Genomic DNA, 144,179 nt, shown 5'->3' on the forward strand with positions numbered 1-144,179 from the left:
GGCGTGCGAGAAAAAGCCGAGGATGGTGGCTCGACCTCGCGTACGCAAGGGAGAATGGCCGGGAGGAGGCGCACCGTCTTCCATCGCGCCCAAGGCGCGATGGAAGACGGCGCACTTCCTGGCGGTGGGACGTTCTACAACGGTGGCGGTTGCGTATGGAACGACTTAGCACGGCCTCGCCGGCCATATCTTGAAAGCGATCTGCAATGAGTACATAGACGCGCCGAGGACTGATAGCTTCGTGTGCACTGTTCTCACCGCTTAGTTCGCGCTTAAGCAATAGACAGCACACAGGTCAGTTCGCTCGCTGGTCGAGCCGCTCTTGCTCACGCCAGCGTTTTGCCAACGAGCGTCCGCGGTCATCGAGCGAGATGTGTTCATGTTTTCCTGTGCGCGTGACACAATGATTGTTAATTTAGTTAGCGAATGTTTACAAGTTTATACGGCCGATAAATCTACTATACCTACTTAGTCTAGCCATCTAATAATTTGCTATCGGAATCTATTCTCCGCCTTTCGGACGAAACTGCGACTTTTTTTTGCAATAAAATGGCGGCGCCATATGTTACCTTTATGGTGAAACGCGCCTGTGACGGTAGTGGTTACAGATGGGGCCACCGTTCCATTGCAGCAAAACTTATATATTTTTTATAAGGTCGCCGCAGACGACGCGCACTTCGGATTTATTGTGAATGAAACACGGTGTGGGGGTGGGGGGCGGGGGCATAGACGGGGAGGGGGGGGGGGGTATAGAGCCTCAGCCCCTACCCCGAAATTTTTTCTTGCTGTCATGCACCGCCGACCCAAACAACCCCCTGCGCTTGAAGTCTTTCTGGATTTTGTCTGGAATGCCTTTTTTTTTTCGCGCTCGAAAAGACATTTCGGCACGAACATTGAGAACTCGGGCTAGATTTCGGAGCAACGCACATGCACCAGGAGTCACATAACGCAAGGAGCCCCATCCGAGCACAAAACGTATCAAGGGCGTTTTGATGGCGAGAGAGCTCTTGGCGGTATCTCGCGGAGCCCGAGGAATCTACGGAGCGCATGGTTTTAAATTCCCAAACGTTATGGGTATAAAGTGCCCAAACTTTTGATGCGAAAGGTGCATTGACATTTCCAAAGTCGTGCGTTAGATTTTCAATTCCGTAAGTTTGTGGGTTTAGTGTTCCTCTAAACATTTGACGCCAAAGGTGCAGTGACTTTTCTAAAGTCGTACATCGCCCCATACAACGAGACAAGCCAAATCAACACACTATTAACCAAGCTGGCAAAGCACGCCGCGAGGTCCGATAAGACGAAGTGTTGTGGTGGTTCGTTTGTGCCGTCATGTCGCAGAAAAGAATATCAACATTTTTTTTTTTCACCTGCGCCAAAGCATCTATGTCAAGACACTAAAGCCAGCAAAGGTAACTACGTTCTTATTTATTTTCCTACTTTTACTTTTATTCGCGAGGACACATTGAGCCTCTTCCATTTTCTCGCTTCGCTACCCGCGGGCTGCCAGAGCCAGCTTGCGTTTTTCACGTGTTGCGCCGAACATCGCGCGGCGCACTTCGGTGCGCGTTCGTTTTTCTCTGGCCGAGTGCATTTTCGCGTGGAACAGTTTTGGACGCTTTCCGGCTAGCAGACGAGAAAAAGAAACAATGGTCACTCGCCGCCATCACTATGGGGCCTCGACGGATTGCGACGAGTTCGCTTGAGCGCAACCTCTCCGGAAAGTCTTGTCTCGCCGGTGTATGATACCGAGCAGTATACGCGTATGGTTCTCTGTGGACCAAGCGTCTCAGGTTTTCTTCGATATTTCTTCAGTAGCCACATTATGAGGAAGCTTTAGCTCGGATGCTCCTATCTAAATACATGTAAAAGGAGAATTCGTTTTTCTCGGCAACCACTGCACCAAACTTGATGAGGTTTGTTGCATCGAAAATAAAAACTTAAAATCCAGTGACTGTTGGTTTCGAGTTTTTGATTTAGATCATTATTTTTCACAAATGATTGGCAAAAATTGCAAATTCTCAGAAAACTAAGCTATCAAGTTTACAACTGAATCACTTAGCAATTGAAAATGATATCACAATTCTGTGAATCCCATCTCAAAGCACATCTAAAGCGAAGAAAGCTGACATGTTACACATGAATCTGAAAAAAAAAATTAATAATGCGTAAACACAACTTTTGCAGAACCCTTGTACACAACGTAACGAATTCATGTAACATATCAATTGACATATAGGATTTGTCCACTTTGAATGATCTAATGGATGCCGTTTAAAGAACCATGATATCTGTTCTTGACAGAGAGCTATTATTTGTAAACTTCGAGCTTCTATTTTTTTCAAACTTATGATGTTTTGAAAAGTATTTCAACAAAATCCAGCCCCTAACTCGAAATACCGCTTCCAACAGTCACTAGAATTTAACTTTCTCTCTCAAATGTAGCAAACTTAATTAAAATCGGTCCAATGGTTATCTCAGAAAAGCGTTTCTGCGTTTTACTTGTATTTGAATAGGCCGCGTCGGAGTTTGTCCCGAGCTAAAGCTTCCTCTTAAGTGTCCAAAGTAGGCATTCGATTGTGGCCAACACGCTTTCCTTCGAGTTTTTTTTTTTTCCATTTCAGTGCCTCCGCTCCACAAAAGAAAAAAAAGACATTGTTGCGTCGCAGCGAATTGTCGCATTGTGAAAGTTCGATTTTGTTACTTCTTCTTTTGAAGAAAGTAATGGGCCAAGGGACGTTTCAGTAGCCGAATAATGTTATTACTATAACAAGTATATGGACACTACAGGCGCATTCCTACCGAGGCCTCGCCCTCACGTTCCGTGTAAGTCCAAGGGCGATCAAATCGTCACCGCCCTCCGCATGCTGTATGTGCGAGTGAAAGCGTAGGGCAGGGGGGTGGCATGGATGAGCCGACCATGGTGGCTCAGTTTTGGGTGCAAGGGGAAAAAGTGGGGAAGAAGCGCGCCGCCTTCCGTCGCACGCGATACATCGGGGGGAGTGAATGGAGGTAGAGCGGGCCTTAGGATTCTGTGATCTGTGAATCTGTGATTGCGCAACATGTTTATTTGCCTTGTTTGACGCATTATATACAGTGACTGATCTGCGCATGAAAGTGGTCGAGTCTTCATTCCGCTTTCGCGAACAGACGCTGCGGCTGGGCTGCGATTGATGTCCCGTGATTGTACTTTGCCCCTGTGGGACTCGCACATTTTCAACATGTGTCGTTTGCGTTCGTTGTCTCCTGACACATGGATGCACCTACCGCCTGGGTTACCACGACGTGAACAGACCATGCTGTACCGTCTGTCGCTAGGCGTTGCCTTGACGCACTCATATGCTTTCCTTATTGGAATAACCAACAGCCCCACGTGCAACACATGCAACAGCGAAAAGACGCTCACACACATTATCTGTGTCTGCCCGCGATATAGTGCCCAGAGACAAGTGATGTGCAGAGTACTGGGCCAGTTGGAGAATCATCCACTATCAGAACTGAGAGCTTTAGGTCAGTGCTCTGAAAGAACATCCGCGCTGAAGACCGTACTCGCGTTATTAAGGTTCCTGCGGTATATATGAATGAATGTTTCATTTTTAATGGCGCAAGGGCCAAGTATGGCCAAAGAGCGCCATGTCCGTGGTAATGAGTTCGCAGTATACCTAATGGATTCTATGAAGTCGGAGTGTTGTGGCTGTAAAGGGGCCTTAAAAAAATAGTCGCTCTAAAGTACGTAAAATCTGTATAATAAGAATATGGCGATGACATATGACGTGCGCTATGATTAAAAGGAATGATACTATGTGTAAAATATATCAGGTTATAAGAGTGGCTAGAGCACTACTGCCTCCTTAGAGCACTTGAAACACAAGGGTCTGGAGGCATGTGCTATGCAACACAATTATCGCAGCGGCATCCTCTGGAACGAGGATGATCTACGAGTTTAATGGGCTTATAACATGTAGGACATCATTTAAGAGGTTGAGGACTGCCTTGATGTTAACAAGCGGTTCTCTGCCAAGAAACATAGCCAGGTGAAGAGGAATGTAGTAATGGTATGCAAGAGGAAAATGTTTCTTTCTTTCCGCTTCGGCTTTCCGGCACTACAGGAGGACGTGGAGGACGGTAAGCCTCTCCCCGCATCTACCACAGGTTGGAGGGTCATTTCCGGTGAGGAGAAAATTATGGAAATTATGGATGTCAAATGTGTGTCCTATTCTGAAACGACAGAATAGGACATCTGTTCGCCGTGATGTTGTTGCGGAGGGCCAAGAACCTAACTGTGGCTTTATCACGTGCAGTTTGTTATTTATTTCTTCGTCCCACATGCATTGCCAGTGGTTTCATAGTTTCCTTCTTAAGAAAGGCTTCAGGTCTGTGACAGGGACCGAAGCAGTAGGATTAACTGCATGCAATGAAATTGATGCGGCCATCTGGTCCGCTAGAACGTTACTCTCGATGCCCCTATGTCCAGGCACCCAGCATATAATCACATGTTGTTTAGATATGTATGCTTTACACAGGACGAAATAGAGTTCATTAATTAGAGGATTTTTGTGGTTACAGAATGACATCAAGGCCTTCACAACACTAAGGGAGTCCGTATATATAACTGATTTCTGGAGTTTTGATTTCTTTATATGTTTTACAGCCGACAATAGTGCGTAGGCCTCAGCCGTAAAGATACTAGTTTCCGGATGCAGTACATCGGATTCCGAAGATGGACCAACGGCTGCATAGGACACCCCGTCGTGTGACTTCAATGAGTCTGTGTAGAATTCCGTGCAGGAGTGTTTGTACTGGAGCTCCCGGAAATACATTTGGATTTCAATCTATTGATCGTGCTTTATAACTTGCATGAAAGATATATCGCATTGTACCAGCTGCCACTCCCAATGAGGTAGCAGCTTGGCTGGATGAATTAGGCGAAGCTCGAGGAGTGGGACATGCATTTCATCACTAAGCTCCCTCACACGAAGTGAAAAGGGCTGTCTTACAGAGGGACGATTACGAAAGAGTGTAGCATATATCATATCGTTAACGGTGTTAAAACACGGATGTTGAGGATTAGCGTGAACTTTCAGAAAATACGTTTGGCTGATGAATGTTCTCTGCAGATGAAGTGACCCCTCATTTGATTCTACATACAAACTTTAAATGGGACTTGTTCTGAAAGCGCCCGTGGCCAGACGAATTCCTAGATGGTGGACCGGATCTAGCATCTTTAGCGCGCTCGGGGCGGCAGAATGATGGATCACAGCACCGCAGTCCAGCCGTGATCGAACGAGGCTCTTGTAAAGATTCATTAAACATTTGCTGTCGCTGCCCCATGTTGTGTGGGATAAAACTTTCAGTAAGTCCATTGTTTTTAAGCATTTGACCTTGAGATACTTTATGTGTGGAATAAATGTTAATTTAGAGTCAAGTATGATGCCTAAGAACGTGTGTTCTTTGTTCACAGGTATTCGCTGACCATACATTTCGATACTGGGATCTGCAATGAGCCCTTTGTTTCTCGTGAAAAGCACGCAAGAGCTTTTGTTGGGGTTCACTTTAAATCCGTTTTCGTCTGCCCATTTGGACATTTTGTTCAAGCCCTGTTGTACTTGCCTCTCGCATACTGCAAGCTTGCAGGATTTGAAACCTATCTGTATGTCGTCTACGTAAACAGAATAAAAAATGGCTGGCGGTAATGAAGCACGAAGGGTGTTCATTTTCACGATAAAGAGCATGCAGCTGAGCACACCTCCTTGAGGTACACCAGTTTCTTGTGTAAAAGGTCGCGACAACACATTGCCGATTTTAACGCGGAAGTTACGTTTGGACAAATAGCTTTCTATTATATTTAACATATTTCCATGAATGCCCATTTCCGATAAGTCTCGCAAGATCCCGTACCGCCACGTTGTGTCATACGCCTTTTCCATATCGAGAAATATCGATAAGAAGAACTGTTTATGCATAAATGCATCACGGATATTTCCTTCAATGCGAACAAGATGATCAGTCGTGGACCGCCCTTCTCTGAAGCCACACTGATAGGGATCAAGCATATTGTTCAGTTCAACGAAGTGTATTAATCTACGATTAATCATTTTTTTCAAATAGCTCACACAGAGAACTCGTAAGAGCTATCGGGCGATAACTTGCCGCCAAGGAAGGGTCTTTACCCAGCTTCAAAACGGGAATAACAATAGCTTCCTTCCATGAAGGTGGAAGGTATCCGGCAGCCCAGATAGAGTTGAAAAGTGCCAGAAGTGTCATTTGCGTGTCTTTGTGTAAGTTCTTAATCATGCCATACACGATTCTATCAGCTCCTGGTGCAGAGCTTGTACATGTGCTCAATGCAGCTTTAAGCTCGGCAATCTTAAAAGGACGGTTACATGGTTTATCCGGACGGCATTTACGATCAAGTGTCTTAAGTTCAGCTAATTGTTTATATTTGAGGAATTATTTTATGTAATGTGTGGAGCTTGATACATGTTCGAAGTGTGCGCCCAGAGTGTTCACCTGGTCCTCCAAGGTAATCTTTTGGTCGTCCACTAGGGGCAAAGGGTGGATTTGTTGCCCCTTTATCTTTCTTACGCCATTCCATGCTTTGAACTCTTGGGTGTAGGAAGTGATGCCCGAGAGAAACCTCTCCCAGCTAGCCCTCCTTGTCTGTCTCCATGTGCGCCTTCCTTGTGACTTTGCCAGTTTAAATTCTATGATGTTTTCTGCAGTCGGGAAGCGACGCAGTAAACCCCACGCTTTGTTTTGTTTCTTTCGTGCCAGTCTGCATTGTTCATTCCACCAGGGGACCCGCCTTTTACTTGAGAGCCCTTGTGTTTGTGGAATGAATTTTTCTGCTGCGTCGAGAATAAAACAAGCAAAATATGCCACTGCTTCATCTATGTTAAAATCAGTGATAACATGCCGTGATAAGTAAGTTGCTTCCTTACAATCATTCTATTCGGTGGAGGCTAGTTTCCACCGGGGTGTATGTAGGGGCCCCAACCAATGCCTCAACCATTCATGTTGAGGCATTGCATTTAACATTACAGGAAAGTGGTCCCTTCTATAGGGATTTTTGATTACATGCCATTGCAAGTCCGGGAAAATTGAAGAAGAGCCAATCGACAAGTCTATTGATGAATATGAATTATGATGAATATTTTAATAAGTTGGCTCCTTCTTGTTGAAGAGGCATGCACCCAAGTTCACTAGAAAATATTCAATGAGATGACATCTCGCGTCACATCGCGAGTCTCCCCACATGGTGTTGTGGGCATTAAAATCGCCTACGAGTAGGTAGGGGTCCGGAAGCTGATCAATTAGTTTATAAAAATCACTTTTTAGGGGATATGTATAAGCAACATACTGTGATTAATTTATTAAAGAGAATTGCCCTAATTTATACTGCCTCAAGGGGAGTCTGAAGGGCGACATGATGACAAGCTACGCACTTGTCCACAATTGTTGCTACACCGCCAGACGAGGTATTCGCCTCGTTGCGGTCTCTACGGTATTTGGTGTACTGACGAAGAAAGTTTGTTTGTGTACATTTAAGATGTGTCTCCTGAACACACAGCACCTTTGGGTTATATTTGTTTAAGAGTTCTTTAATGTCAACGAGGTTGTGGATAAGACGTCTAACTTTCCAGTGTATTATTTGTGTAACCATATTGCACGTGTTTTTATGCTGTGTGTCAAGAGGAGTCAAGTTAGAGAAATGACTTAGGGAAACCTTTTCAGGACCCGTGATTATGGTGCGGGTTTTGTCTTTGTTGGAGCGGTCGCGAGACTCGCGCCGCTCCCGAGGCGCTAGATGCGCCTTCTGGCTCGGGGTTGTGTGCATCGACTCTTGGGAGCCACTGGACTTCCGCTCACACGAGCGGGGTGTTTTCACCGCAGGCCTTACCTCGAAAAGCAGGGCCTTGGAGGCCACCAACCCAGAGGTCGATGGGCCCTCCTTCAGGGACGGCGCAGCAACGCTGGCTACTGGCGCCAGGGGGGCTGGTGGCAAGGCCGCAACCACACTGGTTGTGGGCTGGGCCGGAGCCGGAGTCTGCTGCGACGTTGCCCCCTTGCGCGCCGCACTAGCATACTGTTACGTTTCGCCTATGACGCGCGCTGTAGCCAGCGCGGATTCAACGGACGCCGGGGCTTCGTTCAAAGCGGCGGACATTTTGGCCCGTTCGGAGCGGCCGCGACGCATCCCCGCCGAGCGCGTCCCGGCATGTTCAGTGCCACGTGTCTTTGTGTGTGCGTGTGTGTGTGTGTGCCCACGCTTGTCAAAGCGCGGCAGCCGGGGAGAGGAGCTTCCCCAGTGTGAAGCGAGGAGGTCTGACCGGCGCCGGCCCGGCTGATGCGTCACCTCCTTGTCTCTACATGTCTCTCAGTCCGTCCGTAGCTCGCTGTCACGTGGTGTCATCTCGTGACCTTCCTTCTTGCCCGCGACGCCAAGAGTATAAGAGCAGCTGCCCCCGGACGCCAGGAGAGAGGCTCCGATTTCTTCTGTTGAGTAACGTGCTCTCCCGTCTCTCTACTTCGGTCGACCTGACCGCCCGCTCGTTGCGATGCTAGAATAAACAAGTTGTTCTGTTAGCAGTCGACTGATGCTTTGCTGGGACCTTCGGATGCTTCCAGTGTGCCCCAGGCCGCCAGGCCAACGCTACCCTTGGGGCTTGCGACCCATTTGCAACAACGGGTGTCAGCACTGAGGTTCCAACAGCTGGTGGCAGCGCTGAGATTCCAACAGCCGGTGCCATCGGTGCGGTTCAAACAATACCCTGAGGTATGAAAAAATGATACACGTTTACGCGCTTCTTGAAATGAGATGTTTTCTTTGATTTTCCTTGTGATTATGTCTTTTTCTTTTTTTCATGTCGGGCAGGTTCGAGAGTATGCTGCATGTCCGCCGTCACAGTTGGGACAGTGGAGTGTGCCATTACAGTTGTTGGATTTGTGTTCGTGTTCACCACACTTTGCACAGGTAAGTCGGCCACGGCAGCTTTGCGAACCGTGGCCATATCTCTGACACTTCAAGCATCTTCGGGGGTTTGGGATGTAAGGCCTGACTCTAATTTTGGTATATCCCGTTTCTAGGGTTTCTGGTAGCACGCTCGATGCACAGGTAAGGATGAGATGCTTAGTTGGAATGCCTTGGTTGTCTCGCTTGATATTTATTCTTTGCACTTGAATGACATTGTGTTCTTTCCAGCCTTCCAGGAGCTCTTCCTCGCTTAGGCTCAATAGATCTTCATCAGAGATGACTCCTTTGCATGTGTTCAATGATCGGTGGGGGGTAACGGTTATTGCTACATTACGGAATGCTAGGAGATTGGAGAGTTTGCCATGGTGCTGAGTGTCGTGGACCTCAAGAAGAACGTCGCCACTGCTCATTTTCGTCACTTTGTAGCCAGCACCTAGTGTGTCGGTAAGGCATTTAGCTAGAATGAAAGGTGAGATAGTTCTGACTGTCTTTTCGGGATCTTGACTGTGTATTACATGAAAGCGGGGGAAAGTTTCTTTGCGCTGGCTGAATAGCTGAAAGGTTTCTTCGGTGCGCCCTCTTTTTGAAAGAGGACGACCGGAAAGGGGAGGGAATGACGTCTTAGCCATGCAGAATAATTGAATTTCGGTAGCTACGCCAGCCGCCCACCACCGAGCCCAACAAGGGGACGCCACGAGTCCAGGAGGAAACGCAGACGCCAGCTGTACGTAGCCACTATAACCTAATATAACATACCCAAGGTTGGATACATACACCAGGTTAACCCTCGCCGCCTTGAAATTCGGAAGTGAGAAGAAGTGATAAGAAGACAAGAAAGAAGAGACAGCGAGAGGGAAAGTAAAAGATTGGATAGAGGGACAGGAAAAGGCGACTGCCGATTTCCTCCAGGTGGGTCAGTCTGGAGGTGCCGTCTATGTGAAGCAGAGGCCAAAGAGGTGTGTTGCCTCCGCCGGGGGGCCTTAAAGGTCCAGACACCCAGCATTGACTCAACCTCCAGGATCCCCCTTTCCCCAGACACGGCTAAGCCGCGCACGGCTACACGCGGGAGGGTCCAACCCTCGTGTGCTCGGGTACGTGGTGTCGCAACACACCAAACGCCTGCTGGCGCAGACGCCCCTGCGGGCCTGCGCTATATATATGGGGCTTACCGATAGACTTTAAGAACGCCGCCCCCTACCGCTCTATAGCGTACGCGCTTTGTTAATTCTCGTTTCGCTTTCTGTCTATCTCTCCCTTCCACTCTCTTTCTCTTTTTATCTCCCTTAACCCTTCCCCTCATGCAGGGTAGTCAACCGGAACTACCTCTGGTTAACCTCCCTGCCTTTCTCTGTATTCTCTCTCTCTGTCTCGTTTTCTTAGACACGTAGATTTAACGGAGAGTTATACGTATATTTAAATATCTTGTTGCGAGGTTTTGTGTATACGTGCAGTGAACTTTGTTTCCAATGACACGTTTTTGCCTTTAACAAGCTGTATCTTCGCATTCCGAATGTACGCGGGTGAGTCAAATGAAAGTGGTCTAACCCACCTCGCGCAATAATGGTTCTGTTCATTATCTTCGAGGCATGCGCGAAGCACACAGGCATCTCTCATTTACAAAAGTGACATGCAGGTGTGAGGATAAATGTTCTTTAATGCTCTCATACACTCGGTTGAACATGGTTGCGTGATATAACAGACGCTCCAAAAGTTGAACAGCGGGGTGTCGTGTGGATTTTGACAGCTGAAGGTGTTTCCCAAAATGGAATTAGTTGCCGTATGGCTGCCGTCTACGTTGAACATTGCATTTCACTGGCCACCGTGAAGCGTTGGAGCAAACGGTTCAGAGAAGGACGTGAAGCTGCAAAGGCGATTCAAGACCGGGCCAAAGCCACCGCGCAATCACTCCCAACACAAAAGGAGCTCCTAACAAAGTTTGATGAGCTGCTTAGACAAGAACGGAGGACAAGCATCGATAAACTGGCAGAGCGTGTGAACATCAATCATGGTTCGGTTCACACTTTAATTCATGAACATTTTGGTTGTCGGCCCTTGTGTGCGGAGTGGATGCCAATATTATATAGGAACCACCACCAGAAGACGGAGAGGTTCGGCGCGGCCTTGGCTCATCTAATCCTGTATCACAATGAGGGTGACGACTTTTTGTCTGCATTTGTGACCGGAGACGAATCATGGTGCCTGAAACTACGAGCCTGAAACACGACGACAAAGCTTACAGTGGGAACGTTGGAATTCACCACCCCCAAAGAAAGCAAAGGCCGTCATTTCTGCCGGAAAGGTGTTGTTGACTTTTTTTGTACATTGTCAGGGGCCATTACTGATCGAATTTGCTAAGCCTGGAGAGACTATCAATCGTTTCCAATATTGTGAAACACCGGATCGGCTGTGTGTCGCAAGCAGGAACAAACGACGTGGAAAATAGACGAATGGGGTCATCTTGCTCCACGACAATGCCTGTCCCCACGTCGCTGATGTGTTTATAACACAAAACTGGCAATCTTAAAGTGGGAAACGCTGCAACATCCGTCATACAGCCCAGGCCTGTCGCCTTGCGACTTCCGCATTTTGAGGCAATTGAAGAAACAGCTCAAGGGAACCAGATTCCTGTCGGACGATGACGTGAAAGAGTCAGATTTTTTTAAGCAGCAACCCAAGAAGCTTTATGAGACGGGAATCACGCGACTCCATAGTCAACGGTACAAATGTCTAAATGCTCATGGAGGCTACTTTTAAATAAAGTACCCCGTTTGTTTTATATTCGCATTGGATCACCTTAATTTGACTCGGCCTCGTATATTTTGCAGAACTCTTGCTTTTTATATGCGTGTGCTCTCTGTTGCGACTGTAATTTCAGTGCAATTACTCACAGTACACAACCGGTGACAGCTACGATTCTGCGCAATCATCATCATCATCATCATCAGCCTGGCTACACCCACTGCAGGACAAAGGCCTCTCCCATACTTCTCCAACTACGCCGGTCATGTACTAATTGTGGCCATGTCGTTCCTGCAAACTTCTTAATCTCATAAACCCACCTAACTTTCTGCCGCCCCCTGCTACGCTTCCCTTCCTTTGGAATGGGCGCAGAATCGGCGATTCTGCGCAATACATTGGAACAAAGGACAGCGTCATTGAGATTTTTCCCTGGCCGTTGCATACGTACAAAAATGTAAACAAGGTTCTTGAATGACAAAGTTTCATTAAAATATGTGTCTTCACCTTGTTCATTTCACGGCCTATACATTTTTCATATCAGCGGCATGCGCTACTTTGCTGGTTTCTAACTGATATATTTCTAAAGTTCATGTGATATTTTCTTTACGTACTATATAGACAAAAAACATGGAAGCAGTGATATCAGTTATTTCGGGCACAATTTTTAGGAGATACCAGTATATGCTTTAATGAAAAAATATATATTTTACTTGTCTTGACAGTGCGTAGCGTTCAAGAATTCGTTAATAGCATCTTTAGCAATGTCAATGTATGTTATCATTCATGTATTTGATCCCTCTGCAACACTTCTTTATGACATGCCGCCGTTTCATTATTCAACGGAAAGGATATTTAGAAGTACTTTTCCAAAAGCTTGGCTTGAATTCGACTCTTCCTGTAATTCTTTGAGGCTACCGGTTACCGCCACAGGAACGTTTGTGAAGCCCTCTGTATCTTTCTGCGCGAGACAAAAATAATTACATGCTGGCATTCTTCTTAATACTTAGTATGCTCACATTTTTATGTATTACTTAGATGATTGATTACTCATATATTTAACAGTAGACACTTTAAATCCCATTTGCAATATAATTATTTTATTTTACCTTAATTTTTTTTAATTTGTAAAATTTTTTTACTGCCCGATTCATGGCCGATGCCCCAGAGTGGGTTGCGCCATTTCACTAGGGAAGAACAAGTGTGGACGCGTCTCCAGCTGTTGCTCTGGAGACGGTATACAGTGGGTGGCTCAGAAGACCTGGCCCAGAGAGGGAGCCCACCGGCAACGCACCATCACGCCATACTCCTAGATTGCTGCGACGGTGCATCGCAGGTACCCAGGCATGTTCCCACTGCAGTTCCTGCCCTGTCCTGTGCCACGGAGGCAACCGCCTGGCCACGTCAGCTACCCGACGCACTACCGACTACGACCACATCTTGCGCCACGCGATTCACGGGCGCACTGCGGAAACCAGCTCCGTCAAGCTGCAGCAATGGAGGCCGACGTCTACTGCACGTTGGAGCTACAACGGACGCGTCTTGTGCCACGGCCGACTCCTACCACATCGCGACGGATAGACTGTTTTGGTTAATTTGCGGTGGTTTGTTGTGCATGTGTAGCGAGGATAGAGATTTGGCGTGTTAGAATTATTTTTTGTAGTATTCCGTCCTTTTCCTAGCTTGTTTTCTTTAAACGTTTTTTCTGTCATGTCCAAGTTGGATCCTGTGTGTCTCTATATAGAGCACCGAAATTTACGACAATGTTGTAAATTTGATCCCACGTTTACTCAACTTCGTTATGGAAGCACTTGTGGCAGTAGAAGGGATCCTCTGTTACGTCTTGGAATACTCGCTTTACCACTTTTACCTAATGTTTACCTTTAGCATCTATTCAACCTCAATGTGCAAGACGCGTCTTTCTAGTGGTCTGACTTATCATAGATGCAGACTGCAGAAAGTAAACATCAGGGGCTTTGGAAACAATATAGATGAACACTGATTGCACTTGAAAGTCAGAAAAGTTCTAGCAGCATGCACAAAATAGAAAGGGCCATAAAACATATTCTGAGTTATTCAAACCGCAAGATTTCTCTGTAAAGGGCCCCTACCAGGCCACATAGAAAACTTCGGTTGTACGCTGGAAGTTGTTATACGTTGGTTATACGGTTATACGCTGGAAGCAGAACGCTCCCTTTAGGGAGCGTTCTCCAGCAACAATTTTTCAAAGTGGTTCATTAATAGCCGAGATAGCAATATTTCATTGCCGCAAACCGAGACCCTCTCTCCACTTGCCCCGTCTAGCCTCCCTGCGCAAGCGAAATTCCTTCCTTGCGTTCTTCCATACCGGAGCTCGTGGATCGCGTGGCGCATACGTCACGGGCCCCGCCTTTTTGTTTTTCGTAGCTTTTTCGCTGGGCGGCGCACTTCCGCCGAAGGTATCGCGCGCGAGCTGTTGCGTGTCTCGTGTAGCGCCGCGCACGGTTTTCGCGCGTTGTGCCGGAGAACACCCGACTAGCGATACAAGTCAGTGCTACACAAAAACTGAGGCAGAAACGAGAGGGCATTATCACGCGCTGGAAGACGGCAGAAAATGACATAGTTTCGTTGTCTCTGCGCGCGACTGCACGACGTGGGAACAAGCAGACGAAACGCAAGTACATCTCCCTTGCTGCGGTGCGAAGTAAAACAAGAACACGCAGACATTCGGTTTATGTCCCAGACAACACCAAATGCCCTAGGGTTATCCCAAGCAAGTACTAAATTCCGAAGTCCTAAAAAGGAATTCATGTGGACGTCCCATGGTCTTCAGCGAACGAATGTCCAATGAACGTCCCAGAATAGTATATGAATGGGCACCTAGTATATGAATTGGTGCAATTGGGAACGCTGTTGTACAATGTTTAAAAAGTGCGCAGAAATACACACAAAAGCACCTTAGCAAGTAAATACAATTTTGAATTCTTCACTACCAGATGAGTTCAGCAGGCTGTGCGCACCAGTCAGAAAATTTTGTTCCAGAAAATAAAAATTTCTGCTATGCACAGGAAACCGCATATATATATATATATATATATATATATATATATATATATATATATATATATATATATATATATATATATATATATACAGTATTACGATATTATCGGTAAATACCCGAGAGACGAGCCGCCGCGAGAACGACGACGAAGTGGGTCTGTGCCCTTGGCGCGAGTGAATGTCGGCCTGGCGCTCTGGCTCCAGTCCAGTGTAAATAGCCTGTAAATAGCATCTTTTGTCTGTGTCTTTCTACACGTAATATTCTGGTGGAGGTCAGTGATCCCCGTCCTCGCCACGGAACTCCGGAGCTGTCGGTACATCGAGCTTGGCACCATGCCTCCCGGTGACGAGCCCGCCTCTGCAACGGCATCGGCTGGTTCGACTGCTCCAATCGCCACGATAGCGCTACATCGCGACCCTGGTGTGTTCTCTGGCCTGGAGGGACAGAACGTTGACGAATGGATCAAGCTATATGAACATGCCAGCACTAATAACAGCTGGGACCCAACAATTATGCTCGCCAATGTCATCTTTTATCTTGGCGGCACTCCACGCGTGTGGTACCAGACGCATGACGACGAGATAAGCAGTTGGGACACTTTCAAAGAAAAGCTACGGGAACTGTTCGGCGACCCCATTGGCCGCAAGGTTGCCGCGAGAAAGGCTCTTGCGTCTCGTGTTCAGACATCTACAGGGCCGTACGTTTCATACATCTTCGACATCTTGGCTCTATGTCGCAAAGCTGACGATGATATGTCTGAATCAGATAAAGTGTCCCATGTTCTAAAAGGCATCGCCGACGACGCTTTCAATTTGCTTGTTTTCGGCAACGTCTCGACAATCGACGCCATCATTAAAGAATGCCGTCGCCTTGAACAAGCCAAGAGCCGCCGTATCACGCACCACATCACGCGGCTACCCAACACCGCTGCTACGTCGACATGTGAGGGTCGACCGCGTCAGGCCACCACCTGTGACGATGACACCCGTATTGTTCGCCGCGAGCTCGAGGCCGCCTGTTCGCCAACTTTCTCCACGACGCCTCCCGATCCGCCAGCAACCACGATTGCCATGATTCAGGCCGTAGTCAGGCAGGAAATTGAGAACATGGGTCTGAACTCCGTGTGTTCAACATCTACACCCAGCGTTCCCCAGTTCTCTACCGGCCCTCCTCGTCCCCGACTGTCCTTTTCTACCACATCTCGCCGGAACCCCTCCGAATCGCGTACCCCTGATGACAGACCAATCTGCTTCCACTGCTGTCCACTGCTTCCCGCTGGTTACCTGCAGCCGCTTGACATCCCTGCCGAGCCCTTACATCGTGTTGGCTTAGACCTTCTCGGCCCATTTCCGGAATCTACATCAGGAAACAAGTGGGTTGCAGTCGCGGCTGACTACGCGACCCGCTACGCCGTAACCCGCGCTCTTCCGACCAGTTGGGCAACTGACGTTGCGGACTTCCTTCTACATGATATCATTTTGATGCATGCTGCTCCGCGTCAATTGCTAACAGACCGTGGCCGTACGGTTTTGGCGAAAGTCATTCACGACATCATGCGGGCCTGCTACATTCAGCATAAATTTACTACCTCCTACCACCCTCAAACGAACGGCCTCACTGAGCGTTTGAACCGCACCCTTACAGACATGCTATCCAAATACGTTTCAGACGACCACCGTGACTGGGACCTGGCTCTACCCTACATTACCTTTGCATACAACTCTTCCCATCTCGCAACTGCCGGCTTTTCCCCGTTTTACCTCTCGTATGGCCGCGAACCGACGCTACCACTGGACACTGAGCTTCCGTCCACCACAGCTTCAACTAGCGCTTATGCCCGTGATGCAATCGCCCGTGCTGACCATGCTCGTCAACTTGCGCGCGTTCGTTTCAAGTCTCTCAAGACAAACAGAAGTGACGCTACGGCCTCCGTCACCGTGATGTCCATTTTGTGCCCGGCACCCTCGTGTTGCTTTGGTCACCATCGCGTAAAGTTGGCCTTTGTGAGAAACTGCTTTCCTGTTATACCGGCCCATATCGCGTGCTCCGCCAAGTGACCGATGTCACCTATGAAATTGTTCTAGCCGCGCCCACTACGTCCTCCGGTGTGACAACCAGTGACATTGTCCACGTCACCCGACTCAAGCCCTACAACTCTCCACGTGCCTTGGATATTTAAAAGCACCGTGACGGCGCTTTTGCCGCCGGGGGGTAGTATTACGATATTATCGGTAGATACCCGAGAGACGAGCCGCCGCGAGAACGACGACGAAGTAGGTCTGTGCCTTTGGCGCGAGTAAATGTCGGCCTGGCGCTCTGGCGTTTATATATATATATATATATATATATATATATATATATATATATATATATATATATATATATATATATATATATATATAAACTTATATTATTTGTTACTGTGGGGAGAATGTGTCTTAATTACATGTGTGTTCATCTTATATATGGAAAGTGTGCAGTAAAAATTACATTTCCTTCCAGAGTTTAACTGTCACGAACTACTGCCTAATTTATAGTGCATGTTTCAACATGAAATTAATGTCGTATACTTACATAAAAAACCCCAAATTACTAATAATGGTTTAAAGATACATTTTTCTGTCAAAACATTTCTAAACGTTAGCCATTTTCAGAAAACTTCGAGATGCGCTGCACTTGTCCTATCGCTTTTTATTACTCAATTCTGTTCTAGAACATTTACAGGATGATGGCCTTCAGTGCTTTTGTCATTTGCTCCTTTACTTGTTCCTTGTCCTGGAAGCATCTCCAAGCTCTTGTTTCAGGCTTGGAATTGAAACACGGAGGGCAAGATCCATTGTCCCATTATACGATGGGAACTTCCACGCAGTCAGTATTATGTAGCTGGATGTGTGTGTTTCTGCGCTTTCAGCAGTGTTTGCAGGGTTTTCAAAATTTGGTAAGCATACAAACAGGTAAGCAACCACTGGAGGCCATAAGCCTGCAGTCTAAGGGAAAAAGCAGGAAAACAAGTGAATTGCATATCAGGGGGAAAAGCCCATGAAATGGTTCGGACACATTTTGTAGATGCATAGTGTACAGCGAAAGTTAATCATTCACACCACAATTTGTGTGAAGCGTCTCATATTAAGAGAGCTACGGACGATTATAAGTTGCCCTCCTCCATAGCCATGTGTTTTCTCCTCAACTCCTTCGCCGAGTGATCGGGGCTAAGCTCCGCTTTCACTGGCTCTGCGTCATGATGGCACGTCGTGTCGTCGACTTCCGGTTCTCTAGTAGCGAGCGCGCGAAGCCTCTCCAAACTCTCCGCCAGCTGCTTGGCAGTCTACCCTAAAAGCCCCTCCATTTCCGCCGACCAGGTTTTTTGCTGACCAAGCGGTGGTGGCGCGTGGATGGAGGGGCTTTAGCCCGCTGCATGATGTTTCATGTTTCGTTATCTGTTATCGGGAAGCATGCGCTGCTGTTCGTTGACCGGCGTAGGTAGTTTCGCCAGTTTCGTGGTCCTCGATAGCTGTGCTTGTGCTCCGCGATTTTTCACCCGTTTCACGACTCGTACCGCTCGTGCATCGTGTAGTGGTGCACGAACACCTCAAAAACAAGCTCTGCAAGGTTTTTCCGGGCGCCTGAAGACAACAGGTGAGCGCGCAGACCCAAGGACATCAGAAGGCGCATGAACACGAACACAGCCTGTCCATGTGTGGGCTCCATGAGCCTCCGGACGTCATTGCGCCTTCATTGTGCTGCACCTCCCTCTTGCCGGTAGAGAAAGCTGACAAATAGATGTTCGTCCTCATTGTCACCTGGTCTATGACTTGTGTTTTTCTGTGCGAAGTCTCATTCTGCAACTTACGTAACTTAGCTTTCCATTCCGCCCTTGGTGCTTTTTCTGTGCGTTCTACAAACGTACTAACAGCTGAAAAATTACTCTTCATGTTTGTGTATGATCTCAGTAAACGCCGATGGGAAAACCGCGCGAACAACCTTCATGTGTAGGCATGATACGCTTTTTTTTTTCTGGAAAGCATGAACATTGCAACTGTTCTAAATGCAGATTTTTTGCAGTTCGTATTTATTATACAAAGGAGTGCCCAGTAGGTACGACTAAGTGCCTTAAGTGACATAATTTTACTGCTAAGCATTGCATTCGGGGTGAAAGAAAAGTCGTGTTGGCTTATTTTACCTGGTCTTTGATTGAGAAATAGGCCTTTCTGCAAATGTTTTCTATGTGCTGCTGCAAAAGCCGACTACCTTCTGTTCCCCCTTGCCACCGTTACTCAAGTTGTGGCCAAGTGCACAATAATGGGATAACGTGTATTTCAGTTTTTAGTACAATGTTATTTTTATTCTGCCATGTCTTTTTCATTTTGTTCAGTAGTAATGAACATGTCATGCATTTCATATACTTTCGTGCAGGTTTATAAGTAAGCTCGTTTTTTTTTTAAGCTCCTTGGTGCTTTTTCTGTACGTTCTACAAACGTACTAACAGCTGAAAAATTACTCTTCATGCTTGTGTATGATCTCAGTAAACGCCGATGGGAAAACCGCGCGAACAACCTTCATGTGTAGGCATGATACGCTTTTTTTTTTTTTCTGGAAAGCATGAACATTGCAACTGTTCTAAATGCAGATTTTTTGCAGTTCGTATTTATTATACAAAGGAGTGCCCAGTAGGTACGACTAAGTGCCTTAAGTGACATAATTTTACTGCTAAGCATTGCATTCGGGGTGAAAGAAAAGTCGTGTTGGCTTATTTTACCTGGTCTTTGATTGAGAAATAGGCCTTTCTGCAAATGTTTTCTATGTGCTGCTGCAAAAGCCGACTACCTTCTGTTCCCCCTTGCCACCGTTACTCAAGTTGTGGCCAAGTGCACAATAATGGGATAACGTGTATTTCAGTTTTTAGTACAATGTTATTTTTATTCTGCCATGTCTTTTTCATTTTGTTCAGTAGTAATGAACATGTCATGCATTTCATATACTTTCGTGCAGGTTTATAAGTAAGCTAGTTTTTTTTTTGTATGGCTGTCAATCAACCTTCATTTTATTCTATTTTTTAGGTATATTGCGTGTCATTGTATTTGCCATTACCAGTGAGTTTCCACTTTCTTCATTGTCACGACTATGTCATACACGTCGTCCAGTTTTGTGCAATATCTTAGTGCATATATCAGAAGCTCGTCTACATTTTGGCCTTGAGGGCGTTATATCAAAATCTTGTCTTTTATGTGTGTGTACATGAAAGGGCCTTCGCGTTTTCTAGCGGTTTTTTTTTTGTTATTTCACTGTCTGAACTTTTGTGTTTTGTACTCATGTTTATGTGATGCACCTTTCGCTTTTGTTCATTTTTTGAGCGTGTATCGCACCACGTTATAAGAAAAATCTTTGTTTTCGGAAACGAAGTCAATAAAGCGAGACCAAAGATCTGCTGTGTGGGAAGTGGAATTTTTTTATGTCCCGGCACATGCTGGTACAAGTGTGGGCAAGACTGAGTGCCTGCCATCGCGTAGCCCACGGCGCACCACGCGCCAGCTCGCAAGCAATGCCAATGCGCGGCGTAGCGCGCGCATTGGCATTGCTTGCGAGCTGGCTTGTGGTGCGCTGTAGCGCGCGCGCGCGATAAGAAAACAACAACAACAAAAAACGCGCCGCATAGAGGCATAAACAACAGAAAAGTAAGCGATGCACGCGGCATGGGTGAAAGGAGCGGAGCGGGTCGGCATAATAAAAACAAAAAAAAAAGAAACGCTAGGGGAAGGAGGCGCCGCACGGCTGCTGTTCCTGTTGCCATGACAACGTAAACAATCGTGTGCGCCGCCATTTTGCTAGAGCATCGCCCTCCTGTTAGGGCCGTAACTGAAAGGGACTTCGGCGCTAGCGTCGAAAGAACGTCTGCTCGAAAACAGCCAATGGCAGCCATGCGGAGATTCACCGCTGGGGCTGCGCCGTGCAGACCATACACATTCGTGCTTCTCAACGTCCCGTGAAACGACACGGTCAAATGGCCAGGCTCTGACCCCTTGCGCTTGCGTTTACCCGAATACCGGACTCGCGAAACGCCATTGTGGTAGTTATCCTCCGGTGTAAAGAGACGGCCGCAAACGCGAAAATCCTGGCGCCGATCGGATAGCGGCAGTCCGGTGCAATGCAGCCAGTCCGCTCGTCTGCTGTTTTGCAGAAGGACACGATATCGCAGCTTGACATATTGCCAGTCGCTACGTTTGCGGCCCACAGTACAACGTCGAATCATGGTGCTCGCGAAAACAGACCGACTCTGACCGCGGAGCTCTCGTCGAAATGAAGCACGTTGTAACACAAGCAGACGACGGTTGCTGTGTGCTGTAAATGCTCAAGTGTAGCGAGAAGTTGCTCTTGTGCACTCTGTTACTTTTTTTATATAGAAACAAATTAACATTCCAACTATTACGAACATTTGTTCACCATAAAATTGGAAAAATTATTGATGACATGCTCTGGACAGCCAATCGGATAGCTCGCCCTACCAACGTCAATGGGGCAAATGACATCAAATGGGTACGATGAATGACATCATCGCTCGGCTTAAAATTCAGCCGAGCGATGTGCTGCTATCGGCAACGATGTACATGTTTAAAACCTTGTAATACATTACATGCTTTACGCGGAGCACTTAGATGCGTCAATGATCAGAAGGCCCTACTCCAAGACTCTGTACGTTTGTACAAAATCGTTTCAGGGTCCCTTTAAGAAATGTTCGAGAAATGTACAAATTTCAATAAGACTATTCTTTTTATTTATGGGTATGTGCCCTTTAAAGGCTGCACGTACTGGTAATTTCTAGGAACAGTGGAATATATAACCTCCAAATATGATCCCAAAATGTCCTGGAGACATTTGATGGACATCCTGTGGACATCCAAATATGATCCCTGAATGTCCCAAAAAGGAGATTTAGTGGACATCCCGTGGATGTCGTTTTTATCTCATTTGAGAGGATTTGGAGATTGGTATGGGTCATCCCTAGCAGGCCATCCCAAAGACATCCAAAGGTCTGGCGTGTTTTATTATTTCTCTAAAACTTTATTTAGTCTATTGAAGCAACAGATTACACAACAGATGTTGCTTTGAATACGGTAATTATCCAAGTCGCGTGTCACTATAAGCGACTTTACAGCGCAGACACGTACGCAGGTGCATTTGCACATATACACCAGCCCTCCGCCTTGGAGCGTGGCGCCCGCAAAAAGAGCAAATGGTGCTCAGTTTGAAATTTCAGCGCTTTCCATGCCGCATAGAGATGCAATACTTGGCAGACATGATTGTTAGCGCATGTTGTATACACTGTGTTTGACAACTTGGCCAGACCTGGTGAGGGGCCCTTAAACAACAATACAGGAACGGTGCAGAGGTGGTTAACGTAAGTGATAATTTTTGCTTCTCTTCCCTGTAACAATGTTGAGACCAATAAAACTGTTTTTTCTTGTGTATACATATTGTTTAGGACGTACGTTTGTGTAATTTTTATATACAGTGCCTTGTGCTGATGTAGGTAAACTGACAAAAAAAAAAAATAACAGTATACAACTCCTTGCTGTCAAATGCAAGCATGTACCAATGTACTGCTACACCAGTGGTTGACCAGTGTTTTCTCACGATGCTCTGCACGACACTTCTTGCAAACACTGGAAGTATGCTTTAGCACACTGATCAACACACAAAAGTGGCATCAGGCATACAATATTGAGAAATTCGTCCAAGCAAATGTGTTTATTATGACCATGGTCGACAAAAATGTATTGACACAAATTCTGCACTAAGAGTCACCAAAAGAATGATCACATTGAACTGTTTTTCTCTGTACATCATGCCTTTTTTTCTCACCCCTAAGTAGCAGTCTCAACATTTCTTCGGGAACACATTGAGATGCACCAATTTCTTAAAAGCAAGGTGCAGAAAAACATCCACTTCCAATATTACAAAAGAAATTTACTGCTTATATTACACTTAGGATGGTAACATACGGTGTAGTGATTGACAAAGCTCAAATCATCAAAGGTCAGTGTGGCACTCCCTGGTATTACCCGTTACATGGTAGTGCTGTTTATTATGGCTCCTTTATACAATTTGCACCACTATTCACAGCATCAAATTAGTCCTCTTCCAGCTTTATTGCATTTCATAAAACAAGTATAGATCAACGTTCATAGAAACCTACGGCACCTACATTCCACGAGCCTCAGGAACAGTTATCAGTCAAATTTCGGCATCTAAATCACTTTTTCTGCTTAAACATTCACCTTTATTAAGCACACATGGCAGAAAATCAGAGGAAAAATGTGATGAGCACATCCACATGAAAAAAATATTTTTGAAAATTAAATTATGGAGTTTTACGTGCCAAAACCACTTTCCGATTATGAGGCACGCCATAGGGAGTACTCCGGAAATTTCGACCATCTGGGGTTCTTTAACGTGCACCTAAATCTAAGTACACTGGTGTTTTCGCATTTCGCCCACATCAAAATGCAGCCGCCATGTCCGGGATTCGATCCTGCCACCTCGTGCTCAGCAGCTCAACATCATATCAAAATTCAGGCTAGACTGGTTTGCCAACAAGCAGCAAGCAGTCTTCCTATCAATAACTTGTTCCTAAGTTGCAGAACACACAAATCATTTTTGGGGGATGTTACTGCAAATAATTAAAATATACTTCAAGAGCCAACCCCATGCTTTTTGAACAAACACGTCTAAAGATACACATCAAACTGTCCCATAAGATGCCTCATCTTAAAAGAAACAGCTCTTCCCTCAGGCTCTCCCCTTCATTAAAAAAATATCTATAAATTCAGTCACTCACTCGCACTCGCTCAAGCACATACACATCCACAAACAAAAGTTTTGCTCCATTCTGGTACCTCACAAATGCATCCAACTCCACAATGATTATACCTCAGCCAGAAATTATGTTAATTTACGTCGTGCCAGTAAATAAGGGTGCTGTGAAAAGCAGATTCAGAAGACTAATGCTGCATTATGTGCTACTCAAGGAAAACCCAAATTGCACCATCTATAAGACAAGAATGTTCTGGCTGCTAGCAGTTCTTTACTGAATATCTAGTACAGAATACTGGCACTTCTGCCAATGTACTCCCAACGCAGTCTTCACACCACAAGTTAAACACAGCACAACACTGTCACATATAAACACGGTGCTCTGCGAGTATTTTCAAATAAATAAAATATGTTGTCAAGAAATTATTCTCAGCACTCTTGGTCTCAAAGTGCTCATGAACCATTTATTTCCCGAAGTGAACTTGTTCATATCTTATTTCATGCAACCTTGAAATACACATGTGCAGCACAACTCTGCTTGTCCCAAAGGTGGCATAAAGGCAGAGAAAGGTGGCCTTGAAAATGGATAGTTTATTGTGAACATTGCTAGTTGCCAACCTCATTGCCCAAGTGGTGCCTTACTTCTCGTTATTGTACAACTTTAACAATAGTTTCACAAAAATCAAACAATGTGAAATATTTAATAAATACTCGCTTCATAAAACCTCCCATGAGATGCAGACCATCTTTGAACAGGTGTTGTTTGCTTTCCTTAAATAGAAGCTAAAAAGTCCCACAACACAGGCCGTACTCTGAAACAATCACTTTCAGCGATATGAGAGTGGTACTTTAGAGGTTTTTCTTTTGTCATAAAAGTCCTGCTCAAGTTTCTTTTGGGCATGGACAGAAGTTCTAGAAGTATTACTGCCAACTATGGGGCACCAAGCAGCTGCCCGTACACCCCTATATGATATAGAGGCTGCTAAACAAATACGTTGACACATTCCTGCCATTAACTCTTTGATGCCTCTAAGATATGGAAGCATCAAACACACCCATGTAGCATAGATATCAGAGGCACTAAAGTGCTTTTTGTACACTCAAAGAGAGCTAAAAGAATAAAAAACTGGTTTCTAGGCATGATCAGTCCCTGGTGCATCAACAATTCCCACACTAGTCCAATTGAAAGCGAGAGAGACTCATTTCGCAGATCGGCACAATAAAGAGCAACCCTTGCTGGTCATGCACAGAATTTTTACTACTTGCAGGAAAACGGGACCGTACACTTTTGAGCATACAATCGGTGAGAAAGTAATAAAAACTTGAAAAGGATCACGATCACTGAAAGGGAAATGTAGTAAACGAGCCTGTTCAGTGATCAGTCAATGCTCTTGTAAATGCCCGAGTCAAGATACTGCTTCTCACAGGTGGGAGGAAATCTACAAGTCGGCTCAAAAGACCACATGCCATTCTCTGTGTTTATCCGAAACCTTGGAACACTTAGTGTTCACTTTCCATGCTAGGTGCAAGACAACACTGCATCAGTTGAATGAGCCAGATTTCTTTTGTGGCCAAAACCAATCAGTGCCTGCTCACGAAAGCAAGCAAACGAGAAAGCAGCTAAAGGGCAGCCATGTGGTATTTTAGAAACGCCCGGCATGCCAAGCGATTTGTGCACCTAAAATTGGCCATAATGCATACGGGGAGACCAAATGAAAGCAGAATGCCTTGCCAGAAGAAAGCTGCTTTGAGTGTGCTATGAATCGCAGAAGCAGAGGGGAAGCCACAGAAGCAATAACAAGTGATCAACTTATGGCTCTTAGTTAGCCTGCTGATATGAAATGGTTCAGAAAATTTCATGCAAAAGGATTTGCAAGGCATTATCCTTTCAAAACAAAGGCACAGTGAATGCGCGCTAAATGAAACTCGCATAAACAAAAATGCCTCTTAAATGAAACAATTTCAAAACAAGTAAATGGTTTCCTAAAAAATCGGTGCTGAGTCGTGCTCGACAATTGGTATACTATTTTGCAAGCAACATGGTTAAAGGGACACTAAAGGTTAATATTAAGTCAACGTGGACTGTTGAAATACCATCCCAGAAACCTCGAAACGCTTGTTTCATGTGAAGAAGACTTTACTTACTTTAAGGGAAAATGCGTTCTGAAGTGTCCGCGTACCTCTAGCACAGTTCAAATCGCCCGCACTCCGATCGAGGAGTGGTGACGTCAGGGTCTCATAGGGACGTTGTGCCGTCGGCGAGTGAAATGGCGCCCGCAGACGGCGCTATGGCTTTTCTGCGCAAAACGCAAACGCGCGGCCTGAAACAGAGCTGACAGCAGCGCGAAAGCGGGACTATGGTGGCTAGCAGAAGGGAGAGCACGCGACGGTAAGCTAGTTCTTTATTTTATGACGCCAACTTCGATGCTTGTTGCAATGGACGACCCTGACAACGACACATTGGCTCGCTATGCTGGGCTCGAATTCAGCGATTTAAGCACTGATGAACATGACCTGCTGCTAAGGGCTCGCGCTGCCGGCATCGTTGCATACTACTACGACGGCAACTGTATGTCATGGCTGTACATATTCGCACATTTGTAGCTTTTCCTTCGTGAAAACCAAATGCCACATTCACCGCCCCGTCTTCGACCTGCAGTTGTTCTTGTGCTTCGGCGAATGCAGGCAAGACCGACGGAACAGCGCTACGGGAAAGTATTGCTTTGAAAGGCACTCCACACAACTTCAGTAAGTCAGTGTTGAACTCGTAATCTTCTGGACGAAAGTGCAGCGAGCACACTATACAATTTTTCGGCTCTTTGCAAACGAGTTGTGGCAGAGGTATGGGACTTAACCACTTCGAACGGAGAGCTTCACTCGTTGGCACACAGTGATAAATAATGTTGGATTCGCCGCTGCAACTGCCCTTGGCCAAGTTCTGTGGACCGCGCATCCCACGACATCACATGGACGTGGAATTCTTGCTGCTTGTTCCAAATGCAAGTTTCACGAGCCAGCAGAACCAGTGCAGCACAATGCGATAACGAAACAACTGAAACTCCAAAGCGCGCGCGGCGCAGAGTCGAGCGCGCAGAGTCGAGCGTAAAACGAAACCTTTCGACCACCCATACTACTCAAGGGTAACGTCAAAATGTTATTTTTTCTTAGAAATGAAGAGAAGTAGACAAGTAGCGTTTTATTTTGTCTTATAACCTAATGAAATGAATTTTAATACGAGTAGTTGAGTACTAGTGACATAGTGACAATTTATGATGAGGAGTGCCTTCGTCATCAGGCTAGTACCGGAATGTTGCTGGGAGGGGGGGTCTCAAATCGTGTCATGCATTTACCCCAATTTTTCAGTTACTAAAGCTCTGTTCGCGATTATATTGATGCCTTAGACGTTCTAGAGCATTGTCACTTTAACTTGTAGTGTCCTTTAGTGCCCTTTAGTGTCCTTTAAATGAAACCGAAACTGAGCATACGTCGTACTGACATTGGCACAGGCTTTGCTGATGTTGATATCCAGAATCCAATCCAATCCAGTATGTGGTTGCTCACTTTCTTGTGTGGATGCCATTTTATGCTTTGTTAGTTGCTTTTTACGTGCATGGCTCTACATGCATGCAATATGGAAGGAACTGCTAAAGAGCACCCCATAATGTGTTGTCTTTTCTGAAGGATCGTGACAAGATTGAGATGGCATACAACAGCAGCACTTTCACTCCAATAGGAAAAGTCTAGTTGACCACTAGGACCTCGAGAAGGCACTTGCTCTGTGGTTCAAGCGTGCCCAAAGCTCCGGCCTTCCAGTGACAAGGTCATTTTGGAGGAGAAGGTGAGACATCGCACTCCAGATGGGAACTGAAGACTTCATATTCAGAGACGTCTGGTTAAGCCATTTCAGGAAGCGCCACAGCCTTATTTTCTACACCATAGTAGGTGAAAGTGCCACAGTAGATAGAAATGTTTGCACTAACTCCCAGCAGCAGGGGCTCGAAGACTTGCTCACGAATTATGAGCACTGCGACATCTTCAACGGGGACAAAATGTCGCTTTTTTATAAGCTTCTTCCCAACAAGTCTCTAAGATTTAAAGGTGAGATGTGCACAGGAGGAAAGCACAACAAGGACCGCGTCAAGTGTTCTGGTTGGGGCCAACATGGACGGGTCTGAAAAGTTGAAGCTTCTTGTCATCGGGAAAGCAGAGACCGCAAGCTTTTAAAGGTGTCAAAGCACTGCCGGTATTGTATGAAGCAAATACCAAGCAGGCCATTTCTGACACCAAGCTGAGACAGAGGGACGTTAAGTTCACTACAAAAGGCAGGAAGCTTTTGTTTATTGTGGACAATTGCTCAGCACATGGTGAAGTGTGAGACCTGAATTCTATTCAGTTGGAGTTCTTCCCTGTGAACACAACAGCCATACTCCACCCAATGGATTAGGCTGTCATTCCAAATTTAAAGGTGTTCTTATGTCGCCACGTACTGAGAAGGATGCTGCTGTGTATGGAAAGGGATGAACAGTACACTACAGACCTCCTCTCTGCCATTTACATCTTGGCCCACTCGTCGCTGAAGTTTGTGAGAACAGCGCGGTCCCTCAGTCTACGCCAGCAGGCCCCAGTCTTGGCCGGTCGCACCCAAGAGCGCCCAGCCGAGCCTTGAACCACTGCTTGCGCTTACGAGTCACTTTTGTCCTCCACTTTTTTTACTGCTGGCTCCGATACTGGAGTTCCCATACTGCCCCTATCTCTGCGAAGGCGATGATGGCACTGGCCCACGGTGGCTTGCAGCGACGGCACCGCACCCCCGGCGGTGGGCAAACCTTGCAGACTGCTGCAATGAATGAGGATCAGCGGAGCAGGCAATATCCGAGTCACCAAAGTCTTCCAGGAACCCAAAGGCCCTAAACCTGGCTTGCCTCCAGGACGGACAGATGCTTCGCAAAGATGCGGCAGACCAGGGGGTGGAGCCTCCGAGTTGTCGAGGTCTTGCAGGAACCAGAAGGCACTAAACCATTCCTGGAGGCACACCTGGTCCGGTCTTCCTCCTCAACCTCATTCTGATGAGTGCCCGCAGCAGGTCACCAGAACTAGCAACCGCCCGCTCGTTGCTGTTCCACTGCGCAGAGACCACACGGCCCCACACCATGCAGTTACCAGGAGGGAAAGATCGCAGATTAAGATGATTGTCACTCGAACAGTGCCGCTTACACTATCGTTGGCAATTGACCTCAAGGGCCCTTGAGGTTCTCGGCGTAGCCGCCGTTGAACTCTTCTTCAGAATCGTCGTCATTGTTGTCTTCGCTGCCGCTGTCACTGGCCAGTGCCGAGGAACTGCCACCAGAGTTCGAGACTTTGCCCTCGTCGGGCTCAGACGAGGACGACGCGCCGCTCTTGTTCTAGGCTTCACTACCCAACGAGTGGTACGTCCGAGCCGTTTTTTTTGACAGCTTGCCTTCGCGTGCCTTGGCAGCTCCCTTACTGTTAACAGTCCAGTCGTCATCACTCTCCAACGTCTCCGAGTCGTTGGACGTGGCTGCGCCACTGGGTTTGGAGCCCCGCATGGGCTCCGTGCTTCAACAACTTGTCACGTTGATGCAGTAACCGTGCCGGCAGGTCCCTTCTCCAATGGTGGCAATGGGAGCTTCAGCAGTGCATAGGAGACCGCTCCGCCCCCGTGTCCCATGCCAGACCCGATGACTGTGACAGAGGAGGAGCTGGCGAAAACGCTCCTCAGTGAAAGCCAGACCTTCAGCTCGCACCGCGGAGACGGTCACACACCAGGCCAGACAGGAGTTGCTAATGACCGTGGAACAGGCGCCACCCGCCTTCCCCACAATCACGGCCCCTCCCGGAACGTAGCCGGGGCCTCACGTTACAGGCACCAATGTGGGAACAGTGCGGTCCCTCAGTCCACGCCAGCAGGCCCCAGTCCTGGCCGGCCACGCCCAAGAGCGCCCAGCCAAACCTCGAACAACCGCTCATGCTCACAAGTCACTCTGTCCTACACTTCTTCGACCGCTGGCTCTGATGCCGGAGTTCCCATAAGTTGTAGCTACTACAATTCAAAGATGCTTCTGTCATGCGGGCTTCTCTAAGGAAATGGCCACAAACCAACAGGAATCTGTCGCCAATGGTGCTGAAGCACAAGCTGTTTTTGGGCTGGTGGCTCAGAGGTGTGGCACTGGCCCTGTGACAATGGATGATTGTAAAGCTATTGACGATGACATTGTCACCTGCCGTGAGGACACTTCAGCTGACATAGTGACGGAAGTTGAAGAAGCCACCGGTAATGAGTGTGACGAGGAGATCGACTGTGACAACAACCAGAGCTTCCCACTGTTGACTAAAGAGGCAAGCCAGGCAGTAGAAGTACTCCAGCAGTACTTCCAGAAGAAAGCTGCTTGGAGCATGTGTGCAGCCTAAATAGGACGAATGCCTAATTAGCGAAGCAGTTGCACAGCTTCTTCAGAGGTCACGACCTTTAAATGAAACTACCAATAAATGAAACAGATTTCATTGTCCCCGTTGAGCTTCAATTAAAGGTAGTGTACTGTAGTTTAAAAGTGGATTAGTGTTGTGCTGTCAATTAAAGAAAAGCTGGAGTAGATTCTTAAGAACTTGGGTTTAAGGTACATTTTTTTTAGTTTCTATACTCTAGAACCCTTATACTGAACTATAAATGGTCAGATCTGCCAAGAAAGATAAAATTTATCAAAAAATATACCACTCCGCTACACGTCACCTTACTGGCACCTTCATTGTATATGTGGTTGGTCTGCCACTTTGTGACGTCATCGTCGAAGCATCTGTTGGCTGTTACGGCTTGGTGCACCCAAGGAAACAAAACTCTTGTTTCAGCAGCTTGACAGTTGCAACGTACAAAGCCACTACCGACAAAAAAAACTTCTGACCCTAGGCAAAAGCTGGATATTGGTATTTTTGCAAGTAATTTTGATCAAGAAGCCTCTCATGAGGAGTAAAGCTCTCTGGCCAGCTTTGGGCAGCAGTAACGTCTCAGCCTCTCCCACTGAAGTGACGAGTCACTTTTCTCATGTGTTAGCAACATCAACCAGAATGTATGCACTGCTAGGTTTTCTTGGTTTTCAGATGTACAACTAAAGACTACAGAAACAATCGACGATGATTGTCAATTTAAGAGAATAGCACGCTTCGGGATGAATATTGGTTGCAGCACATCTGTAGCAGTAATATAGGTGGATATATACACTAGCCCAGTCGTCCTATGTGTGTTGTCTCCTGGAGTGTGAGCATTGGTGTGGAAGGTGACTGCGATTCTTCTCTCCCCCAGTCACCGCAGGGGGGGAGGGTGGCCGAAGAAGAGGAGGGCTGTCCTTCCCAAGCTCTCCACCACAGCATCTAAACCTTCAGACGCCCCAAAGTTCTAGTGTGATAGCGCGTGCATCTCAAAGAGGTATATTGGCATTTGGCAACATATGTTATACCCCGGAACTCGGTTGCGCAAGAACAAGGCCCCTTGTATCCATGGTGAAAGTGCGACTACCACTGACCATGAAAATTGGCAAAATAGCCAAAGAAAGCTTTTTAAAGAAGGTGCACAAGTGATGCTGCTCTTATATCGAATTTCTTTCAACAGCCTCCACAAGCATATATACAGGCTCTGCTTCAACATCTGATGCACAGTGGTATGGCATACAGAGTGCAGTGTATACCGTAATGTAGGCCAGCAATTTCTAAAATGGTGCAAAAGCTGTACATACTGGGGCATCCACATTGGAAACCTGATTGCTTTGATAGCATACCACGTTCAGGGCAGTCCAATGTCAGCACTAACGTGGAGTGCATGGCTTGTGCTGTGCACCATGTGAGGCACAGGCACTACTTTGAGCCAGTTTCAGTGCACCACATATCCATGAAAGGCAGAACTGGCACCACCTGCTTGATGTTGCCTGCTACATGTGCGAGGTACAGAAAACCCACTAAAGCATTTACCACAACACCACTGCATAGGCTGGCACTATTATAGGCATGAGGAACATCTGCTAATGTGCACCAGGACATTCAATGGCACAATGTAGTGCTGACACCACCTGAGATTTGCATTTGAGCACCAGATTTCAGCAAAAAGCATTGGGTGCGAATAGCCAAGTATGTTCTCGCAAGCACATGGTTTTGAATAACCAAGGGTGTTTCTTCATTGGGTTAGATACGGCTCCGACTAGACCTGATATTCTGTTCAATTTAAGCATCAATTTGAATGAAGCAATTTTGAATTATCAGGTTCATTGTACAAGCATAGGCAGTAACATCTCATTGTGCCAGCCAAGTAGAGATGTATGTCATATACAAAAAAGCAACCTACATAACAAACTTTTTCATCAAAAGCCTGCCTACCAGTCTGGGTACAACTTGTATAATGGAAAATCAGGTATATATGATTCACAAATAGGGTGACTGTTGGCCAATTTAGTAATAAGCTTGTGCTAGTGTGCTCAATTATTTAGCCCCTTTTTGATGCACTGAAGCATATGACTGCAAAAACAATGCTGAGGAGAGGTGTACATGCTTGCGATCTTCAATTGTCACAGCTGCTCCTACCACCAACTGGCACATGCTGGAAGTAACATCGCTGAAAATGATCAGTACAGAATACGGCACCACTTTAGAGGAGTTAATATCACTGGCAGCTCCTAAGACTTCTGTTAATTCCTAGGCTATAGCTTCTGTACAAAGCTTCTCATATGCAACTGATGCTGAAGTCAGTAACAATGCAGTCCAGGCACAACAAGTATACAGTCATGACTAGCACTGAGAGCAAACACCGAGTGTCCTAACCAATCCCACTTTTCTGGGACACAAAATATACAAGAATGTACAGTTTTGTGTGTTCTTGTTCTTTTACATCAAATACATGCTTTGAAGTTCACCCAAATGTTCCTTTTTATGCTCGAAGATCTACCACTGTAACTGGTACTTTCTCGTCCACCTTGACATGTCTACATTCCTGCAACAGTGCAAAGAAAAAACAAACATTTGAATCAAAATATAGAACTCTGGGCGCTCAATTCACACGCTCAAATGTGCTTCCAAGTGAACCTCAATCGAGCAATGTTTGACACAATGAAGAATGACACATTCTTCTTCTTCCTCGTCTTTCACCACTTTGTTTTAGTCTAATTAGACGGACTAGAGAAAAATTCTGATTGATTACATAATGGAGCAAGACTTAAGCACAGTGTACTTCTGCATGTTTATAAATCACCATGTCCGACCCTCCATAAGGCATGTTCCCTATGTGTTTGCAGATATCTTCAGTATCACGTCAGCAGCAAGAGGTATTACAAGCTTCTTTTCCCTGAGCTAAGAGGTGCAGGTGGCATTTAACTGACTTTTTTAGCCAATATAGCAGTGACAGATGAGTGAAAGCTTGAAAGAAAATGAATAAAAACAATGAAATAAAAAATTAGTGACTGCATCACCTGATGGCAGCTATGAGCATAGCAGGCATCCAAAGTCAGCATTCTGCTATGCCAAGCAGTGTATGATGAAGGTGATGCAAAAGTAAATATTTGACAGATCTGTGCTTTCCCATGGATTGCTTGCGTAACCACATATTTCAAGCAATTTAACTGCACAGTTATAACTGAAATTCTTGAGAGAAGTACTGTACGAAATGTTCACTTACAATGTGCTCATTAACAGAATTGTTTTGAAAGAACAGAAAACTCTCTGCACTGCAGAAAAAACAGAGGCTTTGAAAGAGTGAGAGCTGTGATGCAAGAAACATTCTGAATGGACATACAACTTTACTGCGTCTAAGAACTTCCCCCCATGATGCTATTAGTTGCCAACATAACAGACCAGTTTTTGACAGCACCTATCACAATTTACTTGCAAATATATTGTTTTGGGGATGTTGGGAATATAGAAGATTGTATTTACAATATATATATACAAAATGAGTCAGAGTAGTTAAGATGGCTGACCACCAACAACACGCAGCAGCCAGCGTCTTCGCGATCCTTCTTCTTCCTTTCTCTTCTTTCGTAACAGGACCCCTGGGTGGTGAAGCGCCGTCTCGGCGCATGATAGGCGAAGAATTGCGAGCGAAGTATGGCTTCAGTCATGAAACGTGGACAACATCAACAGGCATTGGACTTGAGGATGCATGAAACTGCAGCGGCGAAATCTCTTAATTTACGTCGTTAACTTGACGTAGGATTTCATAAGGCCCTGGGTAGCGAGAGAGAAGCTTCTGGGAGACGCCAACCCGATGACATGGTGACCAAAGGAGCACCACCCAAGCACCTGGCACGAACTTAACACTGCGATGACACCGGTCATAACGCCCTTTTTGTATATGCTGTGAGGTTAATAAACGAGATAACGAGATCGGCCGACTTGACGTGCCACGTGAGCACGATCGACGACTTCGCGAGCATACTCAGTTGCAACACGTGGCACAGAAGGGAGGATGGTGTCTGACGGCAATGTGGGGTCACGACCATACAAAAGATAAAAGGATGAATATCCTGCAGTGTCCTATTGGGACGAGTTATACGTGAATGTCGTGTAGGCCAGCGTGGCGTCCCAGTCCCGGTGATCGTTGGAGATGTACATCACCAGCATCTCTGCGACTGTTCGGTTGAGACATTCCGTAAGACCGTTCGTTTGTGGGTGGTAGGCAGTGGACAGCTTGTGCTCAGTAACACAAGAGAGGAGGAGGTCGTTGACAACTCAAAGCAAGAACGAGCGGCCGCGGTCTATAAGTAACTGACGAAGTGCATCGTGGTGGAGAATGACGTTGTGGAGGAGAAAATCGGCGAAGTCTGTTACGCGACTTGTCGGCAACGCCTTTGTTACCGCGTAGCGTGTCGCGTAATCAGCAGCGACGGCAATCCACTTATTCCCTCTAGTCGTCGTCAGCAAAGGGCCAATCAGGTCAAGGCCTAACCGAAAGAATGGTTCAGAGGGAACTTCAATTGGATGGAGTCGTCCGCCAGGTGGCAGGGGAGGTTTCTTCTGGCGCTGACACAATTTGCAAGTTGTGATATAACCACACGCGGAGCGGTAGAGACCCAACCAGAAGAACCGGCACCGTACGCGGTCGTGTGTACGCAAAATGCCAAGGTGTCCCGCCGTCGGTGCATTGTGAAGTTGTTCAAGAGCGACGGATCGCAGATCACAAGGAAGGACAAGGAGCAACTCAGGGCCGCCAGGGTTGATATTGCATTGGTAGAGGATGCTGTCGTGCAGAACGAACATGCGGCACGTGGCGTCAGTGCTGTCAGATTGCACTCCGGCGATGATGGACTGTAAGGATTCGCCGCGTTGTTGTTCAGCGCGCAAGTCGGTCATGTCAGTAAAAGCCATCACGTAGGTCACCGGATCATGTGCAGCAGGATCAGGAGGATCCGCGGGGTGACAAGAAAGGCAGTCAGCGTCCTTGTGCAGACGTTCAGACTTATAGTAGACAACAAACGAAAATTCCTGGAGCCGCAAAGCCCAGCGACCATGCCGTCCTGTCGGGTCCTGGAGGGAAGACAGCCAGCAGAGTGCGTGGTGGTCTGTAACGCCCGAAAACGTGCGGCCGTACAAATATGGCCGGAACTTGGGGACAGCCCAAACTAAAGCCAAGCACTCCCACTCGGTGATGGAATAATTTCTCAGCAGGCAGCTGGTGTAAGCTATCACGCACTCGGTACCATTCTGTTGTTGGGCGAGAACAGTGCCGATGCCATGGCTGCTTGCATCAGTGTGAACTTCGGTCAGTGCAGATGGATCAAAGTGGGCAAGTATGGGAGGGGTAGTCAGAAATCCGATGAGAGCGGCGAACGCATGAGCCAGTTCCGGGGCCCATGAGAATGGCGTGTTCTTTAGAAAATCTGTCAAAGGCCGAAAAACGTCGGCGAAGTTTTTGACGAAACGGTGAAAGTAAGAACACAGGCCGGCGAAGCAGCACACGGCAGAAGCAGAACGTCACAAAGGGAAACTGCATAAGGCGCGAACTTTTTCCAGATCTGGTTGGACACCGGATGAGTCAACGAGGTGTCCCAACACGGTAATCTGACGGTGCCCGAATTGACACTTTGTGGAGTTCAGTTGGAGGCCGACTTTTCGGAAGACCGCAAGAATGGCAGCGAGTCGGGTAAGCTGGCTGCTGAATGTGGGAGAAGAAACGTCGTCAAAGTAACAGAGACAGGTGGTCCATTTGTAGCCTCGCAGAAGAGAGTCCATCATACGTTCAAATGTTGCAGGAGCATTGCATAGGCCAAAGTGCATGACTTTGAACTGATATAAACCATTTGGCGTCATGAAGGCCGTCTTCTCGTGGTCCATTTCATCAACTGAAATCTGCCAGTAGCCGTATCGAAGATCAACAGACGAGAAGTATTTAGCTCCGTGCAAGTAGTCCAAGGCATCATCGATGCGTGGTAGTGGGCAGATGTCTTTTCGTGTGATCTTGTTTAAGTGGTGATAACCAATGCAAAAACACCAGGTACCATCTTTCTTTTTCACAAGGACGACAGGCAAAGCCCAAGGACTGGCCAACGGCTCGATGATCCCTTTGCAGAGCATTTTGTCCACTTCTGATTGGATGACTCGACGTTCAGCATGCGATACACGATAGGGACGCCGACGAATAGGATTCCTGTCTCCAGTGTTTATACGGCGCTGAACAACAGATGTTTGGCCAAAAGGTTTCATGCCGAAATCAAAGATGTCACTGTACGATTCAAGTAGGAGACGCATGTGTATGGCCTGTGCAGAGGTGAGGTCAGGAGCAACCATTTTCGCGAGGTCATCCGTTCAGGAACCAGAGCTGTGAGCTGCAATTGGAGCTAACAAACCACTCTCGGCATTCAGACTCACTATGTCAAATTCGGAACCACTAGAAACACTGGCCAAGAACATGCCGGCCGGAATCACTTGAGGGAACAGGCTGAAATTTAGAAGCAGTAGAACGACGTTGTTATTAGTAACCGTGACCAGCGTATGCGGAACAGCAACGTTCCAGTTCAAAAGTACGTCGATGATAGGGCGAAGCACATATTCACTGTCAAGAGCCTGTGGCTGGGCGGTCAAAGTGATGTAAGTAACCACCTCGGGTGACAGATGCACATCGTGAAGCGAGCACAAGTACGGTGGGGCGGTGCTCGGAGCATCGGCAAGCTGAGGCAGTTCTAACTGAAGAATGCCGGTCGCACAGTCAATGAGAGCAGAATGCCTGGATAAAAAGTCCAATCCAAGGATAACCCTCTGAGGGCAGTTGTCGATAACAGCAAAGAGAACAGAAGTAGAGCAGCCGGCTATACTTAAACGCGCAGTACACATTCCAAGAACAACCAGCACGCCACCGTCGGCCACACGAAGCACACAGGCAGCTGCTGGTGTGAGGGCCTTTTTTAAAGGTCTATGTAGGCTAGCACTCATTACAGATACGTGGGCTCCAGTGTCCATAAGTGGTTGGACAGGTGCGCCATTTATTTTAACGTCAATTACAGTTGGCAATGCAGCACCACCTCCGAGTGCTGGATTTCCTAGTTTTCCAAAAGGGTGCGGCCAAAATCCACAGCGGACGAAAAGCGACGTGGCTACGGTGAACGGGAAGATGGGCAACGTGTTTGCGGTGAACAAGACTGGTGTGCGGCGATGGTGAGCGGCTGTAGCATGTGTTCCTAGCAGAGTTGTTGGCGCTGTTAGACTCGGCGGTGGGCAAAACATTGCAGGCATTTCCATCACAACAGCTCAGGTTGGTCGGCATGCGAGGTGTTGAGGGCCATGAGTTGTGACAGTATCAGGCGACGTGATCAATGCAGCGACAGGTGAAACATATCGGCTGGTCGTTCGCAGTTCTCCACTCAGTCAGGTTGCGATAACGCGGAGAGAAGCGTCGGGGTGGAGCGAAAATAGTAGAAGGGCGTTCGTTAGCTCTGGGATTGGCAACAGCACACACAGAATGTAAACCAATGTTTTCAAGTTCCTGGTGTACGATGGCTTGTATGAGGGGAACTGAAAATGTGGTAGCATCAGGGTTACACCAAAAGAAAGTTGCGGGCACCATCGCATCCAGTTCACGTCTAACGATTCACACCACGTCCTCTGATGGCGACATGCTGCTGTGCGGGTTGATCTTCACACGTCAATGCTGCGGCAGTATTGGGAAGTCTGACAAATGGTTGCAAGACGCGTCGACTTTTGGCCTGCTCGAATTGTCGGCACTCTTTAATGATTGCATCAACTGTAGAGCAGATTTTGCACATAAGCAGATTAAACGCGTCGTCACCAATGCCCTTAAGCATGTGCCCGACCTTCTCAGCTTCTGTCATGTAGTGATCAGCTTTATGACAAAGTGCCAGCACGTCCTGGATGTACGAGACATAGGACTCTGTGGGGGATTGGGCATGGGGGGTTCCTGCTTTACGGCAATTTTACAGCCGGCTGGTTTGCCAAGCAACTCTCAATTTCTCTTTGCATTGGTCCCAGCTGGTTAGCTTCTCTTCGTGGTTTTCGTACCACACCTTTGCCGTGCCTTTTAGGTAGAACAACAGGTTAGCTAGCATAAGCATAGGGTCCCATCTGTTGATTCCACTCACGTGTTTGTACATGGCCACCCACTCTTTAATGTCGGCGCCATTGGTCCCACAGAAATTTCCAGGATCCTTGGGTTGCCCAACGACAACCGAAAGCGACAGTGACGTAGCATGCGAAGGTGATGTAGGAGGCATCGACGACGTTGATCCTGAGTGCTCACCGTCGTTCATGGTGTGGACGGTGATGCGACGTCCACTGCGAAGCTCTGTTTCCAGCCGTGGTGCACCGCACCTCTCACCAATATGTTACGGGGATGTTGGCAGTATAGAAGATTGTATTTGCAATATACAGTAGCCGACTGATTTTCCAGACTCCAAAAATTCGGACATGTTCAATTATTCGGTCTGCTTCGCGGCACCGCCATTCTCCCCATAGACCATAATGTATAACTGCCGAAAGTTCGGACCTTGCAACCTCTCGTTGGATTTTTCAGACACTCCTTCAGCCAACTCAATCGAGAGCACCATGCACCGACTCCGACTGGTGCATGGTCCGACTTGCTGAACGCCATTTTTGTTTTGAACGGAGCCTCCTTGCTGCCCCACGAAGTAGCGCTACTGCAAATCCCCGCTCATCATCATTGTTTCTGCCTGGTTCGATAGAGTGGCTCTACAGCAGTTCCGGTTTCAGCTTAGTAAGCCATGTTAAGACAATCCAGCAGCCGATTTGTTTCTTTGCGCACAGCGCTGCGAGTAGGCCACGTTTTTCGTTTGTGCGACTGGTGTCGGCATGGTGGTGTTTGCTTTGTGTGCTGTGTCGAGGTTCTGGTGATCCAACGGGGCATACGGAAACATCGGAAACATACGGAAACATTCCAGCATACGGAAACAAGTGTCTCATGGCGCCGACAATGCCCGTGCAGACTGCACTGGGGAATGCCAGCAAGCGGGTGCCGGGAGGCTTAAGATTTGCCGCCTTCCGATGTGCTCCCTACTGACACGGAAAATGTTCTGCCGAGACCTGCGCAATGGTAGCATTGCAATTCCAGACACCGTCTCATTTAACAGTTTCACAGGTGCTGACACTGCTGTACTGACATGCGCAGAACTCGACGACGGTGAGATCATTCGTCAGGTTTCTGCTGCACCGCCGGACGATGACTCCGAGTCGGAAGATGACGCACCATGTACTATGCTGCCGTCGCATGCAGAGCGTGTACAAGCAGCGACTGTGCTTTCAGCCGCCTATAGTGACTGTACGACCCTGTCCGAGAATCAGGCTCATCTGATTGCGTGTAAACAGAACAGCGTGCAACGGCGCATTCATGATTTCTTCAAGCCTACTGCCGAGCCCGAATAAGTGCATGGAAATAAAGGATTTCATTTTTTTTCTTCTTAATCTGCTTTTTCGGACACCTGTTTATTCGGACATTTCCACAGTCCCGGGGGGTCCGAATAAACGGTCGGCGACTGTATATACAAAATAAGTCAGAGTAGTCAAGATGGCTGACCACCAACAACATGCAGCAGCCAGCGTCTCGTGATCTTCCTCTCTCTTCTTTCATCCTTCTGTAACAATATTTTGACATGCTCATGTGGGAGGTGCCATTGAAGTTTAGATAGGGTAACCAACCTGGACATTTTTCAAACTTTTGTTTAAAAAAAAAAACCGAAAGCTTGCTACTCCTCAGAACACACTTGTCCACGTGTCTATGCTGTCAAAGTTAACAGGAGTATAAGCACAAAAATGTTAGTTTAGACTGGTAGGGTACGGCTCAAAAATAAGGCGTATCACTTTTGCCTGCAAAATAGCTCCCACAAGCAAACTAATGTAAATGTTAAGTGTGTCTGTCTATTTACCAATTATTTTTTTCAGCACTATTGGTTATGATGCAACACTGTTGGCTGTGATAAACTGTAAATAGTAAAGGTCAGCAGATGCAACAAAGGCCTTGTGAACAATAACAGCAATGATAAATAAAAGCGAATTGATACCTTGACAGACAAAATTGTGCAGAACACAACATTGTGCACAATATACTGCTGCAGGCACCTGGCATAGTTTTGATTTTTAGTAAAGTGCTTCTATCTAGAAGCCAGGCTCCTGTTCGTGGAAATTTTCCTTCACCCACAAGTATTAACGGCAACATGATTTGCCATATGAAGCATTTTCAGCTTACATTCACATACATAAATCTCTGAAATATGCCAAGCATGTGAACATAAATAGGGTTTCACCTACTGAATAAAATGGGGAGAACGTACCTCATAAAGGGGTGGATCATTGGGATGTGGATGGAAACCGGTAGCACGGCATCCAGAGATAAATGGCAAACCATGATCAGCAGTCAAGTTGAAGATCTTGTTCCTTGAAAGTAAGTTTTCTAAGAATCAGTGAACTATGCAGACACACTTGAATTGAATGCCAAGCAGAAATGCAAGACGCACAAGACAAGTGGTCTCAAACCAAGTACCTTTTGGTTGCATGCATTGCACTGACACGACAATAGTTATCATCATCATCATCATCATTATCAGCCTATTTTATGTCCAGTACAGGATGAAGGCCTCTCCCTGCGTTCTCCTCCTGTCCTGCGCCAACTGATTCTAACTAGCACCCACTAATTTCCCAATTTCGATGCACCACCTAGTCTTCTGTTGTCCTCTACTGCACTTCCGTTCTCTTGGTACCCATTCTCTCACCCTAATGGTCCAACAGTTATCTAATCTGCACATTACATGACCTCTCCACGCGCCATTTCTTCCTCTTAACGTCTATTAGAATATCATCTATACCCGTTTGCTCTCTGATCCAAACCACTCTCTTTCTGTCTCTTAAAGTTATGCCTAGCATTCTTTGTTTCATCGCTCTTTGTGCGGTCCTTAACTTGTACTCAAGCTTCTTTGTCAGTCTCCAAGTCTCTGCCCCATATGTCAGCACCGGTAAAATGCATTGATTGTATACTTTCCTTTTCAAAGATAATGGTAAGTGCCCAGTCAGGAGATCACGATGTCTGCCGTATGCGACCCAACCCATTTTGATTCTTCTGTGAATTTCCTTCCCATGGTCAGAGTTCCGTGCTTAGTTGACCTAGGTAAACGTACTCCTCCACTGACTCTAGAAGCTAACTTGCAATCTTGAAATCTTGTTCCCTTGTCCGGTTATTCATCATTATCTTTGTCTTCTGCATAATAATCTTCAACCCCACTCTTACTCTCCCTGTTAAGGTCCTCAATCATTTGTTGTACCTCTTCCGCAGTGCTGCTGAATGGAACAATGCCTTCGACAAACCAACGGTTGCTGAACTATTCGCCGTCGATCCTTACTCCTAAACCTTCCCAGTTTAATAGCTTCAATACTTCTTCCAAGCACGCAGTGAATAGCACAGGAGAGATTGTGTCTCCTTGTCTGACCGCTCTCTTTATAGGTATTGTCCTACTTTTCTTGTGAAGAATTAAGGTGGCTGTCTGTGGAATCTATGTAGATATTTTTCAGGGTATTTGTGTAAACAGTCTGTACTCTTTGATTATGCAATGCCTCTATGAATGCTGGTATCTCTATTGAATCAAAAGCTTTTTCGTAATCTATGAAAGCCATAGAGAGAGGCTGATTGTACTCTGCGGATTTCTTGATAACCCGATAAATGACATGGATGTGATCCATTATAGAGTATCCCTTGCTGAAGCCGGCCTGTTCCCTTGGTTGACTTAAGTCCAGTGTTGCCCTTATTCAATTGGAGGTTATTTTGGTAAATATTTTATATAATACTGGGAATGAGCTAATGGGCCTATAATTTTTTAGTTCTTTAACGTCGCCCTTTCTGTGGATTAGTATAATGTTTGCATTCTTCCAGTTTTCTGGGACCCTTGCAGCTGATAGACACTTCGTATAGAGAGCTGCCAGTTTTCCTAGCATTATGTCTCCTCCATCTTTGATTAAGTCGACTGTTATTCCATCCTCTCCTGCTGCTTTTCCCCGTTTCATGCCTTGCAAGGCCCTTCTCACCTCATCTCTAGTTGTAGGAGTTTCTGTATCCTCTTTATTATTTTTTCGAATCGAGTACTCCCGAGTCCTGTGGGTACTGTACAGGTCAGTATAGAATTCTTCTGCTGCTTTTATTATACCTTCGAGATTGCTGATGATATTACCCTGCTTATCTTTCAGTGCATACATCTTGGTTTGTCCTACGGCAAGTTTCCTTCTCACTGATTTCAACCTGCGTCCATTTTATACGGCTTCTCCAGTCTTTGTCACGTTACAATTTCAAATATCACTTATTCTCGTTTTGTTGATCAGTTTTGACAGTTTCCTAAATTCTTATTTCTCGAGTTGGACACTTTCATTCTGAGTCATTTCTTTATTAGCTCCTTTGTTATTTGGGAGAGCTTGCTTACTGGTTGCCTTGGTGCCTTGGCTCGCACTTACCAGTCTGAATGAAACCGGTCTAGTTATGGTTTCATTCATTACCTCTCTGTCATATTCATCTCTCTGTTCTAAGGCTGCATATTTGTTGGCAAGTACCAGCCTGAATTTTTCTGCTTTTACTCTTATTGCCTCTAGGTTGACCTGTTTCTTCTTGACCAATTTTAATCTTTCTTTGTTCAAATTGAGGTGAATCCTAGCCCTCACTAACCTATGATCACTGCACTTTACCCTACCTATCACTTCTGCATCCTGCACTATGCTGGGATCGGCACAAAGTATGAAATCAATTTCATTTCTTGTTTCACCATTAGGGCTTTTCCAGGTCCACTTTCTGTTGCTACGCTTCCTGAAGAAGGTATTCATTATTCGAAGGTTATTTCTTTCTGCGAATTCGATCTACATCTCTCCTCTAGCCTTCCTAGAATCGACGCCGTAGTTGCCAATTGCTTGTTCCCCAGCCTGCTTTTTCCCCACTTTTGCATTGAAGTCTCCCATTACTACAGTATACTGATTCTGCACTTTTCTCATTGCTAATTCAACATCTTCATAAAACTGATCTACTTCATCATCATCATAGGGACTGGATGTTGGAGCCTAGGCTGGAACTATGTTTAATCTATAGCTCTTAATAAGTTTGATTATGACTACTGCTACCCTCTCATTAATGCTTTAGAATTCGTGAATGTTGCCCGCTATGTCCTTATGGATTAGGAATCCTACCCCGTATTGCTTCTTATCTGGGAGAGCGCTATAGCAGAGGACATGGCCGTTAGTCAGCACTGTATAATCCTCGTCAGTTCTTCTAATCTCACTAAGGCCGATAATATCCCAAACTATGCCTGATAGTTCCTGAAACAGTCCTGCTAAGCTAGCCTCACTCGAGAGGGTACGGGTGTTAAACGTTGCAAGGGTCAGTTTCCATTGGCGGCCTGTCCGGACCCAGAGATTCTTAGCACCCTCTGCTGCGTTACAGGTCTGACCGCCACCTCGGTCAGGTGCTCCGCAGCTGCTGGGGACTGAGGGCCATACAGTAGTTGTAAAGCATTAGATATGGCATATGAGGAAAGAAGGAATATTAAAGAGAAATAAAAAGGACAGCAACTGCACAAGTGGAACTTTCAACATAATCTGTTCCATATAATCCCTCTCCCCAGAAGGAGAACCAGTAGAAGTGGCCATATAGCATGCTGCAGACATTACAGTTCTACACTTCACTTCATACTTATCGTGCAACGCTAAGGAAGCTACGCAAGAAGTTCGGTCACCGAATGCATCATTTCGTGCGTTTTGTGGTTGCATTTCGTGGTAAAGTCTAATGGTCACACACAGTCACATGAGCTTGCACGTGAGGCTTCCGGAACAGGCTGCTAACAAAAAACCCGTAAAGGAACACAGCAAAAAGGAAAGTGACCTAAACCAATGTAAAACAATATATTAACAGCTCTATAACATAGTTTGTTGAATTTTATGGATTAAAACTTTTTTCATTTATTACTGAGCCTAAGTAAAAAACAATTTCACATATGCGCAAAATTGCTGCAGCAATAAGTTTTGGTAGCCAAATAGATAGCATTTTCTTCGATTTCAAAAAGGCTTCCGACACTGTAACACATCAGCACTGTTTGCTTAAATCATTGTATCTTACCATGCCTGGCTAACATACTTGCATGGCTACAAGCCCATCTTTCAGACTGAAAACAATGCACCATTTTCATGACGCCTCATTATCACATGTAACCGTTTTATGGGCACTCCACAGGGCTCCATATTAAGGTCGCTTCTCTTTCTTATGTATATCAACGATCTTGCTGAGCCACACAGTCGTGGCAGGTTGTACGCAAATGACTGCTGCATATATCACAGTATTAAGCGCACAACAGATTCCGAACTGCAGAAAGACTCAGTAATATCATGGTCTGGCAACTCCAGGCAATTCATGATCTCCAGTCAGCCTCTAGAATGTGTGCAAAGGTATGTTTATCTAGGTTAATTACACATAGGGCTGGGCAGGTCATGCAATGTGTAGGGCAGATAACCAGCGGGACATTAGAGTTGCAAAACGGGTTCTAAGGAAAGGAAAGCACAGTCGAGGGCGGCAGAAAATTAGGTGGAGTGATGAAATAAGGAAATTTGCAGGTGCAATTTGGAACTAGCTAGTACAAGACAGGGGTAAATGAAGATCGCTGGGAGTGGCCTTGGTCCAACAGTGCAAATAAAACTAGGTGGATGATGATAATGACAATGACTGTGACACTTGCACCATACGAAATTCATACCGATCCCTCAGGCAGCCATGTTTTTTTAATGTTATCCTTTTAATGTTAATCTCCTGTGACATTACTGGCGTCCAACAGTTCATTATTGGTTGCTGTCACAACACAAAGCTGCTGGAGCATTCATGCCTTCAACGTGCACTCATGCAGTGGTGCGCATGCAAAGTTTTCAAAAAGTTTTTTAAATGTTTTTTTGCATCTCCTTGACATGTGAAGTAATTGGCAACGCTATCAGGGTTCAATTTTTGCAAATCGCTTCTGCTTTTCATACAGCCTCTGCTTGTACCCAAATAATTACGCATGTGAGTTATTTAATACGCATTTTAGCTCTGTTTTGAGCCGCGCAATTTGACATGATTATACGAATACCATGAATTTCCAGCCAGTGATGAATGTTATGGATGATGTTGTTATTATCATCAATGGTATAGAGTCTCTGTTGCAGAATCTGAGAATTGCTAAGCCTGGGTGTCCTGATGAATTGCCAAACAAATTTTATAAACTTTGTGCTCAGTCGGTTGCACCGTACTTGAAGATTATCTTAGAAAAATTGCTTGACAAATCCTGCCTTCCAGATGACTGGAAAATTGCAAGAATTATGCCAATTCACAAGTCTGGTCCTCGTGACACCGTGTCAAATTATAGACCAGCATCACTAACTTCAGTTGCATGCGAGACACTTAAACATATTTTGTATACCAGTATAGTAGCACATATGGAGGCACATTCATTGCTTAATCCTCGTCAGCATGGTTTTCGAAGGGGCCTATCTTGTACTATGCAGTTGACTGAATTTATGCACGACCTGGCAGGGGCACTGGACAGGCGTGTTAGCGTGGACACTATGATTTTGGATTTCAAAAGGCATTTGATACAGTGACGCACTGTTTACTAATTAAAAAAAAATGGCCTTTTACGTTACTAGTCCTCAAGTAATATTAACACTTGAACTTGTTTACCTTCTATGGGTGGGCACTTTTACAGGACGCGCCTACATGTATCAGAAGTTTCTAGAATGTTATCGATGCTTCTATCCGCTGTCTGTTGTCGCCGAACCTTGTATAATCTGATTGCATGTATGTGCGACGCGAATAGTGTAGAACTTTGTGGAAGGCACGCGGGTCCCAGCGATTACTCTGGAACATTCGATGACTGATGTATAAAAGCCGACGCGCTAGGCCCGCTGATTCGATTTTCGACGATCGCCGTCTGTGTTCGCCGTTTTCATTGATCATCGAGTGTAGCCTGTTTTTCTGGGCACAGATTCGCCCAATCAAGTTAGTTTCGCCACTCACAGTTTTCTTGCTGTGTCCTCAACCGTCACTACCACATGACAATATCATGGGTAAAAGATTACCTATGTTTAGGTCATCAGTTTGTGGTTGCGAATGGTACAGAGTCTCAGAGGGTGCAAGGTGTGTCTGGTGCTCTGCAAGGCCTCTATTGTTCTTGCTGTATGTGAATGACATTAGTGACGGAATAGTGTCTCAAATGCGGTTATTTGCGGATGACTGTATTCTCTATAGTCACTTGTGACCATGATGTTGAAATGTTTCAGAAAGACTTGATCAGAACCTCCGAGTGGTGCGTCAAATGGAACATGATTTTGAATTTGTCTAAAACTGTTCACATGAAATTTACAAGAAAGAAAAACTCTGATGTGCAACCATATGTCATTAGGAATGTAATGTTGGAACAGGTATTCGAATTTGAATATTTAGGCATTTATTTTACTCCTGAATTAAATTGGCACCGTCACGTCGATTATGTCGCTCTTAAAGCATGCAAAACCTTGGGATTTCTTCGCCAAAATGCAAACACTTTTACACAGTCATGTCGGAACATTTTGTACAAGACTTATGTCGGGTCGGTTCTGGAATACGCATGTATGGTTTGGGACCCGCCTACTGGTAGAGATAAAGTTAAGTTGGAGCCGGTGCAGAACATTGCCTCTTGTTTCGTATCTGGCACACGCGGGGCTCGGTACAGTGCATTCCGTACGAAGAAAGCACTCAACTGGGAATTGCTCAACACGTGCCGAAAGAAGGCGAGTCTGAAGTTTTTTCATGCTATTTATTATTCAGCTGTTTGGGTTGATCGCGAAAAGTTTATGCAAGAGCCTTTTTATAGATCCAACCGTGTTGACCATGATTTTAAGGTCCGTGAATTCACGGCAAAAACTCAATTGTTTATAATGTCTTTCTTTCCTAAAACCATTAGGGAATGGAAATGACTGCCGAGTGATGTTGTGAGTTGAATCAAATGATGCTTTCTTTTTGATGTTGTAGATTGTAGATGTGCATTGCTAAGGGCTTTGACTTTTTTTTCTTTTTTTCTTAACATTTATAACTCTGTCCAGGAGCAAAGGTGTCATATGTACTTCTTGTACATATGACATTGCGTACATATCGGTTAACACGTAGTGTTTCCACTTTTTGTTGTGCAATGAGTGCAGTAGGTCAGTGTGGCTAAGAACAACAAGCCTCAGAGATCAGAACGGCCACCAAGCGCAAATGCAAAGGTGCTTGGAAGGGTGAAGGGACATCATCACTTCAGCGTTGTGCCAGAGTGCGGTGTGACCTGTGTTGCAATGTCGTGCAAACTAGGACTCAAGTCATGCCGAAGCTTGGCCAAAAACCGGGTGCACAGCATAGAAGAAAAAATCGGACTTATCGTATCTTGGGCGCCGAGCGCCACACGTGTTCCGCGCAAGCGCCTTGTATGTCACTACGCATGCACCATGTGCATGCTGTGCAAACAACGTATCTGTTATTGATAAATAGACACACCCCTTCCTAAAACCTATATATGTACACATGTTCAATAAATCAGGGTTCTTTCCCCCACTGCCCCGGCCCAGCATGTTCGTCTTCCTAGGCACTACGATACATGGTGTCAGAAGTGGGATGCGTAGTCAAGCACGGCTTTGATCTTCAACGGGCAGCACCGTAGGGACTACGCAATGGATTCATTGAGAGCGCCTGGTCCGTTAAACATGACGGGAGAAGCGAGCAAGAATTGGCAGACGTTCAAGCAGAGATTCGAACTCTTCCTTGCGGCATCAGAGCCGGATGACAAGAAGCGATCAGTGTCGTCGAAGACAGCGCTGTTTCTCAGTGTCGCAGGTGAGGACGCCATCGAGATATTTAATACGCTGAGCTTCGCAGAAGGCGAAGACAAGGCCGACTACGCGACGGTGATCAAGAAATTTGACGATTACTTCAAGCTGCAGACCAACGAAGTACATGAACGCTACATATTTCGGAAGAGAGTTCAAAGCCAAGGTGAGCCATTTGAACACTTCCTGCGGGACCTGAAGCAACAAGCACGGGCGTGCAATTTCGGCGCGCTTCAGGATTCTATGGTCCGAGACCAGATTGTGTACGGAACCAACGACGACAAGGTGAGAGAAAAGCTTCTCAGGGACTGTGAGTTGACATTGCAGAAGGCTGAGCACGTCTGCAAGGCAGCCGAAACATCGGCTCTCCGCCAAGAAACTTGGGAACGAGGTCAAAAGCAAGTAGACACCATTCGCAGTGCATGCTCGAATCCAAAAATGGCGCAAGCCAAAATGTACAAATGCTTCAAGTGCGGACGCACGCATCAGCCTAGAGACTGTCCCGCGTACGGACGAACGTGCAGAAAATGCCAAAGGAGAAACCACTTTGCGATTTGCTGCAGAGCCACCAAGCTGGTCGGTGAAATTCAAGATCACGAAGATGACTTCAGCGTCTTAGAGGTGTCTACAAGAGCCGTCATAAGCGAACGCGACTGGATGGTTCAAATGAACGTCAATAACGTTTCGGTCGAACTAAAAGTCGATACAGGGTCTCAGGTCAATTTGATGCCCGTTGGAATATACAAAAGGATGCGCCCAAGCCCTGAAATGAAGCAAAGTAGCGTGGTGCTACATTCGTACGGTGGAGACACGGTCAAACATCTTGGAGTCATCCAAACGGAAGTAACGCTGGGTGACCAAACTGTTCCTCTCGAATTTTTTGTGGTGCGCAAAGGTCGCGCAATCCTAGGCCTACAAGCAACCGAGCGACTTCGACTGCTCTCGCGCGTCCACAGCGTATCACAGGACGACTGTGAAGAAATCGTGAAAGAATTTCGTCACATTTTCACTGGGACAGGCTGCGTGAACAAAGTGTATCACATGGTTCTTCGAGACAACACCGAGCCAGTCATTCAACCAGTTCGACGCGTACCGTTGGCCCTGACAGAACCATTACGGGGTGAACTTGAGAGGATGGAGCACGCCGGAATCATCACAAAAGTCACCGAGCCTACTGACTGGGTGAGTCCCTTGGTGATTGCTAGAAAAAAAGAATGGGAAAATTCGTCTCTGCATTGACCCTCGTAAAATTAATGAGTGCATAAAGAGGGAGCACTACATGATGCCGCGACGAGAAGATATAGAAGCTGAGTTAGCTGGTGCAACTGTATTTTCCCACTTAAACTCTGGATTCCACCAAATCCCCTTGGATGACTCGACATCGCGCATTTGCACGTTCTCAACCCCATTTGGGCGTTACCGCTTTTTACGATTACCCTTCGGCATATCGTCCGCCCCTGAGGTGTTCCAAAAAACGCTGAATGAAATTTTCGAAGGCCTTCCCGGCGTGAAAATATACATGGACGACATTCTGGTATGGGGCTCGTCCGTAGAAGAGCACAATGAACGTCTGAAATCTGTGCTGCTAGCAGCAACACACGCCGGCTTAACCTTCAATCCTGATAAGTGCAGTATCGGCGTCCATGAAATCGAGTTTCTTGGAGATGTCATCGATAAAGCAGGCATCAGGCCGAGCCCGGCGCTGATTAATTGCATGCTGCACATGCCGACCCCAGAAGACAAGCTCGCGGTGCAAAGGATGCTAGGTGTCGTCAATTATTTCGGCAAGTTTCTTCCATGTTTAGCTCAAAGAACAGCTCTTCTGAGGAGCTTGATCAGACAAGACGTTGTCTTTGAATGGACCAATAACCACAAAAAGGTATGGCGAGAACTATGTGACTACCTCAGCACACAGCCCATGTTGTCGGTATTCGATCCGGCCAAAGAAACAAAAGTGTCATGCGATGCATCCCGAGACGGAATCGGAGCCGCTTTGTTACAGTGTCACAACGACACATGGAAGCCCGTGGCATATGCATCGCGAGCGCTTACCGAAACGCAACAGCGTTATTCTCAAATTGAGAAAGAAGCTATGGCCGTGGTCTTTGGCTGCGAAAGATTTAATCATTTCGTCTATGGTCGACAATTCACTGCTGAAACAGACCACCGCCCTTTGATCGCTATCTCGCAGAAGGCGATTGGTGATATGCCGCCGAGGTTGCAAAGATTTTTTCTGAGATTGCTGCGTTATGACGTTCAATTAAAATTTGTTCCAGGTAAGCAGCTCCTCCTGGCCGACATGCTGTCCCGTGCCACAACCAAGACAACGGCCTGCGACCTCGACAGCAACGATGTAGAGGTGCACGCCGTGAGTACGGTTTCCTCACTTGTTAGCGAGAACACATGGAGGCGGCTGGCTGCGGAAACGGCGCGTGACGAACAGCTAAGAAACGTGCTGCGAGATCTAGAAGCTGGAAAATGCCTGGACGGGCTGTGGAAACGATTCGCAGGCGAGTTATCACACGTGAAAGGAGTGTTGCTCAAAGACTGCAAAGTAGTTATTCCGGCTAGCATGAAAAGAGAGACACTGGAAAGAATTCATCAAGGGCACTTGGGAATCAACAAGTGCAAAGCCAGGGCAAGACAGTTAGTTTTTTGGCCAGGAATGAACTCGGACATAGAATCTTTCGTGCAGACATGTTCTATCTGCAAAAAGTATGCATATAGCCAACCTTGAGAGCCTCTACTGATGCGCCCGGTGCCGGACCAACCGTGGTACCGTGTCGGCATTGACATTTTTGAATACGGTGGGAGGTCGTACCTGTGCGTTTGCGACGCCCTGTCCAACTTTCCCGAAGTGGAACTACTCAAAGACACCACGGCCAAAACAGTGGTTGACGCAACAAGTTCGATCTTTGCAAGACACGGCATTCCCATAGAAGTTTGTTCTGACAATGGCCCTCAATTTTCATGTCGCGAATTCGCGTTATTCTCACAATTGTACGATTTTAGGCATGTCACGTCTAGCCCGGGTTACCCACGTTCTAATGGGTTGGCAGAAAAAGGCGTTCAGATAACTAAGCGTATCCTCAAGAAAACGACGGAAGCGAAACAAAATTTCTGGTTGGGACTGCTCGCTTTCAGGACAACTCCACTCGAGTGCGGCGCATCGCCCGCTGAGCTGCTGATGGGGCGAAGGCTCCGCACAACAATCCCCGACGTTCAAGGCAACCCCAGTCACGAGGTGATCCGGCGCCTTCAGACAGACCACTCTAGGGGATCAGTGGCACGCCTGAGCCCTGGAGATACGGTCCGGATCAAGAAAGGTGCATGGGACACGAAAGCAAAGGTTCTCAAGCCGGCTGGTTACCCGAGGTCGTATACAGTCGTCACTGAAAACGGCATGGTGTTGAGGCGCAACCGGCAGCACCTGCTACTGACCCGGGAGCCCTTCCGACGCAGCGTACAGGAAGACGACGACGATGACTTCGAGGGAAACTCGGGCCAAAGAAATGGGTCGGCACCTAGCTACACAGAATGTACAGCCCCGTCTGTTCCCTCTGAGCCCTGTGCCCCAATTAGTGTCTCATCCACACCAGCCCCAAGAAGGTCGCTCAGACAACGTCGACCACCTCAATGACTCGCCTAAGACGAGAACTTCGCGCAAGTGCCTTGAACTAAAGTGCCTGACAATTTTCATTAATGTTATTTTCCCATTTCTTGTTTTGTTTTTTGTACAAAGGAAGATGTATCGTATCTTGGGCGCCGAGCGCCACACGTGTTCCGCGCAAGCGCCTTGTATGTCATTACGCATGCACCATGTGCATGCTGTGCAAACAACGTATCTGTTATTGATAAATAGACACACCCCTTCATAAAACCTATATATGTACACATGTTCAATAAATCAGGGTTCTTTCCCCCACTGCCCCAGCCCAGCATGTTCGTCTTCCTAGGCACTACGATACACCGTTCATGCTATCGAACGTGGCAGGAAGTAGTCGGCACTGACTACGTTGACTACGGTGTGTGGCATTTGGAATGCAAAGGAGAAGTTGCTCGGCAGTGCTGCTGTGACAGCGAAAAGATGTCGGCTACAAGGGTCGACTTTTCGAGGTTCTACTTTTTGCCATCGTTGCCCCTGTTATTGCCCACGTGTCACCCAACAACAGCGATGAGGACGTCACGGAAAGCGACAGCACAGGTGATTCAGGCCCAGCAGTGGCAGAAGCTGCACGTTACATCAGCCTCATACGGGTGTTTGCGGAGAAGAGGGGGCTAGCAGAAAAGCTGGCTTGCAGCTTAAGTGAGTTTGAGGCCACTGTCGTCGCTGCTAGGCCGCTGTGGCATCAAATGGAAATAAGACTTTTGTCGCACAAAGTAAATAAATACTGCATGTTTTTTGCCCTTTCATCGCACTCTCTCTGAGTTCTGTTTTTGACAGGCTGTTTTTGACAGGTAAGTGGGCAATCTACCAATATTTCGGTTAAGCAGTACTACTGTTTAGCACTTACTTTTTCCAAGCTCCGGCCAACTACAGTTTAATGAGGTTTCACTGTACTTGCTTAATAATGAATGCACTCACATAATAAGTGCACCCCAACTTTGCCCCTGAAAATTTTGATTTTTGTTTTCCCCCGCATAATAATCGCACTCCCAACTCTGCTACTGTGCAGTCCCACAATCGAACAGCCGTGCTGTAGTTTTTCAGAGAGACTAGAATCCTTTACTATCGCACATGTGTTTAAAGCAAGTGCAGCCCATCGCTGCGTTTAAAATACTTAACAATGATGCCACGTGAGAAACACGAAGATCCCTTTAACAAAAATTCTGCGGCTAACTCATGTAGGCTGCACATCCACACTAGCGGCACACATTCCGTGGCGGCACACTGGCAAGGGCGGTCGGTTTAAGGACTGAGAAGCTGATGGCAAAGCCATGACGAGAGAACACTGTCGTCAAGCATGCATTAACAGGCTGTGCCTTGGGACCTGACCAAAAGAGCGACTGTGATAACGCTCAGCCTGTTCTTACCACAGGCTTGCCGCCAGTGCTGCCGCAAAGACACCTCGGAGACTCGAGAGAGAAAAAAAACGCAATTGGGTCTCTGCCACAGTAACTTTACACAGTTTACAGACTTTCCCTGACTTAAAGCAGAGCGTGCGCACCCGATGTGTGGCCGGGCGCGGTGCGTGGGAGAGTCCAAGTGAAGAAGAGCCGACCGGGCAGCTGGTACTTGGACGACATAGTGAGCATAGTCAAACGTAGTGTCGAATTAGCATGTCTGTTTGCCTTTATGGTTGTCTTTGGTTTCACTGTGTGCAATGGGTCCTAAGTCGAGCTTATCTGCTCACAAAACAGAAAAGGTGATCGGACACCTAAAAACTTTTGACATGTCGATGAGCAGGACGGTCGAGGAAATAGACACACAAAGTGTGCTTGTCAAAACGGGTGCCGAAAAGCAGCGTTTCAACAAGATGTTTGTGATAACAGCAGACGGCCAGAAGTGGCTGTGAGGAAAGGCTGTTGCAGATCAACGATGTGGCTGAAGCGGCCAGCTCTGGACGACAGGTCTAGTGTTTTCAATGCGGAGTGAATTGCAATAAAGACGCTGTTACAGTTTGCAAATAGTATATGCGTATTTTTACTGCAAAGGTAAGTTATCTAATCCATGTTTCAAATCATTACTGGCTTTTTCCATTTTTGCTGTTTCGAAAAGGTTCCTATAAAATTTACCCCGCATAATAAAGGTGTCCCTCATCTTTGCGTCGATATTTTCAGAAAAAAAAGTGCATTCATTACGTGAGTATATATGTTAAATTAAATAATGATGAATTGGAGTGCATCCAGAAATGTGCCGCCTGGTTTGCGACAGGTGACTTCAACTGTACCTGAAGATCAAGAGCTATTCTTAGAGCACTGGGGTGGTCCTTACTTTCATCAAGGCGTAAATACCTCAGATTATGCCTATTTTACATCTTAAATGACCGAACAAGAGTAAAAGAAATCAACTGTAGAGGACAGCCAAGCTACATTCCTCCCGAAAGGACCATCCTTGAAAGTGCACGAACACGTGTGCCGAATAAACACTTTTAAATATGCTTTTTTATTCTAAAATAATAAACAAGCGAAACAGCTTCCTGGAGTCGATTGTTACTGACATCAATGCGATTTGCTCCCAATTAAGCCAGCTGTTAAGAGATACACATGCTGGATCGAGTAATGTTTTTTCCTGGACACAATGATACCAAAGTAAGGTCTGTGAGTAGCACAGTAACATAGATATAAGCTGTACATTAGTAGTACTACATGTCTTCGTTACATAGATGTAACATTACATGTCGCTTTAGCAAGTGACCTCCCTATGTTGACTGAAATTAAAGATGTTTCACGTCAAAAAAGAAAAATTCTATAAATGTGGTACATACTCGTCGTACTTTGGAGAACACACTATTGCCACAGCTTCAGGCAACATGAGCTGGTAACTGCAGTGGGTGTGAAGATCTACGCTGGACATGAAAGCAGTCTGTGTCGGGTGGGTCTGAAAGTAAGAAAGGCGGAGCATTACAAAGTAAGACGTTCACAGTAATTACCAGTGGATAACAAAGAAACAACCGATACATAAGCATCTGACTAGCAACAGCTCAGCATGGATTTTAACATCTCGAGTTTCAATTTCTAGGGCCACACAAGTTACCGCAGAAGCCCACAGACCTTATGGCAAACAAAGCAGCAGCTGTTAATTTAACATGTTTCATTCGTCTTATCACTACTCCTTTCTTACACTCCGGCCCATTTGTCAGAAGCCAACCTTGAAGAGTTACTATCAATGCACTGTGTAAAGATGATAATGAAAGAAAGGTGCAATAGGCAAGGCACTGCCAGAGACCCATCTGAGAGGAAATGCGTTGAGGGAGAATGGGCAAGGTAAGCACTGCTCTCTTTATATGTCCATTCTTATTAGGTCCTTTTAAAATTTATTTGGCAATACTGTTAATTGAACGGTGTTGCACTTATTACAGTGCATTTCTTAGAGTTGAAGAAAAGGTTTCACAGGCCCCTTAAAGGAACCAATTGCTGATTTCATGGGAACCTAAAGTCAATCTGACCACGTATCACCAAACAAGATCCAAAATCAAATCAAATCAAATCGTAAGATTTAACATCCTACAGCAGCACAAGGGCCAAGAGAGGCTGTTGTGGAGCACCATGGATTTTTACTGCTGGGTTTCTTTAACATGCTTCCAAAGATTAACGTTTGAGAAAATTTGCATATAGCCCTTATCAATATGCAGCGGCTGGGGTCAGAAATCAAATTTGCAATCTTCTGCCCTGCAGAAGAACACCACAGCCACTGAACCACTGCCGCAGATTACGAACAAAGTACACTGGAACCATTGAATAAAGGCGTTGTACCCAATTGATGGAAATTTTACAGATCTAATGTGCCAGGTTATTCAGCAAACTACACAAGCACCTCAGTATGTAAAGACCATCTACCACGGCAAACATTTTTACGGCACATATGATTTTTATGGTACTAAACAGTGTGTGCCACCAGTCTCACCACATTTAATGCACACTTTCCCGGTCACCCTAAAACACACAAAACTGCTGCACCTGAAGTAAGCCAAGGAAAAGTGCCAATTATGACTCCATTACACACAAATCTCTCTTAATGAAGCAAATACACTTAATATTGTGGAGATGGATATGCACAAGGCTCACACTACGAACAACAATCAGGAAAGGGCACGACACTCCTCCACTCTGCAACGCACAAAGGTGCTACAGCAGAGTTCATCGACTCTCCGACACAGCGCAGAGAAAGCTTCAGAGTCAGATCGCCAACAAGCACGAGTTTATCCACCCAAGATACAGCACAGTGCGACAGTCATGGCGCTTATGGGCAAAGGCTCACCAAAAGACAGATCAAGCACACGCGCCCGCTGCGCTAGGGCTAAGTGGGAAGCGGTCCACCAAGTGCGACAACAAGAAGTCGCAGGAGCAAACGTCCCATGTAACCACCTTGTTGCGGGTCTGTGAGCATCTGCCACAGCGGCAAAGCACTCAGCGGAAGAGAGCTCGGCTGGAGAGGGCTTCCGGTGACACTTGCTCGTCCCGGTGATACTTTCTCACACAGCGATTCAACCCCGAGACGGAGAAGCACAGTTTGCATGGGAAATTAGCTCTGACACGCTAGCCGTGTCCGCCAAGTTGTCATTACGGTGGCGGTTCCTGGAGATCGAGCTAAGCACAATGTGTGAGCTGGGAGGCGAGGTGTGGGAAGGCACCTCGATCCCCACAATATAAGCTGGTGACTTTAAATCTAGGTGAGGAAGAAAAACTATTTAAGCATGAGGATAAGTGGGCGAGTTCTTGAGATAAGTGGGTGGGGCCCCTCCATTGGTTTGCACAATGTTACAGGCCTGCTGTAACAGCTGGTGCTGGGCCAGCAGGACCGGTTTGAACAATGCAGTCTGCCACTAGGTGAGTGCGTGCCTAGGGATTGGTAGGTGAAGGGGAGATCATGGACATTCCACATGGCATGATAGAAGGTAGACATGCCGTCTGTGTACCTGGGCACGCCTCTCTTCATAAAATGACTGCCCTCATGCAGCTGCTAGAGTACTTGCCAAGCAAGCAATACAGTGTTGCCATAATTTTTTTAAGCATGTTGCTAGAGTGAGACAGGAAAGTCGCTAAATTTCTGCTAAATGTTCCCACAATGTCGCTAAAGTTACCACTACTATGATCGCTAAAACTTTTAAGTAAATTTTAGGTAACGTAGGCATTTTGGAATACCTTGAAATCATTTACCAAAATGTTTCATTTCTCCAGTGTTCGTGTTGGTTAGGAATAAATGGTGAATTTACCAGTGTGTAGTGGGATTTTACTTTGCACATTTACTTACACAAGAATGGGTGATGTCTGTAGAAATTCTGCATTTACCTTCATACCGTCAGCTTACAGATGCAGCGCAATTCAAAAGAATAGGAGTGACCTGATCTTCCCAGCACGCAAATGCAGCGCAATTCAAAAGAATAGGAGTGATCTGATCTTCCCAGCACGCAAATGCAGCGCAATTCAAAAGAACAGGAGTGATCTGATCTTCCCAGCACGCATGTCGCACATGATCCACATTATTTCAGCATATTTTCTATGTCTCAGCACTCTTGAAAGGAGAGCTAAATTTTGTGATAGCATGTCAGCACGGCGATGACAATCATGTGACATTTATGCAGACCAAATGCCACGCTTCCACTTCTTTATCTACCTGAAAGCACCACGGTGTACCGATTTGTCCAAAAGCTATGAAATTCGCATGAAGGAGCCCAGCAGCTCCAATATCTACACTTTTCTTCAGTCAGTTTGTTTGATTATTCTTTTTCTGCATTCTAAAACTTACCATAAAGTTTAGTACAATAGATTTTGGTAAATTCATTTACTGCAGCTCATGAAAATATCCACCAATCGAACTTGTTTAGTCAAAGTGCAGAACTGTCATTGTTAAAGGGCCCCTAAACCACCCAGAGGTCAAAATTTAGTTGTGGTGTTGCAGTTGTGCACGTAGCCGCAATAATTTATGAAATGATGCTGTAATAATGGAGTTACACGCATTTCAAGATCGAAACGTGGCCGTCGCTTGTTTCACTCTTTCCTTCACTACTCTCCTTTCATTAGCTGGTGTCCTCCTTGCCAAGTGCTCCTCCACATGTGACATGACATATGTCATTGTCAATGCACTTTTCAAAACACTGTCCACTTCCAGTTATCATGACTCTGGACTTCTTGGCTAACCACGGTTGCTGCCGTGCAGGCCCGTGCTCCTGCAAAGCATGCCGCTATGATCCTGCGTTATGCGCATGTCTAAAAAGGCTCAGCAATATAATGGATCCGTACGGCGACACACCGTGCCGAAGTACCTCCGCTGGAGATAACCACCGTCACCGCCTTCCCCAGATCGTGGTGACGATATGGGTTGGTATGTTCTGCTGTTTTCGCCCACTGGCTGTTAGCCCATTCCACGCTAATGCCATTATCAATGCCGGCGTGCGGCACTCAGAGTATACGTGGCAAGTACAAATTCCGAGGAGAACGTTTGCTGCAGGGAGGTGACACAAGTTGTTGCTAAAGGAAACGATGAATGCATTACATGTCACTGTTATGATCAACCAGTAAGGTGTGAGAAGCATTCAAACGGGCTTCCCCACGTTAACGTAACTGCCCTCTTCTCCAAATAGACGCGACCTCGTTCTTTACGAGCTGACACAAAAGGATAGAAGCAGAAACCAAACATCAAGACGACGCTCCGCTTTTACCCGAGCTGACACAAAAAGATAGAAGCAGGAACTAAACGTCAAGATAACATGCCGCTTTTACCCGAGCTGGCACAAAAGGATACAAGCAGAAACCAAAGGTCAAGATGATGTCACCATTTTTCCCCAAGCTGACACCAAGAATAGGCAAAAGGGAAAGACAGGCTCCGGAGGAAGACGGCGACGACAGGACCACCAGTGGCTATTTAACCCTTTCAGGGTCGATTTTTTTCGCCATATGCGACCATCCTGGGTCGATTTTTTTTTATTGCAGTTTCCAATAATTCTGAGGGACCGATTTCAAAAAAAGTTTACCCTAATTTTTCTAGGATGATAGTAAAGTGAGAAAAACATATTTTGCATTGGTATATATGTACTGTTTATTCATGAATAACAAGAATAAAAAAAGAAAAACTTATGAAAATTAAAGATTTGACGCATTGTTATACACATAGTTCAAGGCTTAGAAAATGCGCAAGTGTCAAATGTTCCTGCTCTTACACTAATATTTATGTCCATAGCATAATCGAACTTCGTAGGTGAGCGCACTCAAGAAAACTGTGTGATTGTGTGCCCGTCAAAAAAGCAATACGTGTGACAAACTTCCGCTAATCTTCACCTTATCGCCAACCAGAGATGATTAGTTTTCGCGAGTGTCCAAAAAAAAAAATAAAGGAAAGGAAAAGCAAGCATGGTGGCATCCTTCCTATGCGCACACCTGTGAGTGCAAAATGGGCGAAAAACAGGCGGTTGCCCTTTGAGCAATTAGTAACGAGATAGCCATCAGTTTTGCGACCACAAGAAGCCAAAACCGCCCATGGAACAAAACCTAAACCGCCCGCGCGCCATTGCGCGAGCAGTAGTATATAGACGCACCGGAGCAAACCAGCTCTAAAACAAACCATGCAACGAAAACCAAAACAAGGAGGTGCGAGAAAAAAAATTCACTGTATTCCCACATAGTGGCAGCACATGCCAAGAAAGAAAAAGTTAGGAAATTGGCATGCTTTTTAAACTTCAGACAGTGTCGTAAATATACGGCACTGACCATTTTGAACTTGTTCGCGGCACCGTATATTTATGTGATTGACCCTAAAAGGGTTAAGGCCGTGCTGGCCCACGTGTTCGACCGCTCGAGACTCAGATGAGAGTCGCATCCATGTGCCAATGAAGTGAATACAACCTTTTCTACTCTTTTTCATCCTCACTATGCCTGTCTTGATCGTCATTTCCCGATTTATGCAGTGAAGGCCCAGCTCACCTAGTCGAGGTTATGTCAACACCCATATTTCCCCAGCTTATGCCTGAATCCTGGTGTCCTTATGGCGGTGTACTACCCTTTCCGGAAGCTCGGCATGCAAATAGAAGGATAGTTACACAAGTGAGCAAAGTATGCATTCATTACAAAATTGCTAGGTTAACTCATCGAAACAACTCCAATGCACTCAAGCCAGGCATTGCACAGGGCGCCATCATGAGGCAGCCGGTGTCACGTCATTTTGTTTTTCCAGTCGGCACTCTATCAGCCAAGCACTGCACACGGATGCCTTCCAGCCATCGCAAAACACTGTCGGATTCTGTTCGTGCAGCTAATCAGACCGCTAAGCACAACTGTGTTCGAACGCGAGCCATTTGGTACTTGAGTTGCGGGCCGTAGTTATGAATTCGCAAGTGCACGCAAATAACGAACACAATGAGGAAGAGCTGAGAGCACGCGTACCTGCTAGCAAACTAACCGAAAGTCGTAGGTTCTTGTTCGACCAATCGACAGCATCTGCCCCTGGTGAAGTCGCGACGAGCGCTGAAGATACAGGAAAGGCCCGCACAGGAGCATGGGATTGTTTTCTTGATTTTGTGGCATGCCCGCGGTACGTAGCACTACTGCGTTTGGCATTGTTGATCGTGACAGCATTCTAAACTTGATGTGCGTGTTTACTTGAAATGTTTAAGAAATATCAGAGCTACTTTAAAGGCCCTTTAAGACCCATTCAAATTGGTTTCGTAAAGATTTTAAAAAAGAAAATAATTTTGGGAGCGCACTGTGGATCCGGTGAAGGCAACGATTTTCTCATCATGGTCACAGAGCGTACATGCCACACAGCCAATTTAGGCAGCTTACATGTAGCTTTTCAATAATAAAGTGCATTCTAGGAGGCCATTTTCAAAGCAACTTTCCTATCTTCAAGTCACTAAAACGTCATGCATTGTTCTGCGATGTTACTAAAAAAAAAGTTGCCGATTGCTAAATAGAAATATTTGTCGCTAAACAGACAAGTCGCCAAATATAGCGACAAGATTGCTAAAATGACAACACTGTTGTTGTAAGAGCTGTCTAATCAAGACAAAGTGCACTATGTATATCGAGCCCCTCAGGTGTACTCGAGAGGCTCAATATACACACACACTCGCTCATCATAACAAGGATCGCCAGCGTTATCCTTCCCCCTCACACCTCCCTCTCCCACATGAATGCAGTGGCCTAGTAGCAGCCAAATCCCAAATCTTTACCACATTCACATCTTTCACCTCACTAACAGGTGATATGCGAGCTTGCAAATTTGAGTCATATGGCTCCGAGTTTGTAAGTACGAGCAAGTCTGTGGTTTTACGAGTTGTTCAGAGTCTGATCCCCTGAATCTGTCTTTTTCAGTGAGTAGGCGATTCCCTGAAGCTGAGTGAGCCCAAAGTAGTCATTATGAGGCTGTGATACCATGAGTTTGAGTGAGCCCGCCAAAGACTGATTTTCATAAGTACAAGTCCAAGCGAGTTTGATGGATTCTGATTTTGGCCAGTCTGACACGGAGTGAACCTGACCGAGTCTGATTTCTCGTGAGTGGGTCTGAATGAGCCAGGCTGGGTCTGGTTATGGCGATTCTAAGTGAACCTGGCCGAGTCAGTCTTTGGCGAGTACAAGTCTGTGCGACTCGTAGAAGCCCCAAGCCATGCACCAAATGCTGCCTCTTTTTAGCAGTTTTCCTTATGTCTGTTTCAAGAACATAATGGTGCTTAGTAAAACACTAAGGAGGCTGCACTTCAATCGTGAAAAGAGGGGGAAGATTCCCAGAGTCCTAATGCACATAGCATTCCTTAGCCAAACAATATGTGAGAAACAAGAAAAGCTTACATTTGTTTCACTGCAAAGAAATGTCTCGTATAGCAAGAATCTGTCATTAATCAGTTCACTTATCAGCTATGTCTAATCTCCAAACAACTAGAGCTCTCTCGTGCCTTGCCACTTCCACCTCAGCAGTTTCATTTAATTTTGCCACTAAGATCAGCCTTCTTCCCAAAATAGCATATATCCCTAAAAATGTCACTACAAAACAAAAGAATAACAGCAGCCTAAATTAGGAGAAACTTGACGCGATAAGTTAACACAATTTCTTTTTTAAATGGAACATACGTGCACCCATCCGACCGTGTCAAGGCCCAGCTGGTCTTGGTATTCAAGCACTTCTTCTTCACTTTCCGTGAAGCAAGAATCTGCATTTCCAGACTGCTTCGGTACCAAGAGATGGCTGATATTCAGCTGATTCCTTGACTGCAAAACGGAAAGTACCACATCACTTGCAGTGACACAACCAACCAAAGGCCAATTGAGCTCAAGTGTACCCAAACAAAAGTACTGCAATAATTAGAAGAGCATGGATTCCCTAAAATGGTTCAGGGAACCAAAACATTTTTGCACCTCCCTTCTATAGTACATGCAGTGAAATTATTAGTGCATGGACCTTCTGCAAACAATTACATTCAATCACTCAGGTGGTATTCTAGTAAAACACGTTGGGCTAGTTGGTACATTGTATTTCAGAAAAAAACAGCCCCCCCCAAAAAAGAAGATGCACACAGGAAACATACAAGAAGACTAGCCTCTTTCCTGTCTTCTTGTATGCTTCCTGTGTGCGTCTTTTTTTGGCTGGTTTTATCTTAAACACTCAGATGGCCACACAAGAAGCTTTGGTACACCCACACGCACACACACACAAATAAATAAATAAAAAAAACCAAGGAGGAATCTGCACAATACTAAGAATTAAGAGCAGGGCAAGTGAGAGATTAGTGGAACTTCAGTGGTGTGAAAAAGGAGAAAAAGATGCGAGCACCTACTTAGCTGCCCACAGGTAGCAAATACATTGTCCACATAACCCTTGGGCTCTTCAGAACCCAGCTTAGAATTGTATCAGCACCGTGCAAGTGGTATAAAGTAGAATCTCGGTAAACGAGAATTGCTTAAACAAAATTGTTACTTAAGCAAAACAAAAGCCTTACAATGGTTGGTTTTGCATTAAGGGAATGCAAAAAAGAGCTTATTTACCGGAATCAAATTTTTCAAATGCCAGATAAATGAAGCTAAAATTATTACCAAAAATAAAACTGAGTTGCCAATCTCAGCAGCATCGCTATGAGCATTGCTGTCAGCGCCTTTCTTTTTCGGGTTTTCTTTCCAGTTAGTTCTATGTTATTGCCAAGGCTGCTTCTGCTGGTTTTTGTTGGTGCAGTGGTTAGTGTGGCTCTAGTGTAATCGTGGCTTGCTCTGGATTCTTGGTGGTGACAATGTCAGTGAGCTGCGAGTTTGCTTAGCGTTGCCAATGGCAGCCCAAAATCGCTTGCATAATGGGCTCACACTGGAGACGGAAGTCAGTTACTTCAAGAGTGGTTCCTTCACTAAAATGGCAATTTTTTAGACTAGTTTAATTTCTTTACTTTTCGTAATTTTTTAAAACGTTTTGAGCTGATAGCTCTAGTCCACGGCTGTGTAGAAGAATATTTGTTGGAAGAAGCTTTCTAATCAGATTTGCCACACCTATTATCTGCTGTTGACATTAAAGTATCTGCGCCTTTCAAAAAAGCACCTTGTGTATCCTTGAGCTCAATCTCTCGGTAAATGAAACTCCCAATGAAAGGAACTTATTTCCCTGCTTCCTTGAGGTTCTGTTTAATGAGAGCCCACTGTACTTTGCTAAAGCTGTATTAATGACAGGATGCTACAGCACAGCTGCTGGAAGAAACTGTCATTAATAGAGCTCCCATTGTGGCTAGTCAGAAAACAAAATACTGACTGTAAACCAACTACCGTGTTTTAATGGTCAATAAAAAGAATTTAAAGGAAGTAATAGCACAGACAAAAAAATGGCAGACTTAGCAAGCGCTCCCTCCATCTCTGAATTCGTTTAGCCCAACAGCAGTTACTCACCGAACTACCTTAGTTGCCCCTAACTTTGTGCAGAACTCCCGAAGTCCTGCAGAAATTCTTCGAACTGTATTAAAGGATGGCAGTGGTGGTACGATGATCATGATGGTGATGATGATGGTGGCGGTGGTGGTGATGATTATGATGATGATGATGATGCTGGTGGCAGCAAGACAATGGCAGTAAGGCAATTTTTTTTTTACTGGCATCCAAGACAGTGAAAAGTCATCTTTTTAAAATGAACACTGAAAATGACTGCTGAATCATGCACAAGCCATGGTGCAGGAGTGCACTGCCTGCTGTTGCCTCTGACACACCTGTAATGATGGCTCCACACTCCGACCCAGCAATGCACACGAAACCCAACACAAGCTTCCAAGTGTGAAAGTTGTGTGATAGCTCAGTGGCTAATGCGTCTGGCTTCCAACTGCAGGGGCAGAAGTTCAATCTGCAGTGGCAGTATTAGGTATAGTTCTATTTTATTCACCTCATGCTGTTGGAGACGTTGTGGTTGAGAAAATCATGAGGTGATGGAATAGTCTGCTGAATTGAATTCTGGGGTTTTACATGCCAAAACCACAATTTCATTATATGGCACGTCGTAGTGGGGGACTCCGGATTAATTTTGACCTTTACTCTTTCATGTTTAATGTTCCCCCCAATGCACAGGACATGGGCATTTTCGCATTTCGTCCCCATTGAAATCTGGCCGCCGTGGCCAGGGTGTGACCCTGTGACCTCGTGCTTAGCAGCGCAAACCCACAGCCACAGCGCAGTGGGTAATGGTCTGCTGACAACACCATTAATGACAACAATAGAGGCGGCATGATGATGGCAGCGTGAAGAAAAGGACAGACAGACAGACACAGCAAGCCCACTTTCAAGCTAATTACTGCTGTCAATGAAAAATGTGGTGCTCCTCATAAGCAACAATGTTTCAAAAGAAATCATTTATTTGCCACTCAGTAGCTAGCCTCAAGGCATAACCACACAAGTGAAAAAACATGCAGCGCGCTACCACCAGCAACACAAGTGTTGCATTCTAGCGCTGAACAAATGATGGAATCCAGAACCAGTTTCTGTGGCCGGCCTCCCCGCCGATCGAGTGGATCAATCACAAATGGCCAATGCATTCATGTGGAACTAGTGGTACGAGGAACTACCACCTTCTCTCGGCTCTGGCAGGAATAATTTCGGATACCAGATGAAGTGATTTTAGTAGAGAGCGACACTATCACACGAGTACGATGACAGCAGAAATGCCAGCCAGTGTGGCCATGCCAGACTTGGTTCATTTTTCAGGAGTGGCTTTTCAGTGCACATTTTTCTGCTAGTGTGGCCATACCTTTTAAGACCAATTTGTAGAATGTCATGATTGCCTTGTGCTGATCACATGCGTAGAAAATGGCTTTCACGATTTCCTGTGCACCAAGTTCACAAGATGTAGAGCACAGTGAGTATGCTCAGCAAGGCAGCCCCCCCCCTCCCCCCCCCCATAATAAGCTTGGACTCTAAACTTCCCTTAAAGTTTTGGATGCATGTTGTAACCCTGATCATACAGGCTGCTAATGCAACAGTGTGACCAGGGACCAGCGCTCCATTTTTTTTTTTATTCATAAAGCTCAAAGAGGAAATAGATAGTTAACAACTTCATTGGCACTGCATTGGCATGAACTGCTGTAATCCATGAGTCCACAATATACGCGGTTGGCTGATACGTAGTGATATTTTCATTAACCATCCTAACATTCAGCGCAATTGCATTTCATTTCATTTTCACAGAAATCTTACTAGAGCCATGTTTGTATCTCTGACTCTTCAAAAAAGCCAAGAATAAATAAATTCTGGCTGAAACTCCCTTTCTTCAGCTTCTATCAATATAGTCCTCTATAGTGCATGGTGCCCATCCTAAGTAACACCTCGGCTCCACGCCATGAAGTGAACTTGAAACAATGTGACAAGATTAGACGTTGCAGCCAGTCGAGACACACACATGGATACCCGCATGTGAATGCACTTAAAGTGAAACAGTCTGTGAGCTGGCATCATTCATAGAAGACAAATGACATCTCTAATGCTTGCTTCTTGTATGCACTCTGGAGAGGCTTCACTCAAGGAAAGAACCATGTGCCAAGCACTTTGTGTGCTTTGTGTGTACTTAATGAATTTCAGCCAAGCCAAAGGTGCCCCATAGCTCTGGCCATGTGATAAGTATCACCATGCTAAAAAAAAATTGAATTATGGGGTTTTACGTGCCAAAACCACTTTCTGATTATGAGGCACGCCGTAGTGGGGGACTCCGGAAATTTCGACCACCTGGGGTTCTTTAACATGCACCTAAATCTAAGTACACGGGTGTTTTCGCATTTCGCCCCCATCGAAATGCGGCCACCGTGGCTGGGATTCGATCCCGCGACCTCGTGCTTAGCAGCACGACACCATAGCCACTAAGCAACCACGGCAGGTGATCACCATGCTCATCGTTCTGATTCGTCCAATGCGCGGGAACTAGAATGAACAGGCATTATTCAACCTGCGTTTTTTGAGAAGCACATGTTCAAATAGTGCTGAACCCACAAAACTTGTTGTACGAAACATGGATACAAATCTTTGGAAGCAAATAAATAAATTATGAAAATTGCCATTGGTTTAAACTTTATGGCATCTTGCCTAACTCTGTTCATGTGTAAATAAGAATTCATTCCCGAATTGGCCCTTACGTGCAATCACAAATCATTTTTTCATGGCATTGAAGTGCTGCAGCCTGGTTACCTTCTTCTAGTGCATCCAAAACGGTAGATAGACTAACCTTCAATGCAGAGCTTTTATGCAGCTTTACATGGTGTATGTTGCAGCATGCAGTGACACTGGAGCACTATGACCAACATACATATATGCATGTGGCAATTAAAAGCATGTCCAAGTTTGGCCCTGTGTCCAGAAAATGGGTAGCAATGACACCGCACTTTTTCGCCATACTATTTTAATACACGCGGAATTAAAATTTTGTGTCATACGATCTTGGAGGCAATGCAGGCAGCTGTCACTGCCATCACTACAAAGTGTGCTGCCTATGCAATGACATTCACCTCTGCAAGTGCTCAGAGCTGTTGTGCAGTGTTTCAGAAGTTGATAAAAAAATTTTACATGCATGGATAAAAGTCACACAATTGTACAACTTATATTAAGATAAATTTTGGAAATCACCACAGGTTATGTAATGAAAGACATGGCATTTATGGCATAGGGCATTGCTCATCGTGGCACCCTGCGGCAGCAGCGGTATATATGCTACTCTACTATGCACAACTGTAGAGCACATAGTGCTATGTTTGCAATGTGCACAGCAGGGCTGGAGTGTGCACTTGTGCTCATGTGCTCCAGTTTGGCGATGCTGTGTGGCGTGGACGCAGCTTTGTACTGTACAAGCTTGGCCAATGGATAGTAGCCACATCCAGATTGCACATTTGGAAACACTAACACTAGCTCAACAAAAGCGATACCTGCCAAAGCGTCTAGCCAGTAGTGGCCAGGAGTGAGAGCGCACTTGCAAGCGTATGTATGGTCTGAGTTTCACGTAGTTCAAGGCTAGTGGAGTGTTCAAAGCTAATCAAAATTAACGAGACCTGACGGCTAGGACAACGATAAGCAATGGGACTAAAGTTTCATTCTTACGTGAGGGGATGCAGCCAAGCGTGGGTAGATGATAGTCGGCTTCTTCTGAAAGTGCGTAATTCTTATCGAAATTCAAGACAGATTTTCGTTTACTTCAGCTTGTTTAGTTAACCTATCAATTAATACACGCAGTAACAATAGAAAGAAATGTCCCGATCCAAACATACTGCTTGTTTAGTGTGACCTATTGGCCAATGACAGCTCGCTATAGAAATCTGTCCTACGACGACACATGACAGCCGGCGGCAGCCTCGAAGCCGGTGAGGCGTACACCTCTGTTTGAAAAGAGGATGTCAGGAGAACGGTCAACTCCGCACGCTGTGCAAAACTACATAATTTCACTGAGGTGTTCACAGCTCCGTCTTTTATCTGTGGAATGTGTTTTATTCACTAAGCGGGACAAGTGGTTCAGGCCCTTTTGTGAAAAAAGAAATGCAACGTTGCCTTCATCTACGCCCTTCACCATTGGGGAAGCTAGCTGCTGCCACGGTGGCGCAAGCATAAACAAGCAATTCTGCTCGTTGACAACAAAACAATTCAGTGGTGCCATGAGGGTTGCAGCGCAGGCAATCCAGTTGATATGCCGTTTTGTCTACTAATTTTTTTTTTCTTATGCTCTTATGACTTCACTTTATTTGTTGCAAAGCAAACAAAACTCATTTTCGTTACCAATAAACTTTTTCCTTCAATATTTCCAGCAATGGCTTTTATGTCATTGTGTTATGGCAAAATAAAAACATGTTGCATTTGACTGACTTTTTTTTTATTAAGATAGAAATTATATGGGTACTCCAAGCAAATTTCTGCCGTCATCGTCGCCGTGAGGTTCTGGATATGTTTAGGTACATGTATGCTATGTGTCATGCCATGCTACATGACTTGCAATATACATGGGTTATACTGCCACACCATTCTATCACTAAAGTTGCTTAGGCCAGGTCTTACATTCTTGACAAAATCATTCCTCAGAATTTAAATCGCAGCCCACAAACAAATGTCGCAAAACAAAACAGTGACAGCGCATGCCTTTTATCTCAAATCTTCTCAGACTTAAATATTGAAAGTGTGAAACAATAACAGAGCTCAAACTTGAAAATGATTTAGTATTTTATTGGCATGGCTGCGCACTACCTCCATGATTGGCCCAGGAAAGAGGTTTGAAACATATCCGATACAGAAAAGTCGTGGTAAACTCGCCAAGAAAGACACTGGCTTTAATTAATAAACATAAACGAAATTGTCCAATGGCAGCATCGCTGTCAGATGGCAGCATCAATTGTCCGATGGCAGGACCCCTAGAACAACAGCCCATTTTTACTTAGTCAGCTTATGTTTGCTTAACTTCACACCGCCACTACAACTACTAGTCTTACACTTCGTGTAATATTCTAACATGATGCCATGGTATTCATTGCTTCGCCCTCATAGTGAAACTGTAGTAATCTTTTTTTTTGGCAATAGGTAGCGGTCTATGACATATTATACGAGGTGCTTCTTTTTAAGCATAACACTTTTTTTAATTCGTTAATTCGTAATTTTTTAGTTCTTGTGGCTAGGCTACGTGGCTATGCGCACATTAGCAACAAGAATAACTATAGCACTTAATATTGCTAATTAACTAAAGTATGCTAATTCACTCTTAAACAAATAACTCTTGGGCACACGTAATTGTGAAATTGAAGCCAAGGGGTAGTGAACAGCTAAGCAGAAATCTTAAGCATCACTTTTGAGATATCAGTCCACAAAATCTGCTCACAAGTGCCTTGGCGCTCCAATTATAATTACCCTGAGCTGTTACAGGCACGCTTTTGGGAAACTTAACAGAAATGTCAATGTATTTCATAGCACATTTTAAGGCTGCATATCTGAAAAGTGGTGCTAGTCTTAAAGGGGCCTGAGACACTTTTTGAACATAGTACGAAAATGTTGCACATCTGTTGTAGAAGCTTGTTGTGAACATGTGAGCCAAATATATTACTGTATGCATGCATCATGGAATTTACAATTTACTTTCAAACACAGTGACAAATTGCTTACTCTCGCTTCAATATTGTCAAGCAGCGTCACCAAAAGCAGCTGGCTCACTAACGCTATTGGCTGACTTCGTGATCATGAGAGAATTCTCAGTACTACACAATTGCTAATAGAGACTCCTTTACTAGTAGCGTCTGTCTAAGCAGATCTCGTGGGACAATGAATGCATCGAACACATCACCTGCGGCCGCAAAAAGTTTATTTCCGGCATGCCCTACAAATATTTAAGTAATAAAGGTAGCTCACAATGTCCGACTACAACATTTACTCCATTTTAATGAGCACCTTTCTTTTTCCAAGAGAATTTAGCTGTAAACCGCATTCACGGCATTCATATACTTTGCTGCATAACATGACTGTATTGCAGCGAAACTGACTTTAGAAAACCGACCGCCACTGTGCAACACATTAAGGCTAAACCCCATGAGTGTGATTTTGTGCGCGACAGCGACGAGCGACGGCTTCGAGCGACGGCATCGAGCGACGGCTTCGAGCGACGGCTTCAAGCGACGGCTTCAAGCGACGGCTTCAAGCGACGGCTTCAAGCGACGGCTTCAAGCGACGGCTTCAAGCGACGGCTTCAAGCGAGGAATCGGGCCGTCGTGTGAGCAGATTGCTCGGTCTTGTCGCGCGATCACTCGGTTCTGCACATCTAGAATTTGTCGCCCAGAAGTGCTATGAGCGACTAGCCAATAGCGCGAAGCCGGAACTGGATGTACATAACTCAAGTACTTCCGATTGTCGCACGGAACGAGCAAACAATTGAATTTTTACATGTTCAAGAATAAGAACCTACAGCAAGACTTTCAGAAATATTTTATGCTGCTTTTTTACAGTAAAACACATCAACTTAAGTTAATAAAGCACACGTCACGCTAGTTTTGGCGCCTATATTGCTGCCCTCATACCGGCAACACTGGGGAGATGTCGCTCGAAGTCATCACTCGCGTATCGCTCGCATGGGGTACGACTTGTAGGCGATGAGCGAATGCGACAGCCATCTCCATCACGTCGCTTGTCGGTGTCGCATGCAAGATTGCTTGCATAGGGTTTATACTTTAGACTAGTGCTCATTTTTCGTGCTAAAAGGTTGCGTGCACATGAGATTTCTACTTCGTTTAGGTGCTTTATGTTATCTTTACGTTATTTTTCTACTTTGGACACGCAGAAAGTGGGTGCGCGTTTAATTCGGGGTGTGCTAGAATCTGCCAAGTACTGCCAAAGAATCGGTGGGGTGTTTTGAACTTCTTTCTGCATCTGGTTTAATTCGGCCCTTCGGATAATTCAATTAATTTTGTCAGTCCTGTCAGTGTCTAATTAATGGAAGTCAACAGTATATGTCAGCGAAGACAGGAAAATCATTTCATCTCTGCGCTGTGCGTAGCTGTGTCTGGTGTGAGTGGCCTTCGAAGATGGCAGCAGTGTGCTCCGTAGTGCAGTCTACCACAGCCGCCACGGGGTGCCGTGACGAGCACTTCTGCTGCCTTGACACTCAACTTTTGCCTGGGGCTTTGCCCCCTTGGCTTTTCCAGTGTACAGCTTCCAACGCGCTAGTGGAGACGAAAGGAGAGATAAAGCCGGGTATCGGTGTGATAACTCCACTTAAATTTTTTTGCCAAGAGATTCATAAGACTACATCTTTTAATAGTGAAGCCATTCTATGGTTAATCAGAAAAGTGTTTCAGTTTAAAGCCTTCTTTAGAGCTCGTTTACAAAATTTAATGAAACTGCACAATATTGCTCAGTGTTTTGCGCTGATTTCAAATATGAAATGTTTATAATAGGGGAATTAGTTCTAAAGTTAATTAGAAAAAAATTACTATCGTTTCCAGGAACAATGAAGCAAGGACTAGTCAACAAAATATTGCTTTAGTCACATAGCTCAATACTAGGAAGCATAAGGTTAATACTTTTTTGGTATAACAAGTACTCACAATTACACAGCACTTCAAATTGTTGTGTTCAAAGTGTTGTGTTCAAAATGTGGCTAGCTCATTATTCAATGTACAGCCAAGAAGAACAAAATTATGTAGAACGAATATTTGAAAATCTGCTCCTACCCTTGTGTGTGTGTACATTATGCATTTACTCGCACGCTGTAATAAAAATTATGATTCTAGATGCCCCTGATAGCTAATAAATCATTTCAAAAGTTAACACAGAGCGCAAAATTTGTGTTTTGTGAAAATGCAAAAAATAAACAAGGCTAATTTTTAATTGAATATTACAACAAAAAATATTGAAAAATTTGAACTGCTAGATGGTCAGACGTCAGCAGGGATATCACCAGTGTGATTACACGTCCCAAAATACCATTTTAAAGAATTATTATTTTTTCACATATTTTTTTTGTTTTGTTTTGTTTTGTTTCTAAGACCCATGTCCAACCTTAGTGGGGATCGATAGAAAAATTGACAAAAAATGCTGTTTTTTTATCTTAACGCCGAAATATGGTAGCATCCATGGCAAATGTGTGCACCAAGTGGCACCCTCAGATGTGCATCAGAAGGTATTTAAAAATGGCGCCAAACACGCCTCTCTCCCGTGACTCCACAGTGGTCTCTATTGCAAGTTTGGGTGACATGCATTGGCATTTGCTTTGTTATTCTTGACTTAAAATTTATAGATGCCTTTACTTGGAGAATTGTTTAGAAATATAATGTCTGCAGTTCCTTTAAGGTTTTCAGTAGTTCAGCATACAGCCCCAAATGTGTCATAATAGTTGGAATAATTCCCACGCAAACACTTGAGTTGGTGGCTAGCTGTATGAATATCAGATTTGTTGGAGCATCCATAGTAAAAGCTTCTGTTTATTAAGTAAATAATTACTACAGTAACAGCAACAATGACAAAAGAAAGTTTTGGGACCCTTGGGGCTACACCAGGAGTTTTGTGATGTTGTGCTGAGCAGGATGGACCATGATAAAATAAGATAGGCAGACTTTTAGGCCTCTGCCAAATGCAAAAAAAAAAGGACGAAAATCAAGGCGAGCGAAAGAAAACGTAATAAAAGGCAATCGTAAGAAAATCGTGAAGGCTATGTAACAGGCGCGTTTTAGGCCAACATGTCGAAAATTACAACACGTTTTCTCAAAACACCACTTTTACTGACAAAAGGAACATTTTCTCAGCAACTGCTTTACTTTCCAAATATATTTCTTTGTGAATCATTAATGAACGCTTGTGACACCTACTGAACCAAATTAAATGTGTTGCCATTAGAACTTTTGTTTTTTGTCAACAGCTTTGCTTAATAAAATGGCTTACAACTTCAGTCTTTGGTATGTCATTTTTTTTTTAATACACAATGGTCAAAGCTACAATTGTTGTTCTGGTTCAAAACGAAGTCCAGAGCATATAAAATGCTTCCAAAAATGTTCCCTTAAGAAAAATATATTAAAGTATACTTTAATATTTTCAAAAATATTCAATACTTTTGTATCACATATACCACACTATTAGAAGGCATTTATTTTTCAAATGGTCTGAATATATTTAGCTACATTGCTTAAAATCTGCAAATTTAGAAGCAGTTTTAGTTGAATACTTAGGTTCGCTATCCATCCCCCCTTAATATTTCTGCGAAGCAGACATGACTGAACTCCTCGGTTTCAATTTCACAATTAGAACATGTGCCCTAAAGTTAGTAATTTTAAAAGCTGGTTAGTATATTTTTGTTAATTAGCAAAATTAAATTTGAAGATTTACTTGCTAATATTTGCTTAGCCATGTAGCCTATCGGGGGCCTAGATATGGTAGTTAGTTTTTTAACTGTTCCACCCATATAAAGAAACATCTGAAATACTTTTTTTATAGCATCCCGCAAATAAGTTACCGTGACCATAGTGTGAACACTTTGGTAGTGCAATTTCATTTCCTATGGAGGGTACTGGTTTGGGTCATGGTTATCAACAACCAGTGCCGAGCATCTCGTCGTTGGTCCTGAAAAGCACCGTTACAGTTGGGGGGGAAGCTCAACTCTCACGCGACCCCCTGATGTTATTTTCCCCAAATAGCTTTTGTGCCTCCTGTAATCCGGCTTCTCCGCGTAACTGAGCACCAGCGGCGGGTGGTGTGGTTGCAGATTAGCATGAGAGATGGCACGAGTGTTGTGCTCCTAACACCACTCGAGAGCGGAGTTACTCCGGTGCGAAAAAGTATAGGCTCTTCCTCTTGGTCTTTGGGGTCAGCGAGTGGTGCGATCATTTTGCGTGTGCGCCGACCCACTTCATGGGACCGTCCCTGGAAAAGGCTTAGGAGCTGGCCACCGGAATGGACGAACACGATCGTTCAAATGCGCCACCGTTCGTGCAACCGCACACGCAAACGATTATGCACTGGTTGTCCAGCATGGGGCAAACACACTCGCTTGCTATTCAGTAGCAATGAGTTGGACTTCCTCAATTTGTCGCACACCCACCGGCATGTTCTGTGAATATTAATTCGGCTAGCAGGCATTAGTGTATGAAAGGTGCAATAGGTACCTTTGTGATTGTTAACGCAACTGTGTTGTCGTTCCTTTGTACCAAGAGCATGTGTGAGACCCCACACAGTTGATCCACTATGGCAATGGCAGGGGCTTGGAAGCAGTTCGGCTATAGCTCTGAATACTCGGAATACCCTCCTTCTGCATCAATGTCTATTTGGAGCTGTTCTTCGTAACTCCTGAACATGGATGCAAGCATACTATCAATGATCCAAGTCATAATGCTTCTCCAATGTGCTCTTTAAGTTCTTCTGTACTTTGTATCATTGCTTTGTTATGCACTTTTTCTTTTACAAAGCCCCACGCAAAGGAGTTACAAAGACTGAAGTTGGGTGAACGTAAACACCAAAGCATTTTGAGTGAACCTTGGCCCATCCACTTGTTGGGAAAGGTTTCATCGAGCCACCGACACACGCTCTTGGCACAATGAGCTTGTGCAGTGTCATGCTGAAATATGCACAGTTAATTTCGCATGCGATTGTCCCCGAGCTCGGGAAGAAATTCATTCTCTGGCATCTCTTAGTCTAAAGCAGACGTGATTGTATCAAGAAGGAAGGGCCAGACAACACCTTCTTGCCAGCTTCCACATCAAACATCCAATCCTTTGGACTTAACCGGACGGGTTATGAAAAAGTCCGGGTTAGTCTTTGGCCAATAACTAGTGTACTTGTCATTGAAATTACCGGTTAAGAGGAAGACAGCCTTGTCACTGAAAAGCATGAAGCCAAGATGCCCCAGATCATTGTGCATTCTGTCCAGCTCTACACAAAAGGCTAGACCACTGGTCTTGCAATCGACAGAGAGGAGCTCTTGAAGCATGCTTAGATTGTAGGGGTGATATTGCTTCCTCTCCAGCTACTGCTCACTGTGGCTGGATGTGTTCTGGATAATAACACTGCACTGACAAGACGTCATGGGGTTTCTTCAATAGCACCTGTTAAACTTTGGCGATTCTTCCCCTTGTCCCTTCTTTGCATATTATTTGTGCTGCCAGTTTCTCTGGACCTCTTCTTCCACAGCAGCATGCTCCAAGAGGAGAGAGGTCCTCGGTGAAACTTCTCTTCAAGTATGCCTTCGTTGTATCAAGTGAGCCCGTCTGGACCAGCCCAAAGACAGCCACCACCTTTTCCTTTGCGCAATACAATGGCATAATAAACGTTTGCCACAAATATAGTCGAATTAGTATGAAAACAACTGTTGCCGTGGCAAGTCTTCACTGAACAATTACAAAAATATTGCCGTCAACAGCGGAGTCAAAGCAACACCAGTCAATACTAGTGTTGCCTTAGCAGAAGCTAGCTTGCCCAATTGTGAAGGGGGCAGACGAAGGCAACTTTGCACTTCTTTCTTAAAAATCCAGGCAAGTAACAGTGTCAAGTGTTATATTGAGCAATCTGGACTAGAAAATGCAATCTTGATGTGAAGCTTGAGCATTATTAGAGCAGCAGTAAGCACAACATTTTTTTTTACCGATTACATGAAGGCAAAAATACAAGTCATTGTATCCTCATTCATGATCATGTGCAAAATATTATGAGGCTCTCTTGTGACAATTCAAAATAGGAATTCCACATTATAGCACTAATATCTTGTTCAATTCTATCAATACCAAGCATATATCCTTTCATTCCCATCATGATCTTACTAACACATTTTCATCAATTGTATAGTTAATAAGCTGAAGGAAAAAGCCAGTCACAAGCAACAAGCAACAAAGGGCAAGAAGAGATGTTCACACCACGACTGGGCTATCAACAGTTGATAGCCCAATTTTTATGATGCTAACATCGCTTCTTTTCCTTTGTCGCTTGCTATGCACCAACTATGCACCAACTGACCAGGATGTCAACCCTTCTGCAAAGTTAATAAGCATTTGGAAATGTCTTAAAACATAATACTTACAAGCTTTCCTGCCAGAATAGCACATGTCTCAATATTCTTCTCAGTGTTTTGTCGAGACAAGTGAAGAAACTTGGAAAAAAGGCCTCCCGGCACCACAACAGTTCGTAGCCCCTGAATGCCAAGATAGTAGGGCTCTGGGCTGAGCAATGGCAAAGGCTTTGTGCTCCGATCCACAGCTGGAATTGCCCTTCTTACGACACTAGACAAAAGGACGAGAAGACAAAATTGTCATACATACTCTCATTATGCAACCTATGCAAAGTTATCTGCAACACCATGCAGCAATCAGTCAACTACTCCCCGAGAAAGACAACAAGGATGTTATTACTGAACAGTATGCAGCTTGTTCACTGTAGCATGCCACTGTATTCAATAGGTTCTTGCAAAGCAAGGCCAATTCAAACAACTTTACCTGTGAAAACACCAAACAAGAATGACTAATACCGGTGTCACACGACCACTTTTGATCGCGATCAAGCCCGATCTGGATCGGAATCCACAACTGCGATTGGCTCCCTCGCTCAGCATGCGCAAAGGCACCAATCACGACTGTGAAATTCGATCCAGATAAGGCTTGATCGCGATCAAAAGTGTGCCGTGTGACACCCGTATAACTCCATTTGAAGCCCCATGCAGCAATAAATGGTGGCAGTAAAGCTGTTTACCCGTGTGAACGCCACAGCATTTCTGAAGACACATTTTAGAGCCTCATAACAATCTGTACAGAGGCACGAGTGCACTCAGTGTACCAGACACTCGCGCATTACAGCCATCCCAACTACCATACTTATTCAAATATAAAGTGATGTTTTTTTTTTCCAAATGCTTAGCCTCGAAGTTTCTCACTGTCTTACATGCGAGGCTGATAGATTCAGTTAATGTTTCAATATGGCACTCCAGATTCTAGATGGCAGCGCGAATTGTAGCTACTAATAAACATTGACAGCACCTTATTTTTATGTGTATAAGCCTCACTGAGAATGTTTTTTTTAATTTAGCAGTAAAGCTGGGGTGCGGGTTATATGCCAATTTCACCTTGAGGTGCGACTTCACAGCAGCACGAATTTCACCTTATAGTGTTGCTTCACGGCAGCATGGCCAACTACTGTAAAGCCACACTTGAACCCTTTCGAAGGTTTATGCCGTACATGTACGGCACCACTGATCTGTTCCCCACATGGTTTTCGACATATACATAGGACACCAATCTTACGTTTGACATTTTGTGCGTATTCGATGCCACTGGCTGTTGAGAGGTGCTGCACTGTGAAGTCATTTGACATTGCGTTTTTAATCATCGAAGTGCACAACTCGACTTTTTTACCTCCGAGTGCTTGCTCACGTGGTTGCACGCGCATCTTCTACTACCTCCGAGGTGAGCGAGAAGGAAATGTGATAATTTTTTACGGCCATCGCTATTGTGTTTCCAGCAGCTTAGACACAGCCCTGGACAGCCGAAGTTCAGAGATAGCACTACTAAGTTTCATTTTCTTTGCCTTCAGTTGCAGTTCACACATTCCAGTATACTGGGGTGTGCGCAGTTGTAATGTTGCGGTAGCCACGTGTGGCGCCTCTTCTTGCGGCAACTGCCCAAGCATTTGTTCTTCTGACTTGTTTCTGGTGCATTTCTTTTTCCGATTAAAACATGCTTCCGGGACAACAAACTGATAACCATTAAACTATGATAGGCACTTTTGCACCATAGCGTACTTGTTTGTATACCTTTGGCGCAAGTAAAGCATTTTTGAGACAAAATATTGCTTGGAGTAAATTTTTTTTTTTTTTTCAATTCATGAGTTTTCAATCATTTCCTACTACTGGAAACTAATTAATTGACCAAGGGAGAACATGCTTTGCAAAAAAAATGTGACCATCAAAGGGTTAAGAAAATGTTTTCACTAATCCAGTTTTTTTTTATCTCCTGGGATGGGAGGTGGACTTCTGATTATACATTATTTCGGGCAATCCCTGCCAATTCTCAATAATCCAGTGGCTACTCTACATCACCTTATATTAGTGTGCATATTTATGTTTTTTATCTTAGGTCTTCCAACTGTACCCTCACCTTATAACCGAATAAATATGGCACTTTTGCTGATCAGCACGTGGCCTTTGAAATGATTCTCATGATTGAAAAAGTGCTCTGGTATGGTATGGTATGGTATGGTATGGTATGGTATCAGGCGTGAGGCTAAGCAATGCATAAGGAAAGCTTTTCCATACATTTTTGTGATAGCAGAAGGTGATACCAGCTGCAAAGTCCACTGCGCATGCTGCAGACAGCCGATTGCCATCAAAGCTACTTGGGACAAATTCCACCAAAACCACTAAACAACCAAAAGATGTTTGATACACTCGAAGCAACAATACACCAATCTCACTGCAAGTTGAACCACGCCATTGCTGCCATGGTGCATGGTGGTGTTAATTGTACTCCAGCTGCATGGGCACACTAAGGGCATGCAGAACGCATCGAGCCTTATTGTTTCCAAGAATTGTTTCATTGTTTGCAACATTTCCTTATTGGTGCACCATTAATTTATCGATAGGATCAAACTGTTCTGTGCCTGGCTGCTGCTAAGAGAAAAACCTGTAAACGATGACACCTTTCCAAAAGACAACAGCTGGCCACAGGAATGCATGATTAATGGTTACTAACCGAGCCGGACAAAAATAAGGTAAGAAATTATTGTTTTGTAGGTTTATCAAATTTCTTGAAAAACTTCTGCTGTTCCTAACGCATCTTGTAAAAATTTTGCCAAAGGTAAGAAAGTCTGGAACACAACACTGAAGCATTTCTGCAACTGTGCATGCACTTATGCTGCAAAAAGAGACCAAATGATACGAAGAAGCAATAAGACAGGAAAGAGTGGTTTCAGTAATGTGCCTACTGCTCTGGTTAAGTAGTGTGTAGTGGAGTCTTAGCGAAAGAGGCGGTGACGAAATGTAGCAATACAAATGTAGCAATACAGCCTTGGGCAGCGATTCAGTGTCAGTTCCACCTCGTTAGGAATGACTTCCCCGATGCGCGAGACCGGCAGACGAGACCATGAGCTGTTTGGTGTCACCAACCCCCTCCAATACGCGACTAGTAGATTCCCAGTAAGCACTGAAAGCTTTTGTTTTCCTCATTCTTTTTTTTTCCACACTACATTTAAGTATTGTTCAAGATAACCGAAAATGTATTGTATATCTAGCTGCGTTCACTGCCACATGCATACGGGTGACACCGAAACAACGTTAGAATCATTGAGGAATACTATGTCGTATCACCTGCTGCGATCAGTAAAGCCCCTATTGCACGGATAATTCAAGCATGTTTTCAAGCACTTCAGATATACGAAATTGACTTAGACTGACTCGAAGCAAGCGCATCGTGCACAATATTACTTTTAATGCGAGTCGGAGTCGGCTGTATAGTTATTGCCAAACCGAATTCACGGCCGGCTCCGCATGTGTGATTGCGGAACTACGAGGCCAGTACCGTTTAGAAATCGTTCCATATCGAGTTACCGATCACGATCAGCAAAACACATCTACAGGAGACAAAAGTTTTTAGGCATGAAGGGCCCTCTGGGTTGTACTTGTCGATGACAAGATAGCCTGGCCACCAAAAGGATTATCTGACTGAGCTATGTCGAATGCTCGGTTGCCTTAGTCGAAAGTTCGAATCCTTTTTTTTTTTTTTAATCTGACGGCAGTGAGCATGAATTTCACCTCCTCCAGTACACTACATCTGCAGGCTTGGAGCGACGCCTGACACCGGCAAAAGATGCCGAGAGCGAGTGGGGCTATACTAATCCAGGTACAACCAAATTAGGAAGGCCCACTAAGCTTCAAGAAAGACACTCCCTCACCAGAACAGGAATAGGCCTTACTGGTGCAGTATACGGCCACCCCCTCCAAAATGATTCCAACAACTAAACCATGGCCCTCAGTCCCCAGCAGCGCGGAGCACCTAACCAAGGCGGCGGTCTGACCTGAAACGCAGCAGAGGGTGCTAAGAATCTCTGGGTCCGGACAGGCCGCCAATGGAAACTGGCCCTATCAACCTTTAACGCCCGAACTCTGTCCAGTGAGGCTAGCTTAGCAGGGCTCTTTGAGGAGCTATCAGACATTTTTTGGGATATCATTGGCCTTAGCGAGATTAGAACTGACAAGGCTTTTACAGTGTTGACCAATGGCCATGTCCTCTGCTATAACGGTCTCCCAGATAAGAAGCAATACGGGGTAGGATTCCTAATCCATAAGGACATAGCGGGCAACACTGACGAATTCTATAGCATTAATGAGAGGGTAGCAGTAGTCATAATCAAACTTTTAAGAGCTATAGATTAAACATAGTTCCAGCCTAGGCTCCAACATCCAGTCCCTATGATGATGATGAAGTAGATCAGTTTTATGAAGATGTTGAATTAGCAATGAGAAAAGTGCAGAATCAGTATACTGTAGTAATGGGAGACTTCAATGCAAAAGTGGGGAAAAAGCAGGCTGGGGAACAAGCAATTGGCAACTACGGCGTCGATTCTAGGAAGGCTAGAGGAGAGATGTAGATCGAATTCGCAGAAAGAAATAAGCTTCGAATAATGAATACCTTCTTCAGGAAGCGTAGCAACAGAAAGTGGACCTGGAAAAGCCCTAATGGTGAAACAAGAAATGAAATTCATTTCATACTTTGTACCGATCCCAGCATAGTGCAGGATGTAGAAGTGATAGGCAGGGTAAAGTGCAGTGATCATAAGTTAGTGAAGGCTAGGATTCACCTTAATTTGAACAGAGAAAGGGTAAAATTGGTCAAGAAGAAACAGGTCAACCTAGATGCAAATAAGGTAAAAGCACACAAATACAGGCTGGTAATTGCCAACAAATATACAGCCTTAGAACAGAGAGATGAACATGACAGAGAGGTAATGAATGAAACCATAACTGGACCGGTTTCATTCAGACTGGTAAGTGCGAGGCAAGGCACCAAGGCAACCAGTAGGCAAACTCTCCCAAGTAACAAGGGCCTACTAAAGAAACGACAAAGAATGAAAGTGTCAACTGAAGAGTTAAGATAGAATACGCGGAACTGTCAAAACTGATCAACAAGGCGAAAATAGGTGATATTCGAAAGTATAACGTGAGAAAGACTGAAGAAGCCATAAAAAATTGACGCAGGTTGAAATCAGTCAGAAGGAAACTTGGCATAAAACAAACCAAAATGTATGCGCTGAGAGATAAGCAGCGTAATATCATCAGCAATCTCAAAGGTACTGACCTATTGACCTAGATTCTATACTGACCTGTACAGTACCCAGAGGAGCCACGGTACCACCATTTGAAGCAGTAATGAACAGGTTGCAGAGACTCCTATAACTAGCGATTAGGTCAGAATAGCCTTGCAAGACATGAAACGGGGAAAATCAGCAGGAGAAGATGAAATAACAGTAGATTTAATCAAAGATGGAGGAGACATAATGCTTGGAAAACTGGCAGCTCTCTACACGAAGTGTGTATCGACTGCCAGAGACCCAGAGAACTGGAAGAATGCAAACATTATACTAATCCACAAACGTTTCGTTAAAGAATTGAAAAACTATAGGCCCATTAGCTCATTCCCAGTTTTAAATAAAATATTCACTAAAATAATCTCGAATAGAATAAGGGCAACACTGGACTAATCAACCAAGCAAACAGGCTGGCTTCAGGAAGGGATTGTTTACGATGGATCAGATTCATGCCATTAATCAGGTAATAGTGGAATCCGCAGAGTACAATCAGCCTCTCTACATGGCTTTCATAGATTACGAAAAAGCATTTGATTCAGTAGAGATACCAGCAGTCATAGAGGCATCGCATAATCAAGGAGTACAGACTGCTTATGCAAATACCCTGGAAAATATCTACAAAGATTCCACAGCCACCTTAATTCTACACGAGAAAAGTAGGAAGATACCTATAAAGAGAGGGGTCAGACAAGGAGACACAACCTCTCCAATGCTATTCACTGCGTGCTTGGATGAAGTATTCAAGCTATTAAACTGGGAAGGCTTAGGAGTAAAGATTGGCGGCGAATATCTCGACAACCTTCGGTTTGCCGATTACATTGTTTTATTCAGCAACAATGCAGATGAGTTGCAACAAATGATAGAGGACCTTAACAGAGAGAGCATAAGAGTGGGGTTGAAGATTATTATGCAGAAGACAAAGATAATGAGGAATAGCCGGGCAAGAGAACAAGAATTCAGGATCGCCAGTCAGCCTCTAGAGTCGGTGAAGGAGTACATTTACCTAGGTCAATTAGTCCCACGAAACCCTGATCATGCGAAGAAAATTCATGGAAGACTAAAAATAGGTTGGATCAGATACGGCAGACATTGTCAGCGTCTGATTGGAAGCTTGCCATCATGACTGAAAATGAAGGTGTACAATCAGTGCATTTTACCGGTGCTGACATATGGGGCAGAGGCTTGGAGACTAACAAAGAAGCTTGAGAACAAGTTAAGGACCGCGCAAAGTGCGATGGAATGAAGAATGCTAGGCATAGCCTTTAGAGATAGAAAGAGAGTGGTTTGGATCAGAGAGCAAACAGCCATAGCCAATATTCTAATTGACATTAACAGAAAAAAATGGAGCTGGGCAGGTCATGTAATGCGCAGGTTGGACAACCATTGGACTATTAGGGTTACAGAATGGTTACCAAGAGAAGGGAAACGCAGTCGAAAACGGCAGAAGACTAGGTGGAGCGATGAAATTAGAAAATTCATGGGTTCTTGTTGGAATCGGTTGGCGCAAAGCAGGGCTAATTGGAGATCGCAGAGAGAGGCCTTCGTCCTGCAGTGGACATAAAATAGGCTAATGATGATGATGGTGATTCAGAAAAACCACGGGGAAGGCGGGAGATGGAAATTCAAGACGATATATGCTTTCCTCGGGACAATATATATATACGCTTCTTCTAAAGGGGAGAGGGGGATAAGGCAGGTGGGTGAGGCAATGACCGAGGGTGTGTTAGCGGCAAGGGTGTAGAAACGAAATAAAGGTGAGCTATTCAACATCGGTGGAGGAGTGTGAGGTAGCATCGTGTGTCAGCTGGTTGACGTGTCAATGTAGGTTCCTTTTTTCGTGGAAGGCGCCTGGATGACGAGAGGGGGGGAGAAGAATTATCTGCTCCGTTGGAGGTCAGTGAATTACCATCTCTCTGAAAGAGAGAACAAAATTTAGCGGCAGAAAATGGTGGTCGAGGAAAAAAAAACAATATATAAATAAAGGAAAGGAAGAGAAAAAGAAACTAAGCAACCCAATTAGAAATAAATATAGCTAGGTGCTGTTGTCTTAGTTTAAAATTTAGCACAGCAAATAGATTCTAAAGCTCACTTTGAAACATTTATGCCTATTGGTTGCAATGTCTTGAACTTATGGATGAGGTATGATTGTCTGTATTTTCTGCCTCGCACAGAACGGAAATTTGACTGCAAGATGTAGAGTTTAAGTTCATCAAAGTTATGACCTTGTTGGTTGAAACACTCGGCGACAGTTTTGGGAAGCTTTTTAGCTGTGTCCATACGATCTCTGTTTAACCTGATGTTCATTGATTAACCAGTTTCACAGATATATTGTTTCTTACAGAAGGAACATTCAAGCAAATAAATTAGATCGGAACTCATGCAAGTAAAGCTAGTTTTCATTTCTTGTATATAGCTATTTGCGGTGCTTTTAATTATAAGGTCCCTTTGAAGGTGCCTCCAGGTTTTGTGCCTGCAGGTTTTGCACCTGGGGCAAGAATATGGTTTTATTACAGGGGAATGATGCTGGCTGATTTTAATGCGCACTACCATGTCTAAAGCTTGTCGCGGCAATAGCTCACCCTTGGTACCACCGGGAACACTTTTCTCAGATGCTTGTTACTTGATAATATTGGGTGGTATTTTCATAGAATGTTGTTTATGTTTGGGAGGGCATTAGAATATGTTGTTATAAAGGCTGGTGGTTTCTCTGATTCTGGCGTAGGCTGTTTCTTAGCTAATTCCAACTGCCTCACCAGTATTGACACAAAGTCGCAAGCGTTGTTGAGAGGAACTTATGGATAGTCACTAACCTTTAATAGAGCAAATAGTACCCCCCCCCCCCCCCGCCACCTTCGTTGTCCAGGCCCCTTCCATGAAAAAAAAGGAACCTACATTGACACGTCAATTGGCTGAAACACAATGCTACCTCCCATTCTTCCACCGACATTGAATAGCACATCTTTGTTTTCAATTCTACACCCTCGTCGCTAACACACCCTAGGTCGTTGCCTTTCCCACCTGCCCTTATCCCCTCTCCCCTTTTGAAGAAACATACCTATATATACCATGCCGAGGAAGGTATATATCGCCTTGAAAAAGACAAGTCCACTTGTTGAAACATTGGCTCTGGTTTTCACCTTGCTCTTGTTTTGCTCAAGATAATATTCGGATATTTCAGGTATGTGAGCACTCAATCTGAAGTGCTGCTCCCACGGCCAGTCTCGGTTGTTGTAAATACGGATTGCTCAGACCGTCAGCCTGTGCAAGGTACATCTCCGGCTGTAGAAAGCATACCAAAATAGTCTTAATGGCTAGACAAAATGGTTTTCTTGAAATTATAGCACTGTTGATTGGCAGAACTTTGCCTGCAGGACGGCAGGTGTGTCTCGCAGAACAAACCAATCGAAACTGCTCTGATGCAAGAAATAACGAACTTTGTGCTTGTACATTAACAAATGAAACAATTCAGCATTTTTACGCTTTCTGCAGTGAAAGAAAAGCACAGACGAAAGCATAACCAGTGCTTCACATGGTCAGCACAAGCGCATAAAGCAAACATCACTATAATTCACACACTTGAGTGGTCATTTCTGAGCATTCCTGCAAAGCTTCAGGGTAGTTTAACAAATCTACTAAGCTTTCGCACAACAATAAGCACGCTGTAACAAAAACCATGTAACACAACTTCATTGCTTCACACAATTATGTACTCTTCAATCATGAATAACAACAATAAAAAGGAAATATACTTATAGGAATTGAAAATTTTATGCATTGTTATAGGTGAAGGCTTTGCAAATGCACACACGAGAAAATTTCACAAAACTCAAATGTTCCTGCTCTTACAATAATACGTACATCCATAGCGTAATCGAACTGTGTAGGTGCGCGCACTCAAGAAAACTGTGGTTGTGTGCCTGCCAAAAAAGCAAAACGTGGGACAAACTTCTGCTAATCTTCATCTTGTCGCCAACCAGAGGCAACTAGTTTTCGCAAGCCTAAAAAAAAAAGCAACGGAAACGCATGCACGGCGGCATCCTTCCTATGCGCACCCCTGTGAGCACTAAACGAGCGAGAAACAAGCGGTCGCCCTTTGAGCGATTAGTAACGAGATAGCCATCAGTTTTGCAAGCGCAAGAAGCCAAAACCGCCTGCAGAACAAAACCCAAGCCGCCGCCCGCCCGCGTGTGCACCAATGCGCGAGCGGTACAATATAGACGTGCGGGAGCCAACTAGTGCTAAAACAAACCATGCAACGAAAAGTGACTGAGGGAGGCATGCGAAAAAAATACCCTGTATTTCCACATAGTGGCAGCACATGACAGAAAACAAAAATTGAGGAAATTAGCATGCTTTTAAATATACGGACGGCACCGTAAATATACGGCATCTCCCATTCTGGAGTTTGTTTGCGGCGCCGTATATTTACGTCATTGACCTTCAAAGGGTTAATGTCCACAGCAATGAAAAAGATGAACATTAAAAAAAGGACACAGCTAGCCCGATTCAAGTAGAGCATCTAGATCACATTACAGCTGCTTCTGCAATGCATAAATGCACAGAAGAAAGCAGCTGTAAAAGCAGAAAGCAAGTATCACAGCAATTTTGTCATAACTGGTGCTGCTCGCACCGTAATGAGGCACCAGCTAAGTTCCACATAAGATAAAACAATGGAAAACCAGGAAAAGTACAATAACTGTGAAGAGGCAAGTTTTTTTTGAGTGGTAGTGATCACATAACTGTACCAACAGCAGCAACCGGTATGTCATGTATAATCACAAGACTGCCATGTATAATCACAAACAGCACAGTGTTCATGCCTGAGTGGCATCTTCCTTTCACCCTGTCTTTCAACACTGCAATGTTATGGTGATGAAAGCCCAACAGGCCACTTTAGTTAGCATCATGAACCAAATTACCCAAATGGAGCACTAGAGTAAACGTTAAACTCACTCCACAGGTGCCAAAGGAGGAGCAGAGGGCTTCGAAGCCCTAGGAGGAATGTCTGGCACTTCAAAGTCGCTCAGTGTTGGGAAAGGTGGCGTCTTAGGCCGAGGAGTGCTGCGGACACCATTCTCCAGCTCCAGCAGCATTGGGTAAACATCAGAAGGCGATATACCACCAGAAGGAGGCGTTGGAGTCCCTGGCCTCTCGGGCTGCACCATTTTTGCCTGCTGCTGTCGCTGCTGCAGTGCAAACAGCTTTTGCTGCTCATACATAAGCCGCTCCAACTGGTCTTTCTTTCTACGCTCTTCCTGGAGCGCTTCTTCTGCAGCTTGCCTTTCCTAGAAATTGAGAACTCTGGTAATTAAACAAGCAAAGTTAGCTGCCATGTGCACACAAATTCTTTACATGAAATTCAGTATGTTTTGTGGCAAGTACTCCTTAAAGAGACAAAAACATTAATGCATATACGTAGTGCCCATAAACAAGGACAAACAATAGAGACAGGGACACCACATGGTGCTAACTTTCAACTGATCGTTTACTGACATAAAGATTGCTAGTACAAACAATAAAACCTCATTAATTCGACCCTCGTTAATTCAGAAAATCAAATAATTTGAACTTGTCGTATGATCCCGGCAGACGTATACATTATTTAATGCAATGAAACTTGTTAATTCGGACATATATGGCCACACACCGGTTATTTCAGACAACTCTCAGAGCTCGGCGAGCGCCGCAAATGTGCAATGCAAAAAAGCAAAAACGGTGTCCACCGAAATGAAGTGATGGAGTTTGCATTGCCATAGTCATCAGTGGAAATAGTAAGTGATTGACAGTAATGCTAGAACGAGTGTCACCAATTTAGCTATTTTGTAGCTAGACCTATCTACTTTTAACCTCAACTAGCTACAAAAATTTCAATTTATATACGGGTAGCTTTCCTAGCTTCTTTTACGAAATCTAGCTCCTAATCAAGCTATTTTGGTAAAGTCTAGCTTTAGTCAAGTGACATTTCGGAATAAGTATTCTGGTGTGAAAAAATGCTTGCTGCATATATGCTACACATGATAGAACTGACGTTAGGCACATAACGCCATCTAGCACCTTTTCAAAAAGATACAAAATAGACCAAGATATATCGCATCTCGAGAGAAAGAAGAAAACCATTGAAAAGAGAGAGAAAGAGGCAATACAAAGAATACAGCGAAGGGGTCTGCCTCACTGCTTCACTGGGGAAAAGAAAAGAGCACGTGAACAAAAGAGAGGCGATGCAGCAGCACAGCTTCTGATGGGTGTCACTTATCACACGGGGGCTCCGATGAGCATCGAATTGACACTCACGGTACAATATTGTACAAAGTGCATGCATCAGCATTCCTATTACTCAAACCCCACGTGAACGCAACATGAGCCTCAGACACTTAACGTTTCTGCGAGGCGACCGCAAGGCATTCTGCCCCCTTACATCCAACTCTCTCCATAGATCATTCCCGCCGAGTGCCAAGCAGATGGAAGAGGGGCCGCCGGTCTTCAGGATATGCGTGATGCTTGCAACCACAAGCAGTACCATCTGCCTTAATTCAGTTTCCATCCAACCAGCATGGGTTTCCTTTGTAGCAATTGCTACGATCGGGTAGATGTCTGATTTTTTCTTTATTAATTACTTCTCTCCACCTTGCGTGTTTCTGCAGAACTATTACGTCAAACTCTTGCCTTTGCTTCCAGTTGTCGACAAATTTGACTTCGCCCTGCCATCTGCTGGCCGCCTGGTTAGCTCAGATGGTAGAGCGGCTGCCCCGGAAAGGCGGTGGTCTCGGGTTCGAGTCCCGGACCAGGACAATTTTTCTTCAACTGTGAGGATTTTCTTTCGAGGAACCCGTATGGGTTTCCTTTGTAGCAGTTGCTATGAATGGGTGGATCTCCAATTTTCCCTTTATTAAGTATTAAACTTGAATTGTATTATGGGGCTGTACGTTCCAAAACCACACTCGGTTTATGAGGCAAGCCGTAGTGGCGGACTCCAGATTAATTTTGACACCATGATGTTCTTTAATGTGTTCGAAAATTTAAGTGCATGTACGTTTTCTATTTCGTCCCTGTCGAAATACAGCTGCCGCGATTGGGATCAAATCCACGACCTCTAGCAATGCCATAGCCGCAAAGCTAATGCGGCGGCTACAGAAGTGTTTATTTCACGGTCGACCGCTTCCAAAGCATCTCCTGGACCTTGCAGTGCGCTTTAATTAATGCGGCTCTGCTTCTGCACACCCTGCGTAAGTTGCCCACTTGACATATTCGCATGGCGTTTATTTTTCAGAAATAGCAGACAATGTACTGCACAGTATCTTGAACTCAAGCTTATCCTGTTTCCCCGCAACTGCTGTCGTATAGTAGTGGGGTTTCCTTGCCTTCTCATGTCACCTCCCCCCTCTCTTATATTGTAACTGCCTCTTCTCCCTCTCCTTCTCCTCTCTACAGTTCTATCTACGTCCCCTCTGGCCTTGCACGTTAGTAGAAAGGGAAGTGCTGAAGTTTCTGCAATGCTTCTGAGGAAAGTCACGGATAACTATAGCTGTCAAGCGGCTAATGTGGCGACGGCCAGGGAGCTCCAGAGGGCATTGTGCACATTCGACATGGTGGGGTAAAAAAGAGTTTCTCCCGTGGCCTTTTCTCTCTTACTGGCGCTGTCATCTATATACACGCTCTGAACCACCCCCCGACGTGCACAGTGTGCACGACAGCAGCCCATAGCAGAAGCAGCAGCAGCAGTGGGAAAGTCGAAGGAAGAGGCAAAGAAAGCTTCGCTTTAATAGGTTCGACATTGATACAGTAAATTCACTAACAAGTGTGCAGAACAGGCTTTGGAAGCACAAAAAAAAATGCCGTGAATACAGTTTACCAGTGGTAGCAAAAATCAGCACAATGGCACATACTCAACGGCAGAGGATGATGCTTGGCAAGCTACAGATATTATCCAAGAATTGTGTGTACCGCAGGACTGATTGCCTTTATATACTGCCATATCTTCCTGGATACTTGTACTGCCTGTGAGGCTGTATAATTAGGAATATTGAGGCCGAGCCCCTCCTATGTTTGTTTAAAATTATAATAGTACATATTGTAAGTTTCCTGTTTATTTTGCTGTGCATACTGTACTCATCCAGTACAATTGTTTTGCTCTTCTCAAGTTCGCAAACAGATTTTTATCACTCAGCCTTGCCATGTGTTATGAGATACTGTTACATAATATATTATTTTCTTTGTTCACCAATGTGGTTGATTGTATGCTTAGAAGTATGCTAAAATCTCTATTATAGGACATGTGTAACAAATGCTATTCTAGATTGTTTCATTCATTGCAAACATGCAATTTCGTTGAGATATGTTCAAGCATTTAATGGCACATTGCAAGTTATGTGCACGGAGAAGTTTTGCGCGGCTTTCGTCTACGTCACTGTTTGGTGTGCATGTGCGTGATGTGGAAGAGTGCACTCTGCTTCATTTTTCTATTGTACTGCATTGTGCTTATCAACACATGACACAGTGAAATATGTATTGCTCATGTTTTTTTTTTCCGCTAGTCTGTTGTTAGGTTTTGTTTAATCAATGTTCTGAATGAACGTGTACTCTTATGAACTTTCTTACCAGGCATTCATGGCTTTCACATGTCTGCATGTGTATAGCTTCATCAATTTTTTTAAAATAAAATCAACATCCAAAAAGCTTTCAAGTGTTTTTGTGATAATTGTGTGTTTCATAAGCCTGAAGTTGATGTTAGTTTACTAATGTCAGCCTTTTGGTTAAGGCATCTTTTAGAAATGTAATTTTTGCATCTAATGAATAAATCAGACCACTGGCCATCCTCCATGCCACTGCATGGCAATTAAATGTGGTTTGCAAACATGGCAATAAAATACAATATAGAAATGCTTGGCATAGGGCTACAGAATAGGCACCAAAATTCCTTTTTTTTTTCCTCAGTGTCGATGTGGCACTTTTTTTTTTTTCACAGTTGCACATTTTGCTAACAATTCCAGTTTCTATTTCATAGCCCTTCGGGTACTATAGCTATAAAGTATATGTAGTTCATTTTTTACACGTTTACAGAGCAATGATGCATTTGCAGTTCGTATTTTGTAGGCACACAAGCCTTGATGCTTTGCGAAAACTAAGCCTGCCCTAAATTGTTGGAATCAAAACGGGAGCACATTTATTATTTGTTCATACACATTCTGCGTAGTTGCCTGCAAGAAAACATGACTTGATAGCCGTGTTTAATCCTTCAAGATAATACACAATAAATGCGTTACATACCCAGAATACACGAAAAAAGCGCTTGAAAAAAAATTTAGCTACTTACAGCTCCTTGCTGGTGCTTTTCGCTACTTTGAGCTACTTTCACATTGCTATCTAGCTACTTTTGCTCGCCGACATTTAGCACCACTGGCCAGAACACTTTGTGCCTTTGAATCCTTTATTCTTGCGTATGCCGCTGTGCAGAGCACCACGTTTGCCGCGTGCCTCTATGACTGTGTATTCACCATCTTTGATCGCGTCGATAGTGGCTGCAGTTTTACGTCCGCAGCGGTTGCGGCAATAGTTTCGCTTTGACTCGGCGTGCACTTTAGCTAGAGTGTACTAGACAATGGTCGAGTGGGCCAAACGGCATTCTCCAGCTGAGACGCCGCGTGCGGAAAAATTGTGCGAGGGCACTGTAGGCAAACTCGATTGGGGCAGAGATGCACTCCGTGGCGTATTCAACGTAATTTCGCTGCGGGCGCTGAGACCGATTGCGCACATACTTCTATAATAGTGCTTTATTTCAACTGCAAATTTATATTGACGCCTTTTTGCTACGCATACATATCTGAGACATCGGTTATACAACATGACGTCTTCAATTTTGGTGTTATCAAGTGCACCGACAAGGAAAGCGACAGCACGGGCAATTCAGGCCCGAAAGTGGCAGAAGCTGCGCGTTACATCAGCCTCATGAATGCAATCGTCGTGACGAGAACAGGGGCGCGATAACGTAACTATTCTAAACAAAAAGTATTCCAAACTCTGGCACCCGGGAATGAAAAAGGCGCCCCGGGACTTCTGCAGCACTACTGCGCGCGTGCACGGAGAATACGTAACGCCAACGAGGAGGCCAACGTGCGAGTGTTTGCAGAGAGGAGGGGGCTGGCTGAGAAGCTGGCACGCAGCTTCAGCAAGTTTGAGGCCACTGTCGTCGTGCTAGGCCACCGCGGCATCAAACGAAAACAACACTTTTTTCGCGCGAAGTGAATAAATACTGCATGTTTTTTCTCCTTTCATCGCACTTTCTCCGAGTTCCGTTTTCGACAGGTAAGTGGGCGATCTCACGCTATTTCGGTTAAACAGTACTACCGTTTAGTACATACTTTTTCTGAGCTCCAGCCAACTACGGTTTAACGAAGTTTCACTGTATTCTAAATGCACTGACTGAAAAAGGGAATACTCCCAACCAGAATATGCGTGTTTCTTTTAAAAGCTGCACCAGCCCCAGGTGAACCAATCGAGTTTCGAAGAAAAGGAATTAAGGCAATTAATGGAGGTCGATATGAACAACAGTGTCGGGGAAAAGATATTGCCTATCTACAGAGAGTGAATCGGGTAGACTGGGAAGCCTTTACCCATGTAATCTCCGTGGCTTGTCTGGTGATCTCCTTCAACGTACCAGCAGGCGAAATGAAGTAGAAACATAGCCTAATCGAATGGTATTTGCAATTCAGATCGTATTCGACTTCAAAATTCACTATTAAAAATTATCGAATAGCCGTTTTCGTTGGAATATAATGCCTAACAGCACTTTCGAAGTCTCAAAAATAAGGGGCCGACCCAAGTGAGGATTCTTATTCCGAATGATTGTGCTGCTGGAGATTTCCCGACGCGAGTTCCTAAGAGAATTAACACACGGATGCTAATAGGTTCTGCTGAACACGTTCCTAGCTGTCATTCAATATAAATGGCCCGTTTTGGGGCAGCCTGTAAATCTGCTAGCTTGATTCAGGCAAGGAAAACATTTTTTTGAAAGTCTCACCACGTCTGCAACCCATTAAACTGGGTGCCCGATGTGGTGCCACATTTCTTTAACGAACACAGCAGGTCTACACATCTCTACATGTGAGGCCTGCTGTTCCTTTAACTCTCCCATACTTCTCCAACTACCCCGGTCATGTGTTAATTGTGGCCATGTTGTCCCTGCAAACTTCTTAATCTCATCCATCCACATAACTTTCTGCCACCCTTTGCTGGGCTTCTATTCTCTTAGAATCCAGTCCGTAACCCTTAATGACCACCGGTTATCTTCCCTCCTCACGACATGCCCTGCCCATGCCCATTTCTTCTTCTTGATTTCAACTAAGACATCATTAACTCACGTTTGTTCCCTCATCCAATCTGCTCTCTTCTTATCCCCTTCACGTTACAGATATCATTCTTCTTTCCATAGCTCGCTGCGTCGTCCTCAATTTAGGTAGAACCCTTTTCATAAGCCTCCAGGCTTCTGCCCCGTAGATGAGTACTGGTAAGACAGCTGTTACACACTTTTCTCTTGAGGGATAATGGCAACCTGCCGTTCATGATCTGAGAATGCCTGCCAAACGCACCCCAACCCATTCTTATTCTTATGGTTATTTCAGTGTTATGATCCGGATCCGTGGTCACTACCTGCCCTAAGTAGATGTATTCCCTTGCCACTTCCAGTGCCTCGCTACCTATCGTAAACTGCTGTTCTCTTCCTATACTGTTAAACATTACTTTAGTTTTCTGCAAATTAATCTTTAGACCCACCCTTCCGCTTTGCCTGTCCAGGTCAGTGAGCATGCATTGCAGTTGGTCTCCTGAGTTACTAGACATAGCAATATCATCAGCGAATCGCAAGTTACTAAGGTATTCTCCATTAACGCTTACCCCCAATTTTTCCCAATCCCGGTCTCTGAATACCTCCTGTAAACACGCTGTGAATAGCATTGGAGAGATTCTATCTCCCTGCCTCAAGCACTTCTTTATTGGGATTTTGTTGCTTTCCTTATGGAGGACTACGGTGGCTGTGGAGCCCCTAGATATCTTTCAGTATTTTTACATACGGCTTGCCTACACCCTGATTCCGTAATGCCTGCATGACTGCTGAGGTTTCGACTGAATCAAACGCTTTCTAGTAATCAATGAAAGCTATATATAAAGGTTTGTTATATTCCGCACATTTCTCTATCACCTGATTGATAGTGTGAATATGGTCTATTGTTGAGTAGCCTTTACAAAAGCCTGCCTGTTCCTTTGGTTGACAGAAGTCTAAGGTGTTCCTGACTGTATTTGCAATGCCCTTAGTAAATACTTTGTAGGCAACGAACAGTAAGCTGATCGGTCTATAATTTTTCAAGTCTTTGGCGTCCCCTTTCTTATCATACATATGCAGTCATTAGTCATGAAGGCACGCAGCTTTTGGCTGCGTGCCTTCATGACTGTGTAGTCACCATCCATGATCACGTTGATAGCAGCTGCAGTTTCATACGCAGCGGTCGCGGCAGTAGTTCCATTTTGACTCAGTGCGCACTTCGGCTGTGCGCCTTTATATGACTGCACAGTCGCCATCCACGATTGTGTTGACAGCAGCCGCAGTTTCGTCTGCAGCCCTTAGCGGCAAACAGTAGTATTGTTCTGACTCCGCACCCGCCTCGGCTGCGTGGCTTCATGACTTCATAGTCATCATCCATGATCGTGACAACAGCAGCTGAGGTTTCGTACGCAGCGGTCGCGGCAGTAGTTCCGCTTTGACTCGGTGCGTGCTTCGGCTATGCGCCTTTATATGACTGCATAGTCGCCATTCACAATTGCATCGATAGTGGCCGCGGTTTCGTCTGCAGCCTTTGCAGCAAACAGTAGTTTCGTTTTGACTCGGTGCGCACCTTGGCCGCATGCCTTCATAACAGCGTAGTCGCCATCCATGATCGCGTCGACAGCGGCCACAGTTTCGTCATACAATGATGATATCATCATAAGTGATGATACACCAACCCGCCTAAACCACTACACGTTTGAACATCAACTGTACCATAACCAACAAACATTGCAATAGCAATGCTGAATGCCACATAAGGACAATTCAAAAGTGAAGAGAGGTTTCTCTTGCACATAAATCAAACATAAGATAGATCAATGTGCAGGGAATAAAAAAATCCTTATAGCTCATACTCAATTTACTCAGTAAAAGGAACTCGCCTTGTTTTTTTGTAGAATTTTGTACTCTTGGGTGTACTTTTCAAGGAGTTCAGCTTTCAATTTTTCCGCAATAGGAAAAACTTCTTTTAATTTCTGCAAAAAAAGATCAAGAGAGCAAGGAGCAGTAAACATGTCTGGCCTGTAACATGCACACATAACATCAGAATGAGTAATATAACAGGCCTGTAATGTGCACTCAACACCAGAATAAGTAAATTAAAAATTATTGTCGTAATATATTCAAGCAATTTAGACAGATACAGCAGAACCATGTCATAGTAAACTGATCAGGCCCAAACAAGCAGTTTACTATATTGTAAGTTTTATCATCAAGGAAGTCCCTCCAAATACATATTCCAGTCAGCAAGGTAGCTTTAGACAAATGAAATATAGCCTTAGATGAATCAAATGTCTACATGCCATTAACAAATGGCATAAAGTTATAACATCAAAGTCGTAACACAATTTTAGAATAGTTTGGGTGTCCACTTTGGACAAGATAGTTACAGTGTCGTGTTGGTTGAGCACCCCTTTACCCTCGATCTTTAGCAAGCACGGTCTTTTTCACCAAGGCCTGGCTGGGCCTGCACATTACACCAATTCATTTCCTTCAATTCAATTCTTTTATTATCTGTCACATGCAAGCCCCCGATGAAGGATGAAAAGAATGAAAAAAAAAAAGAATTGCCACAAGATAATGCACTCTGTCACTCCAGCAGGAGAGCCACACAAAGTGCACATTATTTATGCAGAGAAAAATGCTTAGCTCTGGGGGAGATGCGAGAACCACACTACAAAATTTTTCAAACCATTTGAATTGATGTCACCACCAGATCCCCAGAATGCAAAGCTGCAATCATAAGCTTAACTAGCAACACCACCTAAACAAAAGGTTGCCAGAAAGCAGCTGCATAAGTTACAACATGCCAACTGCTGGTGCTCAAACTCTGACCTCAGCTTAGCACTCGATAGAATAGCAGCTTGGGCTTGTTTTTCCATCCTGCTAGTAACAGCGCAAAATGTAGACAAGAGACAAGACAAGAAGACACCACAAGCGCTGACTTTCAACAACATTTATTCCGAAAGAAACACGGCTTCTTATAACCATTGCCCATACGTGTCGCAGTCACGTGATCGCACATCATGTGAAACATGCACTTTTTCTTTTTTTGCACTCAAAAAGAAAAAGTGCATGTTTCACATGATGTGCGATCACGTGACTGCGACACGTGTGGGCAATGGTTATAAGAAGGCGTGTTTCTTTCGGAATAAACGTTGTTGAAAGTCAGCACTTGTGGTGTCTTCTTGTCTCGTCTCTTGTCTCCATTGTGCGCTGTTACTAGCAGGTTAGCACTCGAGTCATGCATCTGGATTATAAATGGCACCACAAAGGCCGTTGGTGCTTACTATAGTAAGTTTGTTGAAATCAGCTGTTTGCTAGACCTTTCTTTCCTTTTCTTTTTCTGTTTACTGGTCTTTTTTTCTCCTTTTTCTTTTTTTTTGCTTTCTTTTTTTTCAACATGACGCATAGAAGAATTCCATTGAGGATCTGGGCTTTGGTTTACAATAAGCAGAGTAACATAGATAATCAAAATAATCTTAGGTCAATACTATGTGAAGGCATAACTCTGCTGATGGCACCTTATTCACAGCAGTGCTGAAGTAGTTTGAAAAGACAAAAAATAACCTGAATTTGAGCAGTGACAGCCCGCAGATCAAATCGCACTGGAAAGGCGCTGACCAAACAATTAACATTGTTGTATGTCGACTTTTCATGCTTCAACCAACTTAGTATATTGCCTATTAATGGTTATTTCTATGAACTTATCGAAACTGAAGTTCACCCGTTATGACCCTTTTAACTTTTTTCTATTAATGATGTGTTGCTGAACAAAAGCTTCTAAGAAGAGGTACAGTTGTGCAGGATGTTTCATGGGCACTTCATGTTGTAGAAAATGTAATGTTACAGCTTGAATTCAGTCAGCTTTACACTAGCCCCTGCACTAGAGATGTCCACAACAACTTTGGTATCTAAATTTCTATAGCAATCAAAACACCAAGATCTGAAATTCATGAAAATTTGCATGTTATCTGCAATTACAAAGCTGCTTTTCAGCATTTACCTATTCTAAAAAGACGCTAAAAGAAAAATAAGGCTGAGCTATATTAGTAAAAATGAAATTCTAGGTTTTAACCTGTCAAAACCACAATACAATTATGAGGCACACCTAAGTGTGGGACTCCAGATTAATTTTGACCACCTGAGGTTCTTTAACGTGCCCCCAATGCACGGTACATGGGCATTTTTGAGATTTCGCACGCATCAAAATGCGGACAAGATTTGATCCAGCACCCTCAGGTGGAAATTACAATTGTATCCCACCAAAAGCGACACACTTACCATAAGTTGATAAAGCTTGATAAGCCAAGAAAGACAAAAATAAGAAGAGTGGCGATACTGCTTGGATATTTTTGCACCTGCTCATCCTCACGCCACAGATTTTGACAGCATCCGCTCAGGCCTAGTTATTTTTTAATACAAAAAGATGCACCGCATTGTATTTGAAAGGAGCCAAAAACTAGGCAAGCTCCAAGAACTTTTAGTGTGCCACAATGGCCCAAACAATAGAAAATATTTTGAAACTCGTGACGTCACACTGATGTACAGGCTCTCAGTTCTGGTGCAAAATTTTCACAAATGGAAGTTGGACCTTCATGTACTTTTCGAATAATCAATCTCTTGCAGCTAAATTAACGAAAATAGAGTTTATAAAGATCACTTTACCTGTCAAAACTGATTTACTGTTTCTATTTAATGTGCCTTTAACTCTTTTGTTACCGCTAGAAATGTGATCATTTTTGGCACTTTCAGGTTTTAACATTTTATTTCAAGAAGTAGTAGTCGCAATGTATCAATGGTGCTTTGAATGTATGTATAGCAGCAATAATTGCTAAGACAATTTTTGAGAATTTTTATTTGGAACTTTAATGAAGCACCTCAAGGGACATGAATAAAAGTAATAATTTGGTATTTTCAGTATAAGTACTGAGAGTTAGAAGTTCTGAAGTATACAAAATATGCACCTGGTTCCTAGATCCTAACTTTTGCAAGTCAGATCACGCAATGAAAGTATCAATATTTGTTGGCATCGATACTAGCCATAGTAATGCCCATGCTATGCGAAATGGGAAAGGAGTAGCTTCACAAATGTTAAAATAGGTAAGTTTATATTGTACAGGGAGCATTTGTTTTTCACTCATTGCAGCAGGCATGTGGTTTGTTTTTTTACTGCTTTCTTTAGACTCGTGAAGAAATGGTTGTCGGGTCAGGGAGCATGCAGATGCCTCCTCATAACTGATTACTACGTCTGATAACCTCTTCTGTGCAAGCAAGGTGGTCTAGTGTGCATTCAACTGACTGGCGCTGGAGCCTCCACATGCTTTTAGTTCCCGTACAGTGCTGTGAAGTAATGTGGTGTGTTGCACAATATTGTACAGTAATAAGGGCGCCTGCACAGGTGGTGTTCAAAATGCAAGAGATTAGACAGCTGGTAAAGCTTTAGTCGGATGTGTGTTCTACCGCGTGTTGCTTGCTCCTGGAACAGGCAACTGCGCTCCCTGAAACGCTGCTTTCTGCAGCTGATGGCAGGCAGCGACACAAGTTTATGCTTGCGCCGTCGCGGCAGCAGCTTGCATGCTCATAAGTTCAAGCAAATTTGCATTTTTTCTTAAAAACCAGGCAATTAGCCGTGCAAAGTGTTATACTAAAGGAAGTCAACGCCAAAATGCGATCGTTCTGCAAAATTTGACAAAGAACAGTGCAGCAGTGAGTGCAAAATCTTTTTTTTTTTTTTTCGAAATTGCACAGCGAAATATTCAGGACCTTGTATTATCTACCAACTAGCTAAGCTTCAAGATCCCGCTTGGGGTCCCTTTAACTATGGCAATACAAAAATATTGCACGCCATGTAGTACACTGCCACATTTGCAGCTGCTTGAAGTAAATATTTTGCAATTTTCAAAACTAAACGAGATCATTTGTGGAGGCCAAAATTCACCGTGATTTTAATGGATGCTGCAGAAGATAGATTCAGGGTTAATTTCGACTGAACAAGGCCACATGCATTTAGATCATGGTATTCTTGCATTGCATCGTTAATTAAATGCAGCTGCCGCATCCTGGAAATGCAGCAGCAACCTTGTGCTCGGCAGCAGAGCAGCTCTGCCACTGATGCAGCATAGGGGGTATTTGCGAAACGCCCGGTTCGAAAAAAGCCAGGCAGGTTAGTTAGGGCTAGGATTCAACTCAATCTGAAGAGAGAAAGAGCTAAATTGGTCAAGAAGAAACAGGTCAAACTAGAGGCAGTAAAGGTCACAGCAGACAAATTCAGGCGGGTGCTTGCTAACAAATATGCAGCCTTAGAACAGCGATAGTGAATGAAACCATAGCTAAACTGGTTTCAGAGGCAGCAATTGAAGTGGGAGGCAAGGCACCAAGGCAACCTGTAGGCAAACTCTCCCAAGAAACAAAGGACTTAGTAAAGAAATGACAAGAAATGAAAGTGTCCAACTCAAGAGAGAGGATAGTATTCGCAGAACTGTCAAAACTGATCAACAAGGCGAAAATAAGGGATATCCGAAACTATAACATGAGAAAGACTGAAGAAGCCGTAAAAAATGGACGCAGCCTGAAATCGGTAAGAAGGAAACGTGGCATAGGACAAACCAAGATGTATGCACTGAAAGATAAGCAGGATAATATCATCAGCAATCTAGAAGGTATAATAAAAGCAGCAGAAGAATTCTATACTGACCTGTACAATACCCACAGGACTCGGGAGTACTCAATTCGAAAAAATAATAAAGAGGATACAGAAACTCCTACAACTAGAGATGAGGTGAGAAGGGCCTTGCAAGGCATGAAACGGGGGAAAGCGGCAGGAGAGGATGGAATAACAGTAGACTTAATCAATGATGAAGGAGACATAATGCTAGGAAAACTGGCGGCTCTCTATACGAAGTGTCTATCGGCTGCAAGGGTCCCAGAAAACTGGAAGAATGCAAACATTATACTAATCCACAGAAAGGGCGACATTAAAGAACTAAAAAATTATAGGCCCATTAGCTCATTCCCAGTATTATATAAAATATTTACCAAAATAACCTCCAATAGAATAAGGGCAACACTGGACTTCAGTCAACCAAGGGAACAGGCTGGCTTCAGAAAGGGATACTGTACAATAGATCACATCCAAGGTCATTTATTGGGTTATCGAGAAATCCGCAGAGTACAATCAGCCTCTCTATATGGCTTTCATATATTACAAAAAAGCTTTTGATTCAGTAGAGATACCAGCAGTCATAGAGGCATTGCATAATCAAGGAGTGCTGACTGCTTACGCAAATACTCTGAAAAATATCTACACAGATTCCACAGCCACCTTATTTCTACAGAAGAAAAGTAGGAAGATACCTATAAAGAGAGGGGTCAGACAAGGAGACACAATCTCTCCAATGCTATTCACTGCGTGCTTGGAAGAAATATTCAAGCTATTAAACTGGGAAGGTTTAGGGGTAAGGATCGATGGCGAATGCCTCAGCTACCTTCGGTCTGCCGATGACATTGTCCTATTCAGCAACACTGCGGAAGAGTTACAACAAATGATTGAGGACCTTAACAGGGAGAGTGTAAGAGTGGGGTTGAAGATTATTATGCAGAAGACAAAGATAATGATAAATAACCGGGCAAGGGAACAAGAGTTCAAGACCGCAAGTCAGCCTCTAGAGTCTGTGAAGGAGTACGTTTACCTAAGTCAACTAATCACGGGGAACCCTGACCATGGGAAGAAAATTCACAGAAGAATCAAGATCGCATACGGCAGACATCGTGAGCTCCTGACTGGGAGCTTACCATTATCTTGGAAAAGGAAAGTATACAATCAATGCATTTTACCAGTGCTGACATATGGGGCAGAGACTTGGAGACTGACAAAGAAGCTTGAGAACAAGTTAAGGACCGCGCAAAGAGCGATGGAACGAAGAATGCTAGGCATAACTTTAAGAGACAGAAAGAGAGCGGTTTGGATCAGAGAGCAAACCGGTATAAACAATATTCTAATTGGTATCAAGAGAAAGAAATGGAGCTGGGCAGGTCATGTAATGCACCGGTTAGATAACCGTTCGACCCTCAGGGTTACAGAATGGGTACCAAGAGAAGGAAACGCAAGACAGGGGTAATTGTAGATCGCAGGGAGAGGCCTTTATCCTGCAGTGGACATAAAACAGGCTGATAATGATGATGAATGCTAACTTAAAATAGCCCAGAATGATGCTGAACTACAGTTATGGTGACCAGGCCCCAGTCGATACATTAGTATGAACGAGTCAGTTATTCAGGCTTTCTATGATATGCTACTGGCCTAATTCTTATGGTGATGGACTTATTTCTTTATGTTACAACTAACAAAACAAGCTAAGTATATCAGTATGAATTCATAATGGAAGCATGTAACAGTACACTAACATATACAATTCAAGGGGTTTTACACCGACTAGCAGCCCAGCGAGCTATGATGTATGCTACACTGAAGAACTCTAGAATAACTTTGACCAACTGAAGTTCTCTGACCAACACTTATGATGATTAATAGGTTTTCATGGCACAAGGGCCCCTCCTGGCCAGAGAGCACCAGACACATGCTAATAATAAGCTGACAATGGTATATGAACTCTGGACATAACATGGCTGTAAAGAGGCCTAAAATGAGTCACCGTATAAATGCACAAAATATATAGTATGTATTAAAAATCTCACAATGATAAGTGAGGTGTGCTATGAAGATAACAAAAATGTTGCAAAGTGATCATGAGCTAAAAAGGTAACAGTTCACGAGTAGCACTAATGCCTCACCCAAGCCCTGTAACGCAAGGGCCAGAAAGCATGTGCTCTTAAATGCTACTGTTGCATGCCGCGGCAGCCTCAGATGAGAGGCTGTACGTGCTACATATTGCTTGGGCGTATAACATGCAGGACACAAACATCATTTTAAAAAGCTAAGACTAATTTGCTGTCAAAACACGGGTCATTGCCAAGGAACATTGCTGGATGTAGTGGAATTTGCTGACAGTTTAGTAAAGTACTTCTTTCTTTTTTTCTGAGCTCCTAATTCATGACATTCCAGCAAGTTTTGGAAGATGGTCAGCATTTCGCCACATTTACCCCAAATACGTGGTTTACACCTGATCAACATGTAAAAGTGTGTGTAATATGAGTAGTGTAAGTTGACAGAAAGTGACCTCAGTTCACCAAATTTTTCGTATGAACTTATTTTACGCACTTAAATCTAGGTGCTACACAAGCATGACTGCATTCGCTCCCTACAAGAATGGGGCCACTGTGGCCAAGAATAGAATCCGCACCCTTGTGCTTACAAGAACACTGTAGCAGCTGCCAGGCAACAAAGTGAATTGTGGAAGCATGTGTTGTTCGTGTTTATATCTCTCGACGCTTTTACCATGCCAACCAAACCTGCGATCACTCGGCTACAGTATGCCGATCATTTAATTACCAGCCAGATATACGAGGGTATGCGGAAACGTAGACTCAGTTGGGATGAAGTGAAGTCATCAGCCCAATGCATGAGGATCACATCAGCTGCATGCGTTACAGTTTATTACCTTCTTTGTTTGGTCCCATTCAGGTCCAGGGGATGCCTTCATAGCAGGATGCTTAAATATCTTTTCTACAAACAGTCTAGATAAAAAGCGGGAAAGCACAACAGTAAATTGCATGATATAAGTAAAAGCAGGTCATATCACAGCACAATAATCCAGCTCAAATATCAAAGTTCACGGCTTTTGCACTAATGTACAAAAACAGACTTGCAAAGCACTGCATACATAAAGCTTGTCACAACGCAATCACATCTTTCAAGGGCACACAAATAATTTTTGTGTCAAGAAACATTTGGCATGCTGACAGAGGGAAGACAGTCATTTGTAGTTTTCAATTATGATCTCACCACAACATTAAAGGCTTAGCCTTCCTTATAATTTACAGGAACTTTGCATAATACAGTTCTAGCACAGCATACACAATGGGCTTGAAAATGCTTTAGGTCATAGGGTCCACAGTGCATGTGTGCAGAACACCACGCATGCGAATGCTCTCATCTGGCTAGTACACTGTTTAATGCATGCTGCAAAGTAGCAGACGTCACTAACCAATTACTTAATTTTACGCTACCAAAAACTCAAGCCAATAGAAGGCGAAAATGCTGCAAATTAAGTATAATCAGAAGGCAGTCAATATGTGAGCAAAAATCAATTACCACCTTATGAAAATGAGAATACACCATCACATTCCACACATACAGTAACCAGCAGTTACTCTAAATGTACTAGTAAGATCGTGATGAGGGCTAGTTGGTTCATATTTAGAACTGAGGTTGATTGAACAGTGCAAATAAAACAAGGACACAAGGTAACAACCAAACTTCCAGTTGGCAGTCGGCGCTTGTCTGTGGTATTTGTTTACTCATGACCTTGTTTTATTTGCACTGTTCAACCTCAGTACTAAATGTACATTAGTGAGCAAAAACACCAGAATTAGTCCAGCAAGACTAAAAAGATATTTATCAGACTAAATAAAACTCACGTGATATATTTGGTGTAAAGTATATAGGTGCTCTCGAGGTCCCCTTCTTTATGGTAAACTTCAGCCATTCGCACCATCTCTTTGCCAGACCTGAAGTACCGCTTCAAAGGTATGCCTTCATCAATATCAACCGCACTACCTACATCACTCAGGAGTCTCACTTTGGTCTGAGGGTCATATGTATCGAGGCCCCTACTAGCAGATGGCATCCTGCAAGGTAAAATGGAAACAGTCAACTTGGGGCACAGCATTTCGCTCTCTTCTATAGTACAACAGTGATGTAAGCAACAATATTTTGAGCTTGTTATTTAATATCACAACTTTATAGCAAAGCTGTTTTAAAGGAATACTGTACCACTATAATGTTTTCTCTTTTTTTTTTGCTTGATGTGAAGGCCTTGGATCTCTACCCGAGAAAAGTATTGGCAAGCCTCACAGCACACTAAATATTTTAGTATAATAGCTTTTCTACAGTCAGTTTCTGTTTTGCTTCCCAGGATATACTGCGTCATTATGCAGGATGTGGTCAATCTGGACACTGCGACGTTTTGAAACTCACTGTGGCTAGTTAGTTGCCTCCCGTGCTGCTACTCATTGTGAAGGCTGATGTAGCAGCATAGCAGACGACCAAGCAAGCAAAAGCAAGCGTGAAAACCTCGCAATGTCCTCCTACCATGCGACTACCTTCTGCATCATTACATCATGACACAGTAGAAACGAAACTTCAGCTGTCTGTATAAAAGCTACTATATTACATTATTTAGGCCACTCTGAGGCTTGCCAGAACTTTTTCTGGGGCTTATAGGTCCCAGACTGTCATTTAATGGAAAAAAATTAAGATTACCATTGGTGTACACTTATCAAACAAACAGCAAGCAAAAGTAAATGAAGAGGCCAAAATATAATGTCAGTGGCCCTTTGAGGGGAGTTCCACAACAGTTCTCATGTGGAAGCAATGAAGGCCGCTCTATGGTGGCATGGTCAGTATCCAATGTCACTTGGGTACAAGAGAATAGGACAGACACAGGTGCGGTGTCACTAAGAAAAGCCAGCAATGCATCCCAACCAAGCCGTTGGAATGCACAGTCAGACGACAAGAGCTGGTAGAGCAGGCACAGCATGCAGGAACATGTGCCAGATGTAACGGAAAATATAGAAGTACTAAGCATGAATCTAGTGAAGCCTTTGAAAAAGCTCATGCATAGCGATGGAATTCTACCAGATATTGCAAAGCATTTGCAAAGTCGTGGGCAGAGTTCGGGCAGTGGCAAAACAGAACCCTGGGACTTCCGAAAGGAGTGAGAACTTGCTTATACAGCTCCGCTGTCCTTGATATATAAATTGCTCAGATTGGCATACACCTGCAAAGGTGTTTTTTGGTCCCTAGTACAGTTTTCGCTTCGTTTATTCCAAGAAGTTGCAGAATGAACCTGACAAGACCTAACACCACGCAATGACTGGCACGTAGCAATAAAAAAAATGTCTCCATTGCCATAACATGCTAGTACTATTATTAGAATGAAACTTGCAACAAAGTCTAAGATGTCAGCCTTGGCACATGAACTTTTTTGTAAGTTCACATGAGCCCAATAGGAAAGAGAACACCTGATCACTTGCCAAACAATGATTACCACAAAAACACAAGTTTGAATCTTCATGGTGGCTTAGGCAGGCACCAAGCAGAAGACAATACAAAGATAGACAACAGCCAATTTCAAGGAGCACCACTGTCCATCCTCTTCGTATTGTGTTGCTCTTGCAACAAGACACCGCAACGAATCCATATCAACTAGCCCGAATTTCAGCTCTTCTTCAGTATGTTGAATTCTGTTTTTGACACTTGCGAAGTAGTTCTGATGTTGAAAAATGTGTTGTGAAATAGTTTTTTTGTTGTGTTTTTCAGCAAACCATAAAGACAACAGGACTATAAGTAAGTCAGGTGTTTCCTTTTATCTTGATCTGTCCTGTAATTGTTGGCAGAAACAAAAACTGGTGCTGAATTACATTGCTATTGCAAAGTCAGGTACACAACTACAGGAGGGATTAGAGTGCACCGTGCAAATGAAGCACAGAGACAGAGAAAGTAATAACATTTAGCCAAAAGACACCAAAGAGAAAAAAAAAACACACACACGCACAATGTGACAGCACTGCATGTTCCAAGCTCATCTATGTGCTGCAACGTGACAACTTTGACAGCATTAGCTGCCTAAAACACCAACTGCAATGTGCAATAATAATAAGGGGATCCGAGAAGCTCCATTTTTGTTAAATCACTACCATACGAAGAAATGGACAATGAAGCCAGAGTAAGCAAAAGGGAACTTACTTGTTATGTTTAATAAAAATGTGCCATGTAAGTAAAGAAGAGAAATGAAGTGGATGAAAAGATAACTTGCCACAGGTAGGAGCCGAAGCAACATCTTCCGCATTATGCGTGATGTTCTTTATCAATTAAGCTACTGCGGCAGCCATCTTCACATCCACTTTCCTGGGTGCTCATGTATGTGCTAATAAGTTATATTGATTGATTTATAGATTGAATAATTGATAAGTTTATATTCTCATCATGTAAGGTAAAACAATATACAAACTAACAGTAAACATAGCATTATTTGGCAGGAATATTATTCCTTTTTCTGTAATCAATAAATTCCAATGCTATGTCATAGCTGGCACATAAAACAAAGACAAGGAAAATAACAAAAACAAGACATTAAGCATTTGTTCATGTTTGTTTTTGTCCATATCATGGCATCTAAGCACCAGCTCGCCCAACAACAAGCTTTGGTAAACTTTAACGCCCCATAATATTTACACTATTTCCCATTCCAAAACATAAGCAGTTAACATTTGAGCATGCTAGATGAATGCTCTAACACAGGACTAAATCAACATAAAATATAGATTACTATAGGCAACAGTATTGTCATCATGCCAACATTCACTCTGGATAAGATATGAAAGGCTGTAAATGCAATTAACTGTTAAAAAACTAAAAGTGAAAGTCTGGGATTTTACGTGCCAAAATCATGATTTGATTATGAGGCACGATGTAGTGAGGGTCTCCAAATTCATTTTGACCACCTGGGGTTATTTACCATGCACCCAATGCATGGTACACAGGCGTTTTTGCATTTCACCCCCATCGAAATGCGGCAACTATAGCCAGGATTCGATCCCGCACCCTCGGGCTTAGTAGCGCAATGCCTTTGCCACTATGCCACCATGGCGAATAGAAGTAAATGTTCCCTTCACTGCATGCGAAACCTACACCATTTGCATATCATATAACACTTTTAAGTTAGGAATTTTCAAAACTATGTAGCATCAAAGACGCAACTAACCTATTGGCACCAGTGGCCATGCAATTTCGCACAGAACAATTAATAATAAAAGGGTCACAAGAAAATGACCTGCAATGCTAGCTGCACTTGCATTTCACTCCACCGAAAGAAAACTCAAGGCATAAGGGCAATGAAAAGATAAGTGGGTTGATTCGTGCATAAGGAAGGAGGAGAGAGAACAAAAGAAGGAAGCAGCCAACCGAAAGAAGCCTCCATCACACTCGGCATCTGGCAGTCAGATGAGAAAACTATCATTACATCCAAGTGTGTCTAAAGTGATTTGATTTTAGCATCTGAAAGCAACACACAGGCTACAAAATGATGCTGTAGTTGAGGGCTCTGAATTAACTCAGTCCACATGGGGCTCTTTAACTTGCACCTAATGCTCAGTACAGAGGATTTATACATTCCGCCCAAGGTAAACTGCATGCCTAGACTTGAAAAAGAAATGTAAAAATTGAAGGGTAGGAAAAAATCCACACCTGCAAGAAGCACAACAGGTTTAAAGCCAATTAAATATAAATGAACAGAGGTTTTTACGTAATACCCAAAGCACATGTTCCCGCCGGAATGTGGTAGCTGCAGCTGGGAATTGCACCGATCGTATCACTGAACTCAAGCTCAACAGCAGTGTCTAAAGTAGGAATGGTCAAACCACAGCTCTTCATGGTACCTCAGCTGGCTTCCAGCCAGTTACTTGGCAAGGTGGTTTCTACACTTACCTTGGAGGCACAGTAGTATTAGTTTTTTCAACAAGATATTTTTTTCCTAACTTGAAACAACACTTGAAAATATATAGGTCACTGTTTCTCAGCACAGAGGGGAGAGAGTCAAACACACAAAGCCAAAAATAAAATATTAGTGTTGCATGTGCTTTGTTCAACCCATAATTTTTTTTTTTTATGGCTCTATATGTATATGCCTGTGTACTTGAAGTAGAATTTGCACATGCTTGCTGCACAGTGCAATTGCAGTTGCTTTCTTGGTGTCAGTCTTTGTAAGTCAAGCTACAGGTTGTTTATTTCTTGCTCCTTAACATCACAGGATGATTCCAGTCACAGTACCTTGATTTCATGAACAGTTTACGAGAGCGAAGTAACAAAATACTAAAAACAATACAATATTTATATAGAAAGGGGTGGTGCATTCACTGTCACTACATTGAGTTAGGTCCAAGCATTTGACATGTTTGAAAGCAACAGCTAGGCAATTACCACCAAGCGACTCCTCTGTGAGGTGGTTTTGAATTGCAATGTGCGCAAAGAAATAAAATGACAGCTACGACTTTTACAGAATTGGTCTGCTCTGCTTCCATATAACTAAGCGAAATTGTGTTAATTATGTGCTTAGCTTATGGATGCAGGCATTGCCGTTCGATTTGTAGGAGAAATATTTGGATGAGCTTTGGAGAACTAACTAAGAAGTCACTACGAGTCTGTAAACACGGGTCTCGTGACACTGGCGGTAAGAAACCGCGGTCACTGACAGGAAATCTCCACAAGGACTTCCAAAGGGAATGCAAGCCAGCGACAGCCCACTTCACTTCACTGAATCAAAGGTCGCGGCGTTTAACAACAGTGCGCAGTGTTGACGCTCAGTCGCGTTATCGTAATGCAATATCTGTGACAGGCGCTCAAATCGAGCCCGGTTCTTGAGCACAGACACAGCGACCACCGCGGGAGAACAAGCGAGCTAAGGCTTCCGCAAAAATAACAGGAAACGGGTCACGCGCACAGTGACAGTATTCTATTGCAATTGGGCATAGCGGTTGTCGATCCGACATAACGTGAATTCCGCGAGCTTTCGGATATGTCACTCTGCTTTGCAAGCAAAGAGGTCAGCGAAAATAACCTCGCTGCTGACCCTGAACTTTCCAAGCTGATGCTAGCCATGCAAGCAATTCAACGACAGTACCCTAAACATGATGAACGAAAACGAAACAGACCACGAAAGCGGAGCTGGAAAAAGTTTTAACATCTAGGGTGGGAGGTAGGGAATATAATGGAAAGTTGCAGCCGCTTACCTGCCCAGCGTTGCGAAACCTTGTCTTTGAAACCTTTAAGCTACTTTGAATTTTCTAAGTGGATGAGCGCTGCTCACCCATACTATGGCACGTAGCTTACACCAATAGCGAGCATGAAAACATGCACGACATTCGAAATGCAAAGAAGACAACGTAGACGACTTCCACAACCAACATCACCGCATCAACGCACCATAGCTTGCTTTCGCATTTCTCAATCCTAGCGGTGAGTCATCTAGCGTCAAAATTTCCGCAGGTGCTATTTCAAACGTAGGTTTAGTTTCGAAAATTGAAACTGCTTTAGGAATTTGAACAACTCTATATTTCATTCTTTTAAGCTACACTGTTTGTTTGTTTGATAAGTTTTATTAGGTGCGCAGATGTTTTCGTGCGCTGACACTTTTATATGCAGCGGCTCACTTGATAGAACGGAAAATGCTTAGCACTACTGTAGCCCAATAATGCTCTCACGCGGTACGTCTATCTTATAATTATATAATTACGGTCGCTCTACTTTTTACATCAGGCGGATGTTTTACAAAACTACGTAGCAAAACGCAAAACCTTCGATATGACTCAGTTCTGTACCAAATACGTGTACCTAACTGACTTGCCTGCCATCTATGGCTTTGTTAAATAGTTATTTTTGCAAAACTTAATTCAAGATATATTTTTATTATGTATTTTTTGCGCGAGATACCGTTACGTTTGTTAAGTTCATAATTTTAAATGCGTTATTGTTGCTTTTTAAAGCATGTGTACCGTTAATCGTGGTGCAACTGGCACGGCGTAAAATTGGTAAGAGGCGCAGTCTGCACGCGCCATTTTCTACTTTAGATCACTATCATCATCAAATGCTAGCAAGTTGGTGCATGCCATGCCATGGTTACCATGGTGCATGCAATTGATGTGAAGTAGGAAATGGCGCGTATTGCGTTCTCTGTGTAGCGACACACATCATTCGGTCATTGTCACTGTAAAAATTTGAAACACTTGTCTTCCCATCAAGCTTTTGGTGCCTTCTTAACACCAAGTTTTGTGATTGTTTGAAGTTCAAGCACTCGTCGTTGTGCGTGTCCCCACGTGAGCGAAAATGAGCACTGCCGCGCGGAAATTCTGCACGTTGTCTGCAGAGCTGTTTCTGCGTAGTCGGCCTAGCGCGCCTCTGTTGCGGCGGTTGTACTGTGAAGAAAGGCCAACTACTTTCGAAAAGAGCATCAATCAGGTACATTTTGCCCAAGTTCGTTCCTTTGAAGGTCTTTTGTTGCCGTGTCCTAACTTGCTATCACACACGAAAGGAAAGATTGGCACATAAAGGCCGGCAAGGTGGCCAAAGGTTCAAAAATTTGAGGAGCTCTGATGACTTTTATTCACGAAGTTACACGAGTTCTTGCATGCATTTTGCCGTTCAATGCGTGTGTTGTGGCGAAAGGTACCGTTCGCACTGACCGTGCAACGTAAATTTAGTTGATATACCTTCGATGTAAAGTGCACAATGCTGTAATTTTGCACGGCAGCGTGTTCCTTGCCATCGCTTGTAGTAATTGTCACCATTTGGATCTGAACACATGCCTCGAGATTCCTCTAAGCAATTTTTTTTTTTTTCATCGCTGCAGGTAACTCTCTTGGGTCGCGTTGGAATAGAACCCCAGCTACGTGGCACTGATGCGAATCCAGTGGTTGTGTTCACACTGGCCACAAACAGCAACTACCGCTATGAAACTGGTGAAGTACAGCAGAAGACCCAGTGGCACCGTATCAGCGTGTTCAAACCGTTTCTTCGCAACTCGGTGCACCAGTACACACGCAAAGGTTCTCGAGTGCTGGTCCAGGGACGTTTGGTTTATGGCGAGATAACAGATGCCAAAGGTGCAACACATGTGACCAGCACGGTGGTGGCAGATGATGTCATTTTCTTGGGCCAAAGTGCGAGAGCAGCCAGCACTGACGAGGAGAGCTTTGCAGACGCTAAATTTCAGTGAACAAAACGTACGCCATGCGCCATGGCCGCAAAGTAGAGAATTGTAAGTTGTTTATCGCTTTTTATCTTTTTTTCCCCCTTTTTTGACCGGAGAAGAAATTCTCTAAGTTTCATGAAACCAATTTCTGGCAGCCAGCTTTTATACATGTATGAGAAGCTACAGTTTTCCATCTGTATTTGTAGCCTTTCTTGCTGTTCTGTGCCTTTGGGTTTGTGTTGTTGATATTAAGTTCACCTAGAATGGTTAGTTTTCTTGATTTTGAAAGATATCAGGCTGTTTCCCTATGCTATTCCTTTCCCCTCCCCCCTGATGTTTGACGTTTTAGTTAAACCCATTGATATGGGGATGTCAGATGAATGCTTACATTTTTCAGCTTCTTGCAAACATAAGAAACACTGTTTCTCAGTCTCTTCACCGATTAAAGAGAAGTACAAAGAATTATAAATGTGTGAAGCCTGTCTGAATTGCAACCTGAGCCATTGCTTCGTTTGTCTCTTATATGTTTGAAAGGATATAGTTTTTGTGGTAACATGCGTCTGTAGTTTTCCCATATATCATACATATTTTGGATGGGATTTTCAGCCTTAGTCATGCTAGGTGCAGCTCAGAAGAGAGCCCCAAGTATAAATATCAAAGCTGTTCATTATAGAGGTTCGGCAAGAGGTGATTAATAGTTTTTGACATATTGTTTACTTAGCTGTTTCTTTTTCTGTTCTGATGAAAGCACTTGCAGAACATTCACTACTTGAATAAACCAAATAAGAGCAAGACAAGGGATGTCCTGATTCTGACTAAGCACTTGCACTCTTGGAGCCTTATATGCCATAGGGGAAAAGCATGCGTATCGAACAGCGATTGATGTGCAAAGTGTTGTTTAACAGTAGTCAGTCTTACAATGCTAACCAAAAGTGTTGCACCTCTTATAAAGTCTCGCATCATACAATACAGTGAAATGCGATGTCATAGCACACCCAAAGAACAGCCTCTTGGCAGCTTATCTTACAGCCTGCAAAATTTAATCAGCCTAAGTATTTTATTGACTGGTGGTATGTTTCACATAAGAATTATATAAAATGCAGGTATGTTGTGTTCTCAATTTCATGTAAATGTTGAGATAACATTTTCTTGTGTTATTGCCTCGGCTTCTGCCACTGTATGTTGTCAGTGCAGTTGTCTGTGCCATCAGAAGCCATGACAACATACTCAGATTGGGCATTCTTGCACTGCTTTCTGTCTTGTGAGTGTGCTTACTTAAGGCTGTAAAAGAATAGATGACACTGGTAATACATCGTGACAAACTGTCACACTGCTGTCTTTCTGAAGGAATAGCAGACTGCAGCCACCAAACTGAAAAACAGTATTGATCATGTAGGTTCATTCATATGCAGTGCTAATGTATTTGATACATCGACATGCCAGAAATCAGAAATGGTGTATCCCCTGCTTATTGTGTAATGCTGAAATGTGTTTTCAGCACAGGTCTGTTCTCACTTGTGGTGAGGTGTGTAGCGTGACAGTACTGACTGCCAGCACAGCCTGCATTTTGTATACAGAGTGAAGTGTTGGTGGTGCAGTGACATCACCATCAGCATAAATCTTGCAATGACATGCAACACTTACTGTTGATTTAACCATGTTATTTATGCGTAGTTGGGAAATAATAAATGCACTCTGGGACTGTATACTCACTCGTAACTGTGTCATTATTAGTGTTCCCTGCTTTTCATTTTCTAGATATTGTATTGCTTTATACAGTGGTGCCTTAGTGACTATGGTGTTTTGCTGCCGAGTGCACAGTTGGGTGTTGAATTCCCAGCCAGAGCAGCCACATTCTCATTAGGGCAGAATGGAAAAACACTTGTGTATAGGGTGCCCACAGCTTTAATCCAGAACCCTCCATAATGGGTTTCCCTCATAGCCTGTTAGCAGCTTTGGGACATAAAATGCAATCGATTATTGTTAGTTAGAATGTCCCAGTGGGAATGATGAGACAATGCTGTTTTCCAGGGGCTTCATTGATGACATACATCCACATTAAGAGCCGCACATTTTTTGCTCATTCTTTTCTCAAGTCTGGGCCCAAAGTTCCTAAGTGTGACACTCGTGTTTGCCCTTCTTTTGCTAACCCCTTATTTTCTTTCCACGCTTCACTAATTCGCGCTGCAATTCACACCATACATTTAGACCAACTCACTCATATCGCTTTCTTATCCAACCCATAGACAAGTAAAATTTATGTAGATATGCAGTGCGTGTCTACGAAGTAATAAGACTGTTTCTTCAACTGAGCAGGACAGCTGCATGGCGGCGCTAGCAGGCAAAATGGGTAAAGTGGCGTTTCAGCTATGTATGCGCGTAACAGCGGGTGTTAGGCATCAGGTTCCAAAGACAGGTGCTTGCTGCCATATGTGACCTGAGAAGTGTCTATTGGCATAGATTGCTACCTTACATGTGACCTTGGAGCTGAAGAAGCTCGAGTCAGGTTTACCAGAAGCGTGAGCTTAATTATCTTTGAACAAAGGCCAGTATTTGGTCTGTGGTGTGAAAAGCCTGTTCCCCCATTTGCAAGAGAAAGAGAACTACTTACACGATGAAAAAAACAACTTTCATGATAAGGGTGCATATCACGTCTTAGCTGGTAGCTGTCGCAGCAAAAGCAAATGCACAGAGTGCAAGGAGTAAGAAGTGATGGCTAGTGAGAAGGCACATGGCTTGGAACAGCATAATACACTGATGCATACATAGGTTACTTGGTGTCGCAACACACCGTGCCCAGGACCATCTATAGAAAGTGGCGCGTACACACCAATGTGATACTGCAGCATTCTGCTGCTGAGAACAAGGTCAGATTCAATGCCCATCCACCGCAGCTGCATTTAAATGGGGTCTGCATACAAAAACACTTGTGCATCATGCTTTGGGTGCACATTAAAGAACTTCAGGTTCTCATAATTTATCTGGAGCCCTCCATTATGGCCTCCTTATTAAACCACTGTACTGTTTCAGGATGTTAAACCCCATAATTTGACATGATTTTTGAAAGTGGCATATGCTCTCAGAAGTTCGCAACTTGGACAACTATTTAATTCACAAACCGCAGGGTGCCTGCAATACAAGTACCGCTCAAGAAAGGGTTATATGGCTCATATGCTGATAACTTCAGATTTATTTTATTAAATGGTTGCCCCAAATGTGTGGCCCCTTCACAGCAATAAAAATGTCTGACTTTCTTGCAGCATTGTTTTTAATGTGATCAGGCTCATCGCGCAGTCGAATTGATTTCCCCATTTGTGGTGTACTTTTTCTTTGCGAGTGAAAAATCTCAATTTTTTAGTATTCTTTTGCATTTAGTGCAACCTGCAGTAACTTCAAATTTCTTTCTTGTCCTCCTGCCATACTCTATTCTTTGTTTTTGTTATACCTAAATCTTTGTGATCTGTTGTCCTTAGCTTTCGTCCCTTCTCCTTGTCGCCTTCTTCCTTTGTTTTTGTCTATAAATTGTACGTTTTCAAACTGAATAACAATTTTCGAAGAACCTCTACATATCGTATAGGCTTCACAGCGCTCTAATGGAGTGCCTTGAAAATTCATCATGGGGTGCTTGAAATTCCTTGAATTTCCTTCTTTTCAACCTGTACCTTCCCTGCCCAGTATTCTTCAAAGAGTGATACAGTTACTGACAAGCTAAAGCTCTTTATTGAAACATTCTAAAACATATGGTGCTCTGCTGCTGAGCTCTAGGTCACGGGTTCAATCCTTGCCATGGTGGCCGTAATTCGATTGGGACAATATGCTGAAACACTCATGTACTTAAATTTAGTTGCACATTGAAGAACCCCTAGAATTCAAAATTAATCTGGAGTTGGCGTGCCTCATAATCAGATCTTGGTTTTGACATCTGAAATCCTCTGTTTTTTTTTTTTTAATCTACTTAATCTCCTGTTGTCATATGTTCAGCTATATTCCTATTGCTATATAGAATCACTTGTAGAGGAGGGAAGCAAAATAAGGGCCCTGACATTACTGTTTATGAAGCCTCCCTGACTGGTGCTGCTGTCTTATGAGGCAGCTCCTCCTCTCAGCTGGCCCTTTCTCAAGCGGAGCGTACCTCCTCCAGTCTTTGTACCAGGGTCATGTCAGTTTCCCTTAGCAATTGCCCCATTATGAAGTTTAAATTAGTCGATGACTTCCACCACACATTTTGCAGTACATATGGGATCGCTGGCACCTCTCGTCAGTGTTTTCCCTTCCTGCATGGCATTGCTGTTTTGATTAGTTTCTACAACTTCGCCTTTATTAGTCACCCACTCTACCCTCAGTCTCTATGTTAAAATCATATTCTCTGTTGCCACCTCTTATACCCCAGTCAGACGGGCAAATTTAGACACTTTGAGCTAGCGCACTTACTGCAGTGACCATCACTTTGGCACCACACTGCTAGACAGAAGCAGAAAGTGACATATAGAAGAGGGATGCTTAGGTGTGCTAGTAGGTAACCCATTATAATAAAAACTTTGAGCACTAAAAACACAAAGGGCATAGAAGAAGAAACACGCCACCCGTGCGTGTGGTGTGTATAGTGGAATGTATAGTAGAGTGGGGACGCAATTGCAACCCCTTGACTGTGGGCACTATGTCGAAGGCACTGCTGCTACTCATGTGTGCCTCTCTGCTTCTAGAAGTCTGCTTGGCATGGTCAAACACTCTCCAGTTGGGGTTTTCAAAATCGAGTTGGGTGGTTTCTTTTTTTTTTTTTTTTCAGTGTGCTGAGCCAGGTTGTGTTGCACAGGCTTGCTGTACTGACCTACAAAGAGGTGTATCTTGGCTCAGAAATTTTGGTTTGACAAAATGCTGCACCATTCAGTTTCAACACTACCATTGTGTCAGTGTATTTCAGTATATAGAGTTCGAAGGAGATCCGGAAGTAGTTCGATATATAGATAGGCATAATTCATATTTGTGGTTATCTTAAGCTTGTCTAAGACATCCGAACGTCTCGAGACAGTTTCCCCGAGATCGTGAAAATCGGAAATTTATGGCACATTTGCTACTCCAAGGCCCTGTTGAACGCACTAAAGCCTGCGCGTTTTTTTTTTTTGTTGTTGTTGTTGTTTTTCTCCACGCGAATGTCGCAAATCGCATGCGCTGCGAACGCTAGCCCTAAGCCTTGGACGCGATCGAAGATCCATACTCGAGGAAGAATGACACAAGAAAGCACGGACAATTTCTATCTCGTCCCTATTCGTTTGTGTCATTCTTAGAGTATGGATTACCAACACTTCCAACAGTCTCTTCTCGATCGGAGATCGTTGTTCGAAACGCGCGAAAAGTTTGCGTTCAATTTCCTCCCACGCGGTTGGCCTATGCCGGGCCGACGGGCGCGACTAACGACGTCGGCACGGCCTAGGCCAGTCGCGTGAGGTGAAACCATATATGGGTGTTCTGTGGTGTAACTGGACGCAAACTGATCGCGCGTTTCGAACAACGATCTCCGATCGCGCCCAGACCCCACGTCGCCTGGCCGTAAGAGAGCAGTGCACCGCGCGCGCGTCAAAGCGCTTGTTGCGCCTTAAAAAAAAAAAGAAAACTTTTAAAATGGCTGTGCAGAGTCGAACCGACATCACGCGATTCCCCCAAGTTTATTATCAGTGTTAGCACCATGCACTAGTGCACTCTCGGAGGCCACGTAAAAGAAGGGGGACTTCGCGTATGCGCCGCTAGATGGCGCAGCGTGTCCAGCATAAAAAGGAGAGGGAGAGAAGCGCACAGTAAATCGTATGCAAAGGTTGGAAAGAAAAAAAGGACCACGGATATTTACAAAGAGGACCGCTTTGCTATTTGAGCCTCGAGCTGGTTTCCAAAGGATAAAAAAATTACCGACGATTACGTTACTTCCTAATGCGAAATTTGAGCGCAGCAAATAAGCTGTTTCACCTTTTCGATAGATTGAGGCAAAGAAATCGAGCAACACATGTATGCGCTATCACAGAATTTTTTTTTTATTTTTCACACGTATTCCTTTAACAAAGACTCCACTAACAGTTCTTGACAGTCATGAAGGAAGCTTTGTGGTCGGAGAAATAGACTGATATATGTTCGACTTGGTAGACCAATGCTTGATTCTCAAAGACGAGATCTATACAAGTGCCTCGCGAGGTTGTCACAGCCGTGGGACGCGTTACGAGCGAGAGGAACGGGATGTTCTCCCGCATAAGTGTTAGGAAATTGCTGTTTGTCTTTATGTCAACATTAAAGTCCCCCACTACTAACATCGGTGTGGATCGATGGACGGTTAATGCGAGTTGCAGGAAGTGCACGACGTCTTTCGTGAGTGCGGTAGCGGACTCACGAAAGCGGTATCAGTCGGTCGCTGCTAGCGCTGGGGGGATGAAAGGGGGGCGGAGCTGGTTACGAGGCCGACGACGACGCGAAACCCAGGAACGGACGCCAAAGAGCTGCGCTCTAAAACATGCCGGAGCAAATATTCGCAACAGCATGAGGCATGTGTCCGCTGCAGCTAAAATCCAGAGACAAATCGGCACATCCTTATGGAATGCGAAGGTATTCACCCAGCTAGACCCGTAACGACCATCTTCCAGAAGCACTGGGATTTAAAGCGGATGAAACCAATTACCGGTAAGCAGTAAAACTTAGCAAGGTACGCCTAATGTATTGGTGAAAGAATCTGGGAAAAATATTGCTAGTACATGATACGTTATAGGCATAGGTAAATGTACAAGATATATAGAATCCTTAAGGAACCTGTCGCGGAGGCGTACTCCGTGGCTGATGTTGCACTGATAAGCCCTAGGGGACGGGATCAAATCCCGGCCGCGGCGGTCTCATTTCGATGGGGACGAAAAATTTGGAGGACGCTTACGCTTCGCCTTTAAGCGTGGAACGCGATAGCATTCAAAGATTCCTGACTGCTTCTCACGCTTGCCGGCAACTGGAGCGTATGTAACCGTAATGCTTACCGGGAACCGCTGGCCGCGAACTCTATTGCACGAAGGCGGGCTTTCTCGTAGAAACGCGGCCTCTTGCGTGGGCCGCCATGCGAAGGAGGCGAGCGCCAGCTGGAGGTATTGCAAGGAACCGGGCGCGCCGCTCCGTGGCCCCCGAGACGCCGGCGCGCGGAAATGGCGGGATTTAGTTGAGCGTCTTTACGGTACGCTCCGCTGCGAGTTGCCCCGCTGTAAAACCCCTTAAACTTCGTAAAGTAGCGACACTCTCCTCCTCCGCCTTCACTCCTCCCTTTCACGCTCCCTAGACTTTGGTAACATATACAGTAACTCTAACGCTCCCTCTACCGTGGCGCCGCTTACACTGCTCGAGCGTAGCAACGGCGCCAACATGCACTCTTCGCCACTCCGTAGACGCTTCACGAGCGAAAATGGCGCTGATGTACGGCGAGGGCCCACGTGATGCTATATAATAGCGAAGCGGCGTCGGCCTCGGCCAGAGCGCGCGAGGAGGCGGCATTCTTCAAAGCGTGGCACTACTTTACGAAAATTAAGGGGCTTTAATTGTACTGCCTAATGTGCTACCTAGGGTAAAAGAGAAAGAAAAAAAGCAATATGAACTCCCATAACCAAATTTTATTTTGTAGTTGCAGCGCCCTCTGGCCAAAGTCAGGGTAATGAAAGAAAATAAAAACACCCACTGATCACTTTTATAGAGTAAAACGTATATATATATATATATATATATATATATATATATATATATATATATATATATATATATATATATATATATATATATATATATATATATATATATACCGTGCTTCCGCTCCGTATAGCTCATGAGCGAAGCGTATACGAACGCCAAACGAAAACACTCTAATGGTAGAAACGCTGGAAAGAGGGTTTCTTCAAGTTTTCGCGTAACAGAATTATGGTTTCTCGTATAGTCAAATTACAGTCCGAGAGCTATCGTTTCTGTAGGTTGTGTGTAAGTCATAGTTTACGATTTTTCCACGTATTTGAGCTTGAGAAATTCAATTGGTTCAGTAAATTGCTTGCGTCAAACGGAGGGTCTGGGCATGGGTGGTTCTAAATCTTTTCGCTGAATGGACGTCCGACACCGGATTTTCTGCGACACGGGCTCCTTAACGCCATCGCGTCAATACAAAATGTCTCCTTTACCGTGCATTGAGTGCTCGCTAAAGAGCCCCAGCTGGTTCAAATTAATCCGGAGTCCCGCACTACAGCGTGCTTCATAAAAATACTGTAGTTTTACTACGTGAAACACCAGAACTAAAAAAAAGAAAACTTCAAGGAAAGGAAAGGATTAGGACGTTAGCAAAGGAAAGGATGTTAGCAAAATGCTAGAATGATAAGCACGTATAACATACCTGATTAGCTCAAGCAGGCTGGGTTACTATTTGTCGACTCCCCGCAAGATCGAACTACACGTGGCAGGACCGTCGGCGGCACTGAACTATGCGCTTTTTCTTTCTTTTTGAAAGAAGTGCAAACTGTCCATTCAGCGAGGGACTGGCACTCAGCCAAGCAATGTGCGCGTGAGGCTTTTTGTGAAAATTTTTCTGTAACTTTATTACCACATTCTCTGCGATTCTTGAGCCGGTTATATTGAACTGGTTATAAGTAAGTCGGCGTCCTTGTACAACGAAGCTACAGCAGCAAAGTAATGCGGAATTTACATCGCCAATTTCAGGCGTGTATCTCCGTTTTTTTTTTTTAATTGGCTGCGAGACGCATACAATTCATCATCATTCGCCTATTTTATGTCCACTGCAGGACGAATTATCCCTGTCCTGGGCCAACAGATTCCAACTAGCACCCGCAAAGTTCCTAATTTTGTCGCACCACCCAGTCTTCTGCCGTCCTCTACTGCGCTTCCCTTGGTACCTATTCTGTCACCCTAATGGTCCAACGGTTATCAAATCATTTTGACTAAATAGTGTTTTTGGGCTCTAGATGGGACATACGAAAGGAAGGACACCAACACACACAAGCGGTCCATCCAGTGGCCAAAAATAATGTTAAGTAAACCCTACCAAACCCTACAAACTAGGCCACTGTGAGTGACAGCACTTTAGGAGGATCTTGAGGTTGCTTCAGCCAAAAATATTCCTTTTTATTGCTTTAACACTAAAAACAGACACAAAGATGTCCTTGCATGGTCACGCGCAAAGTTGTAATGATTTGAGAAGCTAACATGATTAATTAGGTTGATTTATTTCGCCTTATAATGGCCGCTGTTTTCCACCCAGCAAACTCCACATTGAAGAGTGAAAGGAAATTATAGTAACTGCAGTAACTGCCGTTCATGACGTGTCATGGCGTCCTGCGTCTAGACACTGCTGTCACACATGACCCTCACTAATACCTTATTTTAGTTTTCCTTTTATATCAGCGGGAAGACGGACGCAAGCGCTAGGGTTCCATCTCGGCTCCTGCTCTCTTGAATGATTTCGGCAAGATTTTCGCCTCTAATCTCCATCATGTTGTTACCAACGCACGTCTAAAGGGAAGAGGATCACATCGATATTGGACTTGTTTCGGTGGGTGGCCTCTTTTCCATTTTATGAACGTTTTTGTGCTCGGACCACGCCGCCGCCTTTCTGGCCCTAACGACAAGCCTAGCGCGGCGTAGCGCCGATCGGTGCCATCAAGTGTAGCTGGACCAACAATTCTGAGATCTGAGTGACTATGCAGATGACGGTTGACGGGGAGGATCTTCCTCCTGAAGAATTTTCAGCAGAATTTGGATGGCAGTCGGCAGTTTCGAAGCGTATGTCCGCCAAGGCGGACTCTGCCAAGCGCCCTAGCGGCGGCATATGGGGGAATAAGCCTAACGCCGGCGCCTCATTCAGCACTCAGGAAAATGGAAATAAGCTCAAGAGCAAAATCATCAGGGCATCACGGATGCCTCCCATGCCCAAGGAACATGCCAAAATTATGATACGACCCCGCGGAGGGCTGAATATTGCCAAGACAGGACCGACCGTGATCGGTAAGGCGACCGTGCAAGCGGCGGGTCTTACCCCTACGCAGATAAGCTCGGACATCATTTGTCCTAACATACAGCAAAACATTCTGGTGGCCAGCACGCCCAACCGAGACAACGCTTCAAAATACACAAGAATCAGAGCAATTCATGTGGCTGGAAAAATGTTTGAAGTAAGTGCATACGAGGCCGCCCCCCACACCACGTGCAAAGGGGTAATCAGACACATCGACCTCAACGACAGACCGTCGGACCTGGAACGTAACATCGTCAACGAGAGAAACCCACTGGCCTTGGCGGTGAAGAGAATTAAGAACACAGGCACAATCATCATTGCTTTCGACGGACTCAAGGTCCCGAACTTCGTACGCTATGGCCCAGTCCTTGTGAAATGCTTTCTTTATCGCAAACAAGTTGATATTTGCTACGCGTGCGGCAAACTCGGCCATCGTGCCGACGTTTGTCCGACTCCTGAAGAGTCCACCTGCAGAGGATGTGGGGCAGTCAACCCGGACGATCAACACCAGTGCACGCCAAAGTGTGGGTTGTGCGGGGGCCCACACCCTACGGCGGACAAAACGTGCAAGGAGAGATTCCAGATCCCGTACGTCGTCAGAAGGAGACGATGGGAGAGTGCGACGGTGGAAGCTTCGAAAAATGGGGCTTCGTCAACACCACATAGCAGCGAAAGCAAGAAACACTCCGAGCAACCTCCACCGCAAGAGCCTAGGGGGCGTGTTAGGCCGCTCATCTCTCGAACACGCAGAATGGACGGCGGAGGGCTGCATGATTGTTTTGTATATACTTTTGAAGTGCCGCGAGTTGCCCGTGCGTTTTGTGAATAGGGAAGCGTCTAACCCCCCAGCGCCTCAGGCGGCAATCGTTTCTGTGGTTGAGGGGTCGGACGGCCCGCGTGGTGTTGGGTGACGAGCCGAGGCGCGCGCCGCCGCGGGGGGCGCGGTGCAGAGGAAAACGGACTCGGAGAAAATGCTTTTACGCGGGCTTTGTTGACATTCCGCCGATGGTCATAATAGGGCCACGCGGACAAAGCTCGAGCGGACAAAGGTTGTATACGCGACGTTGTGGCGCCGGCTCTTGAGTCCCCTGCTAATTAGAGACGCAGCTGCCAGCAAGGTTGACCACGTCTGGCGCGTACGGAGCGGGGGGTTCACCCCCCTACGCATTCGGACGGCAGCCACGTGCATCTTGTTTTGAGCGCTGGGGAGAGCCCGCTTTGTGTCGTGTTACAGCATGCAGTGCGCGCCGTAGAGAGGGGCGCGGCGTCGTTTGAAGAGCACCCGAGTCCGGATGCCGCCAGCGGTAATTAGTTTTCTACCAGGAAAAACCTTGAGGGGGGCTACGGTACGCGGTGTTGGGACACCAGCGCCCGAGCCACCCTTGCTGGCTAGAAACGCCGCTGAGGTGCGAGATGGCCTCAATAAATCATGCAGGCCTGGCGTGTTTGACGAGGCCGTCACTGACCACGTGGAAATAGGAGGGGGAGAAGAAGATGTGGGAAGAGGGAAAACAGGGTGGTTTTCCAATAGATTCACTTATGAGAGTAAGCCCAGCCCTTTGGGTTGTGGCTTAAGAAACTGTCAACTCTCATTGGCAATTGCTTCCGTGGGATGGGCTAACGACCCTACCGCCCTTTTTCTTTGTCTCTTTCCCCTATAACAACCGAGACGAGGTGCTTGCTCCTCAGTCTAGGCTGTAATCACTAAACCTGATAGAACAGTAAGACTCCGTACGATGCAACGCTAGTCTGGGCCGTAACCACTTAGTGGTAGAACAGTGAGACTCGGTTGGTCGTATGTAGTGACAGTTGTCCTAGGCTCTAACTTAAGAAAAAGTAGAAGAGTAAGGCGCTGTTTACCTATGTGTTTTGTATCAGTGTTCTTTTGCTAACTCTGTATTTGACTGTGTAAATATTTCCGTTGCAATATATCTTCAAGTTTTGTTACCTCCAACCTGCCTCCTGCTTCATCAACGCCGATAAACACCTTGAAGGGACTTTGGTCGACTTCAAGGAGAAAAGAACAACAAATCATCACAAGAAACTTAACTGGCGCAGTCGACAGGATCGGCGAGCTCTACAACATCGAATCCTGGACCAGTGGTGAAGGGATCAAGTCATCCAACGAGCACCTCCTGCACCTTTGAGAAGATCCCACAGCAGCCAAGCCCGGCACCGTGGAGGAGATCCGAAAACGACAGTGCATTCAGCAAAGGGTGAGCAGGATTTCTTGCGTCTTTCTCAAGTTGGCATGGCAGTTGATGTGTAGAGCAAATGGTGAGGACACGCGGGGGAGCAGAGACAATGGAGTCTAATGGAGTTGAGGGTGCGACTGTGGCGGAAATGGATCGGAATCGGGAGTTATCAAATGACGATAGGCTAAATTCCGATAAGTCAAATGAAATGAGAGAACCCAGTCAGAGCCAGGAATTTTCGCAGCAGGTATCTCAGCCTTTGCAAATTCCGAATGATACAAGAACGCTTGAGCTTGAAATTCAAAGGCTCAATGCTCAGACTACCTGTATACAGCTTCAGATTGAGTATGAAAGGCTGTTGCAGGCAAGGACGAATGCTGAACGTCTCAATGGCACGTCGTCCAGCGCTGAGTCGGAGCGGGGCGATCGGAGGCGAATGGGCTTCGACTCCGTCGAGCAATGCGCGAAAGTGCTGAAAGGGTTCCGCCTGCCGTGTGACGCGGATGTACCCTTATGGTTTGAGGAGGTAGAAAGACTTTTTGCTACTTACGGGGTACCGTATGAGAGTCGCGTGCATTTAGTCATGCCAGCTCTAACTGAGCGCGTTCGCTACCTACTGCGTAACCTCAACCAGGAAGAGAGTACAGATTACGAGTCAGTTAAACAGGCAGTGTTGATGGAACTGAAGCTTTCTCCGGCAGAGTATCTGCAAAGGTTTGAGAGAGCAGTGAAGCGGAAGGAGGAAACGTGGTCACAGTTCGCGTCGCGAGTGAAAACGTATTTTTCCTACTACCTTCAGGTAAGAGGAGCCGACACTGTAGAAGTTATGGCAGAACTCATGGTAGCGGATCGTATAAAAGCGGGCCTTAGTATAGAGGGTCTTGAGTACGTGAGGCTACGAGAAGGCGAGGAATGGCTTAAGCCACCTGAGATTGCCAAAGTACTGCAAACATTGGAACAAGCGAAAGGCAAAGGATATGCCTCAAAGCCATCAGCGGCAGAGATGGGGCAAAAGCCGACGCGAGTGGCGAAAAGCGCCCTAAAGTGCCACGTATGTCACAGCTCAGGCCATTTCGCTAAGGATTGCCCGAAGTCTAGTGACAAGGGAAACCAGCCAAAGAAGGCTACCGAGCCAAGGCCGAGGGCACAAAGGGTGGTGATAGCCGACGAGACGGGAAGTGGGATACCTGATGGAGTCCTTACTGCAAAGGTAGAGGCCTTGAAACACAAAGGTGAAGGCATGACTAACCTAAAGTTGATCCCGATCTCATGCGGAACCGTATCCACAGATGCGATTCTAGATACGGGGAGTGAAATAACTGTCGTACGCGAGAGTCTGCTTCCGCAATGTATTGTGGAGCCTTCAGGCACGATACGATTGGTGTCTGCATTTGGTAAAACTATTGAGGCAAAGCTAGCAACGTTGCCGGTAAAGTTAAATAGCCCGCAAATGGCAGCGGAACCTCAGAACGTTGACCTACTCTGCGCGTTGACTAATGAGCTCGTCGAGGGCACAGATTGTTTGTTGACCAAGGAAGATTGGGAACATTTGTTGAGGGCCAGCAGCTCTCTGAAATCCATTGTAGCACCGGCCGAGCCTGCTCAGATCATAGAGCGATCAAATGAGAAAGCCGAGGCAGTGGCCTGCAACGTTACTTTGGAAGAGGAAGGTGTTTCTGGAGAAGTTGAGCTAATTGGTGACGAGAGGGATGCGTCAATAAGCCAAAGAGAAGAGTTCCGCAGATTGCAGCTAGCTGACGCTACCTTAAAGAAGGGATGGGAAGATGCTCGGAGTGGGAAATCCGGCATGTTCGTCTCTGATGGACTCTTATACCACTGGGACTCAATAGTAGGCACCCGAGTGAGACAACTAGTTGTTCCCAAAGACAAGCGCAGTGAGGTGATGCGTTTAGCTCATGAGTCACTATGCGGAGGGCACCTAGGGCCAAGGAAAACTAAAGTGCGTATTAGGTGTAATTTTTTTTGGCCTGGCATGGAGAAGGAGGTATTAGAGCATTGTCGTTCGTGCCATGATTGTCAAATTCGCTCTGACAGGCGTCGCACGGACAGAGTACCTATAACTCCTCCCACTAGGCCAAATCACCCTTTTCAAATTGTCAGTACAGACATCATTGGACCCTTAGACAGACCGTCAGCGAAAGGTCACAGGTACGCGCTTTGCTTGGTGAACATTTGCACAGGGTGGCCAGAGGTTGTCCCACTGCGTTCTTTGACAGCTAAGGCGACTTGCGACGCGTTGATTGAAATTTTCAGTCGCACTGGCGTTCCGGAAATGATCTGTTCCGACCAGGGCACTAATTTCAAATCACAGCTCACACAGTCGATGCTCGAGAAATTAGGTTGCGCACCAAGATTCTCAACCCCAGAACACGAAGAGAAAATAGCTGCAATTAAGAATGTGGCGACACCACGCACTAAAAAGGAGCTACGCAGCCTGCTAGGACTGTGCGGCTACTATCGCGAGTGCGTCCGAGAATGTGCAGAGGTGGCGAGCCCGCTCATGCGGTTAACAAAGAAAGGGGTACCCAATAGCATACCCTGGTCAGAGGAAGCTCAGACGGCGTTTAAGACGCTGAAACAGTCCCTGTGCGAGGCCGTGGCGCTCAGCACTCCGGACCCATCTGAGCCCTACTGGCTTTTCACAGACGCGTCAGCTACGGCGGCGGGCGCTTGTTTGGCGCAAATGACAGCGGAGGGAAAGGAGAGGCCTATTGCCTTTGCCAGCCACCGCTTCACGCCGACTCAGACGCGATGGTCGACAATTGAGAGGGAAGCGTTTGCAATCATATGGGCCTTAAAGAAGTTTGACTACTGGCTTTTTGGTGCCGAGATAAGCGCTGTTTCCGACCACAATCCATTGTCGTACCTTACAACTTCGACTCCACTCGGGGCAAAATTGACAAGATGGGCGCTGGCTTTACAGCGATATCACGTGTCAGTGCGACATCGGAAGGGTGTCAGTAATGGTAACGCGGATGCTTTGTCCAGGCTTCACAACAGCTCATGGAAGCCAGCGTAATACTATACTGCCATGCCAACTGGATGGGCGTGAATGTTCCTGCTCACTTGGCGCTGTATATTGCGGACTTTGTGAGTGCCGATTCAAGACCCAGAGACACTAGAGTGCTCTTACAGTTTGGAACTGCAATCGTGTGCTTGATAGTTTGATGACATGTATTGTGTATTTCTTTTTACTCTCTTCTTGCTTTGTTATATGAAAGTGTTTGTTGTTGGGATGTAATTAGGCTAGGGTGTGGTTAGAATGTTCATTACGTAATCGCGGCAGTGATTTATCGTATCACTGAGCGAAAATCAGCCCAGTATACTCTTTAGGGGGAACGTGTTAGGCCGCTCATCTCTCGAACACGCAGAATGGACGGCGGAGGGCTGCATGATTGTTTTGTATATACTTTTGAAGTGCCGCGAGTTGCCCGTGCGTTTTGTGAATAGGGAAGCGTCTAACCCCCCAGCGCCTCAGGCGGCAATCGTTTCTGTGGTTGAGGGGTCGGACGGCCCGCGTGGTGTTGGGTGACGAGCCGAGGCGCGCGCCGCCGCGGGGGGCGCGGTGCAGAGGAAAACGGACTCGGAGAAAATGCTTTTACGCGGGCTTTGTTGACATTCCGCCGATGGTCATAATAGGGCCACGCGGACAAAGCTCGAGCGGACAAAGGTTGTATACGCGACGTTGTGGCGCCGGCTCTTGAGTCCCCTGCTAATTAGAGACGCAGCTGCCAGCAAGGTTGACCACGTCTGGCGCGTACGGAGCGGGGGGTTCACCCCCCTACGCATTCGGACGGCAGCCACGTGCATCTTGTTTTGAGCGCTGGGGAGAGCCCGCTTTGTGTCGTGTTACAGCATGCAGTGCGCGCCGTAGAGAGGGGCGCGGCGTCGTTTGAAGAGCACCCGAGTCCGGATGCCGCCAGCGGTAATTAGTTTTCTACCAGGAAAAACCTTGAGGGGGGCTACGGTACGCGGTGTTGGGACACCAGCGCCCGAGCCACCCTTGCTGGCTAGAAACGCCGCTGAGGTGCGAGATGGCCTCAATAAATCATGCAGGCCTGGCGTGTTTGACGAGGCCGTCACTGACCACGTGGAAATAGGAGGGGGAGAAGAAGATGTGGGAAGAGGGAAAACAGGGTGGTTTTCCAATAGATTCACTTATGAGAGTAAGCCCAGCCCTTTGGGTTGTGGCTTAAGAAACTGTCAACTCTCATTGGCAATTGCTTCCGTGGGATGGGCTAACGACCCTACCGCCCTTTTTCTTTGTCTCTTTCCCCTATAACAACCGAGACGAGGTGCTTGCTCCTCAGTCTAGGCTGTAATCACTAAACCTGATAGAACAGTAAGACTCCGTACGATGCAACGCTAGTCTGGGCCGTAACCACTTAGTGGTAGAACAGTGAGACTCGGTTGGTCGTATGTAGTGACAGTTGTCCTAGGCTCTAACTTAAGAAAAAGTAGAAGAGTAAGGCGCTGTTTACCTATGTGTTTTGTATCAGTGTTCTTTTGCTAACTCTGTATTTGACTGTGTAAATATTTCCGTTGCAATATATCTTCAAGTTTTGTTACCTCCAACCTGCCTCCTGCTTCATCAACGCCGATAAACACCTTGAAGAGACGGTTGGTCGACTTCAAGGAGAAAAGAACAACCATCCCAAAAGAAACTTAACTGGGCGCTCTCGATCCAGGGGACGCTCTCGCTCCAGAGAGAGCCCCCGGAGTCGCTCTCGATCCAGAGGCCGCTCTTGTTCCAGAACCAGGACCAGATCACGCTCCAGGGGTCGCTCCGGATCCCGGCGCCGAGGCAGCCAAGTCCGGTTCAAGTCCTGCTCGAGGTCCTGTTCCAGGGATCGCCGACCCGAGTGCTACCCGACCTGGGCCGACCGAGTTCGAGGAACGCCGGAAAAGGTAACGTGGGGCTCACCGCCAGAGCATGATAGAGGTAACAACAGACTAGCACAACTTGAGCGCGAAAACGAGATGATGAAGAACACAATAGCTCGACTGATGACAGAAATTGCTGAGATTAAGAAGGGCGGTCAACCCGTCATGGCTGACAAGCAGCCAGCCACTCCCCAGCTAATGGAAATCCCCATGGTTGAGAAGAGCGATACGGATAAGCAACCGGCCGCTCCCCAGCCAATGGAAGTCCCCATGGTTGAGAAGATCGATACAGAGAGACCCGCTAAAAAGAGGGCAATCGCTAATGAGCAAGAAGGAGCACCAGGCAGGGCCAAATCGGAGATTCGCGAGTTGCTCTCCGCTCTCAGTGACAGCATTAAGCAGATACATGAAAAGTTCTCGCTGTTCCAAAGCAACATGGCTTCCATGGAGGAGCGCACTAATCAGCGGATCAGCAAAATTGAATCCTTCTTAGAAAACGTTGTAGCACCTGTGCTGGTACCTACAGCTCCTACACTCCCAACAACAGCATCGACTAGTAACAGCTCGGGGGCGATCGGCTCTCCGATGGTTAGCACAGCAACTCAAGAGCAACACGATGGCCACTCAAACTAGCTCATTCAAGATGTGGCAATGGAATTGCAGGGGTTACCTTCCCAAGAGGGCTCCCCTGCAACAATATATTCGCTCGCATGCAGAGAAGCCAAATGTTATCATTTTACAAGAAACATTAACATCTAACGTCACGCTGTCTGGCTACAGGCCCGTAGCAAAGCACGAAGAAGGACGGGGGATCGCCGTACTGGTTAGCAACAAGCTGACCCACATCACTCACGACCTTAAGATGACCGCAACTAAAGTTGAATACATGATGATAGAGATCATCCCTAGCCCAACGAACCGCCAAAGTATATTCATCCTGAATGTCTACAGTAGTCCCAAAGCTCAACGACAGCGCTTCAAAGCCCTAATCACCAAGGCCACGCAACTAGCGCGCGACTCCCCTTTGATCATAGCTGGTGACTTCAACGCGCCGTACCACACCTGGGGCTACCCATATAACACTAAAAAGGGGGAGGACCTCTGGCGTGAGGCTCTAAACCTAAACTTGATGCTAGTCACGGACCCAGCGTTCCCCACCAGATGCGGAACATCGTCGAGCCGTGACACGACACCGGATCTCACCTTTGTCAGGAGCATTGCAGCGGTCAAGTGGACAAACCTCGGGGTAGACTTTAGTAGTGACCATTATATCTTGGCCACGCACCTCCAAGTCGACCTGAAGAGACAGCGCATGTTCCAGTACACAGACTGGGACAAATTTTGCAAAATAAGGGAAGAGCGAATGGAGAGTGAGGACAAGCCTAGCCTCGAACAATGGGTTGCACAGGTTAGACACGACATCAAAGCTACCACCAAAGAGGTTTGTACCGACCTCCCGGTGGAAAAGATGGACAGCCGTCTCGCTCACCTATTGGAGGCCAAGCAATCCCTCCTCGCCAGGTGGAAAGGACAACGGCTCAACCGCAGGCTCAGAAAAAGGATATCGGAAATCAACAGAACTATAGAGGAACACTGCAGGGCCCTCTGTAAACAGCAATGGGATGAGGTGTGCAACTCGATCGACGGGCAGATGCGCAACGGTGGCACCTGGAACCTCCTAAAGCATCTCCTCGACGAGACGAACACTAGAATCAACCAACGCAACACACTGGCGCGCACCCTACACACAGCCAAGCGAGAATATTCGAGCAAGGAAATTTTATCGAAACTCGTACAGAAGTACCTATCAGTTGCATGGTGCCCTACACCACCTTCCCCTGACTACGAAGGCTCCGAGAACCCTGAGCTCGACGCAGAATTCGGGATTGAGGAGATCAGGCAGGCGCTCCACGCCCTCAACGGCAGATCGGCTCCGGGTCCGGACAAGATCACAAACAAAGCTCTACGGAATCTGGACGAGAAGTCCATCGAATACCTAACGGTCATCATTAACCAAGCGTGGAGCAGTGGTAAAGTCCCGGATATGTGGAAATCTGCCAACACCATTCTCATCCCCAAGCCAGGCAAGCCGCCCAGCCTCGATAACCTCCGCCCAATTTCGCTCACATCGTGCGTGGGGAAAGTTGCTGAGCACGCAATCCTAAACAGGCTTTCACGCTACCTGGAGGACCACGACGTTTACCCACACAACATGATCGGCTTCAGGGTCGGACTCTCGACGCAGGACGCGATGAAGCTCATCAAGCATCACATTATTGACAGTAATACGCGGGACACGAGAGCCATACTAGGTCTAGATCTCGAAAAGGCATTTGATAACATTCTTCACTCGTGCGTTTCAAACACAATCTCGAGCCTAAACCTGGGGAAGCACTTCCATTCCTACACGAGATCTTTCCTGTCAGGCAGAGAAGCCACCCTTAAGATCGGGGACCTGACTTCAGACATGATTAAGCTGGGGTCTAAAGGGACGCCACAAGGGTCAGTCATATCCCCAACCCTCTTTAACCTAGTCATGATCGGTCTATCCCGGACACTCTCTGCTATTGACGGTATCAGTCATACCATATACGCAGACGACGTTACCATCTGGTGTACGGGAGGTAGTGACGGACAGGTAGAGACGGCGCTGCAAGAGGCGGTTGATGCTACCGAGAGATACCTTGAGTCCACGGGCCTTCGGTGCTCACCGCACAAGTCGGAACTGCTACTTTATCGACCCAAGCGCAGAGGCCCGAAACCAAAGGGATGGAAGCCACTCGCCGAATGCGACATAAAACTGCGCACAAAAGACGGAGGCTATATTCCGAGGGTGGATTCTATCCGAATTCTCGGCATGATGGTAGAGTCGAGTGGTTCAAACAACCAGACAGTGCTGCGACTCACTAAGAAGACGGACAATGCCATCAGACTAATCAGAAGAGTGGCCAACCGGCAGCAAGGCCTCGGAGAAGATAACCTCGTGAGATTGGTACATGCGTTCGTAATGTGTCATTTCACTTACGTCGCGGCCATGCACAACTGGCAAAGATCGGAAAGGGATAAGCTCAATGCATTAATCAGGAAGGCAATCAAGAGAGCTCTCGGCCTCCCCGTATACACTCCCACGGAACGCTTACTTCAACTTGGCATGCATAACACGCTAGAGGAAATAGCGGAAGCACAGGAGAGGGCCCAGTTCATGAGGCTATCTACCACACAAGCTGGAAGGCACATCTTACAGGAGCTGGGCGTTCCTTCCAGAGTAATCCAAACAAAGTTCTGCAGCATCCCTCGAGAGCAGCGGGACCGCATCACTGTCGCGCCTATCCCACGAAACGTCCATCCAGAACACAACGTGGGAAGACGTCGGGCGCGCGCGAAGGCTCTCCTGGAAAAGGCTCGTGAACGGGCTTCGCAGAACAGTTTCGTAGACGCAGCGCGCTACGCCGACGGACAGGCCTTCGCTATAGTTAGCGTAAATCATGAAAGCCCAATAACGAACGCAATCTCGATTCGGACGACGTCCTCTGAAATCGCAGAGCAGGCTGCAATAGCGATGGCGTTATTGGACAACAAGAGGACATCAATCTACAGTGACTCCATATCAGCTGTTTGAGCATTTGCCAAAGGAACCATATCCGAGCTGGCCCTAGGGATATTAGGAAACAAAGAAATCAAGCCACACACATTGATCTGGTTTCCAGCTCACATGGGACAGATCGAGGGTGCCCCGCCCAACCTCAACGAGTCGGCACACGGAGCTGCGCGAGGGATCAGCTACCGGGCAGCGTGACGCCGGGGGTACTGACAATCGGGACTCTCCTTCCTCGTACACCGAAATTACCAAGCACTTTTACTTGGCTCGGAGGATCTACCCCCTCCCTCATTGCAAACTTAATAGACCTCAGGCTTTGACACTAAGGCTTCTACAGACGGGGACATACCCAAACCCCCTACTTCTTCACAAGATGTACCCCGAAATTCAGACGACAAATGCATGTACTCTATGCAATGACTTGGCGAACTTACCTCACATGCTCTGGCGATGCCCCGCGTTACGCAGTGATGAAAGTAACACTTCTTCACGCTGGGATGCTGTCCTACACAGCCCCAAGCTCGAAGAACAGTTATGGGCTGTCCAACGGGCCCGCGACGCAGCGGAGAGGCTCGGCCTCTCTGTCCCGACGTGGGAGCGGCCCACTGCGCGCTAGGGCGCGCCCTAAAGGACCCTAATAAAGTTTTTCATCCATCCATCCATCCATCCATCAGCGAGTCAGAACACAAGAAGCACACAATTTACTTGCGAGGCTAAATAAACTCGCCCTCGTATCAGAACCACAATAAAAAACACCTCAGACCGCTGTGTGACGTACCACTAAGCTGGAGTTACGCAATTATCGCAATTATCATGGTGCAGTTATCGTAATATAATTTGTATGACGCGATAATGAGTGCTTGCTAATAATTTTGTGCTGCTGAGTGGTATCCACGCCACCTCGTTCATATTGTGTGGTATATCACAAAGATTGCGGAGTGATCAACACATCGCGACGAGAGAAAAGGATGCATAGAAAGGCAGGGAGGTTAACCAGAGGCAGTTCCGGTTGGCTACCCTGCACGGGGGGAAGGGTGAAGGGGGATAAAAAGAGAGTGGAAGGCGGAGATAGAAAGAAATAGAGACGAGCACGACCAAACCGCGTACACTACAGAGCGGTAGGGGGCGGCGTTCTTACAGTCTGTCGTGAAGCCCCGCAGACCGCAGGAACCTTAATAACGCGAGTAAGGCCTTTAGCGTGGATGTTCTGAGGGAGTACTGACCTAAAGCTTTGAATTCTGATAGTGGACGATTGTCCAACTGTTCCAGTGCTCTGCACAGCACTTGTCTCTGGGCACTATATCGCGGGAAGACACAGATAATATGTGCGAGAGTCTCATCGATGTTGCGCGTGGCGCACGTGGGGCTGTTGGCCATTCCAATAAGGAAAGCATACGAGTTCGTAAATGCAACGCCTAGCCACAGACGGTACAGTATGGTCTGTTCACGTCGTGGTAACCCAGGCGGGAGGTGCAACCGTATGTTCTGGAGACAGCGAACCCAAACGACACATGGTGAAAGCGTTCGAGTCCCAAAGAGGCAAAGCACATTCACGGGACATCAGTCGCAGCCCAGCCGCAGCGTCTGTTCGCGAAAGCAGAGTCAAGACACGTTGGCCACTTTCATGCGCAGATCGGGCGGCTTCGTCGGCGTGGTCATTCCCGCTGATGCTGCAATGTCATGGAAGCCATTGAAATATGTGATGTCCCTTGTCATGGCTGCGATGATACATGTGTCGAATTTCTGAGGCTAGTCCATTGGGTCCATGGCGCATTTGGCTTTGTATGCACTTGGAGTCACTAAAGACTGTCCATTGTTGCGGTGGTTCCTGATTAATGAAATCAAGTGCAGCACGTAGTGCCGCAAGTTCAGCACCCGTTGATGTGGTCACACAAGAAGTTTTTAATTTGATTTCTTCAGATTTTGCCGGGATGATGACTGCAGCAGCTGAACTGTTGAGTTTTACGGAACCGTCTGTGTAGACATGCCGGAATCTGTGTACGTTGGGAATATGTTCCAAAGTTGCTTGTTTCAAAGCTTGCAACGACGCTCCACCTTTCTTTATGATTCCTGGATTGTCAGTTACATCGCAACAAGTCGCTAAAGCTTGGCATTCACGTATCGGTGCAAGCACTTCATCCACACATCGAGCGCCCGACTTGGGCAGCCACTGATCATAGCGAAGACAACAGCGCAAGGATAAATGTACGATTTGGGAAGTTACTGCAAGGAACACACGAGACGAAGAAAGGGTCAACACGAAACGGTTGTGACAACTGATAATTTAATGAAACAAACGCTGAGCTTATATAATATAAACACACGTGCGCACCCAAAAAGCAATGAAAAAAAACCAATAAAGACAGAGCCACATACAACAGGGGGGCGACACAAATGCCCAAATAAACGCTGAAGACTACTGAAGCACCGAACACGTGTGTATCACATGGAAAGAAACAAAAGTTCTAAGAAACTGCAACTGATGGCGAGGTAACGCAATCACCATTCTTAAAGCGTCAAATGGCCACTGCCTCTACAATCTCTCCAGCTGACCATTTTTTTCTGCCAATAATCTCAGTATTTGACGACAAAGTATAGCAGCCCAAGTAACTATATGGCAATGAATCGTCCAAAAATGCAGACCAACTGTTACGGCCGTGCTAGAACCATGGAATACCATGGTCTTTGAAGATACGCATGTATACCGTACACTGTTACGTTCGACCTGCGGAGGCTGGCGATCTTCGGTGAAGCGACAGTCCCCAACCGAACGGCGCCACCACGTCTACTGCAGCGACCCGCTTTGTAAGGACCACAGTACGCCGCGTCCCCAAGCGAGCGACGCCGGCATGTCTAGACGCAACCGGCGGACCAGGTATTTGGGGAGTCGCCGTCGCCTTCACGGTATAATTGGAGCGGGGGAACTCCTGGAATAAGAAGTTTTGCGGCGCCGGCTCACGGTTTTTAGAAGTCGTCAGTCAATGGACAGACGCGGTGGCCATTGTCTACGGAGTCAACACTGGGATCAAGAGGCGCCTCTCGGGGCAGGACCCTTGTCTGCGAGAACCTTCTCACCTTGGTGTGGTCAGTGAAACCTGTGCGGAAGTGAGTGTGTAAACCCTCCCCTCAAAGGCGGGTCGGCTACGATGACTTTAGACGCTCCGCATTGTTTGAAGGTCGAACGGCCGTTTTCCCTCACCTAGGGATCTAAGGAGGACAGAGTGTTTATAAGCAGCTGTTGCGCGGCTGCTGAGTGTGCATTCTCTTTCAGTCATGCTAGACTGATGAACTGTGACGTTCTCATGTATATACCGTGAATAAATCCCGTATTCCTCGTTCTCGATGAGAACAAGTCTCTCCCTTCAACAACGTCCTCAGCGTGGATGTGTTGGGCGACGGCATGGGCCAGCTACCATCTATTTTATGCCCGACCCCAACCATTACAACTGGCTGGCAGTGGTGGAATGGTCTTTGCGACGTGGTGCTGTGTCTGGGGGGAGTGCTTGGTTCTTGCTTTGACTCCCTAGCCTTCATTTTGTGGTTGTTATGTTTATAACAGTAGGGAAGCTGGATGGTGGATTGTTAGCTAGGTTGTGCTTACCTAGGTATGTTTAGCGAGCCGGAACAAGGCAGTAAAGCAGCAATCATGGAGTAAAGGACACTGCTGAGAGACGAATTGATTGTTGGTGAGGAACTGGGCCTGGAGGTACGCAAGGAAATGCTAAAATATGAATTATTGCAGCTGATTTCCTAACGAGCCAGTGACGAGTACATTGAAGTTGGGTTGGAACTTCTTAGGAAAAGAGAAACGGAACAGAGAGGAACGCGAGAAAGATCGCGAGGTAAAAAAAAGTGCAACTTGAACTTGAAAGCAAAGGTTTGGAGTTGTCTCAAGGAAGTGAAGGGGCTCTGGGACGATCAAGTCGGGCAGAATCATACCGCATGGACAGGCTGTTAAAGCCATTTGAGGTCGGAAACGACATAAGCTTGTTCCTAGGAAATTTTGAAAGGACTTGCGAGAAAATGAACTTAGGTCTGAGTACATGGCCGCAGCGGTTGCTGTCTACGTTGCCGTATGAGGCTGCGGAAGTAATCACCAGACTCAGTGCGCAGGATGCATATGATTATGCGAAGGTTAAGGCTAGTCTTTTGAAAAAGTACCGCGTTTCAGCCGAAGCTTTTCGGCAAAGTTTTAGAAGCACTGGTAAGAAGGATAGCGAGGGATATCCGGAGTTTGCATATAGCTTAAAGGCCAACCTAGTCGAGTGGTTAAGAAGCGCGGAAGCCTACGAGAGCAGAGACATGATTATTGACTGCATGTGTCTGGGGCAGTTTTACAGAAGAATCCCACAATCTGTGAAGCTGTGGGTGCAAGACAGAGGGAATGTAAACACTGGAAAGGGTGGCTGAATTAGCCGAAGAGTACGCAACGCCCAGGAAGCTGAACGTCGAGGACGGAAATTGGGACGGCCGAAATGAACCACGGAAACCATTTCCGTTCAAAAAGGGTTCGCAGACTAGACGGCCGGAGCCTGTAGACGTGGAGGAAAAGCCCTCAGAAAAGAGTGAGGAGAAATCAAACCGGTAAACCGTAGAAAAAGAGCAGAAAAGAAAATTCTAATCTTCTAGACCAATCCGTTGTTCTAAATGCGACAAACTGGGACATATCGCTGTAAACTGCGGGAAGCCTAGCGTAGTTTTCTCCCACGTGAATGAAAAAGACAATATGGAACTTTTTACCTCTCACTAGGCTGACGCGACAAAATGTGCCCTTTACGTGGACGGAAGACCAAGAGCAGGCCTTAACGGAATTTCGCAAACGCCTTCAATCTGCTCCACTGCTGGCGCATTTTGATGACACCGCGGCAACTGAAATTCACGCTGATGCAAGCAACGTGGGACTCGGAGCCATTCTGGTTCAATGACAAGACGGCGCAGAACGTGTAATTGCGTATGCGAGCCGTAGTCTCACAAAAGCAGAGGCTAAATATTCAACCGCCGAAAAAGAATGTTTAGCAGTCGTGCGGGCCATCAGCAAGTTTCGACCCTACTTATGGCTGGCCATTTCGAGAGGTCAGTGATCACCACTCGCTCTGCTGGCTTGCTAATCTACGAGACCCGTCAGGTCGCCTCACTCGTTGGTGCCTCCGCCTCCAGGAATACGACATAACTGTTATCTACAGATCCGGCCATAAGCATAGCGACGCTGACTGCTTCTCACGTTCTCCTATTCCCTTGACATCCTCCGACTTGGAGCTCGATTTGCCGTTTATAGGTGTCGTCGACGTGGTGCGCTTGGCTGACTATTGTTGTGCCATCACCACAAGCCCGGATTCCGAATCTGCAAGATGCAGAATCTATCCTGCGAGCGCCCTAATTCTCCCTTCACAAGTCAAGATGCTGAGCCGTCAGGCAGCGGGATCCTGCGGGAGAAGCCTCGCGAGCAGCAGGTTTGGACGTGTCCGCGAGTACCAGACAGCCCGGCGCCGCACCTCCTCTTGCATGGAGGTCACCACGCGCGCGAACTTTGAACCGGGTGGCCAGCGCGGTCGCTGGTTGGACCCCTCGGACGACCGTCGTGTGCTGACTTTGTATTGGGCCGTTTGAGTGACAATGGTTCTCGGGGATTATAAAAGCAGCGACGCGCTGCCTGGAAAACAGGATCCGCCGACCCACCGGGAGAGAGTGTCGCTCCCGACTGGGGTGAGATGTGTCACGCGTTTTCGCCGGACGCCGTCGTGCGGGAACAGTCGCGTTTGTGTGAGCTCTCGGCCCCAGTGCCGATCCGATCTTGTCCTGTACAATGACCTGTATATAATGTATAAAATCCCTTTCGTTATTCTCATCGACGCCTGGCTCGGAGTCTTCGCTACCAACGCTCTGTCACGAAACGGGTGACGAGCGCTACGGGACCACAAAGTCGTAATAGTGGTGCAGCGGTGCAAAGTTCGTAACACTGGATGGCAGCTACGGGATTGACCGGCATCAGCTACCTCGGCGCGGTGAGTGCCTGAAGTTTACCTCAAACACCAGACTTTCTCTGACACAGGTTATAGTAGCTTAGGGAAGGATTTGGTGTTGCATTGTGATAACCTTGTGTGTTTCAAGCCTAGTAAGAGTGTTTTGAAAACCAGGGGATGCTGAGGGGGTAAACAGGGCAGTGTGTGAAATACTTGCATATGTCTTACTAGTAGTGTTATAGTAGCGTACGGCAGGTATATTCAAAAAGGGTAAACAGCAGGAGGACAGTGTGAACGATGGAGAAGTACAAGGTGAAGGAACTTCTCGAAATTTGTGAGGAGTTGGGCATTGAGTTGGGCTCAACCAAAAGAAAGAATGCGATCCTTGAGGTCATGAGGACTGGGGACGTAACGGCGGAGGAAGCCGCAGAGGCCTGGGCGGATATCAATGAACGTCGGGAAAGGGAGGAGAAGGAACGTTGCGAGCGGGAAAGGAGAGAACAGGAACGTCGCGAAGAGGAAAAGGAGGAAAGGAGAGAAAAGGAACGTCGCGAGGAGGAAAAGAGGGAGAAGGAACGTTGCGTGGAGGAAAGGAGAGAGATTCGTGAGCACGAGCTTAAAATGAAAGAGTTGGAGACCCGAAATAACTCGCCAGCGCCTAGTCTCACTTCTAACGGTCCAAGAATACGCGATCAACTTCCACCCTTTGTCGTCGGAGAGGATATGGCCAAATACCTCGTGAAATTTGAGCACGTGTGCGAACGGAATAGCATTGAGCGATCCCTCTGGGCACAGAATCTGTTAGCGTTGCTTCCTGGGGAGGCATCAGACGTAATAACTTGCTTATCGAAAGAGGCGTTTGAGAGCTACAGTGATGTGAAGGAAGCGCTACTGCGGAAGTACAAATTGTCGCCCGAAGCTTTCCGGCAGAGGTTCCGGTATGCAAAAAAGGGTAAGGAGTCAAATGTTGACTTCGCGTTTCGTCTAAAAGCCGACCTGGTGGAATGGCTGAAGGGCGAAGAGGTTTACGACGACCGCGACAAAATTGTCGAATGCATCGCGTTGGAGCAGTTCTACCGTTGCATTGATGAGGATGTCCGGCTCTGGCTGCAAGATAGGCTAAAGGAGGTTAAGCTAAACAAGGCAGCAGATTTAGCGGAAGAGTATTACACCCGCCGCAGCTTGCACAGCAAGGCAGTGCGCATAGAAAAAGCAGATAGAAGAGATGGGTTTTACGGGAAGCCCGACGAACGGAAGGAAATCACGCGTCGCGAGTTTCGGGAAGACGAGTCCCTTCCCAAAGAAACTGTAAGGGATGGACAGAATGCATCTCAGAATGATGACGATGGTCCGAAACAGCGAAACGAAATGACGCGTTCTTTTGAAAAACGTAAACCGTTAACCTGCTACAATTGCAAAAAGCAAGGGCACATCGCTGCAAGCTGCCCAGAGAGAATTGCTTTTGCAACGATACAGGAAACTCACAAGAACATACGTCTATTGGAGCCCTATGTGCAGGAAATTAAGGTAAACGGCAAGAAGTGCCGAGCACTGCGGGACTCTGCAGCAACTATGGACGTTGTTCACCCGTCTTTCGTCTCCTCGAGTGATTTTACTGGAGAGTGCGTTAGGATACGGCAAGTGGCCGAGAAGGAGAGTGCCTGTTTACCGATCGCAACGGTTATCATTGAAGGAGAGTTTGGGAAACTTAACACCGAAACCGCTGTGTCAGCCGCCCTCCCGGAGCAATTTTCCTACCTCTTCTCAAATAGCTCGGAGCAGCTGCTGAGGGATCACGGCAAATCATTCTTTGCCGACGTGGCGTACATGGCCCCCACGCGATCCAAAGCGCGCCCGCTGTCGAGGGAACTTGACTTAGCGTCGGTGAGCGAACAGCGGTGCGGTACAGGGACCGATCAGGGTAACTTGAGTGGCAAGCAGTCACGGGAGAGGCAGAGCTCGGAGGCTGGCCTAGACGAGCGGGTCCTGGAAGTGAGTGGGAGTGACGCGTGCAGTGCTAGCCGCGATATAGACGCGACGCCGCAATTAGGCGACGCGGGCTCCACACTCGCTCCGGTTTCCGCCAGCCGGCAGGAGCAGGCTGCAGTTGAAAGAGAAAGTCTGATTCGCGAGGAACAGGAAGGCTGTTCATTAGTCGATCTGAGGAAGAGCGTCAAACGGGGAGTGAAAAAAAAGAGGGTTTCATTTGGCAAGGAATCTGGCTTATTGTACCGCCGCTACACGGATAAGCAGGGTCGCAAATATAAGCAGCTTCGGATTCCGCGAAAATATCGCCGGGAAAAATGAATGACCTCATTTGCTTCCTCAGAAGTATGTTTTCGGTCCAAGTGATTTCAAGGGGACCATTCTATTTGTAATTATTATTGCTGATTAATAATTGTTTCTATTTTGTTGTGTTGTTGATTTGAAAACTGATTGTTTGAGCCTTGTGTGCTAGATCGTACACCTGCCTCTTGTTGCAGCGGGAGCAAAAAGAGGGATAGCAATTTAGTTAGGTTGATTTGAATTATGGCCTTGTCTGGTGTTTGACGGGAGACAGAGGGCACTTGTTCGTGTTGGGTGTTGCCTTTTGCCGGTCGGTTTTGCAAGCTGCAGAACGACCAAGCGGGACCAGTGGCGAGAAGCAAGGTCTTAGGAACGACCCGAGCGGAGCTGGTCAAGGTGCCTTGGCGACGACGCGGTGAGCAGAGCTCCTGTCCTGGCGAGTCGGACCTGGGCACGTGAAGTTACCTGGAGTCCCGACACTGGACGTGAACTTGGACGAGCCTGACGAACGTGCGCGCCTGGCATCCGAGCCACGTGGAGGCAGCTCGTCTTCCCGGCGCCTTATCTGAGGGCGGGGATGCTGTTGTGCCATCACCACAAGCCCGGATTCCGAATCTGCAAGATGCAGAATCTATCCTGCGAGCGCCCTAATTCTCCCTTCACAAGTCAAGATGCTGAGCCGTCAGGCAGCGGGATCCTGCGGGAGAAGCCTCGCGAGCAGCAGGTTTGGACGTGTCCGCGAGTACCAGACAGCCCGGCGCCGCACCTCCTCTTGCATGGAGGTCACCACGCGCGCGAACTTTGAACCGGGTGGCCAGCGCGGTCGCTGGTTGGACCCCTCGGACGACCGTCGTGTGCTGACTTTGTATTGGGCCGTTTGAGTGACAATGGTTCTCGGGGATTATAAAAGCAGCGACGCGCTGCCTGAAAAACAGGATCCGCCGACCCACCGGGAGAGAGTGTCGCTCCCGACTGGGGTGAGATGTGTCACGCGTTTTCGCCGGACGCCGTCGTGCGGGAACAGTCGCGTTTGTGTGAGCTCTCGGCCCCAGTGCCGATCCGATCTTGTCCTGTACAATGACCTGTATATAATGTATAAAATCCCTTTCGTTATTCTCATCGACGCCTGGCTCGGAGTCTTCGCTACCAACGCTCTGTCACGAAACGGGTGACGAGCGCTACGGGACCACAAAGTCGTAATAGTGGTGCAGCGGTGCAAAGTTCGTAACACTATCAACGTGCAGACTCAGAACTGCTTCCAGTCATCCAATATCTCGAGGGAGCTGACGTTGTTGTCCCACGCCCACTTAATTCCACGAGGTTTGATGTCGTAGTGCCTGCGGAACGGTGTCCTGTACAAGAAAAATTTCGAGAACAGCCAGGAAACGTTTCTTCTCGTCGTTCCGACGGCGCTGCTCGAGGAAGTTTTACAGGCGTGTCACGACGATCCCTGTGCGGCCACTTAGGCTTCGCGAGGATATTAGCGCGCATACGGCAGAAATATTATTGGCCACACCTATTTTCGTCTGTTCAGCGCTATGTGCGAACGTGCCGTGACTGTCAGAGGCGTAAAGTCCCACCCGTCAAGCTTGCCGGCCTCCTTCAGCCCTTGGATCCTCCTCTAGAACCTGTGAGACGTGCAGTCAGTGCGAAATGTGTTTGAGCGATAACTTCTTGTGACAAGATTACTTTTTGTGTGGACAAGATTACTGTTGCGTGTATGGCGTCTACAGTGCGCATCCGCACTCGCCGTGGTTGCTCAGTGGCTATGGTGTTGGGCTGCTGAGCACGAGGTCGCGGGATCGAATCCCGGCCACGGCGGCCGCATTTCGATGGGGGCGAAATGCGAAAACACCCGTGTGCTTAGATTTAGGTGCACGTTAAAGAACCCCAGGTGGTCAAAATTTCCGGAGTCCTCCACTACGGCGTGCCTCATAATCAGAAAGTGGTTTTGGCACGTAAAACCCCAAATATTATTATTATTAGTGCGCATCCGCATATTGGACAACGTGTATATAGTAGCTCATTGTACCGTAACATAATCACCCGCCACCTATATCTTTCCCTGTATTTCCCACTTCCCCTTTCTCCAGTGAGGAGTAGCAGGCTAGAGACACTCTCTCCAGGCCGACCTCTCCTCCTTTCTCTTCGTTAAAATCTACTCCTCCTCCTCCTCCTCCTCTTGGGAATGGACCTTCTTGGTCCGTTCCCCACGTCATCCTTGCAAAACAAGTGGATAATCGTGGCAACTTAGTATTTAACTCGTTATGCTGGGACGAAAGCTGTGCCGCGGGGAACTGCTGCTGAAGTCGCCAACTTCTTCATCCACAACATCGTGCTTCGTCACAGTGCATCCGCTGTACTCATTACTGACCGTGGTGCAGCGTTTACAGCGCAGTTATTGCAACAAGTCGTCACGCTGACGCACACCCACCACCCAAAGACCACAGCCTATCATACCCCTTACTAACGGCCTAACAGAGCGCCTGAACAGAACATTGGCCGACATGCTCTCCATGTACATTGATGTGGAACACAAAACATGGGATGAAATTTTGCCATACGTCACGTTTGCTTACAATACCGCTATGCAGAAGACCACCGAGTTTACACCATTCGAGCTCGTTTACAGACGTCGCGTTACAACCTCCTTAGACGCCATGCTCCCGGTAGATCACGGAGCCACGAGAAATGACACCACTGACGAGGTCGTCGAGAAAGCCGAGGAAGCTCGCCAGCTTACTCGGAATCGCATCCGCACCCAGCAGAATACCGACGCCTGACGTTACAACCGGACCCGACGGAACGTCCAGTACTTGCCAGGTAACCGCGTGTGAGTGTGGACACCTATCAGACACCTTGGGCTCTCGGAGAAATTGTTGCGCCGCAATTTCGGCCCCTATGAAGTTGTACGCCGCCTCAGCGATGTGAACTACCAGGTGATGCCTCAAAGCTGTGATCCTGGTGTGCGTGTGTGCGTGTGTGCGTGTGTGCGTGTGTGCGTGTGTGTGTGTGTGTTGTGTGTGTTGTGTGTGTGTGTGTGTGTGTGTGTGTGTGTGTGTGTGTGTGTGTGTGTGTGTGTGTGTGTGTGTGTGTGTGTGTGTGTGTGTGTGTGTGTGTGTGTGTGTGTGTGTGTGTGTGTGTCGTTTCATGTTGGCACCTTTGCCCATAGTGCTCGCCCGCTGCCCCTGAAGCGACGGGGGTCGGCCGCTTTTGAGAGAAGAGAAATGACTCAAAATAAGTTGGCACGTGATGACACTGGCCCCTTGAGGCGAGAACGAGGAAGTTCGTGGTTGCGCGCGCGCTCTCCGAGGATCAGCCATTGCTAAAGGCAGACATTCTTTTTTTTTTTTCGCCAATCTGTCGCTGGTGAACTATTGTAGCTTGTACAAGCTGGGTGACATTATTTCGGACGGCGCAAGAAAAAAAAGTTCACTGCCACTTTAGCATACGCTAAAGAGGATATAGGCGAAAACCTGCGCGCTCACGAGACATTCGTCAAATTACTTGACATTGACATTCTCTTTCGAATTAATTGTTTCTTCCTATTACTTGTTTTCTCCCACCATAGATCGAGGCTTCGAGTGCCTTAATTAGCTGTTTTAATTAATTGTGCCTAAATTCACTTCGCCTTAATCAACACTAAAGGTCGAGGGTTCGACTCCCAAAAAGAAGTCGGGGGTTCGAATGCCTTCATTAACTATATCTTAATCAACTGTGCCTTAATAACTTTGCCGTAGTTAACACAAAAAGTTGTGAGTCTGACTCCCACCGAAGGTCGAGGGCTCGACCCCCAATTTCGGTGCCATTGAATTTTGGTGTCATAGCCCCGGACTGTCAAATTTTCGTCCCATGAGCCATGTATGGTTTCAGCTTAATTTTGTTCCCGTTAGGGGAAGCGTCCTTGCAAGGGCGTGGCTCAGCGGCGTTGAATTGGAGTTAGATAAAGGTGCAGCTCTACCCTTTTGCATGGGATTTCCAATAGTATTTTAGAGGATATAAAGGACATAGACAGCAATTCGATATACCCAAGTTTGATATATCCTGTTTCGACTTAGTTGAATTGACATAAAGCAGAGTAAACTCCCACTCTTAAGCGTTTATTTTGTAGAGTATTGAATGGTTTTAATGATATGTAGGTGCTGTAGCAATGTGTAAAATTCGGAAGCGGAGTTGCACCTACTGATAAGGAATCTATCGCTATGGTCGGTTCATTCCTGAAAAGAAAATTGCACATTCCATGCTCCCATGCTGATGGTCCACATTTTATGAAAGATGCGGCTTCGATAATGGCCACTGATAAGTTATAAAGTTTACTCGTGCAGTAGTTATCGATGCAGGATGTCTACCAACCGGGATAACCAGGAGTTCTCAGGGATCCTGAATATAGTCTGGAAATACTCAAGGAAAACTCAGGGAATTTGTGCTTCGATCGGGGAAAATTAGCTATAATTTTATTGAAAGGGAAAGAAAGTCGCGGTAATGCTGGTTTGAATAAAAGAGAGCGATCGTAACGAATTGTCTGTGACTCCGGGTCGTCGGCTGGAGGAGGTGCCAGTGTACAGACAGCGACCGATTTTCCCTACGCCCGATTTTTGGGACGTGCCAGATAATGCCGACGGCTTCGCGGCACCACCACGCACCCCATAGAGCCAATGTATGAGAACGTCTGAAATTTCGGACGCAAGAACCCTTCGCCGTCCGATTTCCCGAACTTTTTGCCGCGACCGCAAGTCCGAAAGCGCAATCAAAGTTAACACTGCCGTTTGGATTATCTTGCCGCCTCGAACCGGCGTTCTCGCACGCAGAGCCGCTGGCAGCTGTAGCCACCACCGTGGCAACGCGAGCCCTAGCTGCTTCGACGTTCGCTGTTGAGGTTCTTGCCGTTCTGTGCCGTGTTTTTCATTGAAAGAATTCGCCGCTGTCAGCAATGGCACCGATTCCGCCTCTGTAATCCTCGCGATTGGCTTCGAAGCTTAGGAAGCACCGCGCGTTGCATAATGCCAATGTTTGAAAGGCAGCTTTGCCTCAAAACAGAAATGCTACGCGGTGAAGCATACGTGAAGTATTGCGGGGAAGCTTAACAAGCGCGATAAGGGGCAATTGTCACGGGACACATTACGTATTCCCTAAATATACACGCGTGCACCCGCCGTCTTGTCACAATACGAGCACCAATATGCCTGATAAGTCTACTGGCAGGCCTTCAGAGCTTTTTCGGACGTGCCTGTGGCGATTTGAGCCCTTAAGGGCTGTAAAAGACATGCA

General features: G+C 45.6%; 3 protein-coding genes and 1 long non-coding RNA gene across 5 annotated transcripts; 1 reads left to right on the top strand and 3 right to left on the bottom strand.

The window, feature by feature from the left end:
* Nucleotides 1-22,478: 22,478 nt before the first annotated feature.
* On the bottom strand, nt 22,479-108,221 carry LOC135899346 (STAM-binding protein). The gene is made up of 10 exons (XM_065428590.1): nt 107,992-108,221; nt 102,622-102,831; nt 101,643-101,718; nt 93,966-94,058; nt 85,725-86,056; nt 75,502-75,700; nt 61,617-61,754; nt 54,323-54,435; nt 40,343-40,445; nt 22,479-32,547 (listed from the first exon to the last, which is right to left on the bottom strand). Exons 2-10 carry the CDS (start codon nt 102,828-102,830, stop codon nt 32,485-32,487), a joined length of 1,326 nt encoding a protein of 441 aa, XP_065284662.1. The 5' UTR covers nt 102,831; nt 107,992-108,221; the 3' UTR covers nt 22,479-32,484.
* LOC135899325 (RNA polymerase-associated protein RTF1 homolog) lies at nt 28,793-29,125 on the bottom strand. The gene is made up of 2 exons (XM_065428559.1): nt 29,027-29,125; nt 28,793-28,960 (listed from the first exon to the last, which is right to left on the bottom strand). Exons 1-2 carry the CDS (start codon nt 29,123-29,125, stop codon nt 28,793-28,795), a joined length of 267 nt encoding a protein of 88 aa, XP_065284631.1.
* On the top strand, nt 47,623-51,798 carry LOC139055015 (uncharacterized). 2 transcript variants are annotated; one of them, XM_070532723.1, is made up of 3 exons: nt 47,623-49,076; nt 50,171-50,262; nt 51,039-51,798. In XM_070532723.1, exons 1-2 carry the CDS (start codon nt 47,739-47,741, stop codon nt 50,249-50,251), a joined length of 1,419 nt encoding a protein of 472 aa, XP_070388824.1. In that variant the 5' UTR covers nt 47,623-47,738; the 3' UTR covers nt 50,252-50,262; nt 51,039-51,798. The 2 variants fall into 2 exon arrangements, with proteins under 2 accessions (XP_070388824.1, XP_070388825.1); XM_070532724.1 differs by having other exon boundaries at nt 47,623-47,901; nt 51,039-51,794.
* Nucleotides 71,906-75,465, bottom strand: LOC135899347 (uncharacterized). The gene is made up of 2 exons (XR_010563591.1): nt 74,534-75,465; nt 71,906-72,065 (listed from the first exon to the last, which is right to left on the bottom strand). It is a non-coding gene; the product is annotated as an uncharacterized lncRNA (long non-coding RNA).
* Nucleotides 108,222-144,179: the final 35,958 nt, after the last annotated feature.

Source organism: Dermacentor albipictus, chromosome 1, assembly GCF_038994185.2.
Source record: "Dermacentor albipictus isolate Rhodes 1998 colony chromosome 1, USDA_Dalb.pri_finalv2, whole genome shotgun sequence".
Taxonomy (NCBI): Eukaryota; Metazoa; Arthropoda; class Arachnida; order Ixodida; family Ixodidae; genus Dermacentor; species Dermacentor albipictus.

What these genes read in the sequence shown, in the direction of transcription:
- LOC135899325 (XM_065428559.1), bottom strand. Translation starts at nt 29,125, where the DNA reads ATGCGGGGCTCCAAACCCAGTGGCGCAGCCACGTCCAACGACTCGGAG. An exon ending in ACAGTAAGGGAGCTGCCAAG is followed by an intron (nt 28,961 to 29,026) that starts GCACGCGAAGGC and finishes AGTGAAGCCTAG; the next exon opens with AACAAGAGCGGCGCGTCGTC.
- LOC139055015 (XM_070532723.1), top strand. Translation starts at nt 47,739, where the DNA reads ATGGATTCATTGAGAGCGCCTGGTCCGTTAAACATGACGGGAGAAGCG. An exon ending in TCACCGAGCCTACTGACTGG is followed by an intron (nt 49,077 to 50,170) that starts GTGAGTCCCTTG and finishes AATTTGTTCCAG; the next exon opens with GTAAGCAGCTCCTCCTGGCC.
- LOC135899346 (XM_065428590.1), bottom strand. Translation starts at nt 102,830, where the DNA reads ATGCCATCTGCTAGTAGGGGCCTCGATACATATGACCCTCAGACCAAA. An exon ending in CTTTACACCAAATATATCAC is followed by an intron (nt 101,719 to 102,621) that starts GTGAGTTTTATT and finishes CTTTTTATCTAG; the next exon opens with ACTGTTTGTAGAAAAGATAT. An exon ending in CTATTCTGGCAGGAAAGCTT is followed by an intron (nt 61,755 to 75,501) that starts GTAAGTATTATG and finishes TCCGTTTTGCAG; the next exon opens with TCAAGGAATCAGCTGAATAT.